Source organism: Rhea pennata, chromosome 26 (genome assembly GCF_028389875.1).
Source record: "Rhea pennata isolate bPtePen1 chromosome 26, bPtePen1.pri, whole genome shotgun sequence".
NCBI lineage: Eukaryota > Metazoa > Chordata > Aves > Rheiformes > Rheidae > Rhea > Rhea pennata.
In genome coordinates this window covers 6142407-6273991 of record NC_084688.1, presented here as the reverse complement: position 1 = coordinate 6273991, position 131585 = coordinate 6142407, and the positions used below count along the sequence as shown (strand labels likewise).

The 131585-nt window shown below is 54.2% G+C and overlaps 16 protein-coding genes and 3 pseudogenes across 17 annotated transcripts in view; 9 read left to right on the top strand and 10 right to left on the bottom strand.

Annotated features, from left to right (window-relative positions):
* LOC134151096 (feather beta keratin-like) overlaps positions 1-422 on the bottom strand; it is a 3281-nt gene extending 2859 nt beyond the window's left edge. Inside the window, exon 1 of the mRNA XM_062595383.1 lies at positions 389-422. Within this exon, the coding sequence (XP_062451367.1) occupies positions 389-422 (34 nt within the window). The remainder of the gene's footprint in view (positions 1-388) is intronic.
* A 14199-nt stretch (positions 423-14621) lies between these two features.
* LOC134151095 (feather beta keratin-like) lies at positions 14622-18279 on the bottom strand. The gene is made up of 3 exons (XM_062595382.1): positions 18246-18279; positions 15322-15455; positions 14622-14948 (listed from the first exon to the last, which is right to left on the bottom strand). The coding sequence occupies exons 1-3, from the start codon at positions 18277-18279 to the stop codon at positions 14622-14624; spliced, it is 495 nt and encodes a 164-aa protein (XP_062451366.1).
* A 1463-nt stretch (positions 18280-19742) lies between these two features.
* On the top strand, positions 19743-20503 carry LOC134151404 (feather beta keratin). Its single transcript, XM_062595901.1, has 2 exons — positions 19743-19815; positions 20196-20503. Exon 2 carries the CDS (start codon positions 20198-20200, stop codon positions 20501-20503), a length of 306 nt encoding a protein of 101 aa, XP_062451885.1. The 5' UTR covers positions 19743-19815; positions 20196-20197.
* A 3056-nt stretch (positions 20504-23559) lies between these two features.
* On the bottom strand, positions 23560-24332 carry LOC134151152 (feather beta keratin-like). The gene is made up of 2 exons (XM_062595446.1): positions 24260-24332; positions 23560-23867 (listed from the first exon to the last, which is right to left on the bottom strand). Exon 2 carries the CDS (start codon positions 23863-23865, stop codon positions 23560-23562), a length of 306 nt encoding a protein of 101 aa, XP_062451430.1. The 5' UTR covers positions 23866-23867; positions 24260-24332.
* A 4355-nt stretch (positions 24333-28687) lies between these two features.
* Positions 28688-29448, top strand: LOC134151400 (feather beta keratin). The gene is made up of 2 exons (XM_062595892.1): positions 28688-28760; positions 29141-29448. The coding sequence occupies exon 2, from the start codon at positions 29143-29145 to the stop codon at positions 29446-29448; it is 306 nt and encodes a 101-aa protein (XP_062451876.1). The 5' UTR covers positions 28688-28760; positions 29141-29142.
* Positions 29449-32470: 3022 nt separating this feature from the next.
* LOC134151151 (feather beta keratin-like) lies at positions 32471-33243 on the bottom strand. The gene is made up of 2 exons (XM_062595445.1): positions 33171-33243; positions 32471-32778 (listed from the first exon to the last, which is right to left on the bottom strand). The coding sequence occupies exon 2, from the start codon at positions 32774-32776 to the stop codon at positions 32471-32473; it is 306 nt and encodes a 101-aa protein (XP_062451429.1). The 5' UTR covers positions 32777-32778; positions 33171-33243.
* A 4364-nt stretch (positions 33244-37607) lies between these two features.
* Positions 37608-38368, top strand: LOC134151402 (feather beta keratin). The gene is made up of 2 exons (XM_062595899.1): positions 37608-37680; positions 38061-38368. Exon 2 carries the CDS (start codon positions 38063-38065, stop codon positions 38366-38368), a length of 306 nt encoding a protein of 101 aa, XP_062451883.1. The 5' UTR covers positions 37608-37680; positions 38061-38062.
* Positions 38369-41423: 3055 nt separating this feature from the next.
* On the bottom strand, positions 41424-45081 carry LOC134151094 (feather keratin-like; annotated as a pseudogene).
* A 1471-nt stretch (positions 45082-46552) lies between these two features.
* On the top strand, positions 46553-47313 carry LOC134151403 (feather beta keratin). Its single transcript, XM_062595900.1, has 2 exons — positions 46553-46625; positions 47006-47313. Exon 2 carries the CDS (start codon positions 47008-47010, stop codon positions 47311-47313), a length of 306 nt encoding a protein of 101 aa, XP_062451884.1. The 5' UTR covers positions 46553-46625; positions 47006-47007.
* A 3056-nt stretch (positions 47314-50369) lies between these two features.
* LOC134151093 (feather beta keratin-like) lies at positions 50370-51272 on the bottom strand (annotated as a pseudogene).
* Positions 51273-52904: 1632 nt separating this feature from the next.
* Positions 52905-56254, top strand: LOC134151092 (feather beta keratin-like). Its single transcript, XM_062595380.1, has 3 exons — positions 52905-53007; positions 55433-55566; positions 55928-56254. The coding sequence occupies exons 1-3, from the start codon at positions 52905-52907 to the stop codon at positions 56252-56254; spliced, it is 564 nt and encodes a 187-aa protein (XP_062451364.1).
* Positions 56255-59311: 3057 nt separating this feature from the next.
* LOC134151091 (feather beta keratin-like) lies at positions 59312-60214 on the bottom strand (annotated as a pseudogene).
* A 4221-nt stretch (positions 60215-64435) lies between these two features.
* LOC134151421 (feather beta keratin-like) lies at positions 64436-65196 on the top strand. The gene is made up of 2 exons (XM_062595927.1): positions 64436-64508; positions 64889-65196. The coding sequence occupies exon 2, from the start codon at positions 64891-64893 to the stop codon at positions 65194-65196; it is 306 nt and encodes a 101-aa protein (XP_062451911.1). The 5' UTR covers positions 64436-64508; positions 64889-64890.
* A 3055-nt stretch (positions 65197-68251) lies between these two features.
* On the bottom strand, positions 68252-69024 carry LOC134151173 (feather beta keratin-like). The gene is made up of 2 exons (XM_062595520.1): positions 68952-69024; positions 68252-68559 (listed from the first exon to the last, which is right to left on the bottom strand). Exon 2 carries the CDS (start codon positions 68555-68557, stop codon positions 68252-68254), a length of 306 nt encoding a protein of 101 aa, XP_062451504.1. The 5' UTR covers positions 68558-68559; positions 68952-69024.
* Positions 69025-72927: 3903 nt separating this feature from the next.
* LOC134151090 (feather beta keratin-like) lies at positions 72928-74143 on the top strand. The gene is made up of 3 exons (XM_062595379.1): positions 72928-72940; positions 73322-73455; positions 73817-74143. The coding sequence occupies exons 1-3, from the start codon at positions 72928-72930 to the stop codon at positions 74141-74143; spliced, it is 474 nt and encodes a 157-aa protein (XP_062451363.1).
* Positions 74144-77200: 3057 nt separating this feature from the next.
* LOC134151089 (feather beta keratin-like) lies at positions 77201-80864 on the bottom strand. Its single transcript, XM_062595378.1, has 3 exons — positions 80831-80864; positions 77901-78034; positions 77201-77527 (listed from the first exon to the last, which is right to left on the bottom strand). Exons 1-3 carry the CDS (start codon positions 80862-80864, stop codon positions 77201-77203), a joined length of 495 nt encoding a protein of 164 aa, XP_062451362.1.
* A 1013-nt stretch (positions 80865-81877) lies between these two features.
* On the top strand, positions 81878-83093 carry LOC134151088 (feather beta keratin-like). Its single transcript, XM_062595377.1, has 3 exons — positions 81878-81890; positions 82272-82405; positions 82767-83093. Exons 1-3 carry the CDS (start codon positions 81878-81880, stop codon positions 83091-83093), a joined length of 474 nt encoding a protein of 157 aa, XP_062451361.1.
* Positions 83094-88600: 5507 nt separating this feature from the next.
* LOC134151087 (gametocyte-specific factor 1-like) lies at positions 88601-99941 on the top strand. Its single transcript, XM_062595376.1, has 10 exons — positions 88601-88622; positions 90586-90683; positions 92645-92771; positions 93776-93862; positions 94322-94382; positions 95383-95464; positions 97411-97537; positions 98543-98629; positions 99089-99149; positions 99935-99941. Exons 1-10 carry the CDS (start codon positions 88601-88603, stop codon positions 99939-99941), a joined length of 759 nt encoding a protein of 252 aa, XP_062451360.1.
* An 11828-nt stretch (positions 99942-111769) lies between these two features.
* On the bottom strand, positions 111770-126390 carry GOSR2 (golgi SNAP receptor complex member 2). Of its 2 annotated transcripts, XM_062595835.1 has the most exons (6): positions 126323-126390; positions 123413-123477; positions 120666-120774; positions 119433-119565; positions 116383-116523; positions 111770-112479 (listed from the first exon to the last, which is right to left on the bottom strand). In XM_062595835.1, exons 1-6 carry the CDS (start codon positions 126349-126351, stop codon positions 112318-112320), a joined length of 639 nt encoding a protein of 212 aa, XP_062451819.1. In that variant the 5' UTR covers positions 126352-126390; the 3' UTR covers positions 111770-112317. The 2 variants fall into 2 exon arrangements, with proteins under 2 accessions (XP_062451819.1, XP_062451820.1); XM_062595836.1 differs by lacking the exon at positions 116383-116523.
* Positions 126391-131585: the final 5195 nt, after the last annotated feature.

Genomic DNA, 131585 nt, shown 5'->3' with positions numbered 1-131585 from the left:
GCTCTTTCCCACTTGGTCAGCACCCACCGGGACTTGGTGCATAGGGTTGCTCCTCCCCAGGTGCAGCACTTGCATTTCCCTTTGTTGAACTTCGTGACACTGCCTCTTGCCCATATGCCCAGTCTGTCGAGGGTCCCTCTCCGTGGCAACACGACTCCCTGAGGTATCAGTCACTCCCCCCAGTTTTGTGTCCCCTGCAGGCTTGCTGACGGTGCACCCTGTCCCCTCGTTCAGCTCAACAATGAAGAGCTGAAGCGGTATTGGCCCCAGTAGCGCCACCCACCGTGCGCCACTAGTCACTCGCCTCCAGCTGCACTTTGTGCCACTCATCACAACCCTTGAGCCCAGCAGTACAGACAGCTTTCCGTCCACCGCACTGCCCGCTTACCTAGCCCGCACTCCATCAGGTGGGCTTCAAGCATGTTACGGGAGACGTGTCAAAGCCGTGCAAAAGCTGAGACAAACAACGTCTGCTGCTCTCTCCTCGCCCTGGCCAAGCTAGTCATCTCATCGTAAAGGCTATGAGGCTGGTCAAGCCAGATTTCCCCTCCACAAGTCCATGCTGACTACTCCCAGTCACCTACTTGTCCTTCATGTGTCTGCAAATGGCTTCCAGGAGGATTTGCTCCATCACGCTTACAGGGGTGGACGTGAGGTTGACCGGCCTCTCCAGAGCAGGCCCCCATGCCCTCTCCCGCCCCTAGAGCATCCTGCTTGCCCTGCTCCATGACACAGCTGATGTTTGCTGTCCTCCAGCACTCAGAAACCTTCCCCAACCACCTCGAGTGCTTTCAAAGCTTTCAAGCGAGGCCTTGCAGTGACATTCGCCAGCTCCCTCAGCACTTGTGGGTGTATCTCCTCAGGTCCCACAGACTTGCTTCTGTTCTGTTCGGAGACCCGTCTCTCCCAACGGGCTAGGCGGACAGAAGCCCAGGAGGTCTCTGCCTCAGCCACAGGGTATGGATGCTCAGCTAATCCTCCTCCAACAATGTTTCAATGTTCCCTAGCTTGATCCTCCTCTTCTGAGAGTGAGTCGTCCTTGCTACACATTTGCCCACGCGTGCCAGGGGCCTAGCTTCCCAAAGGCAAATCTTACAAGGGAAGACCCAAGGCCAAGAAGGCTTTGAGGGCCTCAGCCTTTCTGTGTCCCCTGAGTGGTGATCTCGCTAGGTGATTGAGCTCTACCAACAGCCTCCACACCTGTCACAGGGTCGCCTGCCCCATCCAGGGCTACACCCACGTTTCCCTAGATGCTGATACACCAGAAATGCCCTTTGTGTTGCTCTCCAGCTCCTTGGCCTGGCTTCAACTCCACGGGGCCTTTGATTTCCTAACCCCAACCCCACATCCTTGGACAGATCTCTCCCAGGGTGGCAGCATCAGGTGGAGGAGAGTCAAAACCTGCAGCACAACCCAGCCACCAGAGGAGGCAATGACCAGTGACTGTCAGAGAGAGCTGGGAGGGAGGGAGGGAGAGAGAGAGAAGGATACGGCACACGCACATGCACAGGGACCCTTGCGTGTTCGGCTGGGGACTAGGGCACCGGAAGGGCCTGGGCCCCTTCCTGCAAAACGAGTCACAGGCAACCCAGCGGAGGGACACTGCCCAAGGGCCGGTCTGCACCGGACTCCTCTGGCACTTGAGCCTATGCTGCTGCCCACACTGACAAGTTCCTGCCCTGGAAATCCTTCGGCTCTCATGCCAGCACTTAAAGAGCCTCCATGGAAGAATGGGAATGCCAGAAATGAGGAAATGAAAAGGCTGCATTCAAGGGACAACAAGCACAGCCCATGCCATGAGCTAGGCTCTTCTGCATGTGAGGTGAGTCTGCTGGAAAATTACTGCCCACGTACGGGGTGACTCTGGGCCTGGGGCAGTGCAGGAGCTCTATAAAAGCCGGCCAAACTCCCCACTCGCTCAGCCACTTCTCTCGCCTCCACCTCCTGGGACCAGGTGAGTCTGAAGCCCTTTCTCCTCCTACTCCTGCTCTTGCTCTCAGCTGATACCTGCTCTGCTGTGCTCCACTGGGACCTGGGGCTGCTTGGGGAGAGGGAAAGAGGGCAGAAGTTCTGGCACGGTGAGAGGCTGGTGCTTGCCTGAGAGGCCTTCTGGGCTCTGGGCTGAGCAGGACCCTGCTTTCCCCGGGATGCCCTGGGCAGAGCCCTTCAGGTGGAGGCAAAGCACGAGGCTATGCTTTGGGCTATGCGGCCCTGGCTGCTGACCCACCAGGTGCCTTGACTGCCTGGTGGCAGGGTCACAGGCTGCTCCTAACATGTCCCCCGTGCTCTGCTTCCTCCCTGCCCTCTCTCTCGCAGGTACACCTCCCACCCTCAGACATGTCCTGCTACAACCCATGCGTGCCACGCCAGCTCTGTGGCCCGACCCCGCTGGCCAACAGCTGCAATGAGCCCTGTGTCAGACAGTGGCCAGGGACTCCACCGTCGTCATCGAGCCCTCTCCCGTGGTGGTGACCCTGCCCGGCCCATCCTCAGCTCCTTCCCGCAGAACACCGCCGTGGGATCCAGCACCTCTGCTGCCGTTGGCAGCATCCTCAGCTCTCAGGGAGTCCCCATCTCCTCTGGGGGCTTCAGCCTCTCTGCATCGGCGGCCGTTACGGTGGCACCCGGTGCCTGCCCTGCTAAAGCTGCTGGTGGTGGCCCCAGAGGAGGACCCCTCGTAGCCCAGAATATGGTACCAGAATGAGGATGGAGCTCCTGCCATTGAATTCAGAGGTTCTGTGCGATCCCAACGCCCCTGCAAAGCGAGGCCAGAAGGGCCAGCCTGGGCTCTCTCACAGTACAGCCCATGTCTGCATAGCCCTTCTTCCACCCTCTCCTTTCCCTCCCACGTCCTTGCTGTTTTCTGCTTGCTTGTGGGGCCCCGTTGGGCCACACAGCCACCCAAAGAGGGCCACTGCTGGCCCTTCTCCCACTGTCGGTGAAGACTCTCAGCTGCCCTGGTGCTTCCAGCCCCGCGGCCTCCACTTGGAGCAAGCTCCTTTCCTTCTACTGACGCATTAAGGTCTTCTGCGTGCACGCCTGGGTCTCCACGTCGTCCTTTCCTCTGTGGTTGCTCTCCCAAGCTGCCCAGGGAGAAAGGCAGTGCTCTGGGGCACGTGGGGTGGCGTGTGGGCACATGAAGAGCCTTCAGCATTCGCAGAGGAAGTAGAGAGTGGACACACTGCAGCAGTGGCCTTTTAGGCCCTCTCCCTTGGAGCTGCAGAGGACATCCCTGGCTCCTCTAGAGCTCAAAGTCATCAGGTGTGGCCTTGTAGTGCTTCTGCCCAGAAATGCCCTCTCACGTCCCAGTGCACGTCCTTCGGACTGGGAGCCGGAGCACTGCTGACCTCAAGTGAAAAGCCCTGGCTGTGGGAGGCTCTGGGAGGGCAGCAGCCCGGCAAGCTCTTGGGAGCAGGAGTTCCTCTAGCTCTGGATGGAACTGTGCTGCAGGAGGAGGCTCAGGCGGAAGAGGCCTCCCCAAGGGGAGAAGGTGTGAGAATGGGAGGCAATCGGCTTGCAGGCAGCGCATGTTTTCCCCCTCCTTCCATCGATGCCCCGGTTTCCTGGGGAAAGCCTCTGGGGAAAGGCAAACTGGGAGAGACTCAAGGCAGGAAGAGAGATGGGGGTGCAGTCTGAGTGTCCCAAGAGTGGCCGGGAGGTCCCCAAAGCAGTGCTGTCACCAGCAGGAAGGGCTGCAGAGAGGCTTGCAGGTGCAAGAGGGGCAGTGCTGAACTGCTGCAAGACACGGCTGGGCAGGATGATGCCCGACACTCAGAGGCGTGATCGGCAGCTGTCTGGGTAGTACAGATGCGACCAGCAGTCCGTGCCTGCACCCCTTCCAGCCCGTCTCCATCAACAGCCCCAAGAGAACGTCAGGGACAAGTGCTCCTGGGGAAAGCCCTCCAGGACAGCTGCCACTGGCAACAGGGTTCTGTGACACCAAGGACTGCCAACAGCATCCTGGGCTGCATGAACAGGAGTAGAGCCAGTAGTTTGAGGGGAGTGATCATCCGCCTCTGCTCCGCCCTCATTCAACAGCATGGAGACTACTGTGTCCACTTTTGGGGCTCACTAGTGCAAGAAAGCAAGCGGAGCGAGTGCAGCAAGGGGCTGGCAGGACAGTCAGGGGTCTGTAGCCCTTGGCCTGTGAGGAGAGGAGGGCCATTCTGAGGGAGCGGGGCTTGCTGAGCCTGGAGAAGAAAAGGCTATGGTGGCGGGACCGAATGGCAGCTCTCCAGTAGCTCTGGGAGGTCACAGAGAAGAGAGGCAGGTTCTCCCTTGGGGTGCGTGCTTGGAGGACAGCAGAGAGCGGGGCATAAGATGGGAGAAGAGAGGTTCGGACTGCGTGCAAGGGAACCGTTTTTTTCACCCCAAAGAGAGTCAAGCAGCGGAACAAGCTGCCCGGTGAGGGCTGTGCAGTCGCCATCCTTGGAGATTTGCCATACCAGAGCAGCTAAAGCGCCTAGGAAGCTGGTCTGACCCCATGGCTGAGCTGCCTTGGATCGGGAGGTTGGACCAGAGGAGTCCAGAGGTTCCTTCCGAATCTGAAATTGTCCTTCAATCCTATGGTCCTAGGACCTCCATTGGGTAGACCTCCCCTCTGGGGTCAGCAACAGCCTTGGGGGGTGACACACTCCCTTGGGGGAGGACAGGAATGGCCATGCAGTGCTCTGCTTCCTGGGCACAGAGACAGGCAGTGATGGCAGCTCTCCTGCGTGCTCTGTGCAGGGGAACTCTGGGGTTGCAGGAAGTATCTCTGTGCTGCCTCGGAGACCACGTGACCGTGATGCTACCTACGGCTGTGATCTGTTGGGACAGTCTTGCAAGGCTTCTGTGGCACTCTTTTCCCTTACTGCTCTCACGCTGTTGTTTTCTTGCGGCCTTTCCTTCTGGCCTTGCCCCTGTAAACCCTGCTGCTGCTGTTGCGATGGGTTCCGATGGTGTTCTGATGGGTTCTCAAGGCAGCTGGCGCTATCATCCCGCCCTCTCCGTACTACTTGCTTGGCAGTTTCCAGGTATGTTAGAGGGAGAATGTATGCCCAGGAGAGTGGAAGGCAGTCATAGAAAAATGTACCAAGATTGCAGCCAATCCCACGCAGGTGGAGAAACTTAGACCCCTGGGGTCAAACGCGTTGAGTGGTTAGGAGTGCTCAGCACACCTGCTGTGCAGCACCACTGCAACCCTCCCCAGAGCAACACCCTTCTCCCTAGAAATCCTGGGAGAGCATCCGCAGAGGGAAGAGCACACGAGGAGGCAGGCTTGTGCGTGGAATAACTTTAATGAGTGGACGGAGGGGAACGAGCTTGCTCTGAGCGGAGGTCCTGGTGCAGAGAGCAGGAGGATCAGCCGAGAACCTGCACCCTGTGGCTGCGGGCAGAGATCCTGCTGGCCATCTGTCTGCCTAGCCCGTTGGGAGAAAGGGGCCAGCAGTGCCCACCTAGGCAGGCTGTGGGGGGCCTCGAGGCTCAGGCGACAGAAGAGAGCAAGGACACGGGAGGGAAAGGGAGAGAGTGGAAGAAGGGAAAGGCAGACATGGGCTGTACTGTGAGAGAGCCCAGCTGGCCCCTTCTGGCCTCGCTTTGCAGGGGCAGGTGGGAAAACACATCCGCTCTGAATCTGATGCCCAGGAGCCCCATCCTCATTCTAGAACCATCTTCTGGGCTACAAGGGGTCCTCCTCTGGGGCCACCACCAGCAGCTTTAGCAGGGCAGGCACCGGGGTGCCACCGTAACGGCCGCCGATGCCAGAGAGGCTGAAGCCTCCGGAGGAGATGGGGACTCCCTGAGAGCTGAGGATGCTGCCAACGGCAGCGGAGGTGGTGGATCCCACGGCGGTGCTCTGCGGGAAGGAGCTGAGGATGGGGCGGGCAGGGTCACCACCACGGGAGAGGGCTCGATGACGACGGTGGAGTCCTGGCACTGTCTGAAACAGGGCTCATTGCAGCTGTTGGCCAGCGGGGTCGGGCCGCAGAGCTGGCGTGGCACGCATGGGTTGTAGCAGGACATGTCTGAGGGTGGGAGGTGCACCTGCGAGAGAGAGGGCAGGGAGGAAAGCAGAGCACGGGGGACATGTTAGGAGCAGCCTGTGACCCTGCCACCAGGCAGTCAAGGCACCTGGTGGGCCAGCAGCCAGGGCCGCATAGCCCAAAGCACAGCCTCCTGCTTTGCCTCCACCCCGAGGGCTCTGCCAAGGGCAGCCTGAGCCAAGCAGGGTCCTCCCCAGCCCGAGCCCAGAACACCCCTCAGGCAAGCACCAGCCTCTCACCATGCCAGAACTTCTGCCCTCTTCCCCTCTCCCAAGCAGCCCCAGGACCCAGTGGAGCACAGCAGAGCAGCTGTAAGACTAGATGTGTGGCAGGAGCAAGAGCAGGAGCAGGAGGAGAAAGGGCTTCAGACTCACCTGGTTCCCAAGGAGGTGGAGGCGAGAGAAGTGGCCTGAGCGAGTTGGGAGTTTGGCCGGCTTTTATAGAGCTCCTGCACCGCCCCAGGCCGAGAGTCACCCCGTACATGGCAGTAATTTTCCAGCAGACTCACCTCACACGCAAAAGAGCCTAGCTCATGGCATGGCTTGTGCTTGTTGTCCCTTGAATGTAGCCTTTCCATATCCCCATTTCTGCCATGCCCTTCTTTCCCCAGAGCTCCTTCAAGTGCCGGCGTGAGAGGCGCAAAGATTACAAGGTACAAACTTCTCAGGATGCATAGAAGTCAAGCCCAAATGCTGCAGGGATCCTATGCAGAGAGGGCATGTCAGCCTAGAGGCCTTTGGTGGGGCTGTTTGTGACCTCTTGACAGGAAGGAGCCCGGGTACTGCGTGCCTGAGCACAAGCCGTGTCCTCTCTTCGCAGCTTGCTCCCGTCCACCAGCACACTGGCCCCCACCCCCTTTTCCACAAGGCCCTCGCTCTCCTGCAAGGCCTCCAATGTGGGGAGCACCAGCAAGGTCAGCCTGGAGGGCCACAGCTTGGTATTCACAGGGGCTGTGCCCAGGGGCAGCCTGGTGCTTAGAACAGCTTCCCCCCCAGGCAGCGTTGGAACCGCCCTGGCCGGAGGGGAAGTCAGCCCTGCAAGGAGTGTGGGGCTGCAGACAACACACACGCTTGCTTTACCCTTGTGCCAGAGGAGTGACACACGGCCCTCCTAAACTTGGCTGTGGCTCGCCACGTGTTGGCCCCTGTGCCATGGCACACGCCTGAGCACAGCTCCCCTCTCAGGAAGGCAAGGGAGCTTTGCAGGCAGGCTGCGCTCTTGCCTGAGGGCTGGAGGAGTCTATGCCAGCAAGCACACCCACTGAAGGCATCCCCGTACCCTTCTGGACGCGTCCCAGCTGCCTCCACATCTCCAGGGCAGCAAAGTCCTTTGTTCATGCAGTGAGGATGCAACAACTCCTTGATGCAGTCTGAGATGCTTTCATTCACAGGGCCCTTCTGAGCACATCCCCTGCCCCAGCATCCCCGGCATCTGGCAGGGCCTTGCTAGCCATCGCTAGTATCCTGCCACCAGTCTCCCTCGCTTTGGGAGGCTTGTTGGATTGGCTCAAGTACCCTGCACAAGCCTGCAGTGCCACGGGAGAGCGGGGGCAGACTTCCCTTGCTCCGTGATCGTCCTGGGTTGTGTTTTGAACTGAGGAGAGCTTTGGGGCCTGGGACGGGAGGTGTGCCAAAGCCCTAATGCCGCAGAACACATATCGCCTGCTAGGCAGGGAGAACTGCCGGGCAGCACAGAGATGTGTTTTGCAACCCGGTCTTTCCCTCCATACACTGCTCAGGGGAGCTCCTGGACACTGCCAGGCTCTATGGCCAGGAAGCTGAGCCTGTGTGGCCATTCCCACCCTCACTCAGTGCTACTCCCCCTCCCCCTCCCAAGGCTGACCCTGCCCCAGGAGGCAGATCTACCCAAGCAGGTCCTGGGACCACTGGAGCACAGGGCAGTTCAGACCCCAGCCTGTGCTGTTGCAAGAGGTTCTTCCCTCACAGGAAGATGACTTGGCGTTTGGCCTGATTGAATGTCGGGACACTCCTGTCGGCCCAGTCCCCCAGTGTGGCTAGCTCCCTCTGAATGGCCACCCTGCCCTGGAGCGTGTCAGCTCCTCCCCACAGTTTGGTCCCACCTGCAAACTTGAGGAGAGGGCACGCCACCACTTCCGCTCGCCCGTAAAGATGTGAAACAGGACAAGCCCCATGAGAGACCCCGGCGCCGCTGCCCCTGTTACAGGGCCTCCAGGTTGAGCATGACTCAGGAAGCCCTATGCCCTGAGCCCCGTCACCCCACCACTTTTCACTCGTCCTATTCTCCACCCACCCACACCACCCAGAGCATCCTGCCCTCAGCTGGGTACAAGGCTGTTGTGGCAGACGGTGCTGAAAGACCAGAGAGACTGACGGGCAGTAGTTCCCTGCATTCTCCTTTGCGCCTTTTCTCTCCTCTTCTGAAGATGGCTGTGACGTTTGCTCTCCTCCAGGCATCGAGAGCCTGCCCGGATCCCCACGACCTTTCAAGGACACGAGAGAGTGGGCTTGGGGACACATCGGTCCGCTCTCTCGGCACCCTTGGATGCAGTCCGCCGGATCCGTGGGCTTCTACACATCGGCTCCCTCTCAAGCAATCCTTGCTTTGATCCTCCCCCACTGCTGGTAGAGCTGCTCCTCTCCTTGAACCCTTTGGCAGGGCCCCCAGGCCTGCTGGTCCTTGACAAGGACAGAGGCAGAGAAGGCATCGCACACCCCGGCCTTTTCACAGTCCACTCCCACTAACTCACCCGCCCCATTCAGCCGTGCAACTGCATTTTCCTCGTCAGTCTTAGGCACCTGATGTAGTGGCAGAAGCTGTCCCTGTTGCCCTTGAGGCCCCTTGCAAGTCTCAACTCCAGGTGAGCTTTGGCTTTCCTAACAGCATCCAGCATGCCCAGGACATGACCCAAGTCCTTGGCGGCAAAGCTCTTTCTCACTTGGTCAGCACCCACCGGGGACTGGTGCATAGGGTTGCTCCTCCCCAGGTACAGCACTTGGCATTTCCCTTTGTTGAACTTCGTGACACTGCTCTCTGCCCATTGCCCAGTCTGTCGAGGTCCCTCTCCGTGGCAACACGACTCCTGAGGTATCAGTCACTCCCCCCAGTTTTGTGTCCCCTGCAGGCTTGCTGACGGTGCACCCTGTCCCCTCGTTCAGCTCAACAATGAAGAGCTGAAGCGGTATTGGCCCCAGTAGCGCCACCCACCGTGCGCCACTAGTCACTCGCCTCCAGCTGCACTTTGTGCCACTCATCACAACCCTTTGAGCCCAGCAGTACAGACAGCTTTCCGTCCACCGCACTGCCCGCTTACCTAGCCCGCACTCCATCAGGTGGGCTTCAAGCATGTTACGGGAGACAGTGTCAAAGCCGTGCAAAAGCTGAGACAAACAACTTCTGCTGCTCTCTCCTCGCCCTGGCCAAGCTAGTCATCTCATCGTAAAAGGCTATGAGGCTGGTCAAGCCAGATTTCCCTTCCACAAGTCCATGCTGACTACTCCCAGTCACCTACTTGTCCTTCATGTGTCTGCAAATGGCTTCCAGGAGGATTTGCTCCATCACGCTTACAGGGGTGGACGTGAGGTTGACCGGCCTCTCCAGAGCAGGCCCCCATGCCCTCTCCCGCCCCTAGAGCATCCTGCTTGCCCTGCTCAGTGACACAGCTGATGTTTGCTGTCCTCCAGCACTCAGAAACCTCCCCCAAGCACCTCGATGCTTTCAAAGCTTTCAAGCGAGGCCTTGCAGTGACATTTGCCAGCTCCCTCAGCACTTGTGGGTGTATCTCCTCAGGTCCCACAGACTTGCTTCTGTTCTGTTCGGAGGACCTGTCTCTCCCAACGGGCTAGGCGGACAGGAGGTCTCTGCCTCAGCCACAGGGTATGGATGCTCAGCTAATCCTCCTCCAACAATGTTTCAATGTTCCCTAGCTTGATCCTCCTCTTCTGAGAGTGAGTCGTCCTTGCTACACATTTGCCCACGCGTGCCAGGGGCCTAGCCTTCCCAAAGGCAAATCTTACAAGGAAGACCCAAGGCCAAGAAGGCTTTGAGGGCCTCAGCCTTTTCTGTGTCCCCTGAGTGGTGATCTCGCTAGGCGATTGAGCTCTACCAACAGCCTCCACACCTGTCACAGGGTCGCCTGCCCATCCAGGGCTACACCCACGTTTCCCTAGATGCTGATACACCAGAAATGCCCTTTGTGTTGCTCTCCAGCTCCTTGGCCTGCTTCAACTCCACGGGGCCTTTTGATTTCCTAACCCCAACCCCACATCCTTGGACAGATCTCTCCCCAGGGCGGCAGCATCAGGTGGAGGAGAGTCAAAACCTGCAGCACAACCCAGCCACCAGAGGAGGCAATGACCAGTGACTGTCAGAGAGAGCTGGGAGGGAGGGAGGGAGAGAGAGAGAAGGATACGGCACACGCACATGCACAGGGACCCTTGCGTGTTCGGCTGGGGACTAGGGCACCGGAAGGGCCTGGACCCTTCCTGCAAAACGAGTCACAGGCAACCCCAGCGGAGGGACACTGCCCAAGGGCCGGGTCTGCACCGGACTCCTCTGGCACTTGAGCCTATGCTGCTGCCCACACTGACAAGTTCCTGCCCTGGAAATCCTTCGGCCTCTCATGCCAGCACTTAAAAGAGCCTCCATGGAAGAATGGGAATGCCAGAAATGAGGAAATGAAAGGCTGCATTCAAGGGACAACAAGCACAGCCCATGCCATGAGCTAGGCTCTTCTGCATGTGAGGTGAGTCTGCTGGAAAATTACTGCCCACGTACGGGGTGACTCTGGGCCTGGGGCAGTGCAGGAGCTCTATAAAAGCGGCCAAACTCCCCACTCACTCAGCCACTTCTCTCGCCTCCACCTCCTTGGGAACCAGGTGAGTCTGAAGCCCTTTCTCCTCCTGCTCCTGCTCTTGCTCTCAGCTGATACCTGCTCTGCTGTGCTCCACTGGGACCTGGGGCTGCTTGGGAGAGGGAAAGAGGGCAGAAGTTCTGGCACGGTGAGAGGCTGGTGCTTGCCTGAGAGGCCTTCTGGGCTCTGGGCTTGAGCAGGACCCTGCTTTCCCCGGGATGCCCTGGGCAGAGCCCTTCAGGTGGAGGCAAAGCACGAGGCTATGCTTTGGGCTATGCGGCCCTGGCTGCTGCCCACCAGGTGCCTTGACTGCCTGGTGGCAGGGTCCACAGGCTGCTCCTCACATGTCCCCCGTGCTCTGCTTCCTCCCTGCCCTCTCTCGCGCAGGTGCACCTCCCACCCTCAGACATGTCCTGCTACAACCCATGCGTGCCACGCCAGCTCTGTGGCCCGACCCCGCTGGCCAACAGCTGCAATGAGCCCTGTGTCAGACAGTGCCAGGACTCCACCGTCGTCATCGAGCCCTCTCCCGTGGTGGTGACCCTGCCCGGCCCCATCCTCAGCTCCTTCCGCAGAACACCGCGTGGGATCCAGCACCTCTGCTGCCGTTGGCAGCATCCTCAGCTCTCAGGGAGTCCCCATCTCCTCTGGGGGCTTCAGCCTCTCTGGCATCGGCGGCCGTTACGGTGGCACCCGGTGCCTGCCCTGCTAAGCTGCTGGTGGTGGCCCCAGAGGAGGACCCCTCGTAGCCAGAAGATGGTACCGGAATGAGGATGGAGCTCCTGCCATCGAATTCAGAGGTTCTGTGCGATCCCAACTGCCCCTGCAAAGCGAGGCCAGAAGGGGCCAGCCTGGGCTCTCTCACAGTACAGCCCATGTCTGCATAGCCCTTCTTCCACCCTCTCCTTTCCCTCCCACGTCCTTGCTGTTTTCTGCTGCTGTGGGCCCCGTTGGGCCACACAGCCACCCAAAGAGGGCACTGCTGGCCCTTCTCCCACTGTCGGTGAAGACTCTCAGCTGCCCTGGTGCTTCCTGCCCCGCGGCCTCCACTTGGAGCAAGCTCCTTTCCTTCTACTGACGCATTAAAGGTCTTCTGCGTGCATGCCTGGGTCTCCACGTCGTCCTTTCCTCTGTGCTTGCTCTCCCAAGCTGCCCAGGGAGAAAGGCAGTGCTCTGGGGCACGTGGGGTGGCTTGTGGGCACATGAAGAGCCTTCAGCATTCGCAGAGGAAGTAGAGAGTGGACACACTGCAGCAGTGGCCTTTTAGGCCCTCTCCCTTGGAGCTGCAGAGGACATCCCTGGCTCCTCTAGAGCTCAAAGTCATCAGGTGTGGCCTTGTAGTGCTTCTGCCCAGAAATGCCCTCTCACGTCCCAGTGCACGTCCTTCGGACTGGGAGCCGGAGCACTGCTGACCTCAAGTGAAGAGCCCTGGCTGTGGGAGGCTCTGGGAGGGCAGCAGCCCGGCAAGCTCTTGGGGCAGGAGTTCCTTTAGCTCTGGATGGAACTGTGCTGCGGAGGAGGCTCAGGCGGAAGAGGCCTCCCCAAGGGGAGAAGGTGTGAGAATGGGAGGCAATCGGCTTGCAGGCAGCGCATGTTTTCCCCCTCCTTCCATCGATGCCCCGGGTTTCCTGGGGAAAGCCTCTGGGGAAAGGCAAACTGGGAGAGACTCAAGGCAGGAAGAGAGATGGGGGTGCAGTCTGAGTGTCCCAAGAGTGGCCGGGAGGTCCCCAAAGCAGTGCTGTCACCAGCAGGAAGGCTGCAGAGAGGCTTGCAGGTGCGAGAGGGGCAGTGCTGAACTGCTGCAAGACACGGCTGGGCAGGATGATGCCCGACCACTCAGAGGCGTGATCGGCAGCTGTCTGGGTAGTACAGATGCGACCAGCAGTCCGTGCCTGCACCCCTTCCAGCCCGTCTCCAGCAACAGCCCCAAGAGAACGTCAGGGACAAGTGCTCCTGGGGAAAGCCCTCCAGGACAGCTGCCACTGGCAACAGGGTTCTGTGACACCAAGGACTGCCAACAGCATCCTGGGCTGCATGAACAGGAGTAGAGCCAGTAGTTTGAGGGGAGTGATCATCCGCCTCTGCTCCGCCCTCATTCAACAGCATGGAGACTACTGTGTCCACTTTTGGGGCTCACTAGTGCAAGAAAGCAAGCGGAGCGAGTGCAGCAAGGGGCTGGCAGGACAGTCAGGGGTCTGTAGCCCTTGGCCTGTGAGGAGAGGAGGGCCATTCTGAGGGAGCGGGGCTTGCTGAGCCTGGAGAAGAAAAGGCTGTGGTGGCGGGACCGAATGGCAGCTCTCCAGTAGCTCTGGGGAGGTCACACAGAAGAGAGGCAGGTTCTCCCTTGGGGTGCGTGCTTGGAGGACAGCAGAGAGCGGGCATAAGATGGGAGAAGAGAGGTTCGGACTGCGTGCAAGGGAACCGTTTTTCACCCCAAAGAGAGTCAAGCAGCGGAACAAGCTGCCCGGTGAGGCTGTGCAGTCGCCATCCTTGGAGATTTGCCATACCAGAGCAGCTAAAGCGCCTAGGAAGCTGGTCTGACCCCATGGCTGAGCTGCCTTGGATCGGGAGGTTGGACCAGAGGAGTCCAGAGGTTCCTTCCGACCTGAATTGTCCTTCAATCCTATGGTCCTAGGACCTCCATTGGGTAGACCTCCCCTCTGGGGTCAGCAACAGCCTTGGGGGGTGACACACTCCCTTGGGGGAGGACAGGAATGGCCATGCAGTGCTCTGCTTCCTGGGCACAGAGACAGGCAGTGATGGCAGCTCTCCTGCGTGCTCTGTGCAGGGGAACTCTGTGGGTTGCAGGAAGTATCTCTGTGCTGCCTCGGAGACCACGTGACCGTGATGCTACCTACGGCTGTGATCTGTTGGGACAGTCTTGCCAAGGCTTCTGTGGCACTCTTTTCCCTTACTGCTCTCACGCTGTTGTTTTCTTGCGGCCTTTCCTTCTGGCCTTGCCCCTGTAAACCCTGCTGCTGCTGTTGCGATGGGTTCCGATGGTGTTCTGATGGGTTCTCAAGGCAGCTGGCGCTATCATCCCGCCCTCTCCGTACTACTTGCTTGGCAGTTTCCAGGTTATGTTAGAGGGAGAATGTATGCCCAGGAGAGTGGAAGGCAGTCATAGAAAAATGTACCAAGATTGCAGCCAATCCCACGCAGGTGGAGAAACTTAGACCCCTGGGGTCAAACGCGTTGAGTGGTTAGGAGTGCTCAGCACACCTGCTGTGCAGCACCACTGCAACCCTCCCCAGAGCAACACCCTTCTCCCTAGAAATCCTGGGAGAGCATCCGCAGAGGGAAGGAGCACACGAGGAGGCAGGCTTGTGCGTGGAATAACTTTAATGAGTGGACGGAGGGGAACGAGCTTGCTCTGAGCGGAGGTCCTGGTGCAGAGAGCAGGAGGATCAGCCGAGAACCTGCACCCTGTGGCTGCGGCAGAGATCCTGCTGGCCATCTGTCTGCCTAGCCCGTTGGGAGAAAGGGGCCAGCAGTGCCCACCTAGGCAGGCTGTGGGGGGCCTCGAGGCTCAGGGCGACAGAAGAGAGCAAGGACACGGGAGGGAAAGGAGAGAGTGGAAGAAGGGAAAGGCAGACATGGGCTGTACTGTGAGAGAGCCCAGGCTGGCCCCTTCTGGCCTCGCTTTGCAGGGGCAGTTGGGAAAACACATCCGCTCTGAATCTGATGCCCAGGAGCCCCATCCTCATTCTAGAACCATCTTCTGGGCTACAAGGGGTCCTCCTCTGGGGCCACCACCAGCAGCTTTAGCAGGGCAGGCACCGGGTGCCACCGTAACGGCCGCCGATGCCAGAGAGGCTGAAGCCTCCGGAGGAGATGGGGACTCCCTGAGAGCTGAGGATGCTGCCAACGGCAGCGGAGGTGGTGGATCCCACGGCGGTGCTCTGCGGGAAGGAGCTGAGGATGGGGCCGGGCAGGGTCACCACCACGGGAGAGGGCTCGATGACGACGGTGGAGTCCTGGCACTGTCTGAAACAGGGCTCATTGCAGCTGTTGGCCAGCGGGGTCGGGCCGCAGAGCTGGCGTGGCACGCATGGGTTGTAGCAGGACATGTCTGAGGGTGGGAGGTGCACCTGCGAGAGAGAGGGCAGGGAGGAAGCAGAGCACGGGGGACATGTTAGGAGCAGCCTGTGACCCTGCCACCAGGCAGTCAAGGCACCTGGTGGGCCAGCAGCCAGGGCCGCATAGCCCAAAGCACAGCCTCCTGCTTTGCCTCCACCCCGAGGGCTCTGCCAAGGGCAGCCTGAGCCAAGCAGGGTCCTCCCCAGCCCAGAGCCCAGAACACCCCTCAGGCAAGCACCAGCCTCTCACCATGCCAGAACTTCTGCCCTCTTCCCCTCTCCCAAGCAGCCCCAGGACCCAGTGGAGCACAGCAGAGCAGCTGTAAGACTAGATGTGTGGCAGGAGCAAGAGCAGGAGCAGGAGGAGAAAGGGCTTCAGACTCACCTGGTTCCCAAGGAGGTGGAGGTGAGAGAAGTGGCTGAGCGAGTGGGGAGTTTGGCCGGCTTTTATAGAGCTCCTGCACCGCCCCAGGCCGAGAGTCACCCCGTACATGGGCAGTAATTTTCCAGCAGACTCACCTCACACGCAAAAGAGCCTAGCTCATGGCATGGCTTGTGCTTGTTGTCCCTTGAATGTAGCCTTTCATATCCCCATTTCTGCCATGCCCTTCTTTCCCCAGAGGCTCCTTTCAAGTGCCGGCGTGAGAGGCGCAAAGATTACAAGGTACAAACTTCTCAGGATGCATAGAAGTCAAGCCCAAATGCTGCAGGGATTCTATGCAGAGAGGGCATGTCAGCCTAGAGGCCTTTGGTGGGGCTGTTTGTGACCTCTTGACAGGAAGGAGCCCGGTACTGCGTGCCTGAGCACAAGCCGTGTCCTCTCTCCCAGCTTGCTCCGTCCACCAGCACACTGGCCCCCACCCCCTTTTCCACAAGGCCCTCGCTCTCCTGCAAGGCCTCCAAATGTGGGAGCACCAGCAAGGTCAGCCTGGAGGGCCACAGCTTTGGTATTCACAGGGGCTGTGCCCAGGGGCAGCCTGGTGCTTAGAACAGCTTCCCCCCCAGGCAGCGTTGGAACCGCCCTGGCCGGAGGGGAAGTCAGCCCTGCAAGGAGTGTGGGGCTGCAGACAACACACACGCTTGCTTTACCCTTGTGCCAGAGGAGTGACACACGGCCCTCCTAAACTTGGCTGTGGCTCGCCACGTGTTGGCCCCTGTGCCATGGCACACGCCTGAGCACAGCTCCCCTCTCAGGAAGGCAAAGGGAGCTTTGCAGGCAGGCTGCGCTCTTGCCTGAGGGCTGGAGGAGTCTATGCCAGCAAGCACACCCACTGAAGGCATCCCCGTACCCTTCTGGGACGCGTCCCAGCTGCCTCCACATCTCCAGGGCAGCAAAGTCCTTTGTTCATGCAGTGAGGATGCAACAACTCCTTGATGCAGTCTGAGATGCTTTCATTCACAGGGCCCTTCTGAGCACATCCCCTGCCCCAGCATCCCCGGCATCTGGCAGGGCCTTGCTAGCCATCGCTAGTATCCTGCCACCAGTCTCCCTCGCTTTGGGAGGCTTGTTGGATTGGCTCAAGTACCCTGCACAAGCCTGCAGTGCCACAGGAGAGCGGGGGCAGACTTCCCTTGCCTCCATGATCGTCCTGGGTTGTGTTTTGAACTGAGGAGAGCTTTGGGGCCTGGGACGGGAGGTGTGCCAAAGCCCTAATGCCGCCAGAACACATATCGCCTGCTAGGCAGGGAGAACTGCCGGGCAGCACAGAGATGTGTTTTGCAACCCGGTCTTTCCCTCCATACACTGCTCAGGGGAGCTCCTGGACACTGCCAGGCTCTATGGCCAGGAAGCTGAGCCCTGTGTGGCCATTCCCACCCTCACTCAGTGCTACTCCCCCTCCCCCTCCCAAGGCTGACCCTGCCCCCAGGAGGCAGATCTACCCAAGCAGGTCCTGGGACCACTGGAGCATAGGGCAGTTCAGACCCCAGCCTGTGCTGTTGCAAGAGGTTCTTCCCTCACAGGAAGACGACTTGGCGTTTGGCCTGATTGAATGTCGGGACACTCCTGTCGGCCCAGTCCCCCAGTGTGGCTAGCTCCCTCTGAATGGCCACCCTGCCCTGGAGCGTGTCAGCTCCTCCCCACAGTTTGGTCCCACCTGCAAGCTTGAGGAGAGGGCACGCCACCACTTCCGCTCGCCCGTAAAGATGTGAAACAGGACAAGCCCCACGAGAGACCCCGGCGCCGCTGCCCCTGTTACAGGCCTCCAGGTTGAGCATGACTCAGGAAGCCCTATGCCCTGAGCCCCGTCACCCCACCACTTTTCACTCGTCCTATTCTCCACCCACCCACCCACCCAGAGCATCCTGCCCTCAGCTGGGTACAAGGCTGTTGTGGCAGACGGTGCTGAAAGACCAGAGAGACTGACGGGCAGTAGTTCCCTGCATTCTCCTTTGCGCCTTTTCTCTCCTCTTCTGAAGATGGCTGTGACGTTTGCTCTCCTCCAGGCATCGAGAGCCTGCCCGGATCCCCACGACCTTTCAAGGACACGAGAGAGTGGGCTTGGGGACACATCGGTCCGCTCTCTCGGCACCCTTGGATGCAGTCCGCTGGGACCCGTGGGCCTCTACACGTCGGCTCCTCTCAAGCAATCCTTGCTTTGATCCTCCCCCACTGCTGGTAGAGCTGCTCCTCCTCCTTGAACCCTTTGGCAGGGCCCCCAGGCCTGCTGGTTCTTGACAAGGACAGAGGCAGAGAAGGCATCGCACACCCTGGCCTTTTCACAGTCCACTCCCACTAACTCACCCGCCCCATTCAGCCGTGCAACTGCATTTTCCTCGTCAGTCTTAGGCACCTGATGTAGTGGCAGAAGCTGTCCCTGTTGCCCTTGAGGCCCCTTGCAAGTCTCAACTCCAGGTGAGCTCTGGCTTTCCTAACAGCATCCCAGCATGCCCAGGACATGACCCAAGTCCTTGGCGGCAAAGCTCTTTCCCACTTGGTCAGCACCCACCGGGGACTGGTGCATAGGGTTGCTCCTCCCCAGGTACAGCACTTGGCATTTCCCTTTGTTGAACTTCGTGACACTGCTCTCTGCCCATTGCCCAGTCTGTTGAGGTCCCTCTCCGTGGCAACACGACTCCCTGAGGTATCAGTCACTCCCCCCAGTTTTGTGTCCCCTGCAGGCTTGCTGACGGTGCACCCTGTCCCCTCGTTCAGCTCAACAATGAAGAGCTGAAGCGGTATTGGCCCCAGTAGCGCCACCCACCGTGCGCCACTAGTCACTCGCCTCCAGCTGCACTTTGTGCCACTCATCACAACCCTTTGAGCCCAGCAGTACAGACAGCTTTCCGTCCACCGCACTGCCCGCTTACCTAGCCCGCACTCCATCAGGTGGGCTTCAAGCATGTTACGGGAGACAGTGTCAAAGCCGTGCAAAAGCTGAGACAAACAACTTCTGCTGCTCTCTCCTCGCCCTGGCCAAGCTAGTCATCTCATCGTAAAAGGCTATGAGGCTGGTCAAGCCAGATTTCCCTTCCACAAGTCCATGCTGACTACTCCCAGTCACCTACTTGTCCTTCATGTGTCTGCAAATGGCTTCCAGGAGGATTTGCTCCATCACGCTTACAGGGGTGGACGTGAGGTTGACCGGCCTCTCCAGAGCAGGCCCCCATGCCCTCTCCCGCCCCTAGAGCATCCTGCTTGCCCTGCTCAGTGACACAGCTGATGTTTGCTGTCCTCCAGCACTCAGAAACCTTCCCCAACCACCACGATGCTTTCAAAGCTTTCAAGCGAGGCCTTGCAGTGACATTTGCCAGCTCCCTCAGCACTTGTGGGTGTATCTCCTCAGGTCCCACAGACTTGCTTCTGTTCTGTTCGGAGGACCTGTCTCTCCCAACGGGCTAGGCGGACAGGAGGTCTCTGCCTCAGCCACAGGGTATGGATGCTCAGCTAATCCTCCTCCAACAATGTTTCAATGTTCCCTAGCTTGATCCTCCTCTTCTGAGAGTGAGTCGTCCTTGCTACACATTTGCCCACGCGTGCCAGGGGCCTAGCCTTCCCAAAGGCAAATCTTACAAGGGAAGACCCAAGGCCAAGAAGGCTTTGAGGGCCTCAGCCTTTTCTGTGTCCCCTGAGTGGTGATCTCGCTAGGCGATTGAGCTCTACCAACAGCCTCCACACCTGTCACAGGGTCGCCTGCCCCATCCAGGGCTACACCCACGTTTCCCTAGATGCTGATACACCAGAAATGCCCTTTGTGTTGCTCTCCAGCTCCTTGGCCTGCTTCAACTCCACGGGGCCTTTTGATTTCCTAACCCCAACCCCACATCCTTGGACAGATCTCTCCCCAGGGCGGGCAGCATCAGGTGGAGGAGAGTCAAAACCTGCAGCACAACCCAGCCACCAGAGGAGGCAATGACCAGTGACTGTCAGAGAGAGCTGGGAGGGAGGGAGGGAGAGAGAGAGAAGGATACGGCACACGCACATGCACAGGGACCCTTGCGTGTTCGGCTGGGGACTAGGGCACCGGAAGGGCCTGGGCCCCTTCCTGCAAAACGAGTCACAGGCAACCCCAGCGGAGGGACACTGCCCAAGGGCCGGGTCTGCACCGGACTCCTCTGGCACTTGAGCCTATGCTGCTGCCCACACTGACAAGTTCCTGCCCTGGAAATCCTTCGGCCTCTCATGCCAGCACTTAAAAGAGCCTCCATGGAAGAATGGGAATGCCAGAAATGAGGAAATGAAAAGGCTGCATTCAAGGGACAACAAGCACAGCCCATGCCATGAGCTAGGCTCTTCTGCATGTGAGGTGAGTCTGCTGGAAAATTACTGCCCACGTACGGGGTGACTCTGGGCCTGGGGCAGTGCAGGAGCTCTATAAAAGCCGGCCAAACTCCCCACTCACTCAGCCACTTCTCTCGCCTCCACCTCCTTGGGAACCAGGTGAGTCTGAAGCCCTTTCTCCTCCTACTCCTGCTCTTGCTCTCAGCTGATACCTGCTCTGCTGTGCTCCACTGGGACCTGGGGCTGCTTGGGAGAGGGAAAGAGGGCAGAAGTTCTGGCACGGTGAGAGGCTGGTGCTTGCCTGAGAGGCCTTCTGGGCTCTGGGCTGAGCAGGACCCTGCTTTCCCCGGGATGCCCTGGGCAGAGCCCTTCAGGTGGAGGCAAAGCACGAGGCTATGCTTTGGGCTATGCGGCCCTGGCTGCTGGCCCACCAGGTGCCTTGACTGCCTGGTGGCAGGGTCACAGGCTGCTCCTCACATGTCCCCCGTGCTCTGCTTCCTCCCTGCCCTCTCTCGCGCAGGTGCACCTCCCACCCTCAGACATGTCCTGCTACAACCCATGCGTGCCACGCCAGCTCTGTGGCCCGACCCCGCTGGCCAACAGCTGCAATGAGCCCTGTGTCAGACAGTGCCAGGACTCCACCGTCGTCATCGAGCCCTCTCCCGTGGTGGTGACCCTGCCCGGCCCCATCCTCAGCTCCTTCCCGCAGAACACCGCCGTGGGATCCACCACCTCTGCTGCCGTTGGCAGCATCCTCAGCTCTCAGGGAGTCCCCATCTCCTCTGGGGGCTTCAGCCTCTCTGGCATCGGCGGCCGTTACGGTGGCACCCGGTGCCTGCCCTGCTAAAGCTGCTGGTGGTGGCCCCAGAGGAGGACCCCTCGTAGCCCAGAAGATGGTACTGGAATGAGGATGGAGCTCCTGCCATCGAATTCAGAGGTTCTGTGCGATCCTGGCTGCCCCTGCAAAGCGAGGCCAGAAGGGGCCAGCCTGGGCTCTCTCACAGTACAGCCCATGTCTGCATAGCCCTTCTTCCACCCTCTCCTTTCCCTCCCCCGTCCTTGCTGTTTTCTGCTGCTGTGGGCCCCGTTGGGCCACACAGCCACCCAAAGAGGGCACTGCTGGCCCTTCTCCCACTGTCGGTGAAGACTCTCAGCTGCCCTGGTGCTTCCTGCCCCGCGGCCTCCACTTGGAGCAAGCTCCTTTCCTTCTACTGACGCATTAAAGGTCTTCTGCGTGCATGCCTGGGTCTCCACGTCGTCCTTTCCTCTGTGCTTGCTCTCCCAAGCTGCCCAGGGAGAAAGGCAGTGCTCTGGGGCACGTGGGGTGGCTTGTGGGCACATGAAGAGCCTTCAGCATTCGCAGAGGAAGTAGAGAGTGGACACACTGCAGCAGTGGCCTTTTAGGCCCTCTCCCTTGGAGCTGCAGAGGACATCCCTGGCTCCTCTAGAGCTCAAAGTCATCAGGTGTGGCCTTGTAGTGCTTCTGCCCAGAAATGCCCTCTCACGTCCCAGTGCACGTCCTTCGGACTGGGAGCCGGAGCACTGCTGACCTCAAGTGAAGAGCCCTGGCTGTGGGAGGCTCTGGGAGGGCAGCAGCCCGGCAAGCTCTTGGGGGCAGGAGTTCCTTTAGCTCTGGATGGAACTGTGCTGCGGGAGGAGGCTCAGGCGGAAGAGGCCTCCCCAAGGGGAGAAGGTGTGAGAATGGGAGGCAATCGGCTTGCAGGCAGCGCATGTTTTCCCCCTCCTTCCATCGATGCCCCGGGTTTCCTGGGGAAAGCCTCTGGGGAAAGGCAAACTGGGAGAGACTCAAGGCAGGAAGAGAGATGGGGGTGCAGTCTGAGTGTCCCAAGAGTGGCCGGGAGGTCCCCAAAGCAGTGCTGTCACCAGCAGGAAGGCTGCAGAGAGGCTTGCAGGTGCGAGAGGGGCAGTGCTGAACTGCTGCAAGACACGGCTGGGCAGGATGATGCCCGACCACTCAGAGGCGTGATCGGCAGCTGTCTGGGTAGTACAGATGCGACCAGCAGTCCGTGCCTGCACCCCTTCCAGCCCGTCTCCAGCAACAGCCCCAAGAGAACGTCAGGGACAAGTGCCCCTGGGGAAAGCCCTCCAGGACAGCTGCCACTGGCAACAGGGTTCTGTGACACCAAGGACTGCCAACAGCATCCTGGGCTGCATGAACAGGAGTAGAGCCAGTAGTTTGAGGGGAGTGATCATCCGCCTCTGCTCCGCCCTCATTCAACAGCATGGAGACTACTGTGTCCACGTTTTGGGCTCACTAGTGCAAGAAAGCAAGCGGAGCGAGTGCAGCAAGGGGCTGGCAGGACAGTCAGGGGTCTGTAGCCCTTGGCCTGTGAGGAGAGGAGGGCCATTCTGAGGGAGCGGGGCTTGCTGAGCCTGGAGAAGAAAAGGCTGTGGTGGCGGGACCGAATGGCAGCTCTCCAGTAGCTCTGGGGAGGTCACACAGAAGAGAGGCAGGTTCTCCCTTGGGGTGCGTGCTTGGAGGACAGCAGAGAGCGGGCATAAGATGGGAGAAGAGAGGTTCGGACTGCATGCAAGGGAACCGTTTTTCACCCCAAAGAGAGTCAAGCAGCGGAACAAGCTGCCCGGTGAGGCTGTGCAGTCGCCATCCTTGGAGATTTGCCATACCAGAGCAGCTAAAGCGCCTAGGAAGCTGGTCTGACCTCATGGCTGAGCTGCCTTGGATCGGGAGGTTGGACCAGAGGAGTCCAGGGGTTCCTTCCGACCTGAATTGTCCTTCAATCCTATGGTCCTAGGACCTCCATTGGGTAGACCTCCCCTCTGGGTTCAGCAACAGCCTTGGGGGGTGACACACTCCCTTGGGGGAGGACAGGAATGGCCATGCAGTGCTCTGCTTCCTGGGCACAGAGACAGGCAGTGATGGCAGCTCTCCTGCGTGCTCTGTGCAGGGGAACTCTGTGGGTTGCAGGAAGTATCTCTGTGCTGCCTCGGAGACCACGTGACCGTGATGCTACCTACGGCTGTGATCTGTTGGGACAGTCTTGCCAAGGCTTCTGTGGCACTCTTTTCCCTTACTGCTCTCACGCTGTTGTTTTCTTGCGGCCTTTCCTTCTGGCGTTGCCCCTGTAAACCCTGCTGCTGCTGTTGCGATGGGTTCCGATGGTGTTCTGATGGGTTCTCAAGGCAGCTGGCGCTATCATCCCGCCCTCTCCGTACTACTTGCTTGGCAGTTTCCAGGTTATGTTAGAGGGAGAATGTATGCCCAGGAGAGTGGAAGGCAGTCATAGAAAAATGTACCAAGATTGCAGCCAATCCCATGCAGGTGGAGAAACTTAGACCCCTGGGGTCAAACGCGTTGAGTGGTTAGAAGTGCTCAGCACACCTGCTGTGCAGCACCACTGCAACCCTCCCCAGAGCAACACCCTTCTCCCTAGAAATCCTGGGAGAGCATCCGCAGAGGGAAGGAGCACACGAGGAGGCAGGCTTGTGCGTGGAATAACTTTAATGAGTGGACGGAGGGGAACGAGCTTGCTCTGAGCGGAGGTCCTGGTGCAGAGAGCAGGAGGATCAGCCGAGAACCTGCACCCTGTGGCTGCGGCAGAGATCCTGCTGGCCATCTGTCTGCCTAGCCCATTGGGAGAAAGGGGCCAGCAGTGCCCACCTAGGCAGGCTGTGGGGGGCCTCGAGGCTCAGGGCGACAGAAGAGAGCAAGGACACGGGAGGGAAAGGAGAGAGTGGAAGAAGGGAAAGGCAGACATGGGCTGTACTGTGAGAGAGCCCAGGCTGGCCCCTTCTGGCCTCGCTTTGCAGGGGCAGTTGGGAAAACACATCCGCTCTGAATCTGATGCCCAGGAGCCCCATCCTCATTCTAGAACCATCTTCTGGGCTACAAGGGGTCCTCCTCTGGGGCCACCACCAGCAGCTTTAGCAGGGCAGGCACCGGGTGCCACCGTAACGGCCGCCGATGCCAGAGAGGCTGAAGCCTCCGGAGGAGATGGGGACTCCCTGAGAGCTGAGGATGCTGCCAACGGCAGCGGAGGTGGTGGATCCCACGGCGGTGCTCTGCGGGAAGGAGCTGAGGATGGGGCCGGGCAGGGTCACCACCACGGGAGAGGGCTCGATGACGACGGTGGAGTCCTGGCACTGTCTGACACAGGGCTCATTGCAGCTGTTGGCCAGCGGGGTCGGGCCGCAGAGCTGGCGTGGCACGCATGGGTTGTAGCAGGACATGTCTGAGGGTGGGAGGTGCACCTGCGAGAGAGAGGGCAGGGAGGAAGCAGAGCACGGGGGACATGTTAGGAGCAGCCTGTGACCCTGCCACCAGGCAGTCAAGGCACCTGGTGGGCCAGCAGCCAGGGCCGCATAGCCCAAAGCACAGCCTCCTGCTTTGCCTCCACCCCGAGGGCTCTGCCAAGGGCAGCCTGAGCCAAGCAGGGTCCTCCCCAGCCCAGAGCCCAGAACACCCCTCAGGCAAGCACCAGCCTCTCACCATGCCAGAACTTCTGCCCTCTTCCCCTCTCCCAAGCAGCCCCAGGACCCAGTGGAGCACAGCAGAGCAGCTGTAAGACTAGATGTGTGGCAGGAGCAAGAGCAGGAGCAGGAGGAGAAAGGGCTTCAGACTCACCTGGTTCCCAAGGAGGTGGAGGCGAGAGAAGTGGCTGAGCGAGTGGGGAGTTTGGCCGGCTTTTATAGAGCTCCTGCACCGCCCCAGGCCCAGAGTCACCCCGTACGTGGGCAGTAATTTTCCAGCAGACTCACCTCACACGCAAAAGAGCCTAGCTCATGGCATGGCTTGTGCTTGTTGTCCCTTGAATGTAGCCTTTCATATCCCCATTTCTGCCATGCCCTTCTTTCCCCAGAGGCTCCTTTCAAGTGCCGGCGTGAGAGGCGCAAAGATTACAAGGTACAAACTTCTCAGGATGCATAGAAGTCAAGCCCAAATGCTGCAGGGATCCTATGCAGAGAGGGCATGTCAGCCTAGAGGCCTTTGGTGGGGCTGTTTGTGACCTCTTGACAGGAAGGAGCCCGGTACTGCGTGCCTGAGCACAAGCCGTGTCCTCTCTCCCAGCTTGCTCCGTCCACCAGCACACTGGCCCCCACCCCCTTTTCCACAAGGCCCTCGCTCTCCTGCAAGGCCTCCAAATGTGGGAGCACCAGCAAGGTCAGCCTGGAGGGCCACAGCTTTGGTATTCACAGGGGCTGTGCCCAGGGGCAGCCTGGTGCTTAGAACAGCTTCCCCCCCAGGCAGCGTTGGAACCGCCCTGGCCGGAGGGGAAGTCAGCCCTGCAAGGAGTGTGGGGCTGCAGACAACACACACGCTTGCTTTACCCTTGTGCCAGAGGAGTGACACACGGCCCTCCTAAACTTGGCTGTGGCTCGCCACGTGTTGGCCCCTGTGCCATGGCACACGCCTGAGCACAGCTCCCCTCTCAGGAAGGCAAAGGGAGCTTTGCAGGCAGGCTGCGCTCTTGCCTGAGGGCTGGAGGAGTCTATGCCAGCAAGCACACCCACTGAAGGCATCCCCGTACCCTTCTGGGACGCGTCCCAGCTGCCTCCACATCTCCAGGGCAGCAAAGTCCTTTGTTCATGCAGTGAGGATGCAACAACTCCTTGATGCAGTCTGAGATGCTTTCATTCACAGGGCCCTTCTGAGCACATCCCCTGCCCCAGCATCCCCGGCATCTGGCAGGGCCTTGCTAGCCATCGCTAGTATCCTGCCACCAGTCTCCCTCGCTTTGGGAGGCTTGTTGGATTGGCTCAAGTACCCTGCACAAGCCTGCAGTGCCACAGGAGAGCGGGGGCAGACTTCCCTTGCCTCCGTGATCGTCCTGGGTTGTGTTTTGAACTGAGGAGAGCTTTGGGGCCTGGGACGGGAGGTGTGCCAAAGCCCTAATGCCGCCAGAACACATATCGCCTGCTAGGCAGGGAGAACTGCCGGGCAGCACAGAGATGTGTTTTGCAACCCGGTCTTTCCCTCCATACACTGCTCAGGGGAGCTCCTGGACACTGCCAGGCTCTATGGCCAGGAAGCTGAGCCCTGTGTGGCCATTCCCACCCTCACTCAGTGCTACTCCCCCTCCCCCTCCCAAGGCTGACCCTGCCCCCAGGAGGCAGATCTACCCAAGCAGGTCCTGGGACCACTGGAGCATAGGGCAGTTCAGACCCCAGCCTGTGCTGTTGCAAGAGGTTCTTCCCTCACAGGAAGACGACTTGGCGTTTGGCCTGATTGAATGTCGGGACACTCCTGTCGGCCCAGTCCCCCAGTGTGGCTAGCTCCCTCTGAATGGCCACCCTGACCTGGAGCGTGTCAGCTCCTCCCCACAGTTTGGTCCCACCTGCAAACTTGAGGAGAGGGCACGCCACCACTTCCGCTCGCCCGTAAAGATGTGAAACAGGACAAGCCCCACGAGAGACCCCGGCGCTGCTGCCCCTGTTACAGGCCTCCAGGTTGAGCATGACTCAGGAAGCCCTATGCCTTGAGCCCCGTCACCCCACCACTTTTCACTCGTCCTATTCTCCACCCACCCACCCACCCAGAGCATCCTGCCCTCAGCTGGGTACAAGGCTGTTGTGGCAGACGGTGCTGAAAGACCAGAGAGACTGACGGGCAGTAGTTCCCTGCATTCTCCTTTGCGCCTTTTCTCTCCTCTTCTGAAGATGGCTGTGACGTTTGCTCTCCTCCAGGCATCGAGAGCCTGCCCGGATCCCCACGACCTTTCAAGGACACGAGAGAGTGGGCTTGGGGACACATCGGTCCGCTCTCTCGGCACCCTTGGATGCAGTCCGCCGGGATCCGTGGGCTTCTACACATCGGCTCCTCTCAAGCAATCCTTGCTTTGATCCTCCCCCACTGCTGGTAGAGCTGCTCCTCCTCCTTGAACCCTTTGGCAGGGCCCCCAGGCCTGCTGGTCCTTGACAAGGACGGAGGCAGAGAAGGCATCGCACACCCCGGCCTTTTCACAGTCCACTCCCACTAACTCACCCGCCCCATTCAGCCGTGCAACTGCATTTTCCTCGTCAGTCTTAGGCACCTGATGTAGTGGCAGAAGCTGTCCCTGTTGCCCTTGAGGCCCCTTGCAAGTCTCAACTCCAGGTGAGCTTTGGCTTTCCTAACAGCATCCCAGCATGCCCAGGACATGACCCAAGTCCTTGGCGGCAAAGCTCTTTCTCACTTGGTCAGCACCCACCGGGGACTGGTGCATAGGGTTGCTCCTCCCCAGGTGCAGCACTTGGCATTTCCCTTTGTTGAACTTCGTGACACTGCTCTCTGCCCATTGCCCAGTCTGTTGAGGTCCCTCTCCGTGGCAACACGACTCCCTGAGGTATCAGTCACTCCCCCCAGTTTTGTGTCCCCTGCAGGCTTGCTGACGGTGCACACTGTCCCCTCGTTCAGCTCAACAATGAAGAGCTGAAGCGGTATTGGCCCCAGTAGCGCCACCCACCGTGCGCCACTAGTCACTCGCCTCCAGCTGCACTTTGTGCCACTCATCACAACCCTTTGAGCCCAGCAGTACAGACAGCTTTCCGTCCACCGCACTGCCCGCTTACCTAGCCCGCACTCCATCAGGTGGGCTTCAAGCATGTTACGGGAGACAGTGTCAAAGCTGTGCAAAAGCTGAGACAAACAACGTCTGCTGCTCTCTCCTCGCCCTGGCCAAGCTAGTCATCTCATCGTAAAAGGCTATGAGGCTGGTCAAGCCAGATTTCCCTTCCACAAGTCCATGCTGACTACTCCCAGTCACCTACTTGTCCTTCATGTGTCTGCAAATGGCTTCCAGGAGGATTTGCTCCATCACGCTTACAGGGGTGGACGTGAGGTTGACCGGCCTCTCCAGAGCAGGCCCCCATGCCCTCTCCCGCCCCTAGAGCATCCTGCTTGCCCTGCTCCATGACACAGCTGATGTTTGCTGTCCTCCAGCACTCAGAAACCTCCCCCAAGCACCTCGATGCTTTCAAAGCTTTCAAGCGAGGCCTTGCAGTGACATTTGCCAGCTCCCTCAGCACTTGTGGGTGTATCTCCTCAGGTCCCACAGACTTGCTTCTGTTCTGTTCGGAGGACCCGTCTCTCCCAACGGGCTAGGCGGACAGAAGCCCAGGAGGTCTCTGCCTCAGCCACAGGGTATGGATGCTCAGCTAATCCTCCTCCAACAATGTTTCAATGTTCCCTAGCTTGATCCTCCTCTTCTGAGAGTGAGTCGTCCTTGCTACAGATTTGCCCTCGCGTGCCAGGGGCCTAGCCTTCCCAAAGGCAAATCTTACAAGGGAAGACCCAAGGCCAAGAAGGCTTTGAGGGCCTCAGCCTTTTCTGTGTCCCCTGAGTGGTGATCTCGCTAGGCGATTGAGCTCTACCAACAGCCTCCACACCTGTCACAGGGTCGCCTGCCCCATCCAGGCTACACCCACGTTTCCCTAGATGCTGATACACCAGAAATGCCCTTTGTGTTGCTCTCCAGCTCCTTGGCCTGCTTCAACTCCACGGGGCCTTTTGATTTCCTAACCCCAACCCCACATCCTTGGACAGATCTCTCCCCAGGGCGGGCAGCATCAGGTGGAGGAGAGTCAAAACCTGCAGCACAACCCAGCCACCAGAGGAGGCAATGACCAGTGACTGTCAGAGAGAGCTGGGAGGGAGGGAGGGAGAGAGAGAGAAGGATACAGCACACGCACATGCACAGGGACCCTTGCGTGTTCGGCTGGGGACTAGGGCACCGGAAGGGCCTGGGCCCCTTCCTGCAAAACGAGTCACAGGCAACCCCAGCGGAGGGACACTGCCCAAGGGCCAGGTCTGCACCGGACTCCTCTGGCACTTGAGCCTATGCTGCTGCCCACACTGACAAGTTCCTGCCCTGGAAATCCTTCGGCCTCTCATGCCAGCACTTAAAAGAGCCTCCATGGAAGAATGGGAATGCCAGAAATGAGGAAATGAAAAGGCTGCATTCAAGGGACAACAAGCACAGCCCATGCCATGAGCTAGGCTCTTCTGCATGTGAGGTGAGTCTGCTGGAAAATTACTGCCCACGTACGGGGTGACTCTGGGCCTGGGGCAGTGCAGGAGCTCTATAAAAGCCGGCCAAACTCCCCACTCACTCAGCCACTTCTCTCGCCTCCACCTCCTTGGGAACCAGGTGAGTCTGAAGCCCTTTCTCCTCCTACTCCTGCTCTTGCTCTCAGCTGATACCTGCTCTGCTGTGCTCCACTGGGACCTGGGGCTGCTTGGGAGAGGGAAAGAGGGCAGAAGTTCTGGCACGGTGAGAGGCTGGTGCTTGCCTGAGAGGCCTTCTGGGCTCTGGGCTGAGCAGGACCCTGCTTTCCCCGGGATGCCCTGGGCAGAGCCCTTCAGGTGGAGGCAAAGCACGAGGCTATGCTTTGGGCTATGCGGCCCTGGCTGCTGGCCCATCAGGTGCCTTGACTGCCTGGTGGCAGGGTCACAGGCTGCTCCTCACATGTCCCCCGTGCTCTGCTTCCTCCCTGCCCTCTCTCGCGCAGGTGCACCTCCCACCCTCAGACATGTCCTGCTACAACCCATGCGTGCCACGCCAGCTCTGTGGCCCGACCCCGCTGGCCAACAGCTGCAATGAGCCCTGTGTCAGACAGTGCCAGGACTCCACCGTCGTCATCGAGCCCTCTCCCGTGGTGGTGACCCTGCCCGGCCCCATCCTCAGCTCCTTCCCGCAGAACACCGCCGTGGGATCCACCACCTCTGCTGCCGTTGGCAGCATCCTCAGCTCTCAGGGAGTCCCCATCTCCTCTGGGGGCTTCAGCCTCTCTGGCATCGGCGGCCGTTACGGTGGCACCCGGTGCCTGCCCTGCTAAAGCTGCTACGAGGTGGCCCTCGTAGCCCAGAAGATGGTACCGGAATGAGGATGGAGCTCCTGCCATCGAATTCAGAGGTTCTGTGCGATCCCAACTGCCCCTGCAAAGCGAGGCCAGAAGGGGCCAGCCTGGGCTCTCTCACAGTACAGCCCATGTCTGCATAGCCCTTCTTCCACCCTCTCCTTTCCCTCCCCCGTCCTTGCTGTTTTCTGCTGCTGTGGGCCCCGTTGCCACACAGCCACCCAAAGAGGGCACTGCTGGCCCTTCTCCCACTGTCGGTGAAGACTCTCAGCTGCCCTGGTGCTTCCTGTCCCGCGGCCTCCACTTGGAGCAAGCTCCTTTCCTTCTACTGACGCATTAAAGGTCTTCTGCGTGCATGCCTGGGTCTCCACGTCGTCCTTTCCTCTGTGCTTGCTCTCCCAAGCTGCCCAGGGAGAAAGGCAGTGCTCTGGGGCACGTGGGGTGGCTTGTGGGCACATGAAGAGCCTTCAGCATTCGCAGAGGAAGTAGAGAGTGGACACACTGCAGCAGTGGCCTTTTAGGCCCTCTCCCTTGGAGCTGCAGAGGACATCCCTGGCTCCTCTAGAGCTCAAAGTCATCAGGTGTGGCCTTGTAGTGCTTCTGCCCAGAAATGCCCTCTCACGTCCCAGTGCACGTCCTTCGGACTGGGAGCCGGAGCACTGCTGACCTCAAGTGAAGAGCCCTGGCTGTGGGAGGCTCTGGGAGGGCAGCAGCCCGGCAAGCTCTTGGGGGCAGGAGTTCCTTTAGCTCTGGATGGAATTGTGCTGCGGGAGGAGGCTCAGGCGGAAGAGGCCTCCCCAAGGGGAGAAGGTGTGAGAATGGGAGGCAATCGGCTTGCAGGCAGCGCATGTTTTCCCCCTCCTTCCATCGATGCCCCGGGTTTCCTGCGGAAAGCCTCTGGGGAAAGGCAAACTGGGAGAGACTCAAGGCAGGAAGAGAGATGGGGGTGCAGTCTGAGTGTCCCAAGAGTGGCCGGGAGGTCCCCAAAGCAGTGCTGTCACCAGCAGGAAGGCTGCAGAGAGGCTTGCAGGTGCGAGAGGGGCAGTGCTGAACTGCTGCAAGACACGGCTGGGCAGGATGATGCCCGACCACTCAGAGGCGTGATCGGCAGCTGTCTGGGTAGTACAGATGCGACCAGCAGTCCGTGCCTGCACCCCTTCCAGCCCGTCTCCAGCAACAGCCCCAAGAGAACGTCAGGGACAAGTGCTCCTGGGGAAAGCCCTCCAGGACAGCTGCCACTGGCAACAGGGTTCTGTGACACCAAGGACTGCCAACAGCATCCTGGGCTGCATGAACAGGAGTAGAGCCAGTAGTTTGAGGGGAGTGATCATCCGCCTCTGCTCCGCCCTCATTCAACAGCATGGAGACTACTGTGTCCACTTTTGGGGCTCACTAGTGCAAGAAAGCAAGCGGAGCGAGTGCAGCAAGGGGTCTGTAGCCCTTGGCCTGTGAGGAGAGGAGGGCCATTCTGAGGGAGCGGGGCTTGCTGAGCCTGGAGAAGAAAAGGCTGTGGTGGCGGGACCAAATGGCAGCTCTCCAGTAGCTCTGGGGAGGTCACACAGAAGAGAGGCAGGTTCTCCCTTGGGGTGCGTGCTTGGAGGACAGCAGAGAGCGGGCATAAGATGGGAGAAGAGAGGTTCGGACTGCATGCAAGGGAACCGTTTTTCACCCCAAAGAGAGTCAAGCAGCGGAACAAGCTGCCCGGTGAGGCTGTGCAGTCGCCATCCTTGGAGATTTGCCATACCAGAGCAGCTAAAGCGCCTAGGAAGCTGGTCTGACCCCATGGCTGAGCTGCCTTGGATCGGGAGGTTGGACCAGAGGAGTCCAGGGGTTCCTTCCGACCTGAATTGTCCTTCAATCCTATGGTCCTAGGACCTCCATTGGGTAGACCTCCCCTCTGGGGTCAGCAACAGCCTTGGGGGGTGACACACTCCCTTGGGGGAGGACAGGAATGGCCATGCAGTGCTCTGCTTCCTGGGCACAGAGACAGGCAGTGATGGCAGCTCTCCTGCGTGCTCTGTGCAGGGGAACTCTGTGGGTTGCAGGAAGTATCTCTGTGCTGCCTGGGAGACCACGTGACCGTGATGCTACCTACGGCTGTGATCTGTTGGGACAGTCTTGCCAAGGCTTCTGTGGCACTCTTTTCCCTTACTGCTCTCACGCTGTTGTTTTCTTGCGGCCTTTCCTTCTGGCGTTGCCCCTGTAAACCCTGCTGCTGCTGTTGCGATGGGTTCCGATGGTGTTCTGATGGGTTCTCAAGGCAGCTGGCGCTATCATCCCGCCCTCTCCGTACTACTTGCTTGGCAGTTTCCAGGTTATGTTAGAGGGAGAATGTATGCCCAGGAGAGTGGAAGGCAGTCATAGAAAAATGTACCAAGATTGCAGCCAATCCCATGCAGGTGGAGAAACTTAGACCCCTGGGGTCAAACGCGTTGAGTGGTTAGAAGTGCTCAGCACACCTGCTGTGCAGCACCACTGCAACCCTCCCCAGAGCAACACCCTTCTCCCTAGAAATCCTGGGAGAGCATCCGCAGAGGGAAGGAGCACACGAGGAGGCAGGCTTGTGCGTGGAATAACTTTAATGAGTGGACGGAGGGGAACGAGCTTGCTCTGAGCGGAGGTCCTGGTGCAGAGAGCAGGAGGATCAGCCGAGAACCTGCACCCTGTGGCTGCGGCAGAGATCCTGCTGGCCATCTGTCTGCCTAGCCCGTTGGGAGAAAGGGGCCAGCAGTGCCCACCTAGGCAGGCTGTGGGGGGCCTCGAGGCTCAGGGCGACAGAAGAGAGCAAGGACACGGGAGGGAAAGGAGAGAGTGGAAGAAGGGAAAGGCAGACATGGGCTGTACTGTGAGAGAGCCCAGGCTGGCCCCTTCTGGCCTCGCTTTGCAGGGGCAGTTGGGAAAACACATCCGCTCTGAATCTGATGCCCAGGAGCCCCATCCTCATTCTAGAACCATCTTCTGGGCTACAAGGGGTCCTCCTCTGGGGCCACCACCAGCAGCTTTAGCAGGGCAGGCACCGGGTGCCACCGTAACGGCCGCCGATGCCAGAGAGGCTGAAGCCTCCGGAGGAGATGGGGACTCCCTGAGAGCTGAGGATGCTGCCAACGGCAGCGGAGGTGGTGGATCCCACGGCGGTGCTCTGCGGGAAGGAGCTGAGGATGGGGCCGGGCAGGGTCACCACCACGGGAGAGGGCTCGATGACGACGGTGGAGTCCTGGCACTGTCTGACACAGGGCTCATTGCAGCTGTTGGCCAGCGGGGTCGGGCCGCAGAGCTGGCGTGGCACGCATGGGTTGTAGCAGGACATGTCTGAGGGTGGGAGGTGCACCTGCGAGAGAGAGGGCAGGGAGGAAGCAGAGCACGGGGGACATGTTAGGAGCAGCCTGTGACCCTGCCACCAGGCAGTCAAGGCACCTGGTGGGCCAGCAGCCAGGGCCGCATAGCCCAAAGCACAGCCTCCTGCTTTGCCTCCACCCCGAGGGCTCTGCCAAGGGCAGCCTGAGCCAAGCAGGGTCCTCCCCAGCCCAGAGCCCAGAACACCCCTCAGGCAAGCACCAGCCTCTCACCATGCCAGAACTTCTGCCCTCTTCCCCTCTCCCAAGCAGCCCCAGGACCCAGTGGAGCACAGCAGAGCAGCTGTAAGACTAGATGTGTTGCAGGAGCAAGAGCAGGAGCAGGAGGAGAAAGGGCTTCAGACTCACCTGGTTCCCAAGGAGGTGGAGGCGAGAGAAGTGGCTGAGCGAGTGGGGAGTTTGGCCGGCTTTTATAGAGCTCCTGCACCGCCCCAGGCCCAGAGTCACCCCGTACGTGGGCAGTAATTTGCCAGCAGACTCACCTCACACGCAAAAGAGCCTAGCTCATGGCATGGCTTGTGCTTGTTGTCCCTTGAATGTAGCCTTTCATATCCCCATTTCTGCCATGCCCTTCTTTCCCCAGAGGCTCCTTTCAAGTGCCGGCGTGAGAGGCACAAAGATTACAAGGTACAAACTTCTCAGGATGCATAGAAGTCAAGCCCAAATGCTGCAGGGATCCTATGCAGAGAGGGCATGTCAGCCTAGAGGCCTTTGGTGGGGCTGTTTGTGACCTCTTGACAGGAAGGAGCCCGGTACTGCGTGCCTGAGCACAAGCCGTGTCCTCTCTCCCAGCTTGCTCCGTCCACCAGCACACTGGCCCCCACCCCCTTTTCCACAAGGCCCTCGCTCTCCTGCAAGGCCTCCAAATGTGGGAGCACCAGCAAGGTCAGCCTGGAGGGCCACAGCTTTGGTATTCACAGGGGCTGTGCCCAGGGGCAGCCTGGTGCTTAGAACAGCTTCCCCCCCAGGCAGCGTTGGAACCGCCCTGGCCGGAGGGGAAGTCAGCCCTGCAAGGAGTGTGGGGCTGCAGACAACACACACGCTTGCTTTACCCTTGTGCCAGAGGAGTGACACACGGCCCTCCTAAACTTGGCTGTGGCTCGCCACGTGTTGGCCCCTGTGCCATGGCACACGCCTGAGCACAGCTCCCCTCTCAGGAAGGCAAAGGGAGCTTTGCAGGCAGGCTGCGCTCTTGCCTGAGGGCTGGAGGAGTCTATGCCAGCAAGCACACCCACTGAAGGCATCCCCGTACCCTTCTGGGACGCGTCCCAGCTGCCTCCACATCTCCAGGGCAGCAAAGTCCTTTGTTCATGCAGTGAGGATGCAACAACTCCTTGATGCAGTCTGAGATGCTTTCATTCACAGGGCCCTTCTGAGCACATCCCCTGCCCCAGCATCCCCGGCATCTGGCAGGGCCTTGCTAGCCATCGCTAGTATCCTGCCACCAGTCTCCCTCGCTTTGGGAGGCTTGTTGGATTGGCTCAAGTACCCTGCACAAGCCTGCAGTGCCACGGGAGAGCGGGGGCAGACTTCCCTTGCCTCCGTGATCGTCCTGGGTTGTGTTTTGAACTGAGGAGAGCTTTGGGGCCTGGGACGGGAGGTGTGCCAAAGCCCTAATGCCGCCAGAACACATATCGCCTGCTAGGCAGGGAGAACTGCCGGGCAGCACAGAGATGTGTTTTGCAACCCGGTCTTTCCCTCCATACACTGCTCAGGGGAGCTCCTGGACACTGCCAGGCTCTATGGCCAGGAAGCTGAGCCCTGTGTGGCCATTCCCACCCTCACTCAGTGCCACTCCCCTTTCCCCTCCCCCTCCCAAGGCTGACCCTGCCCCCAGGAGGCAGATCTACCCAAGCAGGTCCTGGGACCACTGGAGCATAGGGCAGTTCAGACCCCAGCCTGTGCTGTTGCAAGAGGTTCTTCCCTCACAGGAAGACGACTTGGCGTTTGGCCTGATTGAATGTCGGGACACTCCTGTCGGCCCAGTCCCCCAGTGTGGCTAGCTCCCTCTGAATGGCCACCCTGCCCTGGAGCGTGTCAGCTCCTCCCCACAGTTTGGTCCCACCTGCAAACTTGAGGAGAGGGCACGCCACCACTTCCGCTCGCCCGTAAAGATGTGAAACAGGACAAGCCCCACGAGAGACCCCGGCGCCGCTGCCCCTGTTACAGGCCTCCAGGTTGAGCATGACTCAGGAAGCCCTATGCCTTGAGCCCCGTCACCCCACCACTTTTCACTCGTCCCATTCTCCACCCCCACCCACCCACCCAGAGCATCCTGCCCTCAGCTGGGTACAAGGCTGTTGTGGCAGACGGTGCTGAAAGACCAGAGAGACTGACGGGCAGTAGTTCCCTGCATTCTCCTTTGCGCCTTTTCTCTCCTCTTCTGAAGATGGCTGTGACGTTTGCTCTCCTCCAGGCATCGAGAGCCTGCCCGGATCCCCACAACCTTTCAAGGACACGAGAGAGTGGGCTTGGGGACACATCGGTCCGCTCTCTCGGCACCCTTGGATGCAGTCCGCTGGGACCCGTGGGCCTCTACACGTCGGCTCCTCTCAAGCAATCCTTGCTTTGATCCTCCCCCACTGCTGGTAGAGCTGCTCCTCCTCCTTGAACCCTTTGGCAGGGCCCCCAGGCCTGCTGGTCCTTGACAAGGACGGAGGCAGAGAAGGCATCGCACACCCCGGCCTTTTCACAGTCCACTCCCACTAACTCACCCGCCCCATTCAGCCGTGCAACTGCATTTTCCTCGTCAGTCTTAGGCACCTGATGTAGTGGCAGAAGCTGTCCCTGTTGCCCTTGAGGCCCCTTGCAAGTCTCAACTCCAGGTGAGCTCTGGCTTTCCTAACAGCATCCCAGCATGCCCAGGACATGACCCAAGTCCTTGGCGGCAAAGCTCTTTCCCACTTCGTCAGCACCCACCGGGGACTGGTGCATAGGGTTGCTCCTCCCCAGGTGCAGCACTTGGCATTTCCCTTTGTTGAACTTCGTGACACTGCTCTCTGCCCATTGCCCAGTCTGTCGAGGTCCCTCTCCGTGGCAACACGACTCCCTGAGGTATCAGTCACTCCCCCCAGTTTTGTGTCCCCTGCAGGCTTGCTGACGGTGCACCCTGTCCCCTCGTTCAGCTCAACAATGAAGAGCTGAAGCGGTATTGGCCCCAGTAGCGCCACCCACCGTGCGCCACTAGTCACTCGCCTCCAGCTGCACTTTGTGCCACTCATCACAACCCTTTGAGCCCAGCAGTACAGACAGCTTTCCGTCCACCGCACTGCCCGCTTACCTAGCCCGCACTCCATCAGGTGGGCTTCAAGCATGTTACGGGAGACAGTGTCAAAGCCGTGCAAAAGCTGAGACAAACAACGTCTGCTGCTCTCTCCTCGCCCTGGCCAAGCTAGTCATCTCATCGTAAAAGGCTATGAGGCTGGTCAAGCCAGATTTCCCCTCCACAAGTCCATGCTGACTACTCCCAGTCACCTACTTGTCCTTCATGTGTCTGCAAATGGCTTCCAGGAGGATTTGCTCCATCACGCTTACAGGGGTGGACGTGAGGTTGACGGGCCTCTCCAGAGCAGGCCCCCATGCCCTCTCCCACCCCTAGAGCATCCTGCTTGCCCTGCTCAATGACACAGCTGATGTTTGCTGTCCTCCAGCACTCAGAAACCTTCCCCAACCACCACGATGCTTTCAAAGCTTTCAAGCGAGGCCTTGCAGTGACATTTGCCAGCTCCCTCAGCACTTGTGGGTGTATCTCCTCAGGTCCCACAGACTTGCTTCTGTTCTGTTCGGAGGACCTGTCTCTCCCAACGGGCTAGGCGGACAGAAGCCCAGGAGGTCTCTGCCTCAGCCACAGGGTATGGATGCTCAGCTAATCTTCCTCCAACAATGTTTCAATGTTCCCTAGCTTGATCCTCCTCTTCTGAGAGTGAGTCGTCCTTGCTACAGATTTGCCCATGCGTGCCAGGGGCCTAGCCTTCCCAAAGGCAAATCTTACAAGGGAAGACCCAAGGCCAAGAAGGCTTTGAGGGCCTCAGCCTTTTCTGTGTCCCCTGAGTGGTGATCTCGCTAGGCGATTGAGCTCTACCAACAGCCTCCACACCTGTCACAGGGTCGCCTGCCCCATCCAGGGCTACACCCACGTTTCCCTAGATGCTGATACACCAGAAATGCCCTTTGTGTTGCTCTCCAGCTCCTTGGCCTGCTTCAACTCCACAGGGCCTTTTGATTTCCTAACCCCAACCCCACATCCTTGGACAGATCTCTCCCCAGGGCGGGCAGCATCAGGTGGAGGAGAGTCAAAACCTGCAGCACAACCCAGCCACCAGAGGAGGCAATGACCAGTGACTGTCAGAGAGAACTGGGAGGGAGGGAGGGAGAGAGAGAGAAGGATACGGCACAAGCACATGCACAGGGACCCTTGCGTGTTCGGCTGGGGACTAGGGCACCGGAAGGGCCTTGGCCCCTTCCTGCAAAACGAGTCACAGGCAACCCCAGCGGAGGGACACTGCCCAAGGGCCGGGTCTGCACCGGACTCCTCTGGCACTTGAGCCTATGCTGCTGCCCACACTGACAAGTTCCTGCCCTGGAAATCCTTCGGCCTCTCATGCCAGCACTTAAAAGAGCCTCCATGGAAGAATGGGAATGCCAGAAATGAGGAAATGAAAAGGCTGCATTCAAGGGACAACAAGCACAGCCCATGCCATGAGCTAGGCTCTTCTGCATGTGAGGTGAGTCTGCTGGAAAATTACTGCCCACGTACGGGGTGACTCTGGGCCTGGGGCAGTGCAGGAGCTCTATAAAAGCCGGCCAAACTCCCCACTCACTCAGCCACTTCTCTCGCCTCCACCTCCTTGGGAACCAGGTGAGTCTGAAGCCCTTTCTCCTCCTACTCCTGCTCTTGCTCTCAGCTGATACCTGCTCTGCTGTGCTCCACTGGGACCTGGGGCTGCTTGGGAGAGGGAAAGAGGGCAGAAGTTCTGGCACGGTGAGAGGCTGGTGCTTGCCTGAGAGGCCTTCTGGGCTCTGGGCTGAGCAGGACCCTGCTTTCCCCGGGATGCCCTGGGCAGAGCCCTTCAGGTGGAGGCAAAGCACGAGGCTATGCTTTGGGCTATGCGGCCCTGGCTGCTGGCCCACCAGGTGCCTTGACTGCCTGGTGGCAGGGTCACAGGCTGCTCCTCACATGTCCCCCGTGCTCTGCTTCCTCCCTGCCCTCTCTCTCGCAGGTACACCTCCCACCCTCAGACATGTCCTGCTACAACCCATGCGTGCCACGCCAGCTCTGTGGCCCGACCCCGCTGGCCAACAGCTGCAATGAGCCCTGTGTCAGACAGTGCCAGGACTCCACCGTCGTCATCGAGCCCTCTCCCGTGGTGGTGACCCTGCCCGGCCCCATCCTCAGCTCCTTCCCGCAGAACACCGCCGTGGGATCCACCACCTCTGCTGCCGTTGGCAGCATCCTCAGCTCTCAGGGAGTCCCCATCTCCTCTGGGGGCTTCAGCCTCTCTGGCATCGGCGGCCGTTACGGTGGCACCCGGTGCCTGCCCTGCTAAAGCTGCTGGTGGTGGCCCCAGAGGAGGACCCCTCGTAGCCCAGAAGATGGTACCAGAATGAGGATGGAGCTCCTGCCATCGAATTCAGAGCGGATGTGTTTTCCCAACTGCCCCTGCAAAGTGAGGCCAGAAGGGGCCAGCCTGGGCTCTCTCACAGTACAGCCCATGTCTGCATAGCCCTTCTTCCACCCTCTCCTTTCCCTCCCCCGTCCTTGCTGTTTTCTGCTGCTGTGGGCCCCGTTGGGCCACACAGCCACCCAAAGAGGGCACTGCTGGCCCTTCTCCCACTGTCGGTGAAGATTCTCAGCTGCCCTGGTGCTTCCTGCCCCGCGGCCTCCACTTGGAGCAAGCTCCTTTCCTTCTACTGACGCATTAAAGGTCTTCTGCATGCACGCCTGGGTCTCCACGTCATCCTTTCCTCTGTGCTTGCTCTCCCAAGCTGCCCAGGGAGAAAGGCAGTGCTCTGGGGCACGTGGGGTGGCTTGTGGGCACATGAAGAGCCTTCAGCATTCGCAGAGGAAGTAGAGAGTGGACACACTGCAGCAGTGGCCTTTTAGGCCCTCTCCCTTGGAGCTGCAGAGGACATCCCTGGCTCCTCTAGAGCTCAAAGTCATCAGGTGTGGCCTTGTAGTGCTTCTGCCCAGAAATGCCCTCTCACGTCCCAGTGCACGTCCTTCGGACTGGGAGCCGGAGCACTGCTGACCTCAAGTGAAGAGCCCTGGCTGTGGGAGGCTCTGGGAGGGCAGCAGCCCGGCAAGCTCTTGGGGGCAGGAGTTCCTCTAGCTCTGGATGGAACTGTGCTGCGGGAGGAGGCTCAGGCGGAAGAGGCCTCCCCAAGGGGAGAAGGTGTGAGAATGGGAGGCAATCGGCTTGCAGGCAGCACATGTTTTCCCCCTCCTTCCATCGATGCCCCGGGTTTCCTGCGGAAAGCCTCTGGGGAAAGGCAAACTGGGAGAGACTCAAGGCAGGAAGAGAGATGGGGGTGCAGTCTGAGTGTCCCAAGAGTGGCCGGGAGGTCCCCAAAGCAGTGCTGTCACCAGCAGGAAGGCTGCAGAGAGGCTTGCAGGTGCGAGAGGGGCAGTGTGAACTGCTGCAAGACACGGCTGGGCAGGATGATGCCCGACCACTCAGAGGCGTGATCGGCAGCTGTCTGGGTAGTACAGATGCGACCAGCAGTCCGTGCCTGCACCCCTTCCAGCCCGTCTCCAGCAACAGCCCCAAGAGAACGTCAGGGACAAGTGCTCCTGGGGAAAGCCCTCCAGGACAGCTGCCACTGGCAACAGGGTTCTGTGACACCAAGGACTGCCAACAGCATCCTGGGCTGCATGAACAGGAGTAGAGCCAGTAGTTTGAGGGGAGTGATCATCCGCCTCTGCTCCGCCCTCATTCAACAGCATGGAGACTACTGTGTCCACTTTTGGGGCTCACTAGTGCAAGAAAGCAAGCGGAGCGAGTGCAGCAAGGGGCTGGCAGGACAGTCAGGGGTCTGTAGCCCTTGGCCTGTGAGGAGAGGAGGGCCATTCTGAGGGAGCGGGGCTTGCTGAGCCTGGAGAAGAAAAGGCTGTGGTGGCGGGACCGAATGGCAGCTCTCCAGTAGCTCTGGGGAGGTCACACAGAAGAGAGGCAGGTTCTCCCTTGGGGTGCGTGCTTGGAGGACAGCAGAGAGCGGGCATAAGATGGGAGAAGAGAGGTTCGGACTGCATGCAAGGGAACCGTTTTTCACCCCAAAGAGAGTCAAGCAGCGGAACAAGCTGCCCGGTGAGGCTGTGCAGTCGCCATCCTTGGAGATTTGCCATACCAGAGCAGCTAAAGCGCCTAGGAAGCTGGTCTGACCCCATGGCTGAGCTGCCTTGGATCGGGAGGTTGGACCAGAGGAGTCCAGAGGTTCCTTCCGACCTGAATTGTCCTTCAATCCTATGGTCCTAGGACCTCCATTGGGTAGACCTCCCCTCTGGGGTCAGCAACAGCCTTGGGGGGTGACACACTCCCTTGGGGGAGGACAGGAATGGCCATGCAGTGCTCTGCTTCCTGGGCACAGAGACAGGCAGTGATGGCAGCTCTCCTGCGTGCTCTGTGCAGGGGAACTCTGTGGGTTGCAGGAAGTATCTCTGTGCTGCCTGGGAGACCACGTGACCGTGATGCTACCTACGGCTGTGATCTGTTGGGACAGTCTTGCCAAGGCTTCTGTGGCACTCTTTTCCCTTACTGCTCTCACGCTGTTGTTTTCTTGCGGCCTTTCCTTCTGGCCTTGCCCCTGTAAACCCTGCTGCTGCTGTTGCGATGGGTTCCGATGGTGTTCTGATGGGTTCTCAAGGCAGCTGGCGCTATCATCCCGCCCTCTCCGTACTACTTGCTTGGCAGTTTCCAGGTTATGTTAGAGGGAGAATGTATGCCCAGGAGAGTGGAAGGCAGTCATAGAAAAATGTACCAAGATTGCAGCCAATCCCACGCAGGTGGAGAAACTTAGACTCCTGGGGTCAAATGCGTTGAGTGGTTAGGAGTGCTCAGCACACCTGCTGTGCAGCACCACTGCAACCCTCCCCAGAGCAACACCCTTCTCCCTAGAAATCCTGGGAGAGCATCCGCAGAGGGAAGGAGCACACGAGGAGGCAGGCTTGTGCGTGGAATAACTTTAATGAGTGGACGGAGGGGAACGAGCTTGCTCTGAGCGGAGGTCCTGGTGCAGAGAGCAGGAGGATCAGCCGAGAACCTGCACCCTGTGGCTGCGGCAGAGATCCTGCTGGCCATCTGTCTGCCTAGCCCATTGGGAGAAAGGGGCCAGCAGTGCCCACCTAGGCAGGCTGTGGGGGGCCTCGAGGCTCAGGGCGACAGAAGAGAGCAAGGACACGGGAGGGAAAGGAGAGAGTGGAAGAAGGGAAAGGCAGACATGGGCTGTACTGTGAGAGAGCCCAGGCTGGCCCCTTCTGGCCTCGCTTTGCAGGGGCAGTTGGGAAAACACATCCGCTCTGAATCTGATGCCCAGGAGCCCCATCCTCATTCTAGAACCATCTTCTGGGCTACAAGGGGTCCTCCTCTGGGGCCACCACCAGCAGCTTTAGCAGGGCAGGCACCGGGTGCCACCGTAACGGCCATCGATGCCAGAGAGGCTGAAGCCCCCAGAGGAGATGGGGACTCCCTGAGAGCTGAGGATGCTGCCAACGGCAGCAGAGGTGGTGGATCCCACGGCGGTGTTCTGCGGGAAGGAGCTGAGGATGGGGCCGGGCAGGGTCACCACCACGGGAGAGGGCTCGATGACGACGGTGGAGTCCTGGCACTGTCTGAAACAGGGCTCATTGCAGCTGTTGGCCAGCGGGGTCGGGCCGCAGAGCTGGCGTGGCACGCATGGGTTGTAGCAGGACATGTCTGAGGGTGGGAGGTGCACCTGCGAGAGAGAGGGCAGGGAGGAAGCAGAGCACGGGGGACATGTGAGGAGCAGCCTGTGACCCTGCCACCAGGCAGTCAAGGCACCTGGTGGGCCAGCAGCCAGGGCCGCATAGCCCAAAGCACAGCCTCCTGCTTTGCCTCCACCCCGAGGGCTCTGCCAAGGGCAGCCTGAGCCAAGCAGGGTCCTCCCCAGCCCAGAGCCCAGAACACCCCTCAGGCAAGCACCAGCCTCTCACCATGCCAGAACTTCTGCCCTCTTCCCCTCTCCCAAGCAGCCCCAGGACCCAGTGGAGCACAGCAGAGCAGGTGTAAGACTAGATGTGTGGCAGGAGCAAGAGCAGGAGCAGGAGGAGAAAGGGCTTCAGACTCACCTGGTTCCCAAGGAGGTGGAGGCGAGAGAAGTGGCTGAGCGAGTGGGGAGTTTGGCCGGCTTTTATAGAGCTCCTGCACCGCCCCAGGCCCAGAGTCACCCCGTACGTGGGCAGTAATTTTCCAGCAGACTCACCTCACACGCAAAAGAGCCTAGCTCATGGCATGGCTTGTGCTTGTTGTCCCTTGAATGTAGCCTTTCATATCCCCATTTCTGCCATGCCCTTCTTTCCCCAGAGGCTCCTTTCAAGTGCCGGCGTGAGAGGTGCAAAGATTACAAGGTACAAACTTCTCAGGATGCATAGAAGTCAAGCCCAAATGCTGCAGGGATCCTATGCAGAGAGGGCATGTCAGCCTAGAGACCTTTGGTGGGGCTGTTTGTGACCTCTTGACAGGAAGGAGCCCGGTACTGCGTGCCTGAGCACAAGCCGTGTCCTCTCTCCCAGCTTGCTCCGTCCACCAGCACACTGGCCCCCACCCCCTTTTCCACAAGGCCTTCGCTCTCCTGCAAGGCCTCCAAATGTGGGAGCACCAGCAAGGTCAGCCTGGAGGGCCACAGCTTTGGTATTCACAGGGGCTGTGCCCAGGGGCAGCCTGGTGCTTAGAACAGCTTCCCCCCCAGGCAGCGTTGGAACCGCCCTGGCCGGAGGGGAAGTCAGCCCTGCAAGGAGTGTGGGGCTGCAGACAACTTACACGCTTGCTTTACCCTTGTGCCAGAGGAGTGACACACGGCCCTCCTAAACTTGGCTGTGGCTCGCCACGTGTTGGCCCCTGTGCCATGGCACACGCCTGAGCACAGCTCCCCTCTCAGGAAGGCAAAGGAAGCTTTGCAGGCAGGCTGCGCTCTTGCCTGAGGGCTGGAGGAGTCTATGCCAGCAAGCACACCCACTGAAGGCATCCCCGTACCCTTCTGGGACACGTCCCAGCTGCCTCCCCATCTCCAGGGCAGCAAAGTCCTTTGTTCATGCAGTGAGGATGCAACAACTCCTTGATGCAGTCTGAGATGCTTTCATTCACAGGGCCCTTCTGAGCACATCCCCTGCCCCAGCATCCCCGGCATCTGGCAGGGCCTTGCTAGCCATCGCTAGTATCCTGCCACCAGTCTCCCTCGCTTTGGGAGGCTTGTTGGATTGGCTCAAGTACCCTGCACAAGCCTGCAGTGCCACAGGAGAGCGGGGGCAGACTTCCCTTGCCTCCGTGATCGTCCTGGGTTGTGTTTTGAACTGAGGAGAGCTTTGGGGCCTGGGAGGGGAGGTGTGCCAAAGCCCTAATGCCGCCAGAACACATATCGCCTGCTAGGCAGGGAGAACTGCCGGGCAGCACAGAGATGTCTTTTGCAACCCGGTCTTTCCCTCCATACACTGCTCAGGGGAGCTCCTGGACACTGCCAGGCTCTATGGCCAGGAAGCTGAGCCCTGTGTGGCCATTCCCACCCTCACTCAGTGCCACTCCCCCTCCCCCTCCCAAGGCTGACACTGCCCCCAGGAGGCAGATCTACCCAAGCAGGTCCTGGGACCACTGGAGCATAGGGCAGTTCAGACCCCAGCCTGCGCTGTTGCAAGAGGTTCTTCCCTCACAGGAAGACGACTTGGCGTTTGGCCTGATTGAATGTCGGGACACTCCTGTCGGCCCAGTCCCCCAGTGTGGCTAGCTCCCTCTGAATGGCCACCCTGCCCTGGAGCGTGTCAGCTCCTCCCCACAGTTTGGTCCCACCTGCAAACTTGAGGAGAGGGCACGCCACCACTTCCGCTCGCCCGTAAAGATGTGAAACAGGACAAGCCCCACGAGAGACCCCGGCGCCGCTGCCCCTGTTACAGGCCTCCAGGTTGAGCATGACTCAGGAAGCCCTATGCCCTGAGCCCCGTCACCCCACCACTTTTCACTCGTCCCATTCTCCACCCACCCACCCACCCAGAGCATCCTGCCCTCAGCTGGGTACAAGGCTGTTGTGGCAGACGGTGCTGAAAGACCAGAGAGACTGACGGGCAGTAGTTCCCTGCATTCTCCTTTGCGCCTTTTCTCTCCTCTTCTGAAGATGGCTGTGACGTTTGCTCTCCTCCAGGCATCGAGAGCCTGCCCGGATCCCCACGACCTTTCAAGGACACGAGAGAGTGGGCTTGGGGACACATCGGTCTGCTCTCTCGGCACCCTTGCATGCAGTCCGCTGGGACCCGTGGGCCTCTACACGTCGGCTCCTCTCAAGCAATCCTTGCTTTGATCCTCCCCCACTGCTGGTAGAGCTGCTCCTCCTCCTTGAACCCTTTGGCAGGGCCCCCAGGCCTGCTGGTCCTTGACAAGGACGGAGGCAGAGAAGGCATCGCACACCCCGGCCTTTTCACAGTCCACTCCCACTAACTCACCCGCCCCATTCAGCCGTGCAACTGCATTTTCCTCGTCAGTCTTAGGCACCTGATGTAGTGGCAGAAGCTGTCCCTGTTGCCCTTGAGGCCCCTTGCAAGTCTCAACTCCAGGTGAGCTCTGGCTTTCCTAACAGCATCCCAGCATGCCCAGGACATGACCCAAGTCCTTGGCGGCAAAGCTCTTTCCCACTTGGTCAGCACCCACCGGGGACTGGTGCATAGGGTTGCTCCTCCCCAGGTGCAGCACTTGGCATTTCCCTTTGTTGAACTTCGTGACACTGCTCTCTGCCCATTGCCCAGTCTGTTGAGGTCCCTCTCCGTGGCAACACGACTCCCTGAGGTATCAGTCACTCCCCCCAGTTTTGTGTCCCCTGCAGGCTTGCTGACGGTGCACCCTGTCCCCTCGTTCAGCTCAACAATGAAGAGCTGAAGCACTATTGGCCCCAGTAGCGCCACCCACCATGCGCCACTAGTCACTCGCCTCCAGCTGCACTTTGTGCCACTCATCACAACCCTTTGAGCCCAGCAGTACAGACAGCTTTCCGTCCACCGCACTGCCCGCTTACCTAGCCCGTACTCCATCAGGTGGGCTTCAAGCATGTTACGGGAGACAGTGTCAAAGCCGTGCAAAAGCTGAGACAAACAACGTCTGCTGCTCTCTCCTCGCCCTGGCCAAGCTAGTCATCTCATCGTAAAAGGCTATGAGGCTGGTCAAGCCAGATTTCCCCTCCACAAGTCCATGCTGACTACTCCCAGTCACCTACTTGTCCTTCATGTGTCTGCAAATGGCTTCCAGGAGGATTTGCTCCATCACGCTTACAGGGGTGGACGTGAGGTTGACCGGCCTCTCCAGAGCAGGCCCCCATGCCCTCTCCCGCCCCTAGAGCATCCTGCTTGCCCTGCTTAATGACAAAGCTGATGTTTGCTGTCCTCCAGCACTCAGAAACCTTCCCCAAGCACCTCGATGCTTTCAAAGCTTTCAAGCGAGGCCTTGCAGTGACATTTGCCAGCTCCCTCAGCACTTGTGGGTGTATCTCCTCAGGTCCCACAGACTTGCTTCTGTTCTGTTCGGAGGACCCGTCTCTCCCAACGGGCTAGGCGGACAGAAGCCCAGGAGGTCTCTGCCTCAGCCACAGGGTATGGATGCTCAGCTAATCCTCCTCCAACAATGTTTCAATGTTCCCTAGCTTGATCCTCCTCTTCTGAGAGTGAGTCGTCCTTGCTACAGATTTGCCCTCGCGTGCCAGGGGCCTAGCCTTCCCAAAGGCAAATCTTACAAGGGAAGACCCAAGGCCAAGAAGGCTTTGAGGGCCTCAGCCTTTTCTGTGTCCCCTGAGTGGTGATCTCGCTAGGCGATTGAGCTCTACCAACAGCCTCCACACCTGTCACAGGGTCGCCTGCCCCATCCAGGGCTACACCCACGTTTCCCTAGATGCTGATACACCAGAAATGCCCTTTGTGTTGCTCTCCAGCTCCTTGGCCTGCTTCAGCTCCACGGGGCCTTTTGATTTCCTAACCCCAACCCCACATCCTTGGACAGATCTCTCCCCAGGGCGGGCAGCATCAGGTGGAGGAGAGTCAAAACCTGCAGCACAACCCAGCCACCAGAGGAGGCAATGACCAGTGACTGTCAGAGAGAGCTGGGAGGGAGGGAGGGAGAGAGAGAGAAGGATACGGCACACGCACATGCACAGGGACCCTTGCGTGTTCGGCTGGGGACTAGGGCACCGGAAGGGCCTGGGCCCCTTCCTGCAAAACGAGTCACAGGCAACCCCAGCAGAGGGACACTGCCCAAGGGCCGGGTCTGCACCGGACTCCTCTGGCACTTGAGCCTATGCTGCTGCCCACACTGACAAGTTCCTGCCCTGGAAATCCTTCGGCCTCTCATGCCAGCACTTAAAAGAGCCTCCATGGAAGAATGGGAATGCCAGAAATGAGGAAATGAAAAGGCTGCATTCAAGGGACAACAAGCACAGCCCATGCCATGAGCTAGGCTCTTCTGCATGTGAGGTGAGTCTGCTGGAAAATTACTGCCCACGTACGGGGTGACTCTGGGCCTGGGGCAGTGCAGGAGCTCTATAAAAGCCGGCCAAACTCCCCACTCACTCAGCCACTTCTCTCGCCTCCACCTCCTTGGGAACCAGGTGAGTCTGAAGCCCTTTCTCCTCCTACTCCTGCTCTTGCTCTCAGCTGATACCTGCTCTGCTGTGCTCCACTGGGACCTGGGGCTGCTTGGGAGAGGGAAAGAGGGCAGAAGTTCTGGCACGGTGAGAGGCTGGTGCTTGCCTGAGAGGCCTTCTGGGCTCTGGGCTGAGCAGGACCCTGCTTTCCCCGGGATGCCCTGGGCAGAGCCCTTCAGGTGGAGGCAAAGCACGAGGCTATGCTTTGGGCTATGCGGCCCTGGCTGCTGACCCACCAGGTGCCTTGACTGCCTGGTGGCAGGGTCACAGGCTGCTCCTAACATGTCCCCCGTGCTCTGCTTCCTCCCTGCCCTCTCTCTCGCAGGTACACCTCCCACCCTCAGACATGTCCTGCTACAACCCATGCGTGCCACGCCAGCTCTGTGGCCCGACCCCGCTGGCCAACAGCTGCAATGAGCCCTGTGTCAGACAGTGCCAGGACTCCACCGTCGTCATCGAGCCCTCTCCCGTGGTGGTGACCCTGCCCGGCCCCATCCTCAGCTCCTTCCCGCAGAACACCGCCGTGGGATCCACCACCTCTGCTGCCGTTGGCAGCATCCTCAGCTCTCAGGGAGTCCCCATCTCCTCTGGGGGCTTCAGCCTCTCTGGCATCGGCGGCCGTTACGGTGGCACCCGGTGCCTGCCCTGCTAAAGCTGCTGGTGGTGGCCCCAGAGGAGGACCCATCGTAGCCCAGAAGATGGTACCGGAATGAGGATGGAGCTCCTGCCATCGAATTCAGAGGTTCTGTGCGATCCCAACTGCCCCTGCAAAGCGAGGCCAGAAGGGGCCAGCCTGGGCTCTCTCACAGTACAGCCCATGTCTGCATAGCCCTTCTTCCACCCTCTCCTTTCCCTCCCACGTCCTTGCTGTTTTCTGCTGCTGTGGGCCCCGTTGGGCCACACAGCCACCCAAAGAGGGCACTGCTGGCCCTTCTCCCACTGTCGGTGAAGACTCTCAGCTGCCCTGGTGCTTCCTGCCCCGCGGCCTCCACTTGGAGCAAGCTCCTTTCCTTCTACTGACGCATTAAAGGTCTTCTGCGTGCATGCCTGGGTCTCCACGTCGTCCTTTCCTCTGTGCTTGCTCTCCCAAGCTGCCCAGGGAGAAAGGCAGTGCTCTGGGGCACGTGGGGTGGCTTGTGGGCACATGAAGAGCCTTCAGCATTCGCAGAGGAAGTAGAGAGTGGACACACTGCAGCAGTGGCCTTTTAGGCCCTCTCCCTTGGAGCTGCAGAGGACATCCCTGGCTCCTCTAGAGCTCAAAGTCATCAGGTGTGGCCTTGTAGTGCTTCTGCCCAGAAATGCCCTCTCACGTCCCAGTGCACGTCCTTCGGACTGGGAGCCGGAGCACTGCTGACCTCAAGTGAAGAGCCCTGGCTGTGGGAGGCTCTGGGAGGGCAGCAGCCCGGCAAGCTCTTGGGAGCAGGAGTTCCTCTAGCTCTGGATGGAACTGTGCTGCGGGAGGAGGCTCAGGCGGAAGAGGCCTCCCCAAGGGGAGAAGGTGTGAGAATGGGAGGCAATCGGCTTGCAGGCAGCGCATGTTTTCCCCCTCCTTCCATCGATGCCCCGGGTTTCCTGCGGAAAGCCTCTGGGGAAAGGCAAACTGGGAGAGACTCAAGGCAGGAAGAGAGATGGGGGTGCAGTCTGAGTGTCCCAAGAGTGGCCGGGAGGTCCCCAAAGCAGTGCTGTCACCAGCAGGAAGGCTGCAGAGAGGCTTGCAGGTGCGAGAGGGGCAGTGCTGAACTGCTGCAAGACACGGCTGGGCAGGATGATGCCCGACCACTCAGAGGCGTGATCGGCAGCTGTCTGGGTAGTACAGATGCGACCAGCAGTCCGTACCTGCACCCCTTCCAGCCCGTCTCCAGCAACAGCCCCAAGAGAACGTCAGGGACAAGTGCTCCTGGGGAAAGCCCTCCAGGACAGCTGCCACTGGCAACAGGGTTCTGTGACACCAAGGACTGCCAACAGCATCCTTGGCTGCATGAACAGGAGTAGAGCCAGTAGTTTGAGGGGAGTGATCATCCGCCTCTGCTCCGCCCTCATTCAACAGCATGGAGACTACTGTGTCCACTTTTGGGGCTCACTAGTGCAAGAAAGCAAGCGGAGCGAGTGCAGCAAGGGGCTGGCAGGACAGTCAGGGGTCTGTAGCCCTTGGCCTGTGAGGAGAGGAGGGCCATTCTGAGGGAGCGGGGCTTGCTGAGCCTGGAGAAGAAAAGGCTGTGGTGGCGGGACCGAATGGCAGCTCTCCAGTAGCTCTGGGGAGGTCACACAGAAGAGAGGCAGGTTCTCCCTTGGGGTGCGTGCTTGGAGGACAGCAGAGAGCGGGCATAAGATGGGAGAAGAGAGGTTCGGACTGCATGCAAGGGAACCGTTTTTCACCCCAAAGAGAGTCAAGCAGCGGAACAAGCTGCCCGGTGAGGCTGTGCAGTCACCATCCTTGGAGATTTGCCATACCAGAGCAGCTAAAGCGCCTAGGAAGCTGGTCTGACCCCATGGCTGAGCTGCCTTGGATCGGGAGGTTGGACCAGAGGAGTCCAGAGGTTCCTTCCGACCTGAATTGTCCTTCAATCCTATGGTCCTAGGACCTCCATTGGGTAGACCTCCCCTCTGGGGTCAGCAACAGCCTTGGGGGGTGACACACTCCCTTGGGGGAGGACAGGAATGGCCATGCAGTGCTCTGCTTCCTGGGCACAGAGACAGGCAGTGATGGCAGCTCTCCTGCGTGCTCTGTGCAGGGGAACTCTGTGGGTTGCAGGAAGTATCTCTGTGCTGCCTGGGAGACCACGTGACCGTGATGCTACCTACGGCTGTGATCTGTTGGGACAGTCTTGCCAAGGCTTCTGTGGCACTCTTTTCCCTTACTGCTCTCACGCTGTTGTTTTCTTGCGGCCTTTCCTTCTGGCCTTGCCCCTGTAAACCCTGCTGCTGCTGTTGCGATGGGTTCTGATGGTGTTCTGATGGGTTCTCAAGGCAGCTGGCGCTTTCATCCCGCCCTCTCCGTACTACTTGCTTGGCAGTTTCCAGGTTATGTTAGAGGGAGAATGTATGCCCAGGAGAGTGGAAGGCAGTCATAGAAAAATGTACCAAGATTGCAGCCAATCCCACGCAGGTGGAGAAACTTAGACTCCTAGGGTCAAACGCATTGAGTGGTTAGGAGTGCTCAGCATACCTGCTGTGCAGCACCACTGCAACCCTCCCCAGAGCAACACCCTTCTCCCTAGAAATCCTGGGAGAGCATCCGCAGAGGGAAGGAGCACGCGAGGAGGCAGGCTTGTGCGTGGAATAACTTTAATGAGTGGACGGAGGGGAACGAGCTTGCTCTGAGCGGAGGTCCTGGTGCAGAGAGCAGGAGGATCAGCCGAGAACCTGCACCCTGTGGCTGCGGCAGAGATCCTGCTGGCCATCTGTCTGCCTAGCCCGTTGGGAGAAAGGGGCCAGCAGTGCCCACCTAGGCAGGCTGTGGGGGGCCTCGAGGCTCAGGGCGACAGAAGAGAGCAAGGACACGGGAGGGAAAGGAGAGAGTGGAAGAAGGGAAAGGCAGACATGGGCTGTACTGTGAGAGAGCCCAGGCTGGCCCCTTCTGGCCTCGCTTTGCAGGGGCAGTTGGGAAAACACATCCGCTCTGAATCTGATGCCCAGGAGCCCCATCCTCATTCTAGAACCATCTTCTGGGCTACGAGGGGTCCTCCTCTGGGGCCACCACCAGCAGCTTTAGCAGGGCAGGCGCCTGGCGCCACCGTAACGGCCATCGATGCCAGAGAGGCTGAAGCCTCCGGAGGAGATGGGGACTCCCTGAGAGCTGAGGATGCTGCCAACGGCAGCGGAGGTGGTGGATCCCACGGCGGTGTTCTGCGGGAAGGAGCTGAGGATGGGGCCGGGCAGGGTCACCACCACGGGAGAGGGCTCGATGACGACGGTGGAGTCCTGGCACTGTCTGACACAGGGCTCATTGCAGCTGTTGGCCAGCGGGGTCGGGCCGCAGAGCTGGCGTGGCACGCATGGGTTGTAGCAGGACATGTCTGAGGGTGGGAGGTGCACCTGCGCGAGAGAGGGCAGGGAGGAAGCAGAGCACGGGAGACATGTGAGGAGCAGCCTGTGACCCTGCCACCAGGCAGTCAAGGCACCTGGTGGGCCAGCAGCCAGGGCCGCATAGCCCAAAGCACAGCCTCCTGCTTTGCCTCCACCCGAAGGGCTCTGCCAAGGGCAGCCTGAGCCAAGCAGGGTCCTCCCCAGCCCAGAGCCCAGAACACCCCTCAGGCAAGCACCAGCCTCTCACCATGCCAGAACTTCTGCCCTCTTCCCCTCTCCCAAGCAGCCCCAGGACCCAGTGGAGCACAGCAGAGCAGGTATAAGACTAGATGTGTGGCAGGAGCAAGAGCAGGAGCAGGAGGAGAAAGGGCTTCAGACTCACCTGGTTCCCAAGGAGGTGGAGGCGAGAGAAGTGGCTGAGCGAGTGGGGAGTTTGGCCGGCTTTTATAGAGCTCCTGCACCGCCCCAGGCCCAGAGTCACCCCGTACGTGGGCAGTAATTTTCCAGCAGACTCACCTCACATGCAAAAGAGCCTAGCTCATGGCATGGGCTGTGCTTGTTGTCCCTTGAATGTAGCCTTTTCATATCCCCATTTCTGCCATGCCCTTCTTTCCCCAGAGGCTCCTTTCAAGTGCCGGCGTGAGAGGCGCAAAGATTACAAGGTACAAACTTCTCAGGATGCATAGAAGTCAAGCCCAAATGCTGCAGGGATCCTATGCAGAGAGGGCATGTCAGCCTAGAGGCCTTTGGTGGGGCTGTTTGTGACCTCTTGACAGGAAGGAGCCCGGTACTGCGTGCCTGAGCACAAGCCGTGTCCTCTCTCCCAGCTTGCTCCGTCCACCAGCACATTGGCCCCCACCTCCTTTTCCACAAGGCCCTCGCTCTCCTGCAAGGCCTCCAAATGTGGGAGCACCAGCAAGGTCAGCCTGGAGGGCCACAGCTTTGGTATTCACAGGGGCTGTGCCCAGGGGCAGCCTGGTGCTTAGAACAGCTTCCCCCCCGGGCAGCGTTGGAACCGCCCTGGCCGGAGGGGAAGTCAGCCCTGCAAGGAGTGTGGGGCTGCAGACAACTTACACGCTTGCTTTACCCTTGTGCCAGAGGAGTGACACACGGCCCTCCTAAACTTGGCTGTGGCTCGCCACGTGTTGGCCCCTGTGCCATGGCACACGCCTGAGCACAGCTCCCCTCTCAGGAAGGCAAAGGGAGCTTTGCAGGCAGGCTGCGCTCTTGCCTGAGGGCTGGAGGAGTCTATGCCAGCAAGCACACCCACTGAAGGCATCCCCGTACCCTTCTGGGACGCGTCCCAGCTGCCTCCACATCTCCAGGGCAGCAAAGTCCTTTGTTCATGCGGTGAGGATGCAACAACTCCTTGATGCAGTCTGAGATGCCTTCTGACCCAGGGCCCTTCTGAGCACATCCCCTGCCCCAGCATCCCCGGCATCTGGCAGGGCCTTGCTAGCCATCGCTAATATCCTGCCACCAGTCTCCCTCGCTTTGGGAGGCTTGTTGGATTGGCTCAAGTACCCTGCACAAGCCTGCAGTGCCACGGGAGAGCGGGGGCAGACTTTCCTTGCCTCTGTGATGGTCCTGGGTTGTGTTTTGAACTGAGGAGAGCTTTGGGGCCTGGGAGGGGAGGTGTGCCAAAGCCCTAATGCCGCCAGAACACATATCGCCTGCTAGGCAGGGAGAACTGCCGGGCAGCACAGAGATGTCTTTTGCAACCCGGTCTTTCCCTCCACACACCATTCAGGGGAGCTCCTGGACACTGCCAGGCTCTATGGCCAGGAAGCTGAGCCCTGTGTGGCCATTCCCACCCTCACTCAGTGCCACTCCCCCTTCCCCCTCCCAAGGCTGACACTGCCCCCAGGAGGCAGATCTACCCAAGCAGGTCCTGGGACCACTGGAGCACAGGGCAGTTCAGACCTCAGCCTGCACTGTTGCAAGAGGTTCTTCCCTCACAGGAAGACGACTTGGCATTTGGCCTGGTTGAATGTCGGGACACTCCTGTCGGCCCAGTCCCCCAGTGTGGCTAGCTCCCTCTGAATGGCCACCCTGCCCTGGAGCGTGTCAGCTCCTCCCCACAGTTTGGTCCCACCTGCAAACTTGAGGAGAGGGCACTCCGCCGCTTCCTCACAGTCATCCAGAAAGATGTGAAACAGGACAACCCCAAGAGAAACCCCGGCGTTGCTGCCCCTGTTACAGGCCTCCAGGTTGAGCATGACTCAGGAAGCCCTACCCTCTGAGCCCTGTCACCCCACCACTTATCACTCGTCCCATTCTCCACCCACCCACCCACCCAGAGCATCCTGCCCTCAGCTAGGTACAAGGCTGTTGTGGCAGACGGTGCTGAAAGACCAGAGAGACTGACGGGCAGTAGTTCCCTGCATTCTCCTTTGCGCCTTTTCTCTCCTCTTCTGAAGATGGCTGTGACGTTTGCTCTCCTCCAGGCATCGAGAGCCTGCCCGGATCCCCACGACCTTTCAAAGACACGAGAGAGTGGGCTTGGGGACACATCGGTCCGCTCTCTCGGCACCCTTGGATGCAGTCCGCCGGGATCCGTGGGCTTCTACACGTCGGCTCCTCTCAAGCAATCCTTGCTTTGATCCTCCCCCACTGCTGGTAGAGCTGCTCCTCCTCCTTGAACCCTTTGGCAGGGCCCCCAGGCCTGCTAGTCCTTGACAAGGACAGAGGCAGAGAAGGCATCGCACACCCCGGCCTTTTCACAGTCCACTCCCACTAACTCACCCGCCCCATTCAGCCGTGCAACTGCATTTTCCTCGTCAGTCTTAGGCACCTGATGTAGTGGCAGAAGCTGTCCCTGTTGCCCTTGAGGCCCCTTGCAAGTCTCAACTCCAGGTGAGCTCTGGCTTTCCTAACAGCATCCCAGCATGCCCAGGACATGACCCAAGTCCTTGGCGGCAAAGCTCTTTTCCACTTGGTCAGCACCCACCGGGGACTGGTGCATAGGGTTGCTCCTCCCCAGGTGCAGCACTTGGCATTTCCCTTTGTTGAACTTCGTGACACTGCTCTCTGCCCATTGCCCAGTCTGTCGAGGTCCCTCTCCGTGGCAACACGACTCCCTGAGGTATCAGTCACTCCCCCCAGTTTTGTGTCCCCTGCAGCCTTGCTGACGGTGCACCCTGTCCCCTCGTTCAGCTCAACAATGAAGAGCTGAAGCGGTATTGGCCCCAGTAGCGCCACCCACAGTGCACCACTAGTCACTCGCCTCCAGCTGCACTTTGTGCCACTCATCACAACCCTTTGAGCCCAGCAGTACAGACAGCTTTCCGTCCACCGCACTGCCCGCTTACCTAGCCCGCACTCCATCAGGTGGGCTTCAAGCATGTTACGGGAGACAGTGTCAAAGCCTTGCTAAAGTTGAGACAAACAACATCTGCTGCTCTCTCCTCGCCCCGGCCAAGCCAGCCATCTCATCGTAGAAGGCTATGAGGCTGGTCAAGCCAGATTTCCCCTCCACAAGTCCATGCTGACTACTCCCAGTCACCTACTTGTCCTTCATGTGTCTGCAAATGGCTTCCAGGAGGATTTGCTCCATCACGCTTGCAGGGGTGGACGTGAGGTTGACCAGCCTCTCCAGAGCAGGCCCCCATGCCCTCTCCTGCCCCTTGAGCATCCTGCTTGCCCTGCTCAGTGACACAGCTGATGTTTGCTGTCCTCCAGCACTCAGAAACCTTCCCCAAGCACCTCGATGCTTTCAAAGCTTTCAAGCGAGGCCTTGCAGTGACATTCGCCAGCTCCCTCAGCACTTGTGGGTGTATCTCCTCAGGTCCCACAGACTTGCTTCTGTTCTGTTCGGAGGACCCGTCTCTCCCAACGGGCTAGGCGGACAGAAGCCCAGGAGGTCTCTGCCTCAGCCACAGGGTATGGATGCTCAGCTAATCCTCCTCCAACAATGTTTCAATGTTCCCTAGCTTGATCCTCCTCTTCTGAGAGTGAGTCGTCCTTGCTACAGATTTGCCCATGCGTGCCAGGGGCCTAGCCTTCCCAAAGGCAAATCTTACAAGGGAAGACCCAAGGCCAAGAAGGCTTTGAGGGCCTCAGCCTTTTCTGTGTCCCCTGAGTGGTGATCTCGCTAGGCGATTGAGCTCTACCAACAGCCTCCACACCTGTCACAGGGTCGCCTGCCCCATCCAGGGCTACACCCACGTTTCCCTAGTTGCTGATACACCAGGAATGCCCTTTGTGTTGCTCTCCAGCTCCTTGGCCTGCTTCAGCTCCACGGGGCCTTTTGATTTCCTAACCCCAACCTGGCATCCTTGGACAAATCTCTCCCCAGAGCAGGCAGCATCAGGTGGAGGAGAGTCAAAACCTGCAGCACAACCCAGCCGCCAGAGGAGGCAATGACCAGAGAGAGCTGGGAGGGAGGGAGGGAGAGAAAGAGAAGGATACAGCACACGCACATGCACAGGGACTCTTGCGTGTTCGGCTGGGGACTAGGGCACCAGAAGGGCCTGGGCCCCTTCCTGCAAAAGGAGTCACAGGCAACTCCAGCGGAGGGACACTGCCCAAGGGCCGGGTCTGCACCGGACTCCTCTGGCACTTGAGCCTACGCTGCTGCCCACACTGACAAGTTCCTGCCCTGGAAATCCTTCGGCCTCTCATGCTGGCACTTCAAAGAGCTTCCATGGAAGAATGGGCATGCCAGAAATGAGGAAATGAAAAGGCTGCATTCAAGGCACAACAAGCACAACCCATGCCATGAGCTAGGCTCTTCTGCATGTGAGGTGAGTCTGCTGGAAAATTACTGCCCACGTACGGGGTGACTCTGGGCCTGGGGCAGTGCAGGAGCTCTATAAAAGCCGGCCAAACTCCCCACTCGCTCAGCCACTTCTCTTGCCTCCACCTCCTTGGGAACCAGGTGAGTCTGAAGCCCTTTCTCCTCCTGCTCCTGCTCTTGCTCTCAGCTGATACCTGCTCTGCTGTGCTCCACTGGGTCCTGGGGCTGCTTGGGAGAGGGGAAGAGGGCAGAAGTTCTGGCATGGTGAGAGGCTAGTGCTTGCCTGAGAGGCCTTCTGGGCTCTGGGCTGAGCAGAACCCTCCTTTCCCCGGGATGCCCTGGGCAGAGCCCTTCGGGTGGAGGCAAAGCAGGAGGCTGTGCTTTGGGCTATGTGGCCCTGGCTGCTGGCCCACCAGGTGCCTTGACTGCCTGGTGGCAGGGTCACAGGCTGCTCCTCACATGTCCCCCGTGCTCTGCTTCCTCCCTGCCCTCTCTCTCGCAGGTGCACCTCCCACCCTCAGACATGTCCTGCTACAACCCATGCGTGCCACGCCAGCTCTGCGGCCCGACCCCGCTGGCCAACAGCTGCAATGAGCCCTGTTTCAGACAGTGCCAGGACTCCACCGTCGTCATCGAGCCCTCTCCCGTGGTGGTGACCCTGCCCGGCCCCATCCTCAGCTCCTTCCCGCAGAACACCGCCGTGGGATCTACCACCTCCGCTGCCGTTGGCAGCATCCTCAGCTCTCAGGGAGTCCCCATCTCCTCCGGAGGCTTCAGCCTCTCTGGCATCGGCGGCCGTTACGGTGGCACCCGGTGCCTGCCCTGCTAAAGCTGCTGGTGGTGGCCCCAGAGGAGGACCCCTTGTAGCCCAGAAGATGGTTCTAGAATGAGGATGGGGCTCCTGGGCATCAGATTCAGAGCGGATGTGTTTTCCCAACTGCCCCTGCAAAGCGAGGCCAGAAGGGGCCAGCCTGGGCTCTCTCACAGTACAGCCCATGTCTGCATAGCCCTTCTTCCACCCTCTCCTTTCCCTCCCACGTCCTTGCTGTTTTCTGCTGCTGTGGGCCCCGTTGGGCCACACAACCACCCAAAGAGGGCACTGCTGGCCCTTCTCCCACTGTCGGTGAAGACTCTCAGCTGCCCTGGTGCTTCCTGCCCCGCGGCCTCCACTTGGAGCAAGCTCCTTTCCTTCTACTGACGCATTAAAGGTCTTCTGCGTGCATGCCTGGGTCTCCACGTCGTCCTTTCCTCTGTGGTTGCTCTCCCAAGCTGCCCAGGGAGAAAGGCAGTGCTCTGGGGCACGTGGGGTGGCTTGTGGGCACATGAAGAGCCTTCAGCATTCGCAGAGGAAGTAGAGAGTGGACACACTGCAGCAGTGGCCTTTTAGGCCCTCTCCCTTGGAGCTGCAGAGGACATCCCTGGCTCCTCTAGAGCTCAAAGTCATCAGGTGTGGCCTTGTAGTGCTTCTGCCCAGAAATGCCCTCTCACGTCCCAGTGCACGTCCTTCGGACTGGGAGCCGGAGCACTGCTGACCTCAAGTGAAGAGCCCTGGCTGTGGGAGGCTCTGGGAGGGCAGCAGCCCGGCAAGCTCTTGGGAGCAGGAGTTCCTCTAGCTCTGGATGGAACTGTGCTGCGGGAGGAGGCTCAGGCGGAAGAGGCCTCCCCAAGGGGAGAAGGTGTGAGAATGGGAGGCAATCGGCTTGCAGGCAGCGCATGTTTTCCCCCTCCTTCCATCGATGCCCCGGGTTTCCTGCGGAAAGCCTCTGGGGAAAGGCAAACTGGGAGAGACTCAAGGCAGGAAGAGAGATGGGGGTGCAGTCTGAGTGTCCCAAGAGTGGCCGGGAGGTCCCCAAAGCAGTGCTGTCACCAGCAGGAAGGCTGCAGAGAGGCTTGCAGGTGCGAGAGGGGCAGTGCTGAACTGCTGCAAGACACGGCTGGGCAGGATGATGCCCGACCACTCAGAGGCGTGATCGGCAGCTGTCTGGGTAGTACAGATGCGACCAGCAGTCCGTGCCTGCACCCCTTCCAGCCCGTCTCCAGCAACAGCCCCAAGAGAACGTCAGGGACAAGTGCTCCTGGGGAAAGCCCTCCAGGACAGCTGCCACTGGCAACAGGGTTCTGTGACACCAAGGACTGCCAACAGCATCCTGGGCTGCATGAACAGGAGTAGAGCCAGTAGTTTGAGGGGAGTGATCATCCGCCTCTGCTCCGCCCTCATTCAACAGCATGGAGACTACTGTGTCCACTTTTGGGGCTCACTAGTGCAAGAAAGCAAGCGGAGCGAGTGCAGCAAGGGGCTGGCAGGACAGTCAGGGGTCTGTAGCCCTTGGCCTGTGAGGAGAGGAGGGCCATTCTGAGGGAGCGGGGCTTGCTGAGCCTGGAGAAGAAAAGGCTGTGGTGGCGGGACCGAATGGCAGCTCTCCAGTAGCTCTGGGGAGGTCACACAGAAGAGAGGCAGGTTCTCCCTTGGGGTGCGTGCTTGGAGGACAGCAGAGAGCGGGCATAAGATGGGAGAAGAGAGGTTCGGACTGCATGCAAGGGAACCGTTTTTCACCCCAAAGAGAGTCAAGCAGCGGAACAAGCTGCCCGGTGAGGCTGTGCAGTCGCCATCCTTGGAGATTTGCCATACCAGAGCAGCTAAAGCGCCTAGGAAGCTGGTCTGACCCCATGGCTGAGCTGCCTTGGATCGGGAGGTTGGACCAGAGGAGTCCAGAGGTTCCTTCCGACCTGAATTGTCCTTCAATCCTATGGTCCTAGGACCTCCATTGGGTAGACCTCCCCTCTGGGGTCAGCAACAGCCTTGGGGGGTGACACACTCCCTTGGGGGAGGACAGGAATGGCCATGCAGTGCTCTGCTTCCTGGGCACAGAGACAGGCAGTGATGGCAGCTCTCCTGCGTGCTCTGTGCAGGGGAACTCTGTGGGTTGCAGGAAGTATCTCTGTGCTGCCTGGGAGACCACGTGACCGTGATGCTACCTACGGCTGTGATCTGTTGGGACAGTCTTGCCAAGGCTTCTGTGGCACTCTTTTCCCTTACTGCTCTCACGCTGTTGTTTTCTTGCGGCCTTTCCTTCTGGCCTTGCCCCTGTAAACCCTGCTGCTGCTGTTGCGATGGGTTCTGATGGTGTTCTGATGGGTTCTCAAGGCAGCTGGCGCTTTCATCCCGCCCTCTCCGTACTACTTGCTTGGCAGTTTCCAGGTTATGTTAGAGGGAGAATGTATGCCCAGGAGAGTGGAAGGCAGTCATAGAAAAATGTACCAAGATTGCAGCCAATCCCACGCAGGTGGAGAAACTTAGACTCCTAGGGTCAAACGCATTGAGTGGTTAGGAGTGCTCAGCATACCTGCTGTGCAGCACCACTGCAACCCTCCCCAGAGCAACACCCTTCTCCCTAGAAATCCTGGGAGAGCATCCGCAGAGGGAAGGAGCACGCGAGGAGGCAGGCTTGTGCGTGGAATAACTTTAATGAGTGGACGGAGGGGAACGAGCTTGCTCTGAGCGGAGGTCCTGGTGCAGAGAGCAGGAGGATCAGCCGAGAACCTGCACCCTGTGGCTGCGGCAGAGATCCTGCTGGCCATCTGTCTGCCTAGCCCGTTGGGAGAAAGGGGCCAGCAGTGCCCACCTAGGCAGGCTGTGGGGGGCCTCGAGGCTCAGGGCGACAGAAGAGAGCAAGGACACGGGAGGGAAAGGAGAGAGTGGAAGAAGGGAAAGGCAGACATGGGCTGTACTGTGAGAGAGCCCAGGCTGGCCCCTTCTGGCCTCGCTTTGCAGGGGCAGTTGGGAAAACACATCCGCTCTGAATCTGATGCCCAGGAGCCCCATCCTCATTCTAGAACCATCTTCTGGGCTACAAGGGGTCCTCCTCTGGGGCCACCACCAGCAGCTTTAGCAGGGCAGGCGCCTGGCGCCACCGTAACGGCCATCGATGCCAGAGAGGCTGAAGCCTCCGGAGGAGATGGGGACTCCCTGAGAGCTGAGGATGCTGCCAACGGCAGCGGAGGTGGTGGATCCCACGGCGGTGTTCTGCGGGAAGGAGCTGAGGATGGGGCCGGGCAGGGTCACCACCACGGGAGAGGGCTCGATGACGACGGTGGAGTCCTGGCACTGTCTGACACAGGGCTCATTGCAGCTGTTGGCCAGCGGGGTCGGGCCGCAGAGCTGGCGTGGCACGCATGGGTTGTAGCAGGACATGTCTGAGGGTGGGAGGTGCACCTACGCGAGAGAGGGCAGGGAGGAAGCAGAGCACGGGAGACATGTGAGGAGCAGCCTGTGACCCTGCCACCAGGCAGTCAAGGCACCTGGTGGGCCAGCAGCCAGGGCCGCATAGCCCAAAGCACAGCCTCCTGCTTTGCCTCCACCCGAAGGGCTCTGCCAAGGGCAGCCTGAGCCAAGCAGGGTCCTCCCCAGCCCAGAGCCCAGAACACCCCTCAGGCAAGCACCAGCCTCTCACCATGCCAGAACTTCTGCCCTCTTCCCCTCTCCCAAGCAGCCCCAGGACCCAGTGGAGCACAGCAGAGCAGGTATAAGACTAGATGTGTGGCAGGAGCAAGAGCAGGAGCAGGAGGAGAAAGGGCTTCAGACTCACCTGGTTCCCAAGGAGGTGAAGGCGAGAGAAGTGGCTGAGCGAGTGGGGAGTTTGGCCGGCTTTTATAGAGCTCCTGCACCGCCCCAGGCCCAGAGTCACCCCGTACGTGGGCAGTAATTTTCCAGCAGACTCACCTCACATGCAAAAGAGCCTAGCTCATGGCATGGGCTGTGCTTGTTGTCCCTTGAATGTAGCCTTTTCATATCCCCATTTCTGCCATGCCCTTCTTTCCCCAGAGGCTCCTTTCAAGTGCCGGCGTGAGAGGCGCAAAGATTACAAGGTACAAACTTCTCAGGATGCATAGAAGTCAAGCCCAAATGCTGCAGGGATCCTATGCAGAGAGGGCATGTCAGCCTAGAGGCCTTTGGTGGGGCTGTTTGTGACCTCTTGACAGGAAGGAGCCCGGTACTGCGTGCCTGAGCACAAGCCGTGTCCTCTCTCCCAGCTTGCTCCGTCCACCAGCACATTGGCCCCCACCTCCTTTTCCACAAGGCCCTCGCTCTCCTGCAAGGCCTCCAAATGTGGGAGCACCAGCAAGGTCAGCCTGGAGGGCCACAGCTTTGGTATTCACAGGGGCTGTGCCCAGGGGCAGCCTGGTGCTTAGAACAGCTTCCCCCCCGGGCAGCGTTGGAACCGCCCTGGCCGGAGGGGAAGTCAGCCCTGCAAGGAGTGTGGGGCTGCAGACAACTTACACGCTTGCTTTACCCTTGTGCCAGAGGAGTGACACACGGCCCTCCTAAACTTGGCTGTGGCTCGCCACGTGTTGGCCCCTGTGCCATGGCACACGCCTGAGCACAGCTCCCCTCTCAGGAAGGCAAAGGGAGCTTTGCAGGCAGGCTGCGCTCTTGCCTGAGGGCTGGAGGAGTCTATGCCAGCAAGCACACCCACTGAAGGCATCCCCGTACCCTTCTGGGACGCGTCCCAGCTGCCTCCACATCTCCAGGGCAGCAAAGTCCTTTGTTCATGCGGTGAGGATGCAACAACTCCTTGATGCAGTCTGAGATGCCTTCTGACCCAGGGCCCTTCTGAGCACATCCCCTGCCCCAGCATCCCCGGCATCTGGCAGGGCCTTGCTAGCCATCGCTAATATCCTGCCACCAGTCTCCCTCGCTTTGGGAGGCTTGTTGGATTGGCTCAAGTACCCTGCACAAGCCTGCAGTGCCACGGGAGAGCGGGGGCAGACTTTCCTTGCCTCTGTGATGGTCCTGGGTTGTGTTTTGAACTGAGGAGAGCTTTGGGGCCTGGGAGGGGAGGTGTGCCAAAGCCCTAATGCCGCCAGAACACATATCGCCTGCTAGGCAGGGAGAACTGCCGGGCAGCACAGAGATGTCTTTTGCAACCCGGTCTTTCCCTCCACACACCATTCAGGGGAGCTCCTGGACACTGCCAGGCTCTATGGCCAGGAAGCTGAGCCCTGTGTGGCCATTCCCACCCTCACTCAGTGCCACTCCCCCTTCCCCCTCCCAAGGCTGACACTGCCCCCAGGAGGCAGATCTACCCAAGCAGGTCCTGGGACCACTGGAGCACAGGGCAGTTCAGACCTCAGCCTGCACTGTTGCAAGAGGTTCTTCCCTCACAGGAAGACGACTTGGCATTTGGCCTGGTTGAATGTCGGGACACTCCTGTCGGCCCAGTCCCCCAGTGTGGCTAGCTCCCTCTGAATGGCCACCCTGCCCTGGAGCGTGTCAGCTCCTCCCCACAGTTTGGTCCCACCTGCAAACTTGAGGAGAGGGCACTCCGCCGCTTCCTCACAGTCATCCAGAAAGATGTGAAACAGGACAACCCCAAGAGAAACCCCGGCGTTGCTGCCCCTGTTACAGGCCTCCAGGTTGAGCATGACTCAGGAAGCCCTACCCTCTGAGCCCTGTCACCCCACCACTTATCACTCGTCCCATTCTCCACCCACCCACCCACCCAGAGCATCCTGCCCTCAGCTGGGTACAAGGCTGTTGTGGCAGACGGTGCTGAAAGACCAGAGAGACTGACGGGCAGTAGTTCCCTGCATTCTCCTTTGCGCCTTTTCTCTCCTCTTCTGAAGATGGCTGTGACGTTTGCTCTCCTCCAGGCATCGAGAGCCTGCCCGGATCCCCACGACCTTTCAAAGACACGAGAGAGTGGGCTTGGGGACACATCGGTCCGCTCTCTCGGCACCCTTGGATGCAGTCCGCCGGGATCCGTGGGCTTCTACACGTCGGCTCCTCTCAAGCAATCCTTGCTTTGATCCTCCCCCACTGCTGGTAGAGCTGCTCCTCCTCCTTGAACCCTTTGGCAGGGCCCCCAGGCCTGCTAGTCCTTGACAAGGACAGAGGCAGAGAAGGCATCGCACACCCCGGCCTTTTCACAGTCCACTCCCACTAACTCACCCGCCCCATTCAGCCGTGCAACTGCATTTTCCTCATCAGTCTTAGGCACCTGATGTAGTGGCAGAAGCTGTCCCTGTTGCCCTTGAGGCCCCTTGCAAGTCTCAACTCCAGGTGAGCTTTGGCTTTCCTAACAGCATCCCAGCATGCCCAGGACATGACCCAAGTCCTTGGCGGCAAAGCTCTTTTCCACTTGGTCAGCACCCACCGGGGACTGGTGCATAGGGTTGCTCCTCCCCAGGTGCAGCACTTGGCATTTCCCTTTGTTGAACTTCGTGACACTGCTCTCTGCCCATTGCCCAGTCTGTCGAGGTCCCTCTCCGTGGCAACACGACTCCCTGAGGTATCAGTCACTCCCCCCAGTTTTGTGTCCCCTGCAGCCTTGCTGACGGTGCACCCTGTCCCCTCGTTCAGCTCAACAATGAAGAGCTGAAGCGGTATTGGCCCCAGTAGCGCCACCCACAGTGCGCCACTAGTCACTCGCCTCCAGCTGCACTTTGTGCCACTCATCACAACCCTTTGAGCCCAGCAGTACAGACAGCTTTCCGTCCACCGCACTGCCCGCTTACCTAGCCCGCACTCCATCAGGTGGGCTTCAAGCATGTTACGGGAGACAGTGTCAAAGCCTTGCTAAAGTTGAGACAAACAACATCTGCTGCTCTCTCCTCGCCCCGGCCAAGCCAGCCATCTCATCGTAGAAGGCTATGAGGCTGGTCAAGCCAGATTTCCCCTCCACAAGTCCATGCTGACTACTCCCAGTCACCTACTTGTCCTTCATGTGTCTGCAAATGGCTTCCAGGAGGATTTGCTCCATCACGCTTGCAGGGGTGGACGTGAGGTTGACCAGCCTCTCCAGAGCAGGCCCCCATGCCCTCTCCTGCCCCTTGAGCATCCTGCTTGCCCTGCTCAGTGACACAGCTGATGTTTGCTGTCCTCCAGCACTCAGAAACCTTCCCCAAGCACCTCGATGCTTTCAAAGCTTTCAAGCGAGGCCTTGCAGTGACATTCGCCAGCTCCCTCAGCACTTGTGGGTGTATCTCCTCAGGTCCCACAGACTTGCTTCTGTTCTGTTCGGAGGACCCGTCTCTCCCAACGGGCTAGGCGGACAGAAGCCCAGGAGGTCTCTGCCTCAGCCACAGGGTATGGATGCTCAGCTAATCCTCCTCCAACAATGTTTCAATGTTCCCTAGCTTGATCCTCCTCTTCTGAGAGTGAGTCGTCCTTGCTACAGATTTGCCCATGCGTGCCAGGGGCCTAGCCTTCCCAAAGGCAAATCTTACAAGGGAAGACCCAAGGCCAAGAAGGCTTTGAGGGCCTCAGCCTTTTCTGTGTCCCCTGAGTGGTGATCTCGCTAGGCGATTGAGCTCTACCAACAGCCTCCACACCTGTCACAGGGTCGCCTGCCCCATCCAGGGCTACACCCACGTTTCCCTAGTTGCTGATACACCAGGAATGCCCTTTGTGTTGCTCTCCAGCTCCTTGGCCTGCTTCAGCTCCACGGGGCCTTTTGATTTCCTAACCCCAACCTGGCATCCTTGGACAAATCTCTCCCCAGAGCGGGCAGCATCAGGTGGAGGAGAGTCAAAACCTGCAGCACAACCCAGCCGCCAGAGGAGGCAATGACCAGAGAGAGCTGGGAGGGAGGGAGGGAGAGAAAGAGAAGGATACAGCACACGCACATGCACAGGGACTCTTGCGTGTTCGGCTGGGGACTAGGGCACTAGAAGGGCCTGGGCCCCTTCCTGCAAAAGGAGTCACAGGCAACTCCAGCGGAGGGACACTGCCCAAGGGCCGGGTCTGCACCGGACTCCTCTGGCACTTGAGCCTACGCTGCTGCCCACACTGACAAGTTCCTGCCCTGGAAATCCTTCGGCCTCTCATGCTGGCACTTCAAAGAGCTTCCATGGAAGAATGGGCATGCCAGAAATGAGGAAATGAAAAGGCTGCATTCAAGGCACAACAAGCACAACCCATGCCATGAGCTAGGCTCTTCTGCATGTGAGGTGAGTCTGCTGGAAAATTACTGCCCACGTACGGGGTGACTCTGGGCCTGGGGCAGTGCAGGAGCTCTATAAAAGCCGGCCAAACTCCCCACTCGCTCAGCCACTTCTCTCGCCTCCACCTCCTTGGGAACCAGGTGAGTCTGAAGCCCTTTCTCCTCCTGCTCCTGCTCTTGCTCTCAGCTGATACCTGCTCTGCTGTGCTCCACTGGGTCCTGGGGCTGCTTGGGAGAGGGGAAGAGGGCAGAAGTTCTGGCATGGTGAGAGGCTAGTGCTTGCCTGAGAGGCCTTCTGGGCTCTGGGCTGAGCAGAACCCTCCTTTCCCCGGGATGCCCTGGGCAGAGCCCTTCGGGTGGAGGCAAAGCAGGAGGCTATGCTTTGGGCTATGTGGCCCTGGCTGCTGGCCCACCAGGTGCCTTGACTGCCTGGTGGCAGGGTCACAGGCTGCTCCTCACATGTCCCCCGTGCTCTGCTTCCTCCCTGCCCTCTCTCGCGCAGGTGCACCTCCCACCCTCAGACATGTCCTGCTACAACCCATGCGTGCCACGCCAGCTCTGCGGCCCGACCCCGCTGGCCAACAGCTGCAATGAGCCCTGTTTCAGACAGTGCCAGGACTCCACCGTCGTCATCGAGCCCTCTCCCGTGGTGGTGACCCTGCCCGGCCCCATCCTCAGCTCCTTCCCGCAGAACACCGCCGTGGGATCTACCACCTCCGCTGCCGTTGGCAGCATCCTCAGCTCTCAGGGAGTCCCCATCTCCTCCGGAGGCTTCAGCCTCTCTGGCATCGGCGGCCGTTATGGTGGCACCCGGTGCCTGCCCTGCTAAAGCTGCTGGTGTTGGCCCCAGAGGAGGACCCCTCGTAGCCCAGAAGATTGTACCGGAATGAGGATGGAGCTCCTGCCATCGAATTCAGAGGTTCTGTGCGATCCCGGCTGCCCCTGCAAAGCGAGGCCAGAAGGGGCCAGCCTGGGCTCTCTCACAGTACAGCCCATGTCTGCATAGCCCTTCTTCCACCCTCTCCTTTCCCTCCCACGTCCTTGCTGTTTTCTGCTGCTGTGGGCCCCGTTGGGCCACACAACCACCCAAAGAGGGCACTGCTGGCCCTTCTCCCACTGTCGGTGAAGACTCTCAGCTGCCCTGGTGCTTCCTGCCCCGCGGCCTCCACTTGGAGCAAGCTCCTTTCCTTCTACTGACGCATTAAAGATCTTCTGCGTGCATGCCTGGGTCTCCACGTCGTCCTTTCCTCTGTGCTTGCTCTCCCAAGCTGCCCAGGGAGAAAGGCAGTGCTGTGGGGCACGTGGGGTGGCTTGTGGGCACATGAAGAGCCTTCAGCATTCGCAGAGGAAGTAGAGAGTGGACACACTGCAGCAGTGGCCTTTTAGGCCCTCTCCCTTGGAGCTGCAGAGGACATCCCTGGCTCCTCTAGAGCTCAAAGTCATCAGGTGTGGCCTTGTAGTGCTTCTGCCCAGAAATGCCCTCTCACGTCCCAGTGCACGTCCTTCGGACTGGGAGCCGGAGCACTGCTGACCTCAAGTGAAGAGCCCTGACTGTGGGAGGCTCTGGGAGGGCAGCAGCCCGGCAAGCTCTTGGGGGCAGGAGTTCCTTTAGCTCTGGATGGAACTGTGCTGCAGGAGGAGGCTCAGGCGGAAGAGGCCTCCCCAAAGGGAGAAGGTGTGAGAATGGGAGGCAATCGGCTTGCAGGCAGCGCATGTTTTCCCCCTCCTTCCATCGATGCCCCGGGTTTCCTGGGGAAAGCTTCTGGGGAAAGGCAAACTGGGAGAGACTCAAGGCAGGAAGAGAGATGGGGGTGCAGTCTGAGTGTCCCAAGAGTGGCCGGGAGGTCCCCAAAGCAGTGCTGTCACCAGCAGGAAGGCTGCAGAGAGGCTTGCAGGTGCGAGAGGGGCAGTGCTGAACTGCTGCAAGACACGGCTGGGCAGGATGATGCCCGACCACTCAGAGGCGTGATCGGCAGCTGTCTGGGTAGTACAGATGCGACCAGCAGTCCGTGCCTGCACCCCTTCCAGCCCGTCTCCAGCAACAGCCCCAAGAGAACGTCAGGGACAAGTGCTCCTGGGGAAAGCCCTCCAGGACAGCTGCCACTGGCAACAGGGTTCTGTGACACCAAGGACTGCCAACAGCCTCCTGGGCTGCATGAACAGGAGTAGAGCCAGTAGTTTGAGGGGAGTGATTATCTGCCTCTGCTCCGCCCTCATTCAACAGCATGGAGACTACTGTGTCCACTTTTGGGGCTCACTAGTGCAAGAAAGCAAGCGGAGCGAGTGCAGCAAGGGGCTGGCAGGACAGTCAGGGGTCTGTAGCCCTTGGCCTGTGAGGAGAGGAGGGCCATTCTGAGGGAGCGGGGCTTGCTGAGCCTGGAGAAGAAAAGGCTGTGGTGGCGGGACCGAATGGCAGCTCTCCAGTAGCTCTGGGGAGGTCACACAGAAGAGAGGCAGGTTCTCCCTTGGGGTGCGTGCTTGGAGGACAGCAGAGAGCGGGCATAAGATGGGAGAAGAGAGGTTCGGACTGCATGCAAGGGAACCGTTTTTCACCCCAAAGAGAGTCAAGCAGCAGAACAAGCTGCCCGGTGAGGCTGTGCAGTCGCCATCCTTGGAGATTTGCCATACCAGAGCAGCTAAAGCGCCTAGGAAGCTGGTCTGACCTCATGGCTGAGCTGCCTTGGATCGGGAGGTTGGACCAGAGGAGTCCAGAGGTTCCTTCCGACCTGAATTGTCCTTCAATCCTATGGTCCTAGGACCTCCATTGGGTAGACCTCCCCTCTGGGGTCAGCAACAGCCTTGGGGGGTGACACACTCCCTTGGGGGAGGACAGGAATGGCCATGCAGTGCTCTGCTTCCTGGGCACAGAGACAGGCAGTGATGGCAGCTCTCCTGCGTGCTCTGTGCAGGGGAACTCTGTGGGTTGCAGGAAGTATCTCTGTGCTGCCTCGGAGACCACGTGACCGTGATGCTACCTACGGCTGTGATCTGTTGGGACAGTCTTGCCAAGGCTTCTGTGGCACTCTTTTCCCTTACTGCTCTCACGCTGTTGTTTTCTTGCGGCCTTTCCTTCTGGCCTTGCCCCTGTAAACCCTGCTGCTGCTGTTGCGATGGGTTCTGATGGTGTTCTGATGGGTTCTCAAGGCAGCTGGCGCTTTCATCCCGCCCTCTCCGTACTACTTGCTTGGCAGTTTCCAGGTTATGTTAGAGGGAGAATGTATGCCCAGGAGAGTGGAAGGCAGTCATAGAAAAATGTAGCAAGATTGCAGCCAATCCCACGCAGGTGGAGAAACTTAGACTCCTAGGGTCAAACGCGTTGAGTGGTTAGGAGTGCTCAGCACACCTGCTGTGCAGCACCACTGCAACCCTCCCCAGAGCAACACCCTTCTCCCTAGAAATCCTGGGAGAGCATCCGCAGAGGGAAGGAGCACGCGAGGAGGCAGGCTTGTGCGTGGAATAACTTTAATGAGTGGACGGAGGGGAACGAGCTTGCTCTGAGCGGAGGTCCTGGTGCAGAGAGCAGGAGGATCAGCCGAGAACCTGCACCCTGTGGCTGCGGCAGAGATCCTGCTGGCCATCTGTCTGCCTAGCCCGTTGGGAGAAAGGGGCCAGCAGTGCCCACCTAGGCAGGCTGTGGGGGCCTCGAGGCTCAGGGCAACAGAAGAGAGCAAGGACACGGGAGGGAAAGGAGAGAGTGGAAGAAGGGAAAGGCAGACTTGGGCTGTACTGTGAGAGAGCCCAGGCTGGCCCCTTCTGGCCTCGCTTTGCAGGGGCAGTTGGGAAAACACATCCGCTCTGAATCTGATGCCCAGGAGCCCCATCCTCATTCTAGAACCATCTTCTGGGCTACAAGGGGTCCTCCTCTGGGGCCACCACCAGCAGCTTTAGCAGGGCAGGCGCCTGGCGCCACAGTAACGGCCATCGATGCCAGAGAGGCTGAAGCCTCCGGAGGAGATGGGGACTCCCTGAGAGCTGAGGATGCTGCCAACGGCAGCGGAGGTGGTGGATCCCACGGCGGTGTTCTGCGGGAAGGAGCTGAGGATGGGGCCGGGCAGGGTCACCACCACGGGAGAGGGCTCGATGACGACGGTGGAGTCCTGGCACTGTCTGACACAGGGCTCATTGCAGCTGTTGGCCAGCGGGGTCGGACCGCAGAGCTGGCGTGGCACGCATGGGTTGTAGCAGGACATGTCTGAGGGTGGGAGGTGCACCTGCGCGAGAGAGGGCAGGGAGGAAGCAGAGCACGGGAGACATGTGAGGAGCAGCCTGTGACCCTGCCACCAGGCAGTCAAGGCACCTGGTGGGCCAGCAGCCAGGGCCGCATAGCCCAAAGCACAGCCTCCTGCTTTGCCTCCACCCGAAGGGCTCTGCCAAGGGCAGCCTGAGCCAAGCAGGGTCCTCCCCAGCCCAGAGCCCAGAACACCCCTCAGGCAAGCACCAGCCTCTCACCATGCCAGAACTTCTGCCCTCTTCCCCTCTCCCAAGCAGCCCCAGGACCCAGTGGAGCACAGCAGAGCAGGTATAAGACTAGATGTGTGGCAGGAGCAAGAGCAGGAGCAGGAGGAGAAAGGGCTTCAGACTCACCTGGTTCCCAAGGAGGTGGAGGCGAGAGAAGTGGCTGAGCGAGTGGGGAGTTTGGCCGGCTTTTATAGAGCTCCTGCACCGCACCAGGCCCAGAGTCACCCCGTACGTGGGCAGTAATTTTCCAGCAGACTCACCTCACATGCAAAAGAGCCTAGCTCATGGCATGGGCTGTGCTTGTTGTCCCTTGAATGTAGCCTTTTCATATCCCCATTTCTGCCATGCCCTTCTTTCCCCAGAGGCTCCTTTCAAGTGCCGGCGTGAGAGGCGCAAAGATTACAAGGTACAAACTTCTCAGGATGCATAGAAGTCAAGCCCAAATGCTGCAGGGATCCTATGCAGAGAGGGCATGTCAGCCTAGAGGCCTTTGGTGGGGCTGTTTGTGACCTCTTGACAGGAAGGAGCCCGGTACTGCGTGCCTGAGTACAAGCCGTGTCCTCTCTCCCAGCTTGCTCCGTCCACCAGCACACTGGCCCCCACCTCCTTTTCCACAAGGCCCTCGCTCTCCTGCAAGGCCTCCAAATGTGGGAGCACCAGCAAGGTCAGCCTGGAGGGCCACAGCTTTGGTATTCACAGGGGCTGTGCCCAGGGGCAGCCTGGTGCTTAGAACAGCTTCCCCCCCGGGCAGCGTTGGAACCGCCCTGGCCGGAGGGGAAGTCAGCCCTGCAAGGAGTGTGGGGCTGCAGACAACTTACACGCTTGCTTTACCCTTGTGCCAGAGGAGTGACACACGGCCCTCCTAAACTTGGCTGTGGCTCGCCACGTGTTGGCCCCTGTGCCATGGCACACGCCTGAGCACAGCTCCCCTCTCAGGAAGGCAAAGGGAGCTTTGCAGGCAGGCTGCGCTCTTGCCTGAGGGCTGGAGGAGTCTATGCCAGCAAGCACACCCACTGAAGGCATCCCCGTACCCTTCTGGGACGCGTCCCAGCTGCCTCCCCATCTCCAGGGCAGCAAAGTCCTTTGTTCATGCGGTGAGGATGCAACAACTCCTTGATGCAGTCTGAGATGCCTTCTGACCCAGGGCCCTTCTGAGCACATCCCCTGCCCCAGCATCCCCGGCATCTGGCAGGGCCTTGCTAGCCATCGCTAATATCCTGCCACCAGTCTCCCTCGCTTTGGGAGGCTTGTTGGATTGGCTCAAGTACCCTGCACAAGCCTGCAGTGCCACGGGAGAGCGGGGGCAGACTTTCCTTGCCTCTGTGATGGTCCTGGGTTGTGTTTTGAACTGAGGAGAGCTTTGGGGCCTGGGAGGGGAGGTGTGCCAAAGCCCTAATGCCGCCAGAACACATATCGCCTGCTAGGCAGGGAGAACTGCCGGGCAGCACAGAGATGTCTTTTGCAACCCGGTCTTTCCCTCCACACACCATTCAGGGGAGCTCCTGGACACTGCCAGGCTCTATGGCCAGGAAGCTGAGCCCTGTGTGGCCATTCCCACCCTCACTCAGTGCCACTCCCCCTTCCCCCTCCCAAGGCTGACACTGCCCCCAGGAGGCAGATCTACCCAAGCAGGTCCTGGGACCACTGGAGCACAGGGCAGTTCAGACCTCAGCCTGCGCTGTTGCAAGAGGTTCTTCCCTCACAGGAAGACGACTTGGCATTTGGCCTGGTTGAATGTCGGGACACTCCTGTCGGCCCAGTCCCCCAGTGTGGCTAGCTCCCTCTGAATGGCCACCCTGCCCTGGAGCGTGTCAGCTCCTCCCCACAGTTTGGTCCCACCTGCAAACTTGAGGAGAGGGCACGCCACCACTTCCGCTCGCCCGTAAAGATGTGAAACAGGACAAGCCCCACGAGAGATCCCGGCGTTGCTGCCCCTGTTACAGGCCTCCAGGTTGAACATGACCCAGGAAGCCCTACCCTCTGAGCCCCGTCACCCCACCACTTATCACTCGTCCCATTCTCCACCCACCCACCTACCCAGAGCATCCTGCCCTCAGCTGGGTACAAGGCTGTTGTGGCAGACGGTGCTGAAAGACCAGAGAGACTGACGGGCAGTAGTTCCCTGCATTCTCCTTTGCGCCTTTTCTCTCCTCTTCTGAAGATGGCTGTGACGTTTGCTCTCCTCCAGGCATCGAGAGCCTGCCCGGATCCCCACGACCTTTCAAGGACACGAGAGAGTGGGCTTGGGGACACATCGGTCCGCTCTCTCGGCACCCTTGGATGCAGTCCGCCGGGATCCGTGGGCTTCTACACGTCGGCTCCTCTCAAGCAATCCTTGCTTTGATCCTCCCCCACTGCTGGTAGAGCTGCTCCTCCTCCTTGAACCCTTTGGCAGGGCCCCCAGGCCTGCTGGTCCTTGACAAGGACGGAGGCAGAGAAGGCATCGCACACCCCGGCCTTTTCACAGTCCACTCCCACTAACTCACCCGCCCCATTCAGCCGTGCAACTGCATTTTCCTCATCAGTCTTAGGCACCTGATGTAGTGGCAGAAGCTGTCCCTGTTGCCCTTGAGGCCCCTTGCAAGTCTCAACTCCAGGTGAGCTCTGGCTTTCCTAACAGCATCCCAGCATGCCCAGGACATGACCCAAGTCCTTGGCGGCAAAGCTCTTTTCCACTTGGTCAGCACCCACCGGGGACTGGTGCATAGGGTTGCTCCTCCCCAGGTGCAGCACTTGGCATTTCCCTTTGTTGAACTTCGTGACACTGCTCTCTGCCCATTGCCCAGTCTGTCGAGGTCCCTCTCCATGGCAACACAACTCCCTGAGGTATCAGTCACTCCCCCCAGTTTTGTGTCCCCTGCAGCCTTGCTGACGGTGCACCCTGTCCCCTCGTTCAGCTCAACAATGAAGAGCTGAAGCGGTATTGGCCCCAGTAGCGCCACCCACAGTGCACCACTAGTCACTCGCCTTCAGCTGCACTTTGTGCCACTCATCACAACCCTTTGAGCCCAGCAGTACAGACAGCTTTCCGTCCACCGCACTGCCCGCTTACCTAGCCCGCACTCCATCAGGTGGGCTTCAAGCATGTTACGGGAGACAGTGTCAAAGCCTTGCTAAAGTTGAGACAAACAACGTCTGCTGCTCTCTCCTCGCCCCGGCCAAGCCAGCCATCTCATCGTAGAAGGCTATGAGGCTGGTCAAGCCAGATTTCCCCTCCACAAGTCCATGCTGACTACTCCCAGTCACCTACTTGTCCTTCATGTGTCTGCAAATGGCTTCCAGGAGGATTTGCTCCATCACGCTTGCAGGGGTGGACGTGAGGTTGACCGGCCTCTCCAGAGCAGGCCCCCATGCCCTCTCCTGCCCCTTGAGCATCCTGCTTGCCCTGCTCAGTGACACAGCTGATGTTTGCTGTCCTCCAGCACTCAAAAACCTTCCCCAACCACCTCGATGCTTTCAAAGCTTTCAAGCGAGGCCTTGCAGTGACATTCGCCAGCTCCCTCAGCACTTGTGGGTGTATCTCCTCAGGTCCCACAGACTTGCTTCTGTTCTGTTCGGAGGACCCGTCTCTCCCAACGGGCTAGGCGGACAGAAGCCCAGGAGGTCTCTGCCTCAGCCACAGGGTATGGATGCTCAGCTAATCCTCCTCCAACAATGTTTCAATGTTCCCTAGCTTGATCCTCCTCTTCTGAGAGTGAGTCGTCCTTGCTACAGATTTGCCCATGCGTGCCAGGGGCCTAGCCTTCCCAAAGGCAAATCTTACAAGGGAAGACCCAAGGCCAAGAAGGCTTTGAGGGCCTCAGCCTTTTCTGTGTCCCCTGAGTGGTGATCTCGCTAGGCGATTGAGCTCTACCAACAGCCTCCACACCTGTCACAGGGTCGCCTGCCCCATCCAGGGCTACACCCACGTTTCCCTAGTTGCTGATACACCAGGAATGCCCTTTGTGTTGCTCTCCAGCTCCTTGGCCTGCTTCAGCTCCACGGGGCCTTTTGATTTCCTAACCCCAACCCGGCATCCTTGGACAGATCTCCCCCCAGAGCGGGCAGCATCAGGTGGAGGAGAGTCAAAACCTGCAGCACAACCCAGCCACCGGAGGAGGCAATGACCAGTGATTGTCAGAGAGAGCTGGGAGGGAGGGAGGGAGAGAGAGAGAAGGATACAGCACACACACATGCACAAGGACCCTTGCGTGTTCGGCTGGGGACTAGGGCACCAGAAGGGCCTGGGCCCCTTCCTGCAAAATGAGTCACAGGCAACCCCACCGGAGGGACACTGCCCAAGGGCTGGGTCTGCACCGGACTCCTCTGGCACTTGAGCCTACGCTGCTGCCCACACTGACAAGTTCCTGCCCTGGAAATCCTTCGGCCTCTCATGCCAGCACTTAAAAGAGCTTCCATGGAAGAATGGGCATGCCAGAAATGAGGAAATGAAAAGGCTGCATTCAAGGCACAACAAGCACAAGCCATGCCATGAGCTAGGCTCTTTTGCATGTGAGGTGAGTCTGCTGGAAAATTACTGCCCACGTACGGGGTGACTCTGGGCCTGGGGCGGTGCAGGAGCTCTATAAAAGCCGGCCAAACTCCCCACTCGCTCAGCCACTTCTCTCGCCTTCACCTCCTTGGGAACCAAGTGAGTCTGAAGCCCTTTCTCCTCCTGCTCCTGCTCTTGCTCTCAGCTGATACCTGCTCTGCTGTGCTCCACTGGGTCCTGGGGCTGCTTGGGAGAGGGGAAGAGGGCAGAAGTTCTGGCATGGTGAGAGGCTAGTGCTTGCCTGAGAGGCCTTCTGGGCTCTGGGCTGAGCAGGACCCTCCTTTCCCCGGGATGCCCTTGGCAGAGCCCTCAGGGTGGAGGCAAAGCAGGAGGCTGTGCTTTGGGCTATGCGGCCCTGGCTGCTGGCCCACCAGGTGCCTTGACTGCCTGGTGGCAGGGTCACAGGCTGCTCCTAACATGTCCCCCGTGCTCTGCTTCCTCCCTGCCCTCTCTCTCGCAGGTGCACCTCCCACCCTCAGACATGTCCTGCTACAACCCATGCGTGCCACGCCAGCTCTGCGGCCCGACCCCGCTGGCCAACAGCTGCAATGAGCCCTGTGTCAGACAGTGCCAGGACTCCACCGTCGTCATCGAGCCCTCTCCCGTGGTGGTGACCCTGCCCGGCCCCATCCTCAGCTCCTTCCCGCAGAGCACCGCCGTGGGATCCACCACCTCCGCTGCCGTTGGCAGCATCCTCAGCTCTCAGGGAGTCCCCATCTCCTCCGGAGGCTTCAGCCTCTCTGGCATCGGCGGCCGTTACGGTGGCACCCGGTGCCTGCCCTGCTAAAGCTGCTGGTGGTGGCCCCAGAGGAGGACCCCTTGTAGCCCAGAAGATGGTTCTAGAATGAGGATGGGGCTCCTGGGCATCAGATTCAGAGCGGATGTGTTTTCCCAACTGCCCCTGCAAAGCGAGGCCAGAAGGGGCCAGCCTGGGCTCTCTCACAGTACAGCCCAAGTCTGCATAGCCCTTCTTCCACCCTCTCCTTTCCCTCCCGTCTCATTGCTCTCTTCTGTCGCCCTGAGCCTCGAGGCCCAACACAGCCACCCAAAGAGGGCACTGCTGGCCCTTCTCCCACTGTCGGTGAAGACTCTCAGCTGCCCTGGTGCTTCCTGCCCCGCGGCCTCCACTTGGAGCAAGCTCCTTTCCTTCTACTGACGCATTAAAGGTCTTCTGCGTGCACGCCTGGGTCTCCACGTCGTCCTTTCCTCTGTGCTTGCTCTCCCAAGCTGCCCAGGGAGAAAGGCAGTGCTGTGGGGCACGTGGGGTGGCTTGTGGGCACATGAAGAGCCTTCAGCATTCGCAGAGGAAGTGGAGAGTGGACACACTGCAGCAGTGGCCTTTTAGGCCCTCTCCCTTGGAGCTGCAGAGGACATCCCTGGCTCCTCTAGAGCTCAAAGTCATCAGGTGTGGCCTTGTAGTGCTTCTGCCCAGAAATGCCCTCTCACGTCCCAGTGCACATCCTTCGGACTGGGAGCCGGAGCACTGCTGACCTCAAGTGAAGAGCCCTGGCTGTGGGAGGCTCTGGGAGGGCAGCAGCCCGGCAAGCTCTTGGGGGCAGGAGTTCCTCTAGCTCTGGATGGAACTGTGCTGCAGGAGGAGGCTCAGGCGGAAGAGGCCTCCCCAAGGGGAGAAGGTGTGAGAATGGGAGGCAATCGGCTTGCAGGCAGCACATGTTTTCCCCCTCCTTCCATCGATGCCCCGGGTTTCCTGGGGAAAGCTTCTGGGGAAAGGCAAACTGGGAGAGACTCAAGGCAGGAAGAGAGATGGGGGTGCAGTCTGAGTGTCCCAAGAGTGGCCGGGAGGTCCTCAAAGCAGTGCTGTCACCAGCAGGAAGGCTGCAGAGAGGCTTGCAGGTGCGAGAGGGGCAGTGCTGAACTGCTGCAAGACACGGCTGGGCAGGATGATGCCCAACCACTCAGAGGCGTGATCAGCAGCTGTCTGGGTAGTACAGATGCGACCAGCAGTCCGTGCCTGCACCCCTTCCAGCCCGTCTCCAGCAACAGCCCCAAGAGAACGTCAGGGACAAGTGCTCCTGGGGAAAGCCCTCCAGGACAGCTGCCACTGGCAACAGGGTTCTGTGACACCAAGGACTGCCAACAGCCTCCTGGGCTGCATGAACAGGAGTAGAGCCAGTAGTTTGAGGGGAGTGATTATCCGCCTCTGCTCAGCCCTCATTCAACAGCATGGAGACTACTGTGTCCACTTTTGGGGCTCACTAGTGCAAGAAAGCAAGCGGAGCGAGTGCAGCAAGGGGCTGGCAGGACAGTCAGGGGTCTGTAGCCCTTGGCCTGTGAGGAGAGGAGGGCCATTCTGAGGGAGCGGGGCTTGCTGAGCCTGGAGAAGAAAAGGCTGTGGTGGCGGGACCGAATGGCAGCTCTCCAGTAGCTCTGGGGAGGTCACACAGAAGAGAGGCAGGTTCTCCCTTGGGGTGCGTGCTTGGAGGACAGCAGAGAGCGGGCATAAGATGGGAGAAGAGAGGTTCGGACTGCATGCAAGGGAACCGTTTTTCACCCCAAAGAGAGTCAAGCAGCGGAACAAGCTGCCCGGTGAGGCTGTGCAGTCGCCATCCTTGGAGATTTGCCATACCAGAGCAGCTAAAGCGCCTAGGAAGCTGGTCTGACCTCATGGCTGAGCTGCCTTGGATCGGGAGGTTGGACCAGAGGAGTCCAGAGGTTCCTTCCGACCTGAATTGTCCTTCAATCCTATGGTCCTAGGACCTCCATTGGGTAGACCTCCCCTCTGGGGTCAGCAACAGCCTTGGGGGGTGACACACTCCCTTGGGGGAGGACAGGAATGGCCATGCAGTGCTCTGCTTCCTGGGCACAGAGACAGGCAGTGATGGCAGCTCTCCTGCGTGCTCTGTGCAGGGGAACTCTGTGGGTTGCAGGAAGTATCTCTGTGCTGCCTCGGAGACCACGTGACCGTGATGCTACCTACGGCTGAGATCTGTTGGGACAGTCTTGCCAAGGCTTCTGTGGCACTCTTTTCCCTTACTGCTCTCACGCTGTTGTTTTCTTGCGGCCTTTCCTTCTGGCCTTGCCCCTGTAAACCCTGCTGCTGCTGTTGCGATGGGTTCCGATGGTGTTCTGATGGGTTCTCAAGGCAGCTGGCGCTTTCATCCCGCCCTCTCCGTACTACTTGCTTGGCAGTTTCCAGGTTATGTTAGAGGGAGAATGTATGCCCAGGAGAGTGGAAGGCAGTCATAGAAAAATGTACCAAGATTGCAGCCAATCCCACGCAGGTGGAGAAACTTAGACTCCTGGGGTCAAATGCGTTGAGTGGTTAGGAGTGCTCAGCACACCTGCTGTGCAGCACCACTGCAACCCTCCCCAGAGCAACACCCTTCTCCCTAGAAATCCTGGGAGAGCATCCGCAGAGGGAAGGAGCACACGAGGAGGCAGGCTTGTGCGTGGAATAACTTTAATGAGTGGACGGAGGGGAACGAGCTTGCTCTGAGCGGAGGTCCTGGTGCAGAGAGCAGGAGGATCAGCCGAGAACCTGCACCCTGTGGCTGCGGCAGAGATCCTGCTGGCCATCTGTCTGCCTAGCCCGTTGGGAGAAAGGGGCCAGCAGTGCCCACCTAGGCAGGCTGTGGGGGGCCTCGAGGCTCAGGGCGACAGAAGAGAGCAAGGACACGGGAGGGAAAGGAGAGAGTGGAAGAAGGGAAAGGCAGACATGGGCTGTACTGTGAGAGAGCCCAGGCTGGCCCCTTCTGGCCTCGCTTTGCAGGGGCAGTTGGGAAAACACATCCGCTCTGAATCTGATGCCCAGGAGCCCCATCCTCATTCTAGAACCATCTTCTGGGCTACAAGGGGTCCTCCTCTGGGGCCACCATCAGCAGCTTTAGCAGGGCAGGCACCGGGTGCCACCGTAACGGCCGCCAATGCCAGAGAGGCTGAAGCCTCCGGAGGAGATGGGGACTCCCTGAGAGCTGAGGATGCTGCCAATGGCAGCGGAGGTGGTGGATCCCACGGCGGTGTTCTGTGGGAAGGAGCTGAGGATGGGGCCGGGCAGGGTCACCACCACGGGAGAGGGCTCGATGACGACGGTGGAGTCCTGGCACTGTCTGAAACAGGGCTCATTGCAGCTGTTGGCCAGCGGGGTCGGGCCGCAGAGCTGGCGTGGCACGCATGGGTTGTAGCAGGACATGTCTGAGGGTGGGAGGTGCACCTGCGAGAGAGAGGGCAGGGAGGAAGCAGAGCACGGGGGACATGTGAGGAGCAGCCTGTGACTCTGCCACCAGGCAGTCAAGGCACCTGGTGGGCCAGCAGCCAGGTCTGCATAGCCCAAAGCACAGCCTCCTGCTTTGCCTCCACCCGAAGGGCTCTGCCAAGGGCAGCCTGAGCCAAGCAGGGTCCTGCTCAGCCCAGAGCCCAGAACACCCCTCAGGCAAGCACCAGCCTCTCACCATGCCAGAACTTCTGCCCTCTTCCCCTCTCCCAAGCAGCCCCAGGACCCAGTGGAGCACAGCAGAGCAGGTATAAGACTAGATGTGTGGCAGGAGCAAGAGCAGGAGCAGGAGGAGAAAGGGCTTCAGACTCACCTGGTTCCCAAGGAGGTGAAGGCGAGAGAAGTGGCTGAGCGAGTGGGGAGTTTGGCCGGCTTTTATAGAGCTCCTGCACCGCCCCAGGCCCAGAGTCACCCCGTACGTGGGCAGTAATTTTCCAGCAGACTCACCTCACATGCAAAAGAGCCTAGCTCATGGCATGGCTTGTGCTTGTTGTCCCTTGAATGTAGCCTTTTCATATCCCCATTTCTGCCATGCCCTTCTTTCCCCAGAGGCTCCTTTCAAGTGCCGGCGTCAGAGGCGCAAAGATTACAAGGTACAAACTTCTCAGGATGCATAGAAGTCAAGCCCAAATGCTGCAGGGATCCTATGCAGAGAGGGCATGTCAGCCTAGAGGCCTTTGGTGGGGCTGTTTGTGACCTCTTGACAGGAAGGAGCCTGGTACTGCGTGCCTGAGCACAAGCCGTGTCCTCTCTCCCAGCTTGCTCCGTCCACCAGCACACTGGCCCCCACCTCCTTTTCCACAAGGCCCTCGCTCTCCTGCAAGGCCTCCAAATGTGGGAGCACCAGCAAGGTCAGCCTGGAGGGCCACAGCTTTGGTATTCACAGGGGCTGTGCCCAGGGGCAGCCTGGTGCTTAGAACAGCTTCCCCCCCAGGCAGCGTTGGAACCGCCCTGGCCGGAGGGGAAGTCAGCCCTGCAAGGAGTGTGGGGCTGCAGACAACACACACGCTTGCTTTACCCTTGTGCCAGAGGAGTGACACACGGCCCTCCTAAACTTGGCTGTGGCTCGCCACGTGTTGGCCCCTGTGCCATGGCACACGCCTGAGCACAGCTCCCCTCTCAGGAAGGCAAAGGAAGCTTTGCAGGCAGGCTGCGCTCTTGCCTGAGGGCTGGAGGAGTCTATGCCAGCAAGCACACCCACTGAAGGCATCCCCGTACCCTTCTGGGACGCGTCCCAGCTGCCTCCACATCTCCAGGGCAGCAAAGTCCTTTGTTCATGCGGTGAGGATGCAACAACTCCTTGATGCAGTCTGAGATGCCTTCTGACCCAGGGCCCTTCTGAGCACATCCCCTGCCCCAGCATCCCCGGCATCTGGCAGGGCCTTGCTAGCCATCGCTAATATCCTGCCACCAGTCTCCCTCGCTTTGGGAGGCTTGTTGGATTGGCTCAAGTACCCTGCACAAGCCTGCAGTGCCACGGGAGAGCGGGGGCAGACTTTCCTTGCCTCTGTGATGGTCCTGGGTTGTGTTTTGAACTGAGGAGAGCTTTGGGGCCTGGGACGGGAGGTGTGCCAAAGCCCTAATGCCGCCAGAACACATATCGCCTGCTAGGCAGGGAGAACTGCCGGGCAGCACAGAGATGTCTTTTGCAACCCGGTCTTTCCCTCCACACACCATTCAGGGGAGCTCCTGGACACTGCCAGGCTCTATGGCCAGGAAGCTGAGCCCTGTGTGGCCATTCCCACCCTCACTCAGTGCCACTCCCCCTTCCCCCTCCCAAGGCTGACACTGCCCCCAGGAGGCAGATCTACCCAAGCAGGTCCTGGGACCACTGGAGCACAGGGCAGTTCAGACCTCAGCCTGCGCTGTTGCAAGAGGTTCTTCCCTCACAGGAAGACGACTTGGCATTTGGCCTGGTTGAATGTCGGGACACTCCTGTCGGCCCAGTCCCCCAGTGTGGCTAGCTCCCTCTGAATGGCCACCCTGCCCTGGAGCGTGTCAGCTCCTCCCCACAGTTTGGTCCCACCTGCAAACTTGAGGAGAGGGCACTCCGCCGCTTCCTCACAGTCACCCAGAAAGATGTGAAACAGGACAAGCCCCACGAGAGACCCCGGCGTTGCTGCCCCTGTTACAGGCCTCCAGGTTGAACATGACCCAGGAAGCCCTACCCTCTGAGCCCCGTCACCCCACCACTTATCACTCGTCCCATTCTCCACCCACCCACCTACCCAGAGCATCCTGCCCTCAGCTGGGTACAAGGCTGTTGTGGCAGACGGTGCTGAAAGACCAGAGAGACTGACGGGCAGTAGTTCCCTGCATTCTCCTTTGCGCCTTTTCTCTCCTCTTCTGAAGATGGCTGTGACGTTTGCTCTCCTCCAGGCATCGAGAGCCTGCCCGGATCCCCACGACCTTTCAAGGACACGAGAGAGTGGGCTTGGGGACACATCGGTCCGCTCTCTCGGCACCCTTGGATGCAGTCCGCCGGGATCCGTGGGCTTCTACACGTCGGCTCCTCTCAAGCAATCCTTGCTTTGATCCTCCCCCACTGCTGGTAGAGCTGCTCCTCCTCCTTGAACCCTTTGGCAGGGCCCCCAGGCCTGCTGGTCCTTGACAAGGACGGAGGCAGAGAAGGCATCGCACACCCCGGCCTTTTCACAGTCCACTCCCACTAACTCACCCGCCCCATTCAGCCGTGCAACTGCATTTTCCTCATCAGTCTTAGGCACCTGATGTAGTGGCAGAAGCTGTCCCTGTTGCCCTTGAGGCCCCTTGCAAGTCTCAACTCCAGGTGAGCTCTGGCTTTCCTAACAGCATCCCAGCATGCCCAGGACATGACCCAAGTCCTTGGCGGCAAAGCTCTTTTCCACTTGGTCAGCACCCACCGGGGACTGGTGCATAGGGTTGCTCCTCCCCAGGTGCAGCACTTGGCATTTCCCTTTGTTGAACTTCGTGACACTGCTCTCTGCCCATTGCCCAGTCTGTTGAGGTCCCTCTCCATGGCAACACGACTCCCTGAGGTATCAGTCACTCCCCCCAGTTTTGTGTCCCCTGCAGCCTTGCTGACGGTGCACCCTGTCCCCTCACTCAGCTCACCGATGAAGAGCTGAAGCGGTATTGGCCCCAGTAGCGCCACCCACAGTGCACCACTAGTCACTCGCCTCCAGCTGCACTTTGTGCCACTCATCACAACCCTTTGAGCCCAGCAGTACAGACAGCTTTCCGTCCACCGCACTGCCCGCTTACCTAGCCCGCACTCCATCAGGTGGGCTTCAAGCATGTTACGGGAGACAGTGTCAAAGCCTTGCTAAAGTTGAGACAAACGTCTGCTGCTCTCTCCTCGCCCCGGCCAAGCCAGCCATCTCATCGTAGAAGGCTATGAGGCTGGTCAAGCCAGATTTCCCCTCCACAAGTCCATGCTGACTACTCCCAGTCACCTACTTGTCCTTCATGTGTCTGCAAATGGCTTCCAGGAGGATTTGTTCCATCACGCTTGCAGGGGTGGACGTGAGGTTGACCGGCCTCTCCAGAGCAGGCCCCCATGCCCTCTCCTGCCCCTTGAGCATCCTGCTTGCCCTGCTCAGTGACACAGCTGATGTTTGCTGTCCTCCAGCACTCAAAAACCTTCCCCAAGCACCACGACGCTTTCAAAGCTTTCAAGCGAGGCCTTGCAGTGACATTCGCCAGCTCCCTCAGCACTTGTGGGTGTATCTCCTCAGGTCCCACAGACTTGCTTCTGTTCTGTTCGGAGGACCCATCTCTCCCAACGGGCTAGGCGGACAGAAGCCCAGGAGGTCTCTGCCTCAGCCACAGGGTATGGATGCTCAGCTAATCCTCCTCCAACAATGTTTCAATGTTCCCTAGCTTGATCCTCCTCTTCTGAGAGTGAGTCATCCTTGCTACAGATTTGCCCACGCGTGCCAGGGGCCTAGCCTTCCCAAAGGCAAATCTTACAAGGGAAGACCCAAGGCCAAGAAGGCTTTGAGGGCCTCAGCCTTTTCTGTGTCCCCTGAGTGGTGATCTCGCTAGGCGATTGAGCTCTACCAACAGCCTCCACACCTGTCACAGGGTCGCCTGCCCCATCCAGGGCTACACCCACGTTTCCCTAGTTGCTGATACACCAGGAATGCCCTTTGTGTTGCTCTCCAGCACCTTGGCCTGCTTCAGCTCCACGGGGCCTTTTGATTTCCTAACCCCAACCTGGCATCCTTGGACAGATCTCCCCCCAGAGCGGGCAGCATCAGGTGGAGGAGAGTCAAAACCTGCAGCACAACCCAGCCACCGGAGGAGGCAATGACCAGTGATTGTCAGAGAGAGCTGGGAGGGAGGGAGAGAGGGAGAGAGAAGGATACAGCACACACACATGCACAAGGACCCTTGCGTGTTCGGCTGGGGACTAGGGCACCAGAAGGGCCTGGGCCCCTTCCTGCAAAACGAGTCACAGGCAACCCCACCGGAGGGACACTGCCCAAGGGCTGGGTCTGCACCGGACTCCTCTGGCACTTGAGCCTACGCTGCTGCCCACACTGACAAGTTCCTGCCCTGGAAATCCTTCGGCCTCTCATGCTGGCACTTCAAAGAGCTTCCATGGAAGAATGGGCATGCCAGAAATGAGGAAATGAAAAGGCTGCATTCAAGGCACAACAAGCACAAGCCATGCCATGAGCTAGGCTCTTTTACATGTGAGGTGAGTCTGCTGGAAAATTACTGCCCACGTACGGGGTGACTCTGGGCCTGGGGCGGTGCAGGAGCTCTATAAAAGCCGGCCAAACTCCCCACTCGCTCAGCCACTTCTCTCGCCTCCACCTCCTTGGGAACCAGGTGAGTCTGAAGCCCTTTCTCCTCCTGCTCCTGCTCTTGCTCTCAGCTGATACCTGCTCTGCTGTGCTCCACTGGGTCCTGGGGCTGCTTGGGAGAGGGGAAGAGGGCAGAAGTTCTGGCATGGTGAGAGGCTAGTGCTTGCCTGAGAGGCCTTCTGGGCTCTGGGCTGAGCAGGACCCTCCTTTCCCCGGGATGCCCTGGGCAGAGCCCTCAGGGTGGAGGCAAAGCAGGAGGCTGTGCTTTGGGCTATGCGGCCCTGGCTGCTGGCCCACCAGGTGCCTTGACTGCCTGGTGGCAGGGTCACAGGCTGCTCCTCACATGTCCCCCGTGCTCTGCTTCCTCCCTGCCCTCTCTCTCGCAGGTGCACCTCCCACCCTCAGACATGTCCTGCTACAACCCATGCGTGCCACGCCAGCTCTGCGGCCCGACCCCGCTGGCCAACAGCTGCAATGAGCCCTGTGTCAGACAGTGCCAGGACTCCACCGTCGTCATCGAGCCCTCTCCCGTGGTGGTGACCCTGCCCGGCCCCATCCTCAGCTCCTTCCCACAGAACACCGCCGTGGGATCCACCACCTCCGCTGCCGTTGGCAGCATCCTCAGCTCTCAGGGAGTCCCCATCTCCTCCGGAGGCTTCAGCCTCTCTGGCATTGGCGGCCGTTACGGTGGCACCCGGTGCCTGCCCTGCTAAAGCTGCTGGTGGTGGCCCCAGAGGAGGACCCCTCGTAGCCCAGAAGATTGTACCGGAATGAGGATGGAGCTCCTGCCATCGAATTCAGAGGTTCTGTGCGATCCTGGCTGCCCCTGCAAAGTGAGGCCAGAAGGGGCCAGCCTGGGCTCTCTCACAGTACAGCCCAAGTCTGCATAGCCCTTCTTCCACCCTCTCCTTTCCCTCCCGTCTCATTGCTCTCTTCTGTCGCCCTGAGCCTCGAGGCCCAACACAGCCACCCAAAGAGGGCACTGCTGGCCCTTCTCCCACTGTCGGTGAAGATTCTCAGCTGCCCTGGTGCTTCCTGCCCCGCGGCCTCCACTTGGAGCAAGCTCCTTTCCTTCTACTGACGCATTAAAGGTCTTCTGCGTGCACGCCTGGGTCTCCACGTCGTCCTTTCCTCTGTGCTTGCTCTTTCAAGCCGCCCAGGGAGAAAGGCAGTGCTCTGGGGCACGTGGGGTGGCTTGTGGGCACATGAAGAGCCTTCAGCATTCGCAGAGGAAGTGGAAAGTGGACACACTGCAGCAGTGGCCTTTTAGGCCCTCTCCCTTGGAGCTGCAGAGGACATCCCTGGCTCCTCTAGAGCTCAAAGTCATCAGGTGTGGCCTTGTAGTGCTTCTGCCCAGAAATGCCCTCTCACGTCCCAGTGCACGTCCTTCGGACTGGGAGCCGGAGCACTGCTGACCTCAAGTGAAGAGCCCTGGCTGTGGGAGGCTCTGGGAGGGCAGCAACCCGGCAAGCTCTTGGGGGCAGGAGTTCCTCTAGCTCTGGATGGAACTGTGCTGCAGGAGGAGGCTCAGGCGGAAGAGGCCTCCCCAAGGGGAGAAGGTGTGAGAATGGGAGGCAATCGGCTTGCAGGCAGCACATGTTTTCCCCCTCCTTCCATCGATGCCCCGGGTTTCCTGGGGAAAGCTTCTGGGGAAAGGCAAACTGGGAGAGACTCAAGGCAGGAAGAGAGATGGGGGTGCAGTCTGAGTGTCCCAAGAGTGGCCAGGAGGTCCTCAAAGCAGTGCTGTCACCAGCAGGAAGGCTGCAGAGAGGCTTGCAGGTGCGAGAGGGGCAGTGCTGAACTGCTGCAAGACACGGCTGGGCAGGATGATGCCCAACCACTCAGAGGCGTGATCAGCAGCTGTCTGGGTAGTACAGATGCGACCAGCAGTCCGTGCCTGCACCCCTTCCAGCCCGTCTCCAGCAACAGCCCCAAGAGAACGTCAGGGACAAGTGCTCCTGGGGAAAACCCTCCAGGACAGCTGCCACTGGCAACAGGGTTCTGTGACACCAAGGACTGCCAACAGCCTCCTGGGCTGCATGAACAGGAGTAGAGCCAGTAGTTTGAGGGGAGTGATTATCCGCCTCTGCTCAGCCCTCATTCAACAGCATGGAGACTACTGTGTCCACTTTTGGGGCTCACTAGTGCAAGAAAGCAAGCGGAGCGAGTGCAGCAAGGGGCTGGCAGGACAGTCAGGGGTCTGTAGCCCTTGGCCTGTGAGGAGAGGAGGGCCATTCTGAGGGAGCGGGGCTTGCTGAGCCTGGAGAAGAAAAGGCTGTGGTGGCGGGACCGAATGGCAGCTCTCCAGTAGCTCTGGGGAGGTCACACAGAAGAGAGGCAGGTTCTCCCTTGGGGTGCGTGCTTGGAGGACAGCAGAGAGCGGGCATAAGATGGGAGAAGAGAGGTTCGGACTGCATGCAAGGGAACCGTTTTTCACCCCAAAGAGAGTCAAGCAGCAGAACAAGCTGCCCGGTGAGGCTGTGCAGTCGCCATCCTTGGAGATTTGCCATACCAGAGCAGCTAAAGCGCCTAGGAAGCTGGTCTGACCTCATGGCTGAGCTGCCTTGGATCGGGAGGTTGGACCAGAGGAGTCCAGAGGTTCCTTCCGACCTGAATTGTCCTTCAATCCTATGGTCCTAGGACCTCCATTGGGTAGACCTCCCCTCTGGGGTCAGCGACAGCCTTGGGGGGTGACACACTCCCTTGGGGGAGGACAGGAATGGCCATGCAGTGCTCTGCCTGGTGCCACAGTAATGGCCGCCGATGCCAGAGAGGCTGAAGCCCCCAGAGGAGATGGGGACTCCCTGAGAGCTGAGGATGCTGCCAACGGCAGCAGAGGTGGTGGATCCCACGGCGGTGCTCTGCGGGAAGGAGCTGAGGATGGGGCCGGGCAGGGTCACCACCACGGGAGAGGGCTCGATGACGACGGTGGAGTCCTGGCACTGTCTGAAACAGGGCTCATTGCAGCTGTTGGCCAGCGGGGTCGGGCCGCAGAGCTGGCGTGGCACGCATGGGTTGTAGCAGGACATGTCTGAGGGTGGGAGGTGCACATGCGAGAGGGAGGGCAGGGAGGAAGCAGAGCACGGGGGACATGTGAGGAGCAGCCTGTGACCTTGCCACCAGGCAGTCAAGACATCTGGTGGGCCAGCAGCCAGGGCCGCATGTGGCACTCTTTTCCCTTACTGCTCTCACGCTGCTGTTTTCTTGCGGCCTTTCCTTCTGGCCTTGCCCCTGTAAACCCTGCTGCTGCTGTTAGGACAGGTTCTGATGGATTCTTATTGTACTCTGATGGGTTCTCAAGGCAGCTGGCGCTTTAATCCTGCCCTCTCTGTACTACTTGCCTGGCAGTTTCCAGGTTATGTTAGAGGGAGAATGTATGCCCAGGAGAGTGGAAGGCAGTCATAGAAAAATGTACCAAGATTGCAGCCAGTCCCACGCAGGTGGAGAAACTTAGACCCCTGGGGTCAAACACGTTGAGTGGTTAGGAGTGCTCAGCACACCTGCTGTGCAGCACCACTGCAACCCTCCCCAGAACAATACCTTTCTCCCTGGACAGCCTGGGAGAATGTCCACAGAGGTAAGGACCAATCGAGGAGGCAGGTTGGCACGCAGAATAACTTTAATGAGTGGAGAGAGGGGAAGGAACTTGCTCTGAGCAGAGGGCTGGTATAGAGAGCACGAAGATCAGCTGGTCAAGCCAAATTTCCCCTCCACAAGCCCATGCTGACTACTCCCAGTCACCTACTTGTCCTTCATGCATCCTTCACCTGCAGAAGGTTGGCACAAAGTGCAGCTGGAGGCAGTGGTGCACTGTGGGAGGTGATACTGGGGCCAATACCGCCTCAGTTCGTCTTCATCAGCTGTGTGAGGGGTCAGAGTGCACCCTCAGCAAGTCTGCAGGTGACACAAAACTGGGAGGGGTTACTGATACCTCAAGGAGTCGTGTTGCCATGGAGAGGGACCCCAACAGATTGGGCAATGGCTAGAAAGTAGTGTCATGAAGTTCAACAAAGGGAAATGCCAAATGCTGCACCTGGAGAGTAGCAACCCTAAGCACCAGTCCCTGGTGGGTGCCGACCAGGTGCAAATTTATTTTGCCTAAAAGGTTTGATGTCCTGGTGTACTACAACAAGTTGAATATGGACCAGTAATGCTCCTAATGGCAAAAAAAATCAAAAGTATCCCGGGCTACAGTAGGAATGTTGTTGCCAGCAGATCAAGGTAGGTGATCCTTCTCTTTTTCTCAGCACTGGTAAGGCCACATCTGGATTAATGTGTTCAGTTCTGAGCTGCCTACTATGTGAAGGGAGCCCACTGGAACAAATCCAAGCAAAAGGCCACAAAGATGATTAAGGAATGGGAGCATCTCTCATATGAGGAGAAGCTGACAGAGCTGAGACTGTTTAACGTGGAGAAGGCTCAAGGGGGATCTTATCAATACTTATAAATATCTGATGGGAGGGTGTAAAGTAGATGGGGCCACACTCTTCTCAGTGGTGCCCAGTGACAGGATCAGGATGAAAGGCAGTAGGCACAAACTGAAATTCAGAAAATTCCATCTGAACGTAAGAAAATATTTTTTCACTGTAAGGGTCAGTGAACACTAACAGGTTACCCAGAGAGGTTGTGGCGTCTCCATCCTTGGAGACATTCAAAACCCAACTGAAACTTAGAGTAGGCTTGAGTAGGCAGGTTGTACCAGGTGATCTCCAGAAGTCCTTTCCAACCTCAACTATTCAATTATTCTGTGATTTTGTGATCTATCATCTCATCCCTTGCCTGTCTCTCTACTGAGAAAATATTTTTCGAGAAAGAGGAAACCAGTCTAGATGGAGTAGGGATGTATGAGTGCAAGGCAAGTTCTGTAAGAAAATGTGGTTGTAACGCTGGCCAGGCTGGTGGGTTGGTGCAGCATGATTGTGGTCCACACTGAGCTCCAGAGAACAGCGAACTACAGGTATTGATTGTCTCTTCTTGCCCTAGGAGGTGGGAGGACTGGAGGAAAGGAGTTAAGACCATGCTGCTCCAGAAAACACAACTCTTCCTCTTCTAGCTGTTCAGGTTTCCCTCCTCTCATCCCCAAAGCACAACTACATAATATCAGGGCAGGGAAGCCACTACAGAGCTAAGCACATCCCTGCCCAAAGGGAGCTTATGTTCTATTTAACCAGCCATCTTCTTCCACGGGCTGAGACTCTCTCTGCTCCCTGCAGAGCACTCCTGTCTGGCTCCACAGCAGCATAGGCAAGCATAAGGCTCAGCTCTTGATCCAAGCCCTCAGGAGCCAGTGATCAGACTGGTACTGTGCTCTAACCAGTGGACTGCACTCCCATCCTGCAGCTGAAAGGACATGAGTGGCTGTTTGCCACTCATACCCCTGCTCCTGTAAGTTTAGTCGTCCGTCTAAAAAAAGAATTTCCCTTTCCATCTCTATATCCATGGAACATTTGTGTTTGGCTGGACAATGAGACAGTCATGAGGTAAAAGAGAGGGTTTTTGAACTCAGCCATGCTCCATGTGGAGAGCAGCAGGGCTCTATGATACTAACTGGTAACAAAATGTCAGGTTTCTTTTTTCCTGCTTTTATGTTTTCTTAAATTCTAGTGTGTCACAGAGAATAACCACTCCTGAGCAGGGTGTGAAACCCCAGCCTGAACTCAAGGCTGGACCTTTCCTCAGAGCCTTTGAGCTAGGACACCTGTGGGAGCAGCAATCAAGTAGGACAACCGTGCTGCCCTGCTTCAGATGGCAGGGAAGGGCCCTGTCATGGTTCTGCAGGCAGGTCAGGCCTGCCAGGGCTGCCCAGCTTTGCCCCACCCTCAGCTACCCGCCTGGCTCCCCCTCGACATGAGCCTGCTGCAAGAGTTGCAGGGCAAGGATGTGCTCTCCTTCTGCATTTTAAGCCCCTGTTTTGGGTGTCCGTGGTGGGCAGAACCCCAGCATTATCTAGTGCACTACAAGGTGCACTAAAGGTGGTCGGAAAGCACTTGGCTCTGTGGCAGCGCCGGAAAAGATGGCGGCCGGGAGGGGGCGGGGGCAAGGCCCCAAGGTGAGGGGCGGGGCCCAGGCAGCCTGATTACCTAGGCAACCGCCGCCTCAAAGGGAGGGGGGGCGGTTGCTAGGAAACAGCCCGCGCAGGCGTGCGGCCGCCCCGGTGCACGCGGCCGCCCGCGGCGGTCAGGGCAGGTTGCGGCCCCGGCGCTGCCCGGGCCCCCCCGCGATGGAGGTGGAGGATGACTTCGGTGAGGCTCGGGGTGAGGCGGCCCGCGAAGGGGAAAGCGGCTACCGCTGTGCGCTGGGCAGGGCCCAGCACCCTTCCTCAACCTTTCCTCCTCTGAGGCTCCTTCCCGGAGGGGTCTTTGCCATCGGGAGGCCGGTGCAGTGGGATGGGCTCTGGGCGCCCCAGCGTGACTTCCACCCTGAGCCGGCAAGAGGGTGTCTTAGGTTCCTCCAGGCCTGGGTCTGTGTGTGTTGCCTCTGTGGCTGAGCAAAGAAGGCTCCAGTGCCTTGCTGATTATTTCAACCAGCTGTATGTGGCTACCATAACAGGCAGGCTTGGGGTGTGGATGAGGTCGGGCATCTAGGAAGCATCTGAAGAAAGTGATTTAACTTAATTAAGCATTGTTACCTCCTACAGTTGTTGGCTCACCTAGCTTCTGACATAAACTGTTAGGATTGTTGTGGCTCTGTGTTTGCAGGCAATGTTACTTACAGGTCCTGGGATCTTGTTTGCCTGTGGCATTGCTGTAGTGCCCTGGAGGCTTTGCTCCATGTAGCTTTGTGAGGACTGCATCTTGTTTTCTTAATTAAGGCAGCTGCTGTGATCCTTCTGTTTGGTGTCCTGTGTACTCGGTGAGGTTGCCTTTCCTCTCCTTCTTGTGCTCGTTCTTGCCCCCTTCGTCATACTGGTAATGCTCTTCCTCTGATCTTGTGTTGAGCCAGTTCAGAGAACAAAATCACCCCTAACTGCTTTTCCACGGGCAGCTGAGTCAGTGCAAAATTTGTTATCCTTCCTAATTAGGAAGGAGTGTTTAGTTCTTTGCTGTTCTAATGACCTAAATTGGTTGAAGGGAGGTGGGATGTGCTGGCAGGTGGCAGAACTGACAGCAGCAGCATTGCACACGTAAGGTGGAAAGGAGGATTAGGACCTTCCTTCCTAGTTACTCAAAGCATTAAGTCAGCTTAGTGTGACTTGTGGGACAGTACCTTAACTAGCTGTCAGCCTTTGGGCAGGTATAGCTCCCTGAATTAGCTGTTGAGACAACTGAGCGTCAATGCATGTGTAAGAGAGAGGAGGTGAGGGCAGAGAGAGATTAGACAGCAGCAGCTCCTGCATAGATCCATTTAAGCTACTATATAATCAAGTCCTAAATGCTCCAAAAGCCTGTGCAAAAGGAGTGGCAGGACAAGAAGAATGGGGGAAGCCTGGATCAGGTCCCTCATGTGCACGGTAGAGACTCATAGAGAATGGAGGGAATCTGTGCTTCTTCACGGCTGCTGACCTCCTTGCTAACAGTATGGAATTGTTTATTTTAAAACAAGTATGGAAATGTTTATTTTAAAACAAACAAACAAAGCTTACAGCACTTACGCAGGAAAGACTACACTTCCTGGTTCGATGCCCAAATGCTGAGATCTTTCAGAAGTTCTAGTAACTCCTCAGCTCCTAAATAATTGACTGACTTTTGAAAACTTTACTTAGAAATGCACCATATTAGGCATGCTGCTGCTTCAGGAATGAAACTGAGCTGTCTGGCATCTTTCTTCCAGCAAAATTAGCTTTTGATTGAGAAAGATTTTGTTCAGAGTGACAGTGTTCCTGAGGGCACTGCTGCATGTGATATTCTGTTGCTCATTTTCCTTTAGATAGTAAGATAGCTGGAAAAGTACTGCAGTCCTCATTTGCTTTGAGTAACTGTGATCACCCAGCTAACATGCTAACTTCAAGAGTTACTGTGCTCTGTGCTGCTCCTTGTTCTATATCTCTTTTGACTTGCATTTTGGTCACAATAAACTTCAAAATGAATTTATCTGTTTATTCTGAATTTGAAACTAATCATTTCGCATAACTGATTTAATTCCTGAGGCTCACAGCTCAGGTGTGCTGATATGTTGTTTTTGTTTTTTACATGGCTATGTTAATGATGCTGCTAGATCTCATTTTTCTATCTAGATTGTTTTCTCTCTGTTCTTCTATCCTACTAGATATTTTGGATCCGGAGAGATTAGTGCAATGTCCATATAATAAGCATCATCGAATCAGAGCCCGACGATTTCCCTATCACCTTGTAAAATGCAGGAAGGTAAGCAAACTTGCTGAACAAGGCACTGAATGTCTGAATGTTGGTAGTTGTGTGTGTGTGAGTCCATATGACATGCATGTTCTCATTCCTACTGCCTTTTCTCTCTGGACAGAGTAATATCATGCACTTAACTTCATTTAACCTTTGTTTCATGTATTTTTGTTGTTCATTCAGTAGCAGCTTCAAGTGCGTATTAATTCACATGACCAGTGTGGCTGTGCTGAAAGAAGCTACAGATTCCTGATAGGTCAGGAAGAAAATCTTGGTCTCTTCCTGCTCAAATAGAGGTCAGATAAGTGTTTCCACTTTAATTCAGAGAGAGAATGCATCCTGAGTTACATGCACTGCTTCAAGCTAGTCAGAGTAGAAGTAATTTGGTGTTGCAATCCATTCTCTACTTTTCAGTGCTAGAAGTGCAGCTGCATAGCAGTTTCTTTAATATTGCTAATAACTGTTTAATGTACATCTGACAGAAAGTGCAGGTCCAGGGCTCAGCACCTATTGGAGTTTCCCTCCCCTCCTCCAACCATTTATCCAGAATTACAATATGAATCATTTAATAGCAGGCTTTTCTTTCTCTCTCTCTCCTGTCTGTGTGCTAATGGGGTTTGTTTGTTTTTAACCTGTCAAGTACTACAAAGCTTTGAAAGTAGCCAGGAAGTCTGACTGAGCTTTGGGTCTCTGCTAAGACTTTTTAAAAACCAATTGTTCCCCTCTATTTTTACCAGTAAGTCTTTAAAATAGTATAACACAGACTGTAGAGCTGTAGATACAAGTGTTTAGTATCAATACAGTGCTGTATCTGATTCCTCTTGATGGAGCATGTGGCTTATCCTTTTGATGGAGCAGTATAAAGGAAGGTAGTGATCAGAGCCAAGCAGTGTGTGCTACCCTCTTTCCTGAATTCAAGAGGGCTTAAATTCCCCCTCCTCAGGTCCTCCAGACCTTGGCAAGAATGTGCATGGGGGAGGGGGGGCCAAGTGAGTGATGCTGGCCTATTCTTTTGGTCCATGTTGTGCACAATAGATCAGCAGTTTGGCAAGCCTAACTAATAAGGAGGATGAGGTGAGATAATGATCACCCATCAGAGTATGGATCCAGTAGGCAGCTCCTGTAACTGAAGCAGGGCTCCAGGAAGATGTTATCTGAAGTGCCACTTGTCACTGGCGACTCTTCTCTCTGAGCCGAGATTGGCCTTCCTGCTTGGTGGTTTGTTGAATTCCCTTTGGGTGCGAGCATACTCTGTGCACAAGATCCAATAAAGGCGTCCACTTGCCTCAGCTCTCCATTCCTTTGTGCAGCAGAATGCAGCCCTCCCACACAAACAGGCGACACTGCGCAAGCAGAGCTAGTTGGCTCCTGTTAGCTCTAACTGCATTAGCACTGAGAAGCTATGCCTATGGGGCTGTGACTGCTATTTTACACTAGCAGTTGCTGAGCACTGCTGGTACAACCTGTGCCTGTGTTAAGGTTTTACCTAAATGCAGATCCTCTATAGAGCTGGCTAGTATTCCACCTGCAGACTTGGGTGGCAGTTGTTTTCAAAGGGGTAGAGAATTTCTCTGCCTTTGTGTCTGTTTGTTTAAAATGTCTGAAAGGTTTAGATTTGCTTGCTGTCTCTGCTCTGTTGTTTTCAAAGGAGTTGCATCTGTGCTTTGAACCTTGCAACCTCATTGCCAGCATTGCAGTGAGTTGTACGGAGTTTAGCTGAGGGTACGTTTCACTCGAATCAATTCAAGGGCAGCTCATTTTTTCCAGTGAGCTGTGTTTTAGAGAGCGGGCATGTTGGTTTCCCCATGCATCTGTAGTGTGTGTTTGAGCAATGTCTTGCCTTTCCTCGTTTAGCCTCCTTCTAAGCAACGCCAGGAGTTTAGATCACAAGTCTTGGCTAGTCAATAGAAAAGATGAAGATGAGTGGACTTAGTGGATACAGCACATGTTCTGGGGTTTCTCTTGTCTAGAGCTACCCTCAAGTTGCAAAGGAATTGGCCACGTGCCCCTTCAATGCCCGCCATCTCGTTCCTCAAGCTGACCTGCGCGATCACATATCGAATTGCCATGACAAAAGATTCATTGAGGAAGATATAGGTAAGAGAACCACACGTGCTCTGAGGCATGTGTTCGCGCTTTGGACTCTAGTCCCTTGTTTGTAAGGACTGCTCGTAGACTAACCGGAAAACAGGAACCCAAATATTGTCCCTAATGTTGTGCAGCAGAGGAACCAGGGGAAATAAGTCATGTTCAGTTTAGCTTGTTGGGTGGGCTTCTGAGAGTTCTGCAGGGGGGTCTCATTTGGTTAGCAGATTCCTTGAATGAAAAGGTTGTGCCCTAAACTGTGCGTATGGAAGTACCGTTAGCAGGGGCCAGGATGCTTTAGTGACCAGAGAGACGGGCCCCTCTTTGGCTAGAGTTGATTTCCCTTTGTTGTGGCCTGACCCTGGTGCTGTGTGAAAAGTCAGTCTCCACCAAAGAGGTGCCTAACCAATGGAAATCCTGCAGCCGCTCTCCTGCAGGCAACCTGATGAGCAGACACACCCCCCCCCCCCCCCACAAACTCCCCAAGAACTAGAGCGGCCCCTCTGCCAAGCTTCTCTACCGCTGGAATTGCTTCATCTGTCCTGTAGCCCCAGCCCAGGGAGACTGGCCGGAGAGGCTCTGCAAAACCCCTAGTTTGCTTAGAAAGGCATCCTATGCTATGCAATGTCCTTTCTGTTCCCTGCAGTGGCTGTGAACCTACTGCCACAGCGTAGGGGCTTTCCGTAGCTGCTGATGCAGAGCTGCTCTGAGGCTAGCAGCGCTGCCTGCCTTCATGGAAGCAGGCTTCCTCTCTGCTCAAGCATTTCTGCCACCAAGTCCCAGGCACCTGAGGCCTTTCCCGTTTGTTGGCAAAGCCACGCAGAGTTACTCAACTGCACACGAGGCCTGAAGAACGTACATCTCAACAGCTGGCTGCTGGGATTAGGAGGCCTAACCTGTTTGCATTGTGTGGGGTTTCTCTCTAAAGCCCAGAGCTGTCTACAGCTTGATCCAAAACACTTCATGTGTCTGAGGTAGGTGTGTGTAGTCATCAAGTTTTCTCTCTCTCCCTGAAGTGAGTGAGTCCAGTGACTTCCAGAGAAGGCAGATGAATACTGTGAGCACATGGCAGGCACCTCCGTGCGATGAAGACTGGGATACAGGTGAGGAACTCCTGCCCCAGAGCTGCCTCCTCCCCAGGCCTGTCCTCCAGCTCTGCTTGGAACAGTGAGAATCCAGAGATGCCTTTGCTTAGGTCTCCCTTGTAGGGCGCTCTGGTTGTGGTTGTTCCTGAGCCCAAGCATTTCCCTGCCTAGAAAAGCTCCCCTTAACAAAGAGAACTATTCTGCCTGCCTGCCATAACTGATGTGGTTATGCTTCCAAATGTCTGCCCCTTCCCATAGGGGCTACTGTATCTTCTGTGCAATGATGAAAATGGACAGAAAGTAACTGTAATATTCCTCGGTTAAGTGGCCGCAGAGCAGACGCTTGTGTCCAGCACTATATCCATTCTTATTTCCTCCTGAACTTGTGGAAATATGACAGAGGCACTGCTCATCTGATGTGACGATGTTGGCTGGGACTGCTTGGTTCTGAGCCACAACATCTCTTTCCTTTGGCAGAGTCGTTAGAGCAGCTGACTTCTCCGTTTGTCCAGGGCACGGCCAATTATGGCATAAACAGGTAAGAAATCAGACTCGCATTCCCTACAACAGTCTTTTGTAAATGTGATGATGGCAGCCCACTTCCAAGCCAGCCTCAACGGTTGGGCTTGGGCTGGCATTGCTGCTGGGTGAGTGTTGGGAGGAAGGAAGCTTTGATTAACGGTGACTGTTCAGATGGTGCTGGGTCAGTGTTCCCTTCTTTTGCGCACTGGTTGCCCTTTACAAGAGGAGGGAGCCCTTAGGCCTGCCAGAACACAGTTACTCTGTGCCTTGCATTTGTGTGGCAAGGTAGTCTTCCAGCTGGTAGCCTTTGTTCGGTTCCTGATGGATGTTTTCCCAGCATGCAGGGAAGGGAGGTGCTGAGCTGTTATGCTGACTTAGGAAGTGAGGCCAGTTGCCACCATTCTGAGTCTTTCCAAGCAGTTACTGAGCTTGTGTGGAGCTGCTTGTCTCTGCAGTTCCTCACGACCTCCCGTGACCTTAGACTTGGCAGAGTGCTGGCACTAGGGCCCTGTGTTCACAGAAGTCTCCTCCTTGACCCTTTGCAAAGTGTAATCACAGATCTGGTGTGGAGGAAGAAGAAGCTTTGTGGCCAGCTGTGAACCAGGTGGAGTTTCCTTGGCTGGCCTCAGTGATCCAACAGCAGATCGCTGTTGCAGGCTGTGCAGGAGGTGTGAGGACAGCACCCGAGCTGGCAAAACATGTTGTAAGGTTCACTGGAATGCGTGTGTGGCAACAGTCCCACAGCTGAGAGCTCTGCAGTTCTGTGCAAGCTCTACCTTGATCCACCTCTGTTTCCTGTAGGGGATGAGGCTGTGATGTTATCTGGCTTTATTTACTACACTTTCTCAAAACCTTTCTAATGGTTTTTAGGGCATATAGCTCTTCCAGATACCACCCTGTCTGAGCAGCAAACTACCCTACCCTTGTGCCCCTGCTTTTCTCTGTACCGTAGTAAAATGCACCAGTTTGAACAAGTGGGTTTGCCAGGAGAACTGACCGATGTCTTTCCATTCCAGTATCGCCTTGGAGCATAAGAATTACCTGCCTCCAGGTTTACGTGCCCCTAAGTCCTCCCCGTACGCCGTACCGAGGAAGGCTGTAAGTAGTGTGTGTGTGTGTGTGTGTGTCCAGAAAATCTGCTTCTGCAGCAGACCAAAATCTGCTGCAGCAGCAGCACTTTTGGGCACCACTGTGTAGACAGGAGAGATGCTGTGCCCTTAGAGGGCTCAGTAATACGTGCCTCCTTGAGAGCAGCTTTTTAGGAGGTCTGGTGAATGCATCATCCTCTGTATCCCTTCTTTGAAGCATCTTCCATATGCTTTCTCTTATTTCATAGCTTTGATAGGCTTGTTTTTTTAGGGCAGGGGGGCCAGCTTAAGCAGCCCTGCTCCCCCAACACTTTGACTGTGTCTGTAAACAAGCGCCTCCATCTTACCCTCCCAACATCTAACCCAGATCTTTTTCTTGCTCTGTGCAGCTGTGCTTAATGTCAGACCCAGCTCAACCAGAGCAGGGGTAAAGTCAGTGCTGCTCAGGATGGCACTACAGGAGAGAAGGGGGGAGGGTGAAATCCTATCAAACTACATGGGGAGGAGGCAGGGAGAGAGCTTTTCCTGATGGAGTATCTGGCACTGAAATCACAGACCATTATTCCCCACTAGCAGCAAAACAAAGGCTTAAAGGGGCTTTGAGGAATGACTGACTGTTTCCTGCCTAGAGCAACTAAACCTGGTTCTTGCAGGCCTTTCCAGACACAGCTGTTAAGCCTTTAAAAATCAGTTGTTCCGCTCTTTTTTTTTTTTTTACTAGTAAGATTTTTTTTTTATTAGTACAGCACTGCTGTAACTACACCTCTACAGTGTGTGTATTGATACCAGCACATGTATCTGATTCCTTTTTTTAAACTACTTGCTTATCCTTCTCATGGAGCAGTATAAAGGAAGGTAGTGATCAGAGCCAAGCAGTGTGTGCTACCCTCTTTCCTGAATTCAAGAGGGCTTAAATTCCCCCTCCTCAGGTCCTCCAGACCTTGGCAAGAATGTGCATGGGGGAGGGGGGGCCAAGTGAGTGATGCTGGCCTATTCTTTTGGTCCATGTTGTGCACAATAGATCAGCAGTTTGGCAAGCCTAACTAATAAGGAGGATGAGGTGAGATAATGATCACCCATCAGAGTATGGATCCAGTAGGCAGCTCCTGTAACTGAAGCAGGGCTCCAGGAAGATGTTATCTGAAGTGCCACTTGTCACTGGCGACTCTTCTCTCTGAGCCGAGATTGGCCTTCCTGCTTGGTGGTTTGTTGAATTCCCTTTGGGTGCGAGCATACTCTGTGCACAAGATCCAATAAAGGCGTCCACTTGCCTCAGCTCTCCATTCCTTTGTGCAGCAGAATGCAGCCCTCCCACACAAACAGGCGACACTGCGCAAGCAGAGCTAGTTGGCTCCTGTTAGCTCTAACTGCATTAGCACTGAGAAGCTATGCCTATGGGGCTGTGACTGCTATTTTACACTAGCAGTTGCTGAGCACTGCTGGTACAACCTGTGCCTGTGTTAAGGTTTTACCTAAATGCAGATCCTCTATAGAGCTGGCTAGTATTCCACCTGCAGACTTGGGTGGCAGTTGTTTTCAAAGGGGTAGAGAATTTCTCTGCCTTTGTGTCTGTTTGTTTAAAATGTCTGAAAGGTTTAGATTTGCTTGCTGTCTCTGCTCTGTTGTTTTCAAAGGAGTTGCATCTGTGCTTTGAACCTTGCAACCTCATTGCCAGCATTGCAGTGAGTTGTACGGAGTTTAGCTGAGGGTACGTTTCACTCGAATCAATTCAAGGGCAGCTCATTTTTTCCAGTGAGCTGTGTTTTAGAGAGCGGGCATGTTGGTTTCCCCATGCATCTGTAGTGTGTGTTTGAGCAATGTCTTGCCTTTCCTCGTTTAGCCTCCTTCTAAGCAACGCCAGGAGTTTAGATCACAAGTCTTGGCTAGTCAATAGAAAAGATGAAGATGAGTGGACTTAGTGGATACAGCACATGTTCTGGGGTTTCTCTTGTCTAGAGCTACCCTCAAGTTGCAAAGGAATTGGCCACGTGCCCCTTCAATGCCCGCCATCTCGTTCCTCAAGCTGACCTGCGCGATCACATATCGAATTGCCATGACAAAAGATTCATTGAGGAAGATATAGGTAAGAGAACCACACGTGCTCTGAGGCATGTGTTCGCGCTTTGGACTCTAGTCCCTTGTTTGTAAGGACTGCTCGTAGACTAACCGGAAAACAGGAACCCAAATATTGTCCCTAATGTTGTGCAGCAGAGGAACCAGGGGAAATAAGTCATGTTCAGTTTAGCTTGTTGGGTGGGCTTCTGAGAGTTCTGCAGGGGGGTCTCATTTGGTTAGCAGATTCCTTGAATGAAAAGGTTGTGCCCTAAACTGTGCGTATGGAAGTACCGTTAGCAGGGGCCAGGATGCTTTAGTGACCAGAGAGACGGGCCCCTCTTTGGCTAGAGTTGATTTCCCTTTGTTGTGGCCTGACCCTGGTGCTGTGTGAAAAGTCAGTCTCCACCAAAGAGGTGCCTAACCAATGGAAATCCTGCAGCCGCTCTCCTGCAGGCAACCTGATGAGCAGACACACCCCCCCCCCCCCCCCACAAACTCCCCAAGAACTAGAGCGGCCCCTCTGCCAAGCTTCTCTACCGCTGGAATTGCTTCATCTGTCCTGTAGCCCCAGCCCAGGGAGACTGGCCGGAGAGGCTCTGCAAAACCCCTAGTTTGCTTAGAAAGGCATCCTATGCTATGCAATGTCCTTTCTGTTCCCTGCAGTGGCTGTGAACCTACTGCCACAGCGTAGGGGCTTTCCGTAGCTGCTGATGCAGAGCTGCTCTGAGGCTAGCAGCGCTGCCTGCCTTCATGGAAGCAGGCTTCCTCTCTGCTCAAGCATTTCTGCCACCAAGTCCCAGGCACCTGAGGCCTTTCCCGTTTGTTGGCAAAGCCACGCAGAGTTACTCAACTGCACACGAGGCCTGAAGAACGTACATCTCAACAGCTGGCTGCTGGGATTAGGAGGCCTAACCTGTTTGCATTGTGTGGGGTTTCTCTCTAAAGCCCAGAGCTGTCTACAGCTTGATCCAAAACACTTCATGTGTCTGAGGTAGGTGTGTGTAGTCATCAAGTTTTCTCTCTCTCCCTGAAGTGAGTGAGTCCAGTGACTTCCAGAGAAGGCAGATGAATACTGTGAGCACATGGCAGGCACCTCCGTGCGATGAAGACTGGGATACAGGTGAGGAACTCCTGCCCCAGAGCTGCCTCCTCCCCAGGCCTGTCCTCCAGCTCTGCTTGGAACAGTGAGAATCCAGAGATGCCTTTGCTTAGGTCTCCCTTGTAGGGCGCTCTGGTTGTGGTTGTTCCTGAGCTCAAGCATTTCCCTGCCTAGAAAAGCTCCCCTTAACAAAGAGAACTATTCTGCCTGCCTGCCATAACTGATGTGGTTATGCTTCCAAATGTCTGCCCCTTCCCATAGGGGCTACTGTATCTTCTGTGCAATGATGAAAATGGACAGAAAGTAACTGTAATATTCCTCGGTTAAGTGGCCGCAGAGCAGACGCTTGTGTCCAGCACTATATCCATTCTTATTTCCTCCTGAACTTGTGGAAATATGACAGAGGCACTGCTCATCTGATGTGACGATGTTGGCTGGGACTGCTTGGTTCTGAGCCACAACATCTCTTTCCTTTGGCAGAGTCGTTAGAGCAGCTGACTTCTCCGTTTGTCCAGGGCACGGCCAATTGTGGCATAAACAGGTAAGAAATCAGACTCGCATTCCCTACAACAGTCTTTTGTAAATGTGATGATGGCAGCCCACTTCCAAGCCAGCCTCAACGGTTGGGCTTGGGCTGGCATTGCTGCTGGGTGAGTGTTGGGAGGAAGGAAGCTTTGATTAACGGTGACTGTTCAGATGGTGCTGGGTCAGTGTTCCCTTCTTTTGCGCACTGGTTGCCCTTTACAAGAGGAGGGAGCCCTTAGGCCTGCCAGAACACAGTCACTCTGTGCCTTGCATTTGTGTGGCAAGGTAGTCTTCCAGCTGGTAGCCTTTGTTCGGTTCCTGATGGATGTTTTCCCAGCATGCAGGGAAGGGAGGTGCTGAGCTGTTATGCTGACTTAGGAAGTGAGGCCAGTTGCCACCATTCTGAGTCTTTCCAAGCAGTTACTGAGCTTGTGTGGAGCTGCTTGTCTCTGCAGTTCCTCACGACCTCCCGTGACCTTAGACTTGGCAGAGTGCTGGCACTAGGGCCCTGTGTTCACAGAAGTCTCCTCCTTGACCCTTTGCAAAGTGTAATCACAGATCTGGTGTGGAGGAAGAAGAAGCTTTGTGGCCAGCTGTGAACCAGGTGGAGTTTCCTTGGCTGGCCTCAGTGATCCAACAGCAGATCGCTGTTGCAGGCTGTGCAGGAGGTGTGAGGACAGCACCCGAGCTGGCAAAACATGTTGTAAGGTTCACTGGAATGCGTGTGTGGCAACAGTCCCACAGCTGAGAGCTCTGCAGTTCTGTGCAAGCTCTACCTTGATCCACCTCTGTTTCCTGTAGGGGATGAGGCTGTGATGTTATCTGGCTTTATTTACTACACTTTCTCAAAACCTTTCTAATGGTTTTTAGGGCATATAGCTCTTCCAGATACCACCCTGTCTGAGCAGCAAACTACCCTACCCTTGTGCCCCTGCTTTTCTCTGTACCGTAGTAAAATGCACCAGTTTGAACAAGTGGGTTTGCCAGGAGAACTGACCGATGTCTTTCCATTCCAGTATCGCCTTGGAGCATAAGAATTACCTGCCTCCAGGTTTACGTGCCCCTAAGTCCTCCCCGTACGCCGTACCGAGGAAGGCTGTAAGTAGTGTGTGTGTGTGTGTGTGTGTCCAGAAAATCTGCTTCTGCAGCAGACCAAAATCTGCTGCAGCAGCAGCACTTTTGGGCACCACTGTGTAGACAGGAGAGATGCTGTGCCCTTAGAGGGCTCAGTAATACGTGCCTCCTTGAGAGCAGCTTTTTAGGAGGTCTGGTGAATGCATCATCCTCTGTATCCCTTCTTTGAAGCATCTTCCATATGCTTTCTCTTATTTCATAGCTTTGATAGGCTTGTTTTTTAGGGCAGGGGGGCCAGCTTAAGCAGCCCTGCTCCCCCAACACTTTGACTGTGTCTGTAAACAAGCGCCTCCATCTTACCCTCCCAACATCTAACCCAGATCTTTTTCTTGCTCTGTGCAGCTGTGCTTAATGTCAGACCCAGCTCAACCAGAGCAGGGGTAAAGTCAGTGCTGCTCAGGATGGCACTACAGGAGAGAAGGGGGGAGGGTGAAATCCTATCAAACTACATGGGGAGGAGGCAGGGAGAGAGCTTTTCCTGATGGAGTATCTGGCACTGAAATCACAGACCATTATTCCCCACTAGCAGCAAAACAAAGGCTTAAAGGGGCTTTGAGGAATGACTGACTGTTTCCTGCCTAGAGCAACTAAACCTGGTTCTTGCAGGCCTTTCCAGACAGCTTCTGCACAAGCAATGGTTGTCCAATTCCTGTAGTATCAGGCCGAGTCTGGCAAACAAAACTGAAATTTTGCTCGTAGATAAACTTTGCTCCTAAGGTAGCGGGTGCTATTGCACCCTGACTTCAGGGAGTGGAGGAAGTTCTCGTATTTTCCTCTTTTTTACGTGTTAAAATGCATCTTGTCCTCTTCATAGTTTAGGGAGTTAGTCTCTGTGCTCTGCCCCCTTGATTATGGAATTTAGTTCGCTCCCTGCACCAAATGACTCTTCTGCTTTTCTGGAACCACAGAGGAACTGCTGCTGTGTTAGAGGTTCTCTGGAGCTGCCTGCAGGTCAGCATTACTGGGCTGCTACCATATGACCTTGTTTTGCAACATTTGAATTTGTAAAACTAACCCTGGTTGCCAGTTTTGTTTCCTAAGTTAACTTCTCCTCCATTTGGTGATCCTTTATTGTCACTGCTTTTCAGTAAATGGACTTTGTATAGCTACACAGCATCAGCTCAGAAATCTTCCCATCATTAAACAGCAGAGCTTAGCAACAGGAAAAATACAAGAACTAGCAAGCATCTGCTGGTTGGTTTGTCAAATGGCGACACTGATGAATTGGCTGTAAAGTTGTTGTGTTTCTTCCTGTCACTTGGGAGCAGCCAGAGAACTCTTTCAAAAAACAGTGTACATTTGCAAAAGAGGTTCTTTCAGAGCTGTATCCTTTTTCTGATGATGTTTTGTGCTCCCTATAAATTAGGGGAAAGGATTGAATCCTGGTATGCTGAGAGAAGGGGAAAATACTCTGCACAAATTGTAGCTTTGTGTGAATTCAGGTTTTCATGTAGCAGGAACACTGATAACCCCATTTCAGTGGAGGCTAGGAACCACACAACACAGTAATTTTCAGGAATTTCTACCCTGCACCATAACATGAGTCCTGCATCTGCGAAGAAACAGTACATATTACTGTTCTCAGAAATAACTCTAGACACCATGTAATGCTGTGGACCTTTACCAGAAAATGTGGGAAAACTTTGTTGGTTGGTAGAGAGAGAGATGCAGAGAAATTTCTCTATAGTAAGCTGTGGTCATAAGAGCTGTAGCTAGCGAAGTCATGCTTGAGGGCCTGCTACAGCCTCAAAAGCACAAAATAAGTTCTCAGTTTCTCCAGCATCTGAGTAGGCTGAGAGATCCCACTATATCCATGCATAAAGGTAAATTGTAATCATTTATGTCTCTGGATCAGATAAACCCAAGTAAATTTTTTTCTTTGTGTATACTTTTTTATTTTTTATCTTGTCAGCATCCAAGATTGTCTACTTAGAGTATGCAAAATGGACAGTTTGGGTTTTTAAATTACACTGGCATTAACAGACACTTTGTTTTCTTTCTAGAAAGCACCGTGAGCACTGTCACAGCTTGGAGCCTCCACTTTTTTGCCATGTGGGTGTATGGCAGTTCATGTCATAGAATAATGAGGAATCCTGTGTGAATTCCTTAATAGGCATCATAGAAAAAGCTAGAATTTAAACAATACCCTTAAGTACTTGTCCAGTCTCCATTCAGGTTTTGTAGTTCTCTTTTAAAGAATAATTTTCCAACCTCTTAACATGTTTGAGAGTTCTAACAGAACTGTCCTTTGCTATGGCACGGGAATATGGTTTAAATTACTATTAAAATGTCTTTGACTGTGGAAATGTTTGGAATAAACACTATGTTTACTTTCTAAAAATGGGTAAAAAGTACAAAATGGAAGCTCAATATATAAACACAAAGAATTAAGAAACAACACATCTGACATTAGTGTAAAAAGAAATTAACATCAAAGGTATTTTGCAAAGAATGTTCCTCAAAATAGTGAACCTTCATCATTTATAGAACTACCAATGCAAAATCAATACATGTTGACAAGCACATGTAGTTGTGTTCTGTTAAGGCTCTTGTTCAAAACGGCAATTTAGAATAGAGAGATTGCTATGAATCCCCTTGGAACCATGTCACATTCCTAAAGAACAGCTTTAGTGATTTGTTATGCTCTTGTTTCATTGAATAAGTAAAAGCCCTCTGCCCAACATTCTATAATTTATTTTAGTCACTTTGGATAAAAGTAGTGGCAAATGTCAGCTCTTTGATTTGTTTCTGGTTTGATTGCAATGACTTACTTCTCGGATTCTTGGGCCAGAACATTTAAATTTTACCAGTAGATGCCTCAGTTGTGCCCCATAACCCTGTGATCTGGTAAAGGAGCTTATTTAAATGTCAGTTGGTGAAAGACTGGCAGCACTTAGTGCAGTAACCATCTGCTTTTGTTGCATTTCACTGCTTGTTTGCACTGCAAAGGGGGTAAACTTGGAGTGGACCTACTCACGTGGAGCATGCTGTTCTCCCCTATCCCTGCCTTCCTGGGAAGGACAGCCAGCAGATGAGCTGGAAGGCTGTGGCTGTGTACTCCAAGAGGTTCCCTGGCCACAATAATCAGGGGAGATGGAGCATGGGATGTGAGTTTGTCTCATAGGGTAAGTGCAGCCAACACAGGACAGACCTCTGAAATCCCATATCTTTCTAGGCAGCTTTCTCAAATGGGTGGCCTGAATGTGCCATTGCCTGTGAGGTAATGTAATGATGTGGGAAGGCAAGATTAACTGGCTGTGTGCATCCTTTCTTTTTTTTTTTTTCTTAAAAAAAAAGAAAAAAAAAAGGATACTGTACAGTGCTGGAGCCTTTCCCCAGTAGCTGGAATGGCCTTTGCACAGGAGAAGCTGATGATGCAGAGAAGTATCAGTCCCTCTTGATGTGCCAGGGAGGCTTTCTGAGTGCGTGTCTGGGTGACTCTAGCCTGAGTTGTCTGGCGGTGCAAATTGTTGAGCTCACTCCGTGGGCGCTCTTGTGGGTACACCCTGCCTGCTGGGCCCTTTCTGCCTTTTATGAGCTACTGGCTCTGTTCTGACAGGACTGGCCTGACAAGAAATACATATGGAAATGTGGGAAAGAAAGGGTTTTATCTGCAGTTTTTGGCTGGTGATTCTAGAGGGAGGAGCGGAGCGAAGGCAGCGTCTACCCTTAGGCATCAATTCCTTTGTGGTGTGGAGCCTCGACAAAGTGGCGCTGCCTGTCATTTCTCTCAGTGCCTGCAGCCATGCGTGGTGTTTGCTCCGTCTCCCCATCCTGAGTCACACCCAGCCACTGGCATAAAAGCTGCTCCCCTGAGTGGTCAGGAACACCCATGCTGTCAGTATAGCTCACAGGTTCCCAGCTTTCCACTCTGTCCCTGCAATTCCAGTATGGTTCTGCACAGCCTTGTCCTTCTGCTGAAGGATTGAATATTGTGGGATTCCGCCACCCCCATGCTGTACCGCAATGGCAGAGCTCATGGGATATGCAAATGCTGGAGAACAGTGAGGTGTATGAGCTCACATGGATCAGTGGGGAGGCCAGGCTCGTTCCCCATGGAGCTCTGTGCTCCCATGTGTTCAGTGATCCAGTCAGCCCAGTCTGCTGCATGGGGGGGGCTCTTTCTTGCTGGATCCTGGCTGTGACAGACCTGCACACCTCCACAGTCTCGTCCCAGGGTGCCCAGCTCCTCTCCACTTAGCCGCTAGCTACACCCGGAACAGGGACGCTGTGAGAATGGCCTCTTGCTATTTCCCACAGCCCCAGTCTTCCCCATTGCTCTCATCTGCAGGGTGCAGAACATCCTTCCTCATCTTCCCCCTCACTCCCAGCCCTAGGCTGAGCCCTAGGGAAAAGGATCAGCCCCTTTCCCCCTCCTCCCCCCTCACCTAAAGCTAGGTCTGGGCACAGCTTCATCCACTTCACTCTGCTGGGGGAAGGAAGGCTTTACCTTCATTCCTAATGTCTTCCCTGAGCCAAACCCAGTATGGAGTGACCTTGGCTTCTACAGTCTGACCTGCTGGCACTCAGCAATATGCATTGCCTAGGTCCCTAAGGGCCTTTTATTGCTGGCTCCTCAAGTCCCTTCAAGTCCATGTAATCCCTGGTCACAGCTAGTGGCACCCTTTCCTCCTCCTCCCCTCCACTTTCCCCACAGCTGGGAGGTCCCACAGAGATGTATTAGAGACTGCAATGTATCCACACACATGGTTCATGTCCTCTATCAGCATAAACCTGGAAAATGTGCTTCCCTACTTCTCATCCTCCCATCAGTGTGTGCTGTGATCTTTTTCCTCAATGCTGTCTTCAGCTAATGTGGATTTGGGGTAGATGCAGTTGTATCTCCCAGCTGAGATCTGGAAGAACAGAACCGTCCCTCTCTTCAGTGTCCCTTTATCAAAGGGAGCAGGGGTCCTGGTTTCTGCAAATGAGCAGCTTTGAATCTGATTACGTTAACACTAGTCACTCCTGTAACCTAATCATTACCGATAACTAAACAGTCCTGAATTATGTTGGCTCCTACGCACTGCAAGCAGGCAAAAGGGTGGGGAAAAGAGAGGAGAGGGAAGGCTTTCTGTCATGGGGGAGTTTTCAAGGGAACAAAAGCACTGGAGGTGGGAGAAGGGAATAGATCTTCCTAGTGGAGTAGAAATGAGCTCACTGCAAAAAAGCCCCTCCACAGGTATTCTGGAAAATGAACAAGAACCTGGTATTGTTTTGCCTTTGGAGTTCAGTGTCACAAGTCCTCCTTCTGAGCTCAGGTCAGGAGAGCTAGGGGAGAAGGGTTGGCTGGTAATGGAGGCGGCTTTCTCCAGAAAGCACATCCCTCATGTTCTAGGTATTATCTTTTCTTTGTGGTAGCAGTTTGACTCTCTAGGGTTACACCGATCAATTGGGTATAACGTTTCCTTTAACTGCCTAGGGAACCACCTCCTGCTTCCTAGCTTTGCTTTCTAGCAGGAAAGAAGAGCTTGGGAGCACTGAACATGGCACAGTGTCTCCCTCTTCCGGCAGATCAATTTCTGGCCTTAGACGTTAACAACAAAGCATGTTTCTATGGTTCCCTCATCACCATTTTATTCTCCTTTCTCCCTGTCTTTTGCTCTTACCTCTTTGCCTCCCTAAATCAATATGCAAAGATATCCAAGCATAGTGAAAAACCAAGAGCCAAATGCTTGCCTAGGGAGGAACAGGGCAGATTGCTGCCAGGAGTCCACCTGGGATTGCAGCAGTCCTTGTTTGTCACGGGACAGAAGATGACCTCACCTGCAAAAGCATCAATTACAGCAGAATGAGCGAACTCTGTCCAGCCCATCTTCCCCGTGCCAAACCCGCATGCAGCAGACACCACACCTCCCTGCAAGAGTGCATGACTAGGCCCCTGTGAAAAAGAGATTCAGGAGCCCAAGGAGAGCTGACATTTTTTTGAATCTGATCTTGGCGCAAGAATGCAGAGACAGCAGTGGCAGTAACACCAAGAAGGAGGCAACTCCAGAAGTTTTGGGGAGGGCCTTGGCTCTGCCAAGCGTTAAGAGCTAGACAAGGAAAGGCTTCAGCACAGGCAGGCTGTGGGCAAGGGAGAACAGGGAGAGAAAGGAGCATCCTCCATGCAGCAACTATCAAAATTATCTTAACACAATCTTACTGTAAAAAAATCTAGTAGCATCATCTTTGGACTATGTTATAGCTTACCCAGAAAAAACTCTTCTATGATTATAGTGGTTCATATTGTTACTATAGTAACAATAACATTATTTTTGTTTTACTCTAAAGAAAGTTGTTGATTTTTAACACATATCAGTTATAATCATGCATTATAGGGTTAATATTTGGAAACATTACACATACATATAGAGACTTAGTGTTTAAGCTTTGATTACTAGACAAGTATAGACATCCTATAAAATTTATCTGTACTATCTTCCTTTTAAATTATTTCTATCATCTATCTCATCCAAACATAATATCTTATTATTCATTATCTATTTCTTCAATCTGCACAAATGTTATCTACAATTCACTTTCCTTTTAACTACTAAATTACTAACAGTATACAGTCTTTTTGTTTCAGAACTTTTACCTGTTTTCTAACCCACCTATATTTCTTCCACATATACACTCACACCTTAAAGCACACTCCTGAATCAACATTATTTATAGGCTTGAACTGCTTCTTATCATGTTGAAGTCCTTTAGGAGCCCACTCTGGAAGATAAACCATGAAGAGCTGTCTCAGCAGTTGCTAGTATTATTAAATTCCTTTTCTTTATTCTTTTTCCAGAGCTTTAACTACGACTGCCAAAGGCTGACCTCTTCTAGCTATCTAGTTTATACCTATACCTTTAGACTTTTTTTAAAAAAACTTTTTCCATTCTTTGCTGGATATTTGCTGATTTAAGAAGTGTTCCCTAGCTGTGGAGAACTTGAATTACTGCAAAACAAAATAATTCCAGGACAAGGAGAATCTATTCCCTCGTTTAGTTCCATAATCAGTCTGGTCTCAGTTTTTAAATGTGCAACCACTTTTTCTACAGCCACATTTTGCCTTCCCATTTCTTCCTTTACTGTCCTTAATTTGAGCCTAGGAGGAAGGTTGTGCAGGACGCCAGCCACTCCAACCCTCATGAGCTTCGTTACTAGCCAGCAGAGAAGGGACTGATCTCTCTCCACTGATGATGAAGGAGTGGGCAGCTCATGCTGGGCACTACCCCTGTAGTGCAGTTCCCACCTGCATCCTGCTCCCCTTACCTGACTGCCACTAACTCTTCTGTTCTACCACTGAGCCAGCAGAGACCACCATCACCACTTGTACACCGTCCCCAGAGCCTCCACCAATACCAAGATCATAAAGGCCTGTTGTACCATCACCAGTCTCAGTTGTGAGATCCCACCATCCCTTTAAGTGCCTGGTCTTGACCCAGCACTCACACATACGCTGTCTTGTACCTTCCAACCCCACAGCACAATGGGATCCACTTCTGGCAGAAAAATGCAGATTGTGCCACCCCACAGCATCCCTGTGAGCTTTCTCCTGCTATTGTGCTAGGAAGAAAAGTTGTAACGGGAAGAAAATCCTATTTCTTCTCTCCTCATTGTGTATGTTCTTCCACCATACGCAGGACTCTCTGGTTTATTCCTCCCTGTGTGTTTCCACCTGGCTCCACACTTCTCCCTCTTACACTGCAGCATAAAGAGCCAGAGTCCTTCCATCTCCCTTCTAGCACCCCTCTCCCCCACAGATGGGGACCTCCAGGATGGACAAGCAGAGGGCAAGGCTGCAGGAGGAAACACTCAGATTCATATTGTAGAATCACAGAATGGTTGAGTTTGGAAGGGACATCTGGAGATCATCTAGTCCAACCCCCTGCTCAAGCAGGGTCACCTACAGCATGTTAGACAGGATCACATCCAGGCGGGTTTTGAGTATCTCCAGAGAAGGAGACTCCACAGCCTCTCTGGGCAACCTCTTCCAGTGCTCTGTCACAGCAAAAAGAGTTCTTCCTTACATTCAGGTGGAACTTTCTGTGGTTCAGTTTGTGCTTGTAGCTTCGTGTCCTGTCGCTTAACAGGCACCACTGCAAGTACTCTGGCCTCCTCTTGAAACCCTCCCTTAAGGTATTTACAGACGTTGATAAGTTCCCCCCTCAGTATTCTCTTCTCCAGGCTAAACAGGCCCAGCTCTCACAGCTGTTCCTCTTAGAGCAGATGCTTCAGCCCTCTGATCATCTTTGTAGCCCTACACTGGACTCTCTCCAGTAACTCCATGTCTCTTGTACTGGGGAGCCCAGAACTGGATGCACTACTCCACATGTGGCCTCACCATGGCTGAGGAGAGGGGCAGGACTACCCCCCTTGACCTGCTGGCAACACTCTTCCTAAGGCACCCCAGGAGACCATTGGCCTTCTTGCCTACAAGAGCACATTGCTTGTTTATGGTCAACTTGTTGTCCACTAAAAGAAGGTCCAGGTCCTTCTCCACAGAGCTGCTTTCCAGCAAGTCAGCCCCCAGCTGTACTCATGCATAGGGTTATTTCCTCCCTATCTGCAGGACCCTGCACTTGCCCTTATTGAACTTTGTAAGGTTCCTCTCTGCCCAATTCTCCAGCCTGTCCAGGTTTCTCTGAATGGCAGCACAGCCCTCAGGTGTATCAGCCACTCCTCCCTTACTGTAGTATCTCCTATCCCTTGGTTGGTTTCCTTAATCTCTTTTGCTGCTAATGTACTTATACAATGCCATCTTACCATTCAATAGTTTCAAGGCCAGATGAGCTTTGCAATTCCATCCTTGCACACTTGAGTAACATCTCTATATTCTTCCACAACAGCCCATCCCCGCTTCCATCTTCTGTAAACTTCCTTTTCACATCTGAGCTCAGGTAGAAGTCCACCATTTGGCCAAGCCTGCCTTCTGCCTTTTTCAGTGTGTCAAAACAGATCTTTCTTGTGCGTTCAGAAATTAGTTCACTTTAAGTATTTGGTAATCTTACATGTTAGTTAAAATTAAAAAAAAAAAAAAGTGGTTGAAAAAATCTTTATTCACATAACACATCACATCACATCCCACCTTGCCCTTTTATATATAAAATACTGATAAAAAGATTTTTTTTTTCCTCCAGAGGTAAGCTAGCTTCTGCAGTGTCCTCTTGTAAGAGAACAGCTCATCCAACAGCTGGAACACTTCCTGTTCCACAGAAGTTGGAAGCAAAACAACAGTTCTGTTGAAAGAAACAGTATTTCCTTTCCTTACTAAGGACAACAGCACAGAGAGCTGTAGCACAACACACGTAAAGCCACCAGCATTTCAGCTCTTTCTCATTTCATGTTAATAGGGATCTTGACCTTACATGTGTCCTTCTGTGGCAAAGCAAGATTTTACATTAACCAGCTGAGATAATACAGATGCTCTTCCAAGTCATTTTGGACTTAATATCTAATACAAGTTTGCACGTTGTCAAATCCAGTTACCTAAGTGGTTCCTTCAAGCCCCACATCCCACCTTAGAACACAGCAAATAGCAAGGACACTTTGCTTACAGAACAGGAATTAACCTACACAAGAACAAGGATGGTCTAAAAGGACAAAATAAATGAACAAAGAAGTATCTATTAAAATATCAAGCTAATCTTAAACGAGAAAGAACTCCAGTTGTAGTAAATTTTTAATTCCTACTTCAAGCGAAGAAAGGAAAATAAATTAGCTGGAGTCCTACCTCAGTATAAGACAAATCTTGCTACACAAGTCACAACCATGTAAGTTTGACTGTCAAATGCCATCTTTTCGAGATTAAACCATAAAGTTGTATAGTCCAGGTGGAATTGGATCAGCTTATCAGGAATAGGAAAAAAAGTTACCAGGGATGTCTTTTAGGGGGCCCAACTGATCTCATAGACGATGATCTAGCAAGTGCAGTGTGCTAGAAATCTAAGATTTAGACCTTTTGGTAAATTTAGGTTTAAGATTGAGATTAAAGATATAGCAAGACAGATAATCTCTCACTACAGCACCTTGTCTTTTTCCTTTAATTCCCTTCTCTGTCTCAAATGCAAAAATGTAAACCAATTCTATATTTGGTCTACTGGGTTGTTTTGAGAAAGCCTAGCAGACTGAGGAATATTCATTCAGAGCACAAAAATACTTGAAAAGCATCAAACATTCATATGCACAAAACATCCAGGTGTGCAGCACACAGGATATACAAAAAGCTTTCCTGTCCTCCTCTGCTGAAATGTCTGAAAGGATTATCTAAGCACTGATGGCATCTTAGCCTCCACTACTGTGTGCAATGCAGTCAGATAGGCCTCTGAAACTTCACTTGTCGTGAAATCAACTGGTCTGTGAGAGCTAATGAAACTGGGTAGCCTCTTTTGGGCTTTAAAGCTATGAACAGCACAAAGGTCAGTCAATACTTTAGTTACACAATTGTAAACAAGCACTGCTGAAACCTGCTTTACCTGCCCCTATTAACTGAAATTTCATTATTTATATTTATTAATACCATTTCTCCAAGTTTGCAACAGGCTACATAATAACCGGAGCAAAGCTTATTGTATCAAAGAAAGATGAGATGTAGAATTCAAACTGTTACTAATTAAAAGACCCACAACCGTTCCAGTTAGCAAAAGCTGAAGGAATTCCCAGCAGAATGCCATGTCATCTGAATTTGGTAATTCTGTGCCACCATCAGACATCTGGAAATGCTCCAGACTTGTACACAGAACTGAGAATGAAAGAGTATCGGAAGGCTGTTTGTAATGGTTGATGCCCAGAATCTCCGGACTGCCACTCTGTTAACAGAGTCCCTACAATCTGCAAAGAAAAGGAGTGCCATATTTAAACAAGTCATTTCATAACTGTGAATATTTAAATACAAATAGAAAAGCTCAGGAAACTCCTCCCAGGCCAACTGATTTTCAATGAAAGGTTCCTTGTCCTGATCCCACAATTATTCTGAATGTAAAGAACAGCAGAGAAAGCCCATTCCAGATCTAAGTAGAAAAACTGGAAGGCAGAATTTGAGCAGAGCAAGGACTTGCCTGCTTCATCTAATCTACAAATACCAGCTGCAAAGCACAAAACCCCAACCAACCACCTAAGAAAATAAACACAACTCACCTGAAACATAATATGCCCTAGGAACAACATCAAAGTCTTTACAGTCTTTGGAGGTTGGATTTGGTACTAGGCACAGTGGAGGTGACAAGCCTAATAATCTGCATCTAACCAGAGGAAAATGAGAGACAGCACTTCCTAACCAAATGGTGAAATGTGAAGAAACAGAGGTTACAGGAAAGCCTTCTGTAAAACCTTCTGACACTGTAAAACCTTCTCCTAAGCAGAAGGGAGTACAGCATTTAGCTTCCACTGGAAAGCAGCAGGGCACAGAAAGGTACCAAAATATACCTCAGATGAGCAGCTTTTCAGCCTAAAGATCTGTGCTACATGGTTATACAAAAAAAGTTAGCAGAGGTTATTACCACACTTTTAGAGTAAAGACCCCCCCCCCCCAAATCTTCCTCCCTCCCAGAAAAAGGGTATGTAGATGTGAACCCTTCACTTCCTGCCTCTTTTTGCACACTTACTCTGCAGGAGTACGCCCAAAAAATGCAGAATGCTCGCCAGTGGCTTCCTTTCTGTAGGAAATAGATCACTTCTAGTTAGCACAAGAAAGGCTCACTACATCTCATACTCTGCCTCTGCATCCTCTTCTCCTGTCTACCCAAAAGAGCACTCATACCTTGCAATACAGCTGGGCTGTATTCACTTCTCCTGCTTCCTACTTAACCAGATTCTTAAACCTACAGACAGTAAGGTGAGAATAGGAAAGGCTACAGACTTTCACAGGGTCATATCCTTAACTACAGCATCCTCAGTGAAATTTGTTCCCCTAGGTGATTTCCACATGAGATGTGAATTTGAGTGTGATTTGTAAACTCTGATGTTCACAGGAAGGGCTCATCCAAAGCAGCACTCAGAGTAAAGTAGGCAGTACATTTTGGAGGGCAGTCCATTTTGCTCCAAAAGAGGATCTCCTATGGCAGTAGTTCAGTAGCTCATGTTAGATACTGCACCACAAGAAACATAATTACACAAGTCAAAATCATTCCCCCAATCATGAAGTATTTATCTTGAAAGGCTCGCTTCTCAATCAGTCGCATCACTGTATTGGATAAGCCCAACATGTTGGCAACATCCAAGATCTTCTTGTGAGTACCCTAAAAATAAACAAACAGCAAAAACTATTAAATTCAAGGTCCCACACTTCTCATTCCATAGTCTATGAACATTTTCCTATGAATGGCCAGCAACAAATTCTGATCCCTCAGTAAACAGTGGAACTTGCTATCAGCCAACAGTTCCCATAATTTAGGGGGAGATGGCCTCAGGACCCTAGAAATCAGCGGGATGATGAGTCAAAGCAATTCACACACCTGAACAGGAAGGAATAAGGTTAAAGATACAAAACAATAAATCCAGGCAGAGTCATCATACAGAGCAGCCCAGAGAATACACACTCGCTATGGAGGCATTAAGGGAGTTTTTCTGCAGAGCTTGAAGTATCTTGAGCAAACTTTCTTGCAAAACTTCCCTCCTGCTGGTTTCAAGTACTGTTCATACCAGCAAGAGGTTGAAAAGGAGGTCCAGAAACTTGTAAGGCCAGTGATAGGGTGCAAATGAAAAGACATATAAATCGTAATTAATGCAATTTCAATAAATCCTTCATCAGAGTAACAAATAGACTTCTAGCAAGTTTACTGCAGATAAGAATGTGTCACAGTTCTGTTTCACTGTTGAAGCAGTTGGTATTAAGAATGTCTGTGGATTCTACCAATTACCCGCATTAGCACACACAAACACAGCTCTGAAACTAGAAGTATCTGGAAATGGCCCAGGGGAATCTCACTATTGCAGCACAGCAGGAATACTCCTACTTTATTTCAGGGCAAAGGCAAGAAAAGGAAACTGCCTGAAATACAGGCACACAGATGTACTCTGGGCACATTTCAGAGCTGGTTATCATCCCATCTAGGGAGGAAGGAGACAACCCTTGGCGCACATTGCTTAGCTCCAGAGTGACAAGGCTACAGGTAGATAAGAAGTACCTTTCTAGGTAAGCTACAGATGAATAATGTACAGATGGACAGGCAGAGATGCTGCATTGACCACCACAGAGCCAACTCAGCCAGCTCACAGGGTAGAATCAGCTAAAGCATTCCCTGAGGGACAACTGGCCAGGACCACGTCCATCACACCTGTGGATGCAAGAAGATGGACACTGCCAGAAACCTTCCTGCACAATGGATATGATAATGGATCTAGTCTCTCAACTTGACTTCCAGGTCCAGGCTCCCTGAGGACAGAATTTATATCAAATGGCTTAGATACATATGCATGAGTAATAACTAATCTCAACCTGTACACTATACAGATTTGCAATACGGCATCAGAAAATCAGCTTCTTGTGTACAAAGCAGTGCAGGCATTTACAGTTCACTGAAATCAGCCTAGGTTCTCAGCTGTTGAAGTGTAATTGAATTTTTTGTCTTCATTTCACACACCTCACATTAAACTCCTGGATACTACACTTAAGTTAAGCACTGTCTCAGAACAATCTTTTCACACTACTACATAACAAAAAACCCTTGTTCTGCTTGAAGAGAAATTAAAAGAGGCTTGCTTTTGCTCTAAAAAAACAAAAATAAGCAAAAAATAAAGACTCTCCAATTCTTGCAGTCAGTGGAATAGTACAGCTAGATCAGCTGAATTATCCAACACTTGTGAAAATTTGAGAATACTTGTTTTCCTATTTGTCTCTATTTATATCCAAAATCCAAGGAGTTACATAGCTTACTCCACTTCCAAATTAATTCTTTTACCTACGAAAACTGACTCTATGGTAGCTGCTTCCACCAGAATTGTAAACATTTAAAGTTTAGCATCTTTGACAGTGTAAGAAAAGCTCAGGGAAAAAAAGGAACATGTAAAAAACTTCCTGAAAGAAGTGAGAAACATTCCCAAAAAACAAAAGAACTCAATGCTCCCAAAAGCAATAGATGATCAGCAGCTGTGGGCAGAGATCTACTAAATGTCACTGTTACAGTTCTGGCCTGAAGTTTCCCTGGCTTGCCACAAGCCAGCAGCAAAGATATGGCACATGCACATTTGCAAAAGTCCAACTGTGGACTAACATGAATCCAGGCAAGCTACTGCAATCTAACTAGCAAAAGAAGCAAGACAGGACTACCACCTATAACAGAAAATAATATTTCTTCTCTGTCTCTTTGAGGCAGTAGGTCCCACAAGTGTCCCTTTATCATATTTGTCAGCTGACCTGTGATAAACGCTCTTCCTCATCAAGAATCCTGCAAAAAACAAGGGTGTAAGTTGGTCAGAGACTAACTTGAATCAGTAACTTACATCTTGTAGAATCCACAATCTCACATTCTCTGTATGAAGTAGCAGAGTGGAGCATCTGAACAACTGGGTGCCCCAAACTAACATGGGCACGTACAATTGGATGCCACTGAAGGCATCCAGTTGTACGCACAGAGGACAAATGCAAGTCTTTGCCCTACCCTTCTCAAGGGCATAAAAACTTCAGGGAAGCTGCTTTTTCCAAAGGGCATTCACAACCCTGAATCTTCTCTTGGTGCCACTAGTCAGCCCCTCCCACCTTTTCTTCTACCTCTGCTTCACAAGATGGTAGCAGAACCCCTCCTGCCACCCACTAAACCTATGGCTAGTGAACTGAGCTACAACATAGTTCTAAATGAGCACTTAACTGTCAAACTAAGTCACTATATCTCTATTCAAAGTATTTCTCCTAAGTTACTTTGTATTTTTAAAAAAGGCAAAAAAAACCCACATTCACTAGGTCAGTGAGCAAACAGCTTTAACGAAGAAGCTAACGTTCATCTCAGAGGGGAAAGATCTGGGCTCTGACTGTTCTAATACATCAGTGCAACATTCATGGGCACAGGGACTGATCACTAGTCTATGAAGTAAAAGATGAGCTGCAACATTGCTTTCTGCCATTATATACCGGATTTGCCAGCACAGAGTTTTGAGACCACCAGCTAGCCCGGACCTCTGCAATCAATACAGGAAATTTCTTTCTTGTGAACTGGACATTAGGATTAGAATAAGCACCTAGCAACTCTGCCCTGTGAACACTCACCTCTGGTCACCCCTAGGAAATAGGTACCTTAGGAGCTAAAACTTGCTCCAGGAAAATTTCTGTGCACTTTAAGGGTGAGATCCATAAGCATCTGCAGTTCAGTTATACGCATGTAAGGTGTCTAGGCTCCTTTTAGAGTCAATGGAATTTAAGGTGTGATTCATCTGACCAAATGCTAGCCATTAAATACTTACATCCCCTTGAAAATACATCCCAAAACAAAGCCATGTAACAGTGAATGTTTTTTCCCATCATAAAATGGATTCAGCTGATATGAATTTCCTTACATTTTTCATGGATCCAACTTCCCCCACATATATGCTTCTTTCTAAAAAGCTCCTTCTGTATCTATTTTCTCACAATTTAACAACACTTTGAACAGTCTTTAAAATACAAGACAAGTATGTGCAATTCTCAAGAAACAAAGAAATATATTTTTCATTAACAATATTTAGGGGAAGATATATTGTTAGGTTGCATTAGATCTGAGAGTGTATTATTTTTGTTATTAATTTTAAATATAACTATGCCAGCTTTGTGGTTGTTGAGTGATGTTCATCTGCATCAAGACCTATATGCAGCTAGCTGTTATTTCCCATTCTTCATTTGAGTTTTTTAAAAAAAAACATAGCAAAACAAAACGTAACATTCAGTGTTTCATATACTGACTACAGCACAGCTGAATATCACTAGGCTATCTGGTCACACACACACACAAAAAAAAAAAAAAAAAAAAAAAAAAAAAGCTTAAAACTGTTCCTACTAAGATGCTAAAATGCAAAGGTCTCAGGTTTATTTAAAATGGGGCTATGGGCCTTTCCCAGCATTCTCAGATTGAAGCAGTGCACTGAAACAAATTCATATATTGATTTATTTTACTTAGCCTGGTCATCATAAATGTAGGAATGTGGGGTCTTTTTGGTATAAAATGATGCCCCACCTTTAGTGTCACTCTCTGGTCCCTCAGCCCCTGAAGGATGTTGGTCCCACTGCCAATAAGATCATCCATGCCACGATGGGCATTCTGCAGGGATTCATTAAACTGTAATGTTTCGTCGATCGGTATGGTGGTGTCAGAGTCCTGTAGGGGAAATGCAGTGTGTTGGTTACCTTGCCTGCTCATTCATACTGCCCATTCATAGTTAGATTCAGAAAGAGAACATACAGAAACAAATGTGGCAGAGACTTGACAGGACTCGAGGGATTACATTTTTAGTAAGGATATTAGACACATCATTAACTTCTGAGTGAAAAAAGTAGCTCAAAGAAGCCTACAGGAAGTAAGCCTAAAGGTAGAGGTTTTTTTAAAGTTACCAGTTGTTTGACTTCTAATAGATCTCAAAGGATAAAAGTCAGATTAAAAATTAAGAAATTTTTATAATCTCATTTTATGACACATGTGGGAAAGAGTACTACAACAGGGAATCATTTGCCAAAACTAACAGAAGGGGTGTAACAAAGCTAGTCATTGCAAGTGAAAGACTTGTGAAAGATTTGATAATACATGTTTTTAAACGGCAGAAGGCCTACAAAGAACAATGTCTGGGAACTGACATTCTAGAAATTCATATTGACAAGAAGGTGCAAATTTCTGATAGTTCAAACATCTGTCTGCGGTCACCAAGTTCCCTGAAGATTTGACTCACTCAACACCCAAGGCTCTATAATAAATAATAAAATTTCCAGCAGAGATGCACTAGTTCAACTGGAAACTATAAACTTGAAATAGAAATAACTAGATAAAACTCTATAACCTGGGTTGCACAAGAAGTCAGAGGATGTGATCAGTTTTGCCTTTGAAAGGCTTCCATTTTAATCTTCTCTGGGCACCATTCCATTAAGAGAGTCACGATAAAGAGTCTGTGAATCATGACAAACTTCCATACTGTTTTATGGACAGGAATCATGAACAGGAGTTAGTAAGAGGTTAAGCGTGGGAACACTGGCTTACCTGCTTCCATATACTCAGAACAGCAAGGAGTACTAAAAGGCAGAACTCATGCTTAGGATACAAGTTGGTTAATATCCTATTCTGACTGCCAGCTGTAGTTTACATTATCAAACTTGCACAAAACAACCTATGATGATTCCTGCAGAAAAATACAGCTCTGAGAACACTATAAACATGTACAATACAGTGTTAGGTGTTTGCCCACCTGACTGGGTATTCCAGGTATTCTGCCTACTGACTGTAAAAGAACAAAGAATAAGGGACAGAGCTGTAAGCAGTTATGAGGTAAAAATTACTGAATGAAGAAGGCTCTTGACAGTGTAAGGAACGCTTATATCAAGTGTTAACGAAGCACTGAGGCTGGAAATAAGCATCTGGTCTTAAATGAGTACGCAGACCGGAATCACTATGATTTGCAATGGAACGACTATTATTGACTATTATTAACGACTATTGTATTCACTGAACTTCACATCAGAAGGAATTCCATTTCCTGTACAAGGAGTATGCAGCTCTTTGTGTACACCACAAGCTAGCAAGAAAAATGTCAATGTAAGTTTTTGTGCTCTTCACTGGGACCCTAGATGGATTGGATGTTTTTCATTTCCTGTTAGTGTTTTTCTCTAGAATAGTACAAAGTAAGCTTTAAAGACCACATTTATCTCTGAATTAAGCAAAATGCTCGTAACACTCAAAGAGTTTTCAAGAGTTGTTATTGATGATGAGATTTATTCAGGCTGCTTACATACTCAGCTAACATTTCTATTTAAAAGGGTAGAGTAGCATATAAATATAAGCTGTGTAAACTTTTTAAAGGACACAAAATCCTAAGCAAAACAGGTAGGCCAATGACTGAAAAGTGAATCACCATTTTGGTATTAAGAGGCCTTTCTACTTCGAAAGTCATACTTCTGTAACAATGAGTTAAAATAAATACAAAGTCAGTCACACAGTTTCTTTCATCTTGAGACAGTTTTCAACATCTAAAGGAGAAAAAGTAGTTTGGCATCTGTCTCACACTCACAAGCCGACTACTGCTCTTCAAAACTGCTTCCAGTTGGATATGTACATTCTTCCTGGGCAACATCATCCTATAAAAAAAATTTCTCCACATTTGCAGAGGAACATCACAGCTTTTTGAAAACAAATCAAGTTCCAAGTGACAATGTTCCTCTGAAGTCTTTTTTATAATTTTGAAGTAGTCAATTTCAAGCAGCCAAGAAAATGTGAGAAATTAACTTTATGTGGTGCTTTGAAAAGTCTACTGAACTTTATAAATCTCAGTAAAATGTGGCCAACTCACATTCACTCTACTTTGCCCTAAGAGCGTGTGGCAATAGAGAAAGTGAATAGTAGGTTATTAAAAAATAAATAAATAAAAAAATAAATAAAAAAAAGGTTACAAGTTCTGGAGTCACAAAAAAGTGGAACCAACATTATTCAGAGCAGTTTTTTTGGAAATTTGCATGGGGAAATTCAAAGGGGAGGAACTAAAAATTAACAAGAACAGGTGGAAACATATTGCTTTCATTAAAAACTTTTGAATGGTTTACAGATACAAAGGAAGGCTTTTCTAGTGGTACGATTTTTATCTGGGCAAATGAAAGCCAGCTGGCATTCACTGTTATCAAGATGTATAAAATTTACTGATAGATGAAAATATTTTCCAGACATTTTACAGATCCCAGGATTTGATACAGACATTTGACACAAATTGCAGTAAAATGAATACTTTTGTACCTACCTCATTCACCCTTTTGAAACTGCTCTAAGAAGTCAGATACAGCTGCATTGGATAAAAAAGGAGCAGCAACTTTCGGAACAACTGGCTGTCTTTCCCTACCACCTTCTAATAAATCATCTTTTCCTCAGGAAATAGTTGTGCTTTTTCAAAACATATGGTTATTCCTTTTTACCTTTTTTCCATTTACATCACCTCACAACAGAAATCTAATGGAGTCAAGCTTAAATCTTGCCTGAAACTTCTCTGAAAGACTGTGTTCTCTAGAACAGATAGATCTAAAATAAGGAATATTTACATTAGTAGTGAATGTACGTGCAAGCAACTCTTCTCGCTGTCGTTCTTGCTGCTCCCGGACATAACGGCGATGTTGAAAGTTCCTCAGGGCCGTCTGCAGATGCTGAACATCATACTTCAGCTGGTCAACTCGGCTAGACAGAATCAACAACAGGAAGACATTCCGAGGGATAAATATAACAATCTCTTCTGATGTTTTGTGTGTGAACAACGGAACATTACAAATTAACAGCCATAGATATTAAGAATGATGAGTTTTACTTATCTAAGAGATAAAGAACATTAAATGTTAGGCCTATATTTCAGGCTTAGATCTTCTGTTTCAACAAAACAGGTAATTATTTAACCAGAATACAATGATGAAATGTGAAGGAGAATTCTTGAGTTGTCTTGCACATCCTCTCCTATGACTAGTCTCTTCAGAGGGATTGTATGCATATTCCTCATTTAACATAGATTTGGTAGCTATTCAAATACTAGTGTCTTTCTATTTTATGATCTCCATTCATATAAAAGATTAAGCTTTCAAGTTTCATCAACTAACACCACATTCTTAAGTTTTTACAGAAGGAGCCTAAAAACCACTAGGAAATACCAGAAACATCTCCACTGGGCTAAAATGAATCTTATCCAGAACTCCATTGTTTCTGAGTAAATATTCATTGATTGTAAAGGAAGCCTACACAACCAGCAGATATTGATCTCTATAGTATAGAGATATATATATATCCACCTCTCTATATATAGATATATATATATATATATATCCACCTCTACCTATGAAAGCATTTTGGGACCAAACAGTAATAGTAGAGTAACAGAATAATTTAGACTAGAAGGGTCCTCTGCATTCTCTGGTCCTATCTCCTGTTCATACTAGTGCTAAAGAAAGCTTCTTATTTTAGTCACCAACAGTTTCGCAGAGAAAATGATACTACTAAAGTAATTTTACTCCTTATTTCCATAAATGTCATTAAAAGTAAATGCCATAAAGAGTGTAATCTCTTTTAAGCATCTCAGAACACAGCCATGACTCTAGCCTCATCACCAATCTGTGGTTAAACACAATAAAGTTATTTTGCTTCTTTACCTTCATTTTCTTACTGTAAAGCACAGGAATAAGTTATGCAAATGTAGATGTTTCATTCAAATGGAGAAGCAAAGATTTCTACATCTTTCACTTAAAATAATTATGAAGATCAAAGCACTATCGTAGCAAAGGTGATAAACTTACAGTTTAGCATTCTGGCGCTTATTGGGGGGTTCTTTGCTGGACAGGATTTCCAGACGTTCCAAGTTACTAAATATATTGTCTAGTCTTGCCTGAATCTCATTTTCTACTACTGCAAAGAAAAAAAATGTATTTTGGTTTGAATTAAAGAACTGCAATCTTAGAGAAAGCAACAGGTCAAAAACATTCAAACCAGTTTTTAAAGCTTTACAGATACAAATCGTTACTAGGTGAAAACAGCAGGACTGAGAATTACGCAGAACAAAAATCTACTTCTCTAACTAAATAATTTGAGATTCCTATCTTCCCTACCTATTCTGAACAGGGATCTGGGAAAGCCTGGCTAGCTCTCCAAAATATGAGTCCCTTTCCTTATCTCCTCTACATATTAGGATTTGAAGTCCTCCTGTTCTCTGCAACCCCATCCTGATGCTTTGACAGGACTTGCCCACACAAGCTAATATCCAAGAGGATTCTCACAGCAATGGCCACTTAAACCTGTGAATACCATAACACGGAGTTAACATACATCTCATCTCCACCTATAGCAAGAGAGACTGAAAGACCATGGGAAGGCTTAAGAGTTGATGGGAACAGGTGGACTGCATGACATCCTTAAAAAGCATGGCCAAAACAGGGCTGAGGAGCTGTTACAGATAGAAAACAAGGCTATATAACTATTGCCTCTCTAATCATCTAATTCATACTTGCTTCTGCTATCTGTGTAACAACAGCAGAGGGACAAGAGCGCAAAATGCTAAGTCTTACATACTTATACTTTAACGGAGTGGGAAGCAGATACAGTTGGATAGGGTCTTTCATATCCTTACAGTTATTTTGACCATTGTAGAGCAAAATTTGGTTTAAGTCATGGCCACTTTCTCCCTTTAACAATTACCTTTTCTAACCATTCCACCACCCAGCATTTCACAACTTAAAAAACTGCGTGGAAGAATAAAAGACTGAAGCACTTTTAGTCATCTTTTTGTGTTCAAAGAAGGTGAGCTGTAAGTTTGAAGGTATACATCCTTTGCAGCATGTCCACAGACTTCTTATTAGAGGTCACAGAAGCACCATCATGTCTGTGGAGCCATGAGGACAGTCCTGAAGCTAATGTATGTCTGACTGCCACAAATGTATAAAAATCATCAAATCCTACAAACAGTCTTTGTACTCATTTGCTAGCTGACTACAGAGGTGTTCAAAAAAGCATTATTAACAAACAACTAATTACTCCTCAGTATCTCAGGACTTTACAGAATATCACATTCAGCAAAACCCAGAAAAGCAAGCAGCACATACAATCCCTTTACTTTGTCCCTGGATCTCACACAGCCAGGGAGCAGCCATCTCCCATACATAAACACAGATCAACCAAGTTATCCTAATGCATCTCTCCATCATTCAGCACAACTAACAGAAAAGCAACTGAGGGGACACACAGATAAATTACATGAGCTTTTGCTTGTCTAAATAATAATACTTATACCTTATTAATCATACGTTTTTCTGAGACCAAAAGGTGACAAGAAAAACTGCAACCGAAAATTCAATTTCCTGGCTCATTTTCCCACTCTTCAGTCAAAAGATAAATCTTCTTTTCAAAAAATTCTCAAATATATACTAATATGTATAGCACATAACTGTAACTTCATATGTGTATATAAAAATGATATTCACTGATTCACTGTGTAAGATGGTGCATAACCCTGCATCTTAAAATGGCCTAGAGTAGTCGAGGAAAAATGACAAATTATGCTAACAGGGGCTCCAAAATCAGATTCAGTGAACAGCAGTCCAAGAAGTCTGGCAATTGTACTAGGTGCAACAGTAGCAATCATCACAGAAAATACAATCAGTAGACAAGCTGTTAACTTTTTCTATCAAAAAGTATCACAGACTTTTCTACAGTAAAATCATACTTCACAAATATATTTTGGGTAATAGAAGTCAAATGTATCCAGTCAAGGCAGTGTACTTTTCTTTCCAAAATAGTGAGGTTTTTTGTTTGTTTTGTTTTGTTTTTTTAAATAAGGCCCATCAACAACTCCTCACGTAGGAGTTAAGGATTCAAAGACAGGTGAAGAATATGCCAAAATACACTTGCCAATTCTGCACCAAGTTAAAGAACCCTGACACAATATACTACAGTAGCTGATTACCATCATTTTACTAAGAATAATTTATTAATATTAATTTGCTAAAGCAATTTTAGACATAGCTGTTCTCTCTATTTCTCTTACACAGAGGGAATTAGAGGCTCTGATTCAGATGCAAGCAAGATCAGAATCATCCTGCCTCAATTTCTGCACATCAAATCACATAATTTTTCCCAGAAGCTAGATTTAAGCATATTCTTAGGAAGACAGCCAATTAGTGGATGCTGAAGGAACTGCAGAGTAACAGGACAAATGCATAGAGATATCTCTATGCATAGAGAAGTAGAGGTTTACTCTACTTCTGAGCCTCTAACCAACTGGTTTGCTGACCTCCTGGATTAGCACACACATCTGTGTTTACTGTATTTTGTCCTGTTTTCCGTTCTGCCCTACAAAACCACCACCTTATTCAAGTCAAATATTTTTAATGGATTTCAAGCCTGTGATATGTATCACCAGATCATAAGTGAACAAGAAGCCAAACTCATTCCATTAATGAGTTAATAGAATGATAAAGTATACAAAGTTAATGGTTCAAGTTAAATCAAATGAGTAGTAGGGTGGAAATTTTCTCTTTAATTAACTACTTACAGTGTACTGATTGTTTATCTGATGTCTCCAGACGCCCCATGTGAGATTGGACCTCATGGACTTGTCTATCAAGCAGAGGAAAGAAACAGAAATCACTTAACATCTATTAAATCAAAACAAATCATTTTTCAATATCTCCTCAATTTTCACCTTTTTTTACAGAAAGTATTTTCCAGAACAGACTAGGAAACAGATAAATGGCATTCAGTGCAAACACAGTCCATCACTAAAAACAAAAAACACCTTCAAATCTTCCATATAAAGAAAATTGTGCTTTCACTTAATATGTACTACAAAACAACTTTGAGTTTTAAAAGGCTATAGTTTAAAAATCAAAATAAAGGTCAAAAGATTTCCATTCTAGTTCTAGCTCTCTTTTCATACTCATAGCCTGAACTGAGGCTCAATTTCAAGTGTCAAACACGTCATACTACAAGCCATTCAAACCTACTTACTCCAAGACATTCTTGAAGACAAGACTTCAGATTCATAGTAGGAACTCAAGAGTGGTGAGTACAGCACACGGAAGATATGACTGCTGCACAAGTTTGTACAAAAGGCACCTTAAGACACTCATCTGCAACAAAACACTGCCTACATGCACTACTAAACTCAAGAATATAAATGAGACAAATGGCATATGAGACACCACACCTGTATGCCACCGCCTGAACACACAATATACACCTGGGATACTTTGTCCCTCCATCTCAAAAAGAACACAGAAGCACTGAAAAAGGTTCAGAGAAGGACTATAAAGATCATGAAAAATGCCTAACAGCTTTCACACAAGAAACAAAAGGTTCTTCAGCGTATAGAGCAGACAATGGCAGGCATATATCCTAGAGATCTGTAAGATCAAAAATGGCACAGGAGAAGGTGAATAAGGAATGAATGTTCACTGTCTCTTCCAGCATAAGAATTACAGAGGCATCAAATGAAATTAAAAGATAGAAAGCTTAAAAGCAAAGAGAAGGTTATGGTTTTCTACGAAATACATAATGAATCCATGTAACTGATGGAGTATAGGGATGGAGTATGGGAACTCCTGATGGAGTTCCATGGAGTATGGAACTGGATGGAGTATGGGGACTGGCGCAGGTTGTGCTGGTTGTGCAACTGGTGAAGGTTGTGCTGGTTCAAGAAAAAAAATGGACAAGTAATGGCAAAAAGGAAATGCACTGATAGTTGTTACACTCTTTCAGGAAGCCTCCAAGCCTCAAATTGTTGGACACTCAGACAATATTCAGAGGAAGCATCCTATTTGCTTGCCCATTTCTTACTCTCTTTCCTAGGCATTTGCAGTTAAGAATTAGGTCAGACAGACCTTTGGCCACACCTGGCATGAAAAATTTCACAGCAGCTAAGATTCAGACTTTCAGAAATACACTAAAAAAATTACAAAAGTATCAGGGCATTTTCTCTAAAAATATCTAGGGGATCGTAACTATGACCGTATTAGTGGCTCTTTTTCTGGTGCATGCACTGCTCTACAACTTTAGCATAAAAGTTTATGAGACTAAGCCACAAAAAACAACTCATCTTACAAACAGAGCACTAAGGCATTCATTCTTCAGATACTATGAGATCTTTTATTTATAACTATCATCACATTCATGACACACCTTCTAAATCATGACACTGTGATGCTAAACTGGTAACTCCAACTTTATAATACAGCTCTCCTGATGGCATGTTCAGTTAAATACAGAACCACTTCATTAACCAGCATCTTGCAACACTTCCTGTTCTGTATAGTTTTCCAGAAGTTTCTCTAGGATACCCCAGACATTTTAAGATTCACACTGCTCTCAAAATGACAGTTTTAAAATCAAGGTGTAGGACCTAAATTAGACCATGAGGAAGGGGATCAGAACATCTATTCTACATTCACCAGAACTCTTCATATGCCAACCTCCTGGAAATACAATACATCCACAGAAAAACTAACACAGAAGTCTAAATGTTAAGAGTATCCGCAGACTGGCAATAAACTAAAAAAAAAAAAAAAAAAAAAAAAAAAAACAGTAGTACTGTGGGAAGTACAATCACAGAATAAGACAATATGGAAGCTGGAACAATGTACGGTGTTCCCCTTATCAGTAATTGAATTGAATATTTGCATTAACCGTCTCCTTTGGCCTCCTTCCCAGGAGTTATTCCATATCTCGTTGAGCTGCAAGGTTATTTGTAGCTTGCAATTTTCATACCACCTCTGCTTCGACAGCTGCCATAACCTGTGAAACACACTGTGCTATATACTATTACAATTACTTAAGTCTCTCCTGGAACACTTTAACTGCTGTCCACAGGTGACCACAGAACTCCACTGCCAGAAAAATACACACTACCAAACTAGTGTGCCTTAAATGTATGCACATCTAGTAAAAGAGAGTCAGCGTCTTCTGGGAATACTTTATCTCCCGTACTTTAAAAATCCAAGCCACGCAGCTTTGCTTTCAGCCTGACGTGGCTGGAGGCAAGTTGGGACTTTGGACACAGCCAGCTTGGAGGACCACAACTCGCTTCCTTCTGTGGACTGAAAAAATAGTCCCTTACAGCGAGGCTACACTATGACACATCTATTTACTTTTTTATTTTACGAAAAGCTTTCAAATAACGCCAAGAGGAGAGAAGCAGATAAAACCTCAACGAGCACGGCACACACACCATAGCGTTAGCTGGTGTCACCCGCCTCGCCTCCACCGAAGCCTTCACCAGAGCGCCCCTGCGCGCTCCCTGCGGCCGGGCCCGGCCCCCGGCTGCCCGCTGCTCCTGAGGGGTTTCCGACCGTTACAGCCTCCCCTCCCCCCCAAGCCCCGGTACCGAGGGGACGCCGCCGGCCCCTTCCGCTCCCCTAGAGAGCGCAGCGGGGCCGCTGGGCTCCCTCCCCTGCTCCCCCGCACGCACTTGTTGGTCTGGTGGTAAAGCCCCTCCATCGCAGCGGCGCGGCCCGCATCCACCGCCCACGTCGCCGCCCGCCCCTTCCGGCCCCGCCGCCTCTCGCTTCCGCTTCCGCCGGCCGCGGCGCCCCGAGGCGCCTGCGCGGCCCGTAGCAGCGCTGGTGCGCGGCCCGCAGAGGGCGCCGCAAGCTCGCGATGCCGCCGCGCGGCGGCTCCCCGCGGGGCGGGGCGGGAGGCGGCCCGAGCTAGCCGCGGTGGCCTGAGCGGGGCGCCGCCGCCCGGGGTGGGGGTCGGAGCAAGGGTTGCGGTGCGCCGCGCCGCGCTGGCTGGCGGCCGCCATGTTCTCCCTCAGCGCAGCGCCTCGAGGCAGCGAGCGGCGCCCGCCTCGGTGGGCCCAGCCCCCCCCCCCCCTCACGGCCCTCAGCGCTGCCACGCTGTCAGCCCCGGGGGTCCCGCTTCCCGCTCTGCCCCCGCCCCAGCACTGCTCCTGCAGCCCATCTGCAGCCTACCCCACGGCACACCTGCACCTCGCACCGCTGGGCTGCGTGGTGCCCCCGACTGTGCAGCTGCCACCCTGTTTGCCCATGCGGGAAGAGGCGGGTGTTGCCACACACTTCAGTCACCCTCAGATCTGCTTGTGATCCTTTCTGTCCCATCCTTCCAGAAATTGCTTCCACCGTGTCCACCCTGCTGCTGGAGAGAGTCCGATGTAGGGCTACGAAGATGCTTAGAGGACTGGAGCACGTCTCCTGCAAGGAGGGGCTGTGAGAGCTGGGCCTGCTTAGCCTGGAGAAGAGAAGACTGAGGGGATCTTATCAATGCCTACAGATACTTTTAAGGGAGGGTGTCAAGAGGATGAGGCCAGACTATCTGCAAGGATGCCCAGCTACAGAGCAAGAGGAACGGGGTGCCAATGGAAACACAGGCAGTTCCACCTGAATATGAGGAAGAATTTATACTGTGAGAGTGACAGGGCACTGGAAGAGGTTGCCCAGAGAGGCTGTGGAGTCTCCTGTGGAGACACTCAAAACCCACTTGGACATGATCCTCTCTAACATGCTCTAGGCGCCCCTGCAGGATCAACTGAGCAGAAGGGTTGGACTAGATGATCTCCAGAGGTTCCTTTCAATCTCAACCATGACCAAAATGTGATTTTGTGTGATTCTGTGATTCTGTCAGGCAGTAAAATGCCTGTATCTACAACCTTATTTAGCAGGAGCAGTGGTGATGGCAGTCAAGAAGAGAGCCCAAGGCCCCAAGCTGTGTGTTGCTTTCTTCACCTGCAGGTTCTTCTGTGAGGACAAGGGTCTTTCTCCCTGGCATCAGAGGCTACTGCCCAGGAGGTAGTAGGAGAAAGGAGCTATCTCACCATGGAGAACATCTTCATTCCCTGCATGTAGAAATGCCTTGACATTGTTCCTGCCCTTCCTCCCCAAAGCTGTTTTCCTCCCATTGTTTGTCAAGAGGATGCTCTCTTCCATCAGCCCTTTACCACTTGCAGCGCTCCCACTTCTTCCACTGAATCTATTAGCCTTATCGAGCTGGGCACATTGTCTCTGTGTTTAATGCTCTTTAGTGTTTTGTTCTTCCACTGATTTATCCAATTCATTTTTGAACCCATGCAGATCTTTAGCATTTCCAATATCTTGCGCCAAAGAGCTCCTTCTCCTAACCTTACATTCCATAAAAAAGTGTCCATTTTTTTTCTGAATCTGTCACCTCCCAGTTGGATTCAGTGCCCTAATTTTTGCCCTAACTGCAATAAACTGTGGACAGTTGTTCCCTATTCACTTTTCGTATGCCAGTCATCATTTGCAGTTGTCTTCACATTACCCCACTGTTGTCTCTTTCAGACTCAAGCGTGCCAGGAAAAAGGGATCTAGGTAAATGTGGATGTCTGATGTGAAGGTATGCTGTGAAATAGTTCTTTAGGTTACTGTTACAGTCAGGGAAGATATCAGCAGAGTTTAGAGTAAGACAGTTATCTTTGGTCCTGTGAACCTCACTATGAACTGCATTCACTAAATCATCAGAAGGAATCCAGGTGACTAGCTCAAATGAAGATGCAAATATATAGGTATCTAGCAGGAAGTAAGATGAATCCTGCATCTTCTAAAATAGCTGTTCCAGGTCATTGTTATGATCATCTCTGAAACTACTAGCTGTCCCATATAAGTTTACTTTCTATTTCTTACCTAACAGTTTCCACTACTCTGCTTGTTTTTGTGATTGTTACATGTAGCACTGATCATTTTCATAGAACTATGTACTTTTAAATCCGAAAGCTTGTTCGTAAGTGGTAGTGGTCAGCTCAGGGCTTCCCATGCTGCAGAGAGAATTCAGGTTGTTTTTCCTGAGAATCATAGGTTTGTTTCACCTTACATTTAGCTACACTAAATTTCCCGCACCATTTTATCACCCATTCATTCTGTAACAGCCTTAAACAGTCTTCTTTAGTTTCTCACAAAGCTGTAAGTCTAGGCCTTGCTCTAGGGTTATATGGCAGACTGTTTTCTGTTAGCTAAGCTGGTTTCTTTGTTATTTGGACCAGATGATCAGCTGCAGTACAAACCACAACCTTTCGTTGTACATGCTGGACTGTAAACACTGATGTACTTTTAGAGTACCAGCCTGACGAGCCACTTGCACTCCACTCTTGCAGCTTTATGGAAGGATTAGAAACAAAATGGCTTGTGAAAAGAAAACTTAGGTAAGTGCATAAATATAAGTTAGTCTGGACCTCAGGAGAGTGAGCAGAAATGCTTATACAAGAATTGATTGATTAAAAATCTCAGATTAGGACTATAATGCATTGTGGTCAGTGTACATAGATGGAAAATAGGTCACGTCAAGAAACACAACTTCATGTTTTAAAACAACGATTAGAGTAAGATTTTTGTGATGCATTCAATTTAGTACCACAAGGTACATAACTTAAACATTAGCAAAATACAATATCAATAAAATACATGTTAGTTTAATTGAGAACTGACAAGCTGACAGATCTCCGAAGTTGCTGTCATGAGGATACTATTAAAGGAATAGGGATTTTCATGGGATTTGAAGCCTCGGTTTTAATTTAGATAAAATTCTGAAAGTAACAAATGATTAGTAAGAAGGCAGCCTGTCATAGATAAGCAGCTGAAGGAGAAGGTGAGGACTTCCAACACACTTGAGTTATAGTTAAGTTATGGAGTTCAGTACTCCCCATTTAAACAAGTGCTGGTCAGATCTCGGATTGAACCTGCAGAAATTGAACTCTACAAAACAAAACCAAAAACAGACAAAAAGTTTGCTGTCAGTTTAGCTCTCCAGATTGCTTCACTTTGGGTTCAGATGAACACCACTACCAGCACAAGAAAGGCAATCGGAATGTGCACAGCTAGAATGGTTTAGTTATAGCAGTGTCATACTTTCAGCTTCTTTACCAGTAGTGAATCGTCCATCTTTGGATTTTCCTCTAATGAGTCAAAAGATCTCAGCACTATTTACATAAATCAGTGGAGCAGTGTCCCTAACAGGGAGATTTGCCCTCATGGACACAGCAAGCAGGATATTCAGCTCTTTCCTTGTCTATTATTTCTTTCCTTTCTTAAACCTTGTCCTTTTTGGCCTGTTCTTCAGGCTATGTATCCTCACTAGTATTGGGCTGATACTACCCTTTTCTGGATTGATATTCCATTTGTAGTGCTGAGAGAAACTTGCTCTATCATAAAGAATAATGTGGTAAACTGAGTCCATCCAAATAAAATGTACTTTAATACAGTTAAATACACAGTTCTAAATCTAGGATCAAAAACCGTCTTCAGCAACTGCAGCCCTATTTTGTACTTCTCCTTCCTAGGCAAAGCTTAAATACCTTTACAGCAAAAAATCCAAGATACTGAAGCATGACAAACAATGGAGGGAAGACCAGAAATGATTTTAAGAGAGAGGAAGCTGAAGTTGGGCACCTTGCCGTGTGACTCTAGGCAAAATGTGAAACTTTGAGTCTAGGACAATGTTGGTTTCTTCTGCTGTTGCTCATTTACAGATAAAGGTGTGCAGCTGAAGAATATACTCTAGTGACATGAAGACAAGTTACTGACTTTCATGCAGATAGATATAAATGAGTGAAATTAATGCAGATCTTTAATGTTCCTATAGATTCATCCTTTGCATCTCAGATGCTGCATGAAACTTTGTCCATTCTACATTGCCATGCAGCAGACCAGGTGACTGGCAAAAGAGCATTGCTTAGTAACTCAAGCCGCAGAAATCACATCTGCCTAAGAATAAAAAATGTATCAATAAAAGCAATAGCTGCAGCAGTAATACATACATTCACTTCTTTTTCTTTGCCTTCCCTTTTCTGGGTCATTAAACCCCATTTCAAACATTTTCTGTAAATAGAGCTTGAATGAAAGTAGGTGCTGGGATTTCCCTCCTAGCTAGCACTTTGTGGGAAGTATCACGAATTTTGATGAAGTAGCAAGCACTGAAGTACAGGAGTGATTTTTTGTTCTTTTGTGAAGAAATTGATTTTTGCTAGAAAAAAATGCTACAACAAAATGTCTATTCTTATTAGACTTCAAGTCCTTCCAGGAGGAGTCCTTCAGCAAATTGGCTCATTTAGACACAACAGCCAGGAGCATGGAGAGTAAAAAAAAGGTTTTGTTCAAGGAAAGCTTCTGTATTGTAAACAGGATAAAAGGGGATGGAAAGAGTCACTTATCACTGTCTAATGTGTCCCCAGGTCATTCCTGTGTAGCACCTAGTGGAGAAAAAGGATTTCATATTCACTGCTCTCTTAGAAACTCCAAGCCAATGGTGGAGATTTTCTCTATCAAATAATCTACAGACATAATGTGCATTCAGCAGTAGAGTTCAAGCCCCCATTGGTGCATTCTTCATTGCCCTCTATTTGGCTTGTACTTTAAAGCCTTGCAGCACCAAAACGAAAGCTAGATCCCTGTACAGTCTCCTTTTTGCTGCCTGTCACACAGTCTGTTATCCCCTCAGAGATAGCAGGGTTAGTCTGGAATAAACGGAGTTTGTTCTCTCCCTGAAGAAAAGACCCTGATAATATGTCTCTTTTTATTTTTGTAAGCATGATTCCTAATAGGCATAGAAACTCTCTCTTCCCCCCTCCTCCCTCCCTTCTCTCTCTCTCTCTGTCTCTCTCTGGCACGCGCACACACACGCACTATTCCCAAGCTCTTTGCATGCTTTCTTGATACTAATAACTGTGGCTTTAAAAACAAAGGAGTGCCGAACCTGAGGGCATGCTG

Bases quoted from the DNA above. Each gene is read 5' to 3' on its own strand.
- LOC134151404 (XM_062595901.1), top strand. From the start codon at position 20,198: ATGTCCTGCTACAACCCATGCGTGCCACGCCAGCTCTGTGGCCCGACC.
- GOSR2 (XM_062595835.1), bottom strand. From the start codon at position 126,351: ATGGAGGGGCTTTACCACCAGACCAACAA. The intron at 123,478-126,322 runs GTGCGTGCGGGG...TCTGCTTGATAG, and splicing joins CTTTACCACCAGACCAACAA to ACAAGTCCATGAGGTCCAAT. The intron at 112,480-116,382 runs GTGGGGCATCAT...GTTTATTTTTAG, and splicing joins ACCAGAGAGTGACACTAAAG to GGTACTCACAAGAAGATCTT.
- LOC134151173 (XM_062595520.1), bottom strand. From the start codon at position 68,557: ATGTCCTGCTACAACCCATGCGTGCCACGCCAGCTCTGCGGTCCGACC.
- LOC134151090 (XM_062595379.1), top strand. The intron at 73,456-73,816 runs GTGAGTCTGAAG...TCTCTCTCGCAG, and splicing joins TTCACCTCCTTGGGAACCAA to GTGCACCTCCCACCCTCAGA.
- LOC134151151 (XM_062595445.1), bottom strand. From the start codon at position 32,776: ATGTCCTGCTACAACCCATGCGTGCCACGCCAGCTCTGCGGCCCGACC.
- LOC134151402 (XM_062595899.1), top strand. From the start codon at position 38,063: ATGTCCTGCTACAACCCATGCGTGCCACGCCAGCTCTGTGGCCCGACC.
- LOC134151087 (XM_062595376.1), top strand. From the start codon at position 88,601: ATGGAGGTGGAGGATGACTTCG. The intron at 93,863-94,321 runs GTGAGGAACTCC...TTCCTTTGGCAG, and splicing joins CGATGAAGACTGGGATACAG to AGTCGTTAGAGCAGCTGACT. The intron at 98,630-99,088 runs GTGAGGAACTCC...TTCCTTTGGCAG, and splicing joins CGATGAAGACTGGGATACAG to AGTCGTTAGAGCAGCTGACT.
- LOC134151095 (XM_062595382.1), bottom strand. From the start codon at position 18,279: ATGCTTGAAGCCCACCTGATGGAGTGCGGGCTAG. The intron at 15,456-18,245 runs GTAAGCGGGCAG...TTTGCGTGTGAG, and splicing joins CCTGATGGAGTGCGGGCTAG to GTGAGTCTGCTGGAAAATTA. The intron at 14,949-15,321 runs GTGAGTCTGAAG...TCTCTCTCGCAG, and splicing joins TCCACCTCCTTGGGAACCAG to GTGCACCTCCCACCCTCAGA.
- LOC134151088 (XM_062595377.1), top strand. The intron at 82,406-82,766 runs GTGAGTCTGAAG...TCTCTCTCGCAG, and splicing joins TCCACCTCCTTGGGAACCAG to GTGCACCTCCCACCCTCAGA.
- LOC134151092 (XM_062595380.1), top strand. From the start codon at position 52,905: ATGACTCAGGAAGCCCTACCCTCTGAGCCCTGTCACCCCACCACTTAT. The intron at 53,008-55,432 runs GTACAAGGCTGT...TCTGCATGTGAG, and splicing joins AGCATCCTGCCCTCAGCTAG to GTGAGTCTGCTGGAAAATTA. The intron at 55,567-55,927 runs GTGAGTCTGAAG...TCTCTCTCGCAG, and splicing joins TCCACCTCCTTGGGAACCAG to GTGCACCTCCCACCCTCAGA.
- LOC134151089 (XM_062595378.1), bottom strand. From the start codon at position 80,864: ATGCTTGAAGCCCACCTGATGGAGTGCGGGCTAG. The intron at 78,035-80,830 runs GTAAGCGGGCAG...TTTGCATGTGAG, and splicing joins CCTGATGGAGTGCGGGCTAG to GTGAGTCTGCTGGAAAATTA. The intron at 77,528-77,900 runs GTGAGTCTGAAG...TCTCTCTCGCAG, and splicing joins TTCACCTCCTTGGGAACCAG to GTGCACCTCCCACCCTCAGA.
- LOC134151400 (XM_062595892.1), top strand. From the start codon at position 29,143: ATGTCCTGCTACAACCCATGCGTGCCACGCCAGCTCTGTGGCCCGACC.
- LOC134151403 (XM_062595900.1), top strand. From the start codon at position 47,008: ATGTCCTGCTACAACCCATGCGTGCCACGCCAGCTCTGTGGCCCGACC.
- LOC134151152 (XM_062595446.1), bottom strand. From the start codon at position 23,865: ATGTCCTGCTACAACCCATGCGTGCCACGCCAGCTCTGCGGCCCGACC.
- LOC134151421 (XM_062595927.1), top strand. From the start codon at position 64,891: ATGTCCTGCTACAACCCATGCGTGCCACGCCAGCTCTGCGGCCCGACC.